Source organism: Dipodomys merriami, unplaced genomic scaffold (assembly GCF_024711535.1).
Source record: "Dipodomys merriami isolate MVZ:Mamm:240054 unplaced genomic scaffold, mDipMer1.0.p SCAF_27, whole genome shotgun sequence".
NCBI classification, from domain to species: Eukaryota; Metazoa; Chordata; class Mammalia; order Rodentia; family Heteromyidae; genus Dipodomys; species Dipodomys merriami.
In genome coordinates this window covers 6,735,934-6,879,041 of record NW_027204159.1, presented here as the reverse complement: position 1 = coordinate 6,879,041, position 143,108 = coordinate 6,735,934, and the positions used below count along the sequence as shown (strand labels likewise).

General features: G+C 47.3%; 2 protein-coding genes across 10 annotated transcripts; both read right to left on the bottom strand.

Annotated features, from left to right (window-relative positions):
* Positions 1 to 8,829: 8,829 nt before the first annotated feature.
* Cxxc5 (CXXC finger protein 5) lies at positions 8,830 to 45,822 on the bottom strand. 8 transcript variants are annotated; one of them, XM_070036154.1, is made up of 4 exons: positions 45,128 to 45,168; positions 35,740 to 35,821; positions 11,102 to 12,170; positions 8,830 to 9,851 (listed from the first exon to the last, which is right to left on the bottom strand). In XM_070036154.1, the coding sequence occupies exons 3-4, from the start codon at positions 12,005 to 12,007 to the stop codon at positions 9,807 to 9,809; spliced, it is 951 nt and encodes a 316-aa protein (XP_069892255.1). In that variant the 5' UTR covers positions 12,008 to 12,170; positions 35,740 to 35,821; positions 45,128 to 45,168; the 3' UTR covers positions 8,830 to 9,806. The 8 variants fall into 8 exon arrangements, with proteins under 8 accessions (XP_069892255.1, XP_069892251.1, XP_069892252.1 ...); XM_070036150.1 differs by lacking the exons at positions 35,740 to 35,821; positions 45,128 to 45,168 and adding an exon at positions 45,292 to 45,822; XM_070036151.1 differs by lacking the exon at positions 35,740 to 35,821 and having other exon boundaries at positions 45,128 to 45,213.
* Positions 45,823 to 72,845: 27,023 nt separating this feature from the next.
* Ube2d2 (ubiquitin conjugating enzyme E2 D2) lies at positions 72,846 to 142,109 on the bottom strand. 2 transcript variants are annotated; one of them, XM_070036146.1, is made up of 7 exons: positions 141,702 to 142,109; positions 92,187 to 92,250; positions 82,804 to 82,835; positions 82,641 to 82,718; positions 82,453 to 82,558; positions 77,225 to 77,318; positions 72,846 to 74,581 (listed from the first exon to the last, which is right to left on the bottom strand). In XM_070036146.1, exons 1-7 carry the CDS (start codon positions 141,723 to 141,725, stop codon positions 74,536 to 74,538), a joined length of 444 nt encoding a protein of 147 aa, XP_069892247.1. In that variant the 5' UTR covers positions 141,726 to 142,109; the 3' UTR covers positions 72,846 to 74,535. The 2 variants fall into 2 exon arrangements, with proteins under 2 accessions (XP_069892247.1, XP_069892248.1); XM_070036147.1 differs by lacking the exon at positions 141,702 to 142,109 and adding an exon at positions 112,243 to 112,308.
* Positions 142,110 to 143,108: the final 999 nt, after the last annotated feature.

The following is a 143,108-nucleotide window of genomic DNA, read 5'->3' as shown; positions in this document are numbered from 1 at the left end:
CTGCTTTTTTCTTTTGTTTGTTTTTGAGGAGGGCAATGGGGTCACAGAAATGGATGGAAGAAGGGAGAACAAATGTTCACTATGCTGAAAATGAACTGGAATGCAACTTGTGGGCAGGGATGGGAGGGGGAAACTGGGGGAGAGGGAAGGAAGGTGTGGCCAAAAAGAAATGTACTCAGCTGGGCACTGGTGGCTCAAGCCTGTAATCCTAGCTACTCAGGAGGCTGAGATCTGAGGATTGCGATTCAAAGCCAAGTCTAGCAAGAAAGTTCATGTGACTTTTTTTGTTGTTGTTCTCATGGGTCTTGAACCCTGGGCCTGGGCGCTGTCCCTCAGCTCTTCAGCTCGAGGCTCCGCTCTACCACTTGGGCCACAGCACTACTTCCAGTTTTCTGGTGGTTACTTGGAGATAAGAGTCTCATGGACTTTCTTGCCCAGGCTGGCTTTGAACCATGATCCTCAGATCTCAGCCTCCTGAATAGCTAGGATTACAGGGGTGAGCCACCGGCACCAGGCTCTAAAACACTTATCTCCAATTAACCATCAGAAAACCGGAAGTAGCGCTATGGCTCAAGTGGTAGAGCGCTGGCCTTGAGCTGAAGAGCTCAGAAACAGTGCCCAGTCCAAGAGTTCAAGCCCCAGGACCGACAAAAAAAGAAAGAAAAAAAGAAAAAAGAACTGTACTCTTTACCTGAGTTATATAACTATAAGCCCCTATATATTACCTTTATATAAAAATTTAAGAAATTAAAAGGAAATGTGCTTATTACCTGATTTATGGAAAAGTAACTCCTCTGTACAACACCTATGCAAAAAACAACAACAAAAAATCATTAAACAACAACAAAGAGTGAGGACCAGGCACCGTGGCTCATGCCTACCTATAATGCTAGCTTCTCAGGAGGCTATGATCTGAGGATCGAAGTTTGAGGCCAGACTAGGCTGGAAAGTCAGTGAGACTCATCTCCAATTGGCCACTGAAAGCTATAATTCCAGAGGTAGAACACAAGCCTTGAATAAAAAAAGCTCAGGGACAACACCTAGGCCCAGGATAGGTAGAGGGAAAGGAGGGAAAGGAAGGGAGCCAGAAGGAGGGAGGAAAAGAGAAAGAATCTACTAAAAAGTCAGAAAATGTGGAAAAGTTTAAAGAAAGAAGCAATATTTAAAGCCTAATGTCTGGGCACAATCTCAGGTGCCATGTCAGATCAGGGTGGATGATTCCTTCCAGACAAAGCCTAAAATAATAACCAGGTGTTCAAGGGATAGCTTTGGAAAGCAGAAGGACTTGCTTGGTTGTATGACCTTGTATATGCCTATTTCTTTTTTCTTTTCTTTCTTTCTTTTTCTTTTTCTTTTCTTTTTTTTTTTGTCAGTCCTGGGGCTTGAACTCTGGGCCTGGGCGCTGTCCACAGCAATTCAGCTCAAGGTGAGCTTTCTACCACTTGAGCCACAGCGCCACTTCTGGTTTTCTGGTGGTTAATTGGAGCCAGCCCAGGCTAGCTCTGAACCATGCTTCTCTGGTCTCAGTCTCCTGAGTAGCTAGGATTACAGGCGTGAGCCACCAGCTCCCAGCTGTATATGTCTATTTCTCTGAGCCTAAAAACTTTGTCATTTATAAAATGAGAATAACTGATTGTTGCCCTCCCGTAGGATTCTGGGTGTGTGAATGCTCAGATCTGGCTGGATTCCTGGCACACCAGCCATAAGCTCTGTACCATGGGAGGCTGGAGGATTTCACTAGCCATTAGCATGCATCTCTGACCAAAGGCTATGGAGGTTTTAGGAATGAGGATTTTTTTCCCCTGTGTTGGTGATTAAATCAGGGCCTCACACACACTAGACAAGTGCTTTACCACTGAGTAACACCCTCCACCCATGGAAGATTTCTTTTGATGGTAGTGGGGTTTAAACTCAGAACCTCATGCTAGCCTTGAGCAAAAGAAGCTCAGGGACAGTGCCCAGGCCCTGAGTTCAAGCCCCAGGACTGGCAAAAAAACAAAAAACAAACAAAAAAAGAGTCTCACAGACTTTTCCTGCCTAAGCTGGCTTTTGAACCATGATCCTTAGGTCTCAACCTCCTGAGTAGCTAGGATTACAGGCCTGAGCCACAGCACCTGCCCAACTCTGTTTTTTGCTGGTTATTTTGGAGATAGAGTCCAACAAACTTTTCTGTCCAGGCTGGGCTCAAATCACAATCCTCCAGATCTTGGCCTCCTAAGTAGCTAGTGTTACTTACAGTCAAGAACCACAGCACCCAGCTAATATACTCTGGACAACCCCTTAATTAGGGCTGGAATTGCACACTGGAAATATAATGTCCATAGCCAGATTCTCCTACCTCTGCTACCTGGGATCAGAGGAGTCAATGCCAGTCCCCTCCCCTCCCTTTCCCCCTGCCATGTTTTCTCTCTTCCACATGCCAGGTGCCAATGCTCTCTTAGTGACCAGAAACCAGGTTATCAGCCTGAGTGATCAGTGCTGTGAAGGGGAAACACAGGGACACATGACACAGCAAGGGTCAGTCAGTGCAGTGGGGAGATGGCAGCAGGAAATGGACCTGCGTTCATCTCATTGAACATCACATTGTGTGGGCTGGGGTAGTGGCCACCTGAGCCCCCCGCTCAAGCCCTGCAGCTCAGTCACAATGCATCCAGGCCTGGAGCCCTGCAGGACCTGGCTCACCTCCCCTAGGCCGGCCCCATCTTCACGCCCTGCTGCCTGGAATCTGAGGCAGTCCTTGTTCTCTGGCAGGAGGGGGAATTTAATGCCACAATGAGATGGCAGGTCGACAGGCAGAGGAAGATGAAAGTGTCCGCTCTAGCAGTGCAGCCGGCAGCCTCGTGGGACCCTCCCCAGCAAGCAGAGCCCTCAAGGCAGATGTAGGCCACTGGAGACAGGTCTCCTAGCAGAGATGTGTGACCTTGAGGGACAATAAGACCTCTCTGTGCCCAATTCTCTGTCTGCAGGGTGTTGGGATCAAGGCCTGTGTTTTTTTGTGTGTGTTTGCCATCTCTGCAACTTGAAGTCAGGGTCTGGGTGCTGTCCCTGAGTTTTGTTGCTCAAGGCTAGTGTTCTACCACTTGAGCCACAGCTCCACTTCTGGCTTTTTGGGTGGTTAGTTGGAAATAAGGGTCTTATGGATTTTTCTGCCTAGGCTGGCTTCAAACCTTGATTTTCAGATCTCAGCCTCCTGAGAAGCTAGGACTATAGGTGTGAGCTACCAGTGTCCAGCAAAGGGTTATGACTATTAAAAGTTGGAGGCTTGGGCTGGGAAGATGGCTCAGTGGTAGAGTGCTTGCCTTGCATGCATGAGGCTCTGGGTTCGATTGCTCAGCACCACATAAGCAGAAAAGATGGAAGTGGCGCTGTACAGTGGGAACCTTGAGCTGAAGAGCTGAGGGACAGTCCAGAGTTCAGGCCCCATGACCGGCAAAAAAAAAAAGTTGTTGGCTGCCTGTCCCTCCCCCAGAGACTGGCCCCAAATATTGGCTGTCCTCAACAAGGGCCAGTCAGCCCAGAGCTGTGGATGGACAGTGGGTGTCAGAGAAGGCTGTGCAGTGACCTCCATTTATCCATCTCAGGCACCCCAGTGGGGGCAGAGCAGGAGCTGCAATCAGGTCAGATCTAAGTGGCCTTGATACAGCCAGGCTGCTTGACCACACCATGTCCTTTGTGGTACTGTGAGCTAGGCTAAGCCTGCAAAAGGACGCTAGCCCCAAACTGGAACTTGCAATCTTAGCCACCACCAGTTTCATGTCCCTGTTGGTGTTGCTTGGGTCTTTTTTTTTTTTTTTTGGGTCCGGTTGTGGGGCCTGAACTCTGGGCCTGGGCGCTGTCCCTCAGCTCTTCAGCTCAAGGCTAGCACTCTACCACTTGCGCCACAGCGCCACTTCCGCCTTTTTTCTTATGTGGTGCTGAGGAATCGAACCCAGGACCTTGAGCATGCAAGGCAAGCGCTCTACCACTGAGCCACGTTCCCAGCCCTTGGGTCTTTGTTCTGAAAAGAACCTTTACGTGGCCAACTCTACCGCACCCTGGCTCTGTTATCCTTCTTTCCTAAAAACAGAGAAAAGGACATTTGGCCAATCATTTGGTCATCCAGCAAGGACACACAAACACATAAAGCCACATGCTTTGAAGCCAGGTGCTGATGGCTCACACCTATAATCCTAGCTACTCAGGAGGCTGAGGTCTGAGGATCAAGGTTCAAAGCCAATCTGGGCAGAAAAGTCCATAAGACTTTTTTTGTTGTTATTATTGGTGGTCATTGGGCTTGAACTTATGGCATGGGCCCTGTCCCTGAGCCTCTTTGTATTCAAGGCAGTACCACTTCCAGATTTTGAGTGGTTTATTGGAGATCAGTGTTTCATGGCTTTGAACTGGAATCCTTAGATCTTCAGCTTCTTGAGTAGCTAGGATTACAGGCACAAACCACTGGTGCCTGGCTCATGAAACTTCACTTTTTTTTTTTTTTTTTTTATGTGTGTGTGCTGGTCCTGGAGCTTGAACTCAAAGCCTGGGCTCCCGAACTTTTGTTCTCAAGGCCAGTGCTCTACCACTTGAACCACAGATCCACATCGGGCTTTCTGGTGGTTGATTGGAGATAAGTCTCATGGACTTTCCTGCCTGGGCTGGTTTTGAACAGTGATCCTCAGATCTCAGCCTCCTAAGTAGCTAAGATTATAGGCTTGAGCTAGCAACTCCAGCTTCCAAAAGATTCTCATCTCCATTTAAGCAGCAACAAAGCCAGAAGTGGAGCTGTGGTTCAAGAGGTACAGCACTAGTCTTGAGCAAAAAATGCTCAGGGGAAGTGCCTAATTCCTGAGTTCAAACTCTAGGATGGGTACCAAAAGAGAGAGAGAGAGAGAGAGAGAGAGAGAGAGAGAGAGAGAGAGAGAGAGAGAGAGAGAGAGAGAGAGAGAGAGAGAGAGAGAGAGAGAGAGAGAGAGAGAGAGGAAGAAGAAGAAGAAGAAGAAGAAGAAGAAGAAGAAGAAGAAGAAGAAGAAGAAGAAGAAGAAGAAGAAGAAGAAGAAAAGAAGGAGGAGGAGGAGGAGGAGGAGGAGGAGGAGGAGGAGGAGGAGGAATGGAAATTTTATGTTAGACTTCCTGACCCTCCCCCTATTCTCTTGGAAGTCATTTGTCCTCTTCCAAAGCAGTCAGGAACCTCAATCTGAGTTCTAATTAGAGCTTGCTACCATATATTCATATATTTGTATGTGTGTGTGTGTGTGTGTGTGTGTGTGTGTGTGTGTGTGTGTGTGTGTGTTTGATGGTCCTGGGGTTTGAATTCAGGGCCTGGGGAGCTGTCCAGAGACTTTTTTTTTTTTTTTTGTAGGTCGTGGGGCTTGAACTCTGAGTCTGGGCACTGTCCCTCAGCTCTTGAGTTCAAGGCTAGTGCTCTACCACTTGAGCCACAACACCACTTCTGGTTTTGAGTGGTTAACTGGAGATAAGAGTCTCACTGACTTTTCCTGCCTGGTCTGGCTTTGAACCCTGATACCCAGATTTCAACCTCCTGAGTAGCTGGGATTACAGGCTTAAGTCACCGGTGCCCCGCTTCCAAAGGCTTTTTGCTCAAGGATAGAGCTCTTCCACTTGAGCCACAGCTCCACTTCCAGCTTTTTGATGCTTAATTGGAGATAAGAGACTCATGGACTTTACTTCCTGGGCGGGCTTCCTACCACAATCCTCAGATCTCAGCCTCCTGAGTAGCTAGGATTACAGGTGTGAGCCACTGGCACCAGGCTGCCATCATATTTATTATTCTTGGGTGGATTGCATACTCTCTGGGTTTCTCATCTATAAAATGGTCATTATTCCTGTCCTGAAGATTTATTAGAGTCAAAGAACTAAACTTACTTAACAAACAAACCATTCCAGTCTGAAGAGTGAGCTTCCAATTAGCCACAGGCCAAGTGGAAGCATTCTTGCAGAGAGCCCAGACCCTGGCCAATCACCCAGTGCAGCCATTAGGAGCTGTGCTGCTTTCTTCTTCCTGTCATAGCATGACCACAGCAAGCTCACAGTAGAGAGCCCACAGCCCAGTCTGGAGTCCTGAGTCAGACCTGGGAAATGGATAAGCTAGAGAAAGGCAGCTAGAGAATAGGTCATGCTAAGCTTCACTGTGGTGGGGAGGGGGTGTTTGGAAGGGGGTAGGCAGGCCAGAGTTGTGGGGGGAAGCCTTTGGCTGCCATAGAGAACAAAGGGGCTGGGGTTGCCAGGATATTCTGCATGCTGAAGCTGGTGGTGATGGGGCTGGGAGAGCTTGAGGCTGTGGGAACCGTGCCTGCTGCCCTTACGTCAGTGCCCCATGCAGACTGGGCCTCAGGACCAGAGGAACCAGGAGGGACAGGAAGGAGAGAGCATGGGCCTCAACACTGTAGCAGACACAGAGGACCCCCAGGGGAACATGGCCACACACCCATCAGCGTCATCCAGGCAGCATCACAGTCACACTATGGATACACACACAATCCTTGATGTCAGTCATGGGGCCACACCCATGATGGTCAGACACAATGTCCTGCCTCACAGACTCACCCCAGTTTTGTCACACAATGCCATACAACAGTGTGAGTGGTACAATGACACGGGACCATGGAGACAATGTCACAGAACATCCTAAGACGTAACCAGTGATGTTATATACTAATTAGTGGCCACAGGTCTCATGTCAGTCTTCCAATGACACAGCTACACACCCGTTTTCATAATATCACACTCGATGTCACAAGTCCATTCCTGCAAGGCTTCACAGGGTTTCTAAGGCCTTGAAGCAAACCTGTCATCTGTGTCGCAGCACACACACATCACATCCATGCATGAGAGCTAGATTTGTGTCCAGCACAGTGTGCCCAGCTTCCAGTCCTCAGCCCCTTGCCACCTTCAAAGCTGGTCCTAAATGCCAGATCACCCTAAATGTCAGATCATCCTGGGGTGAAGGCTGTCCGAGTCACCAGGTCAGGCTCCCCTGCAGCAAGAGTAGCCTACAACCAGCAGGATAGATGTGGAGCCACAGGAGCCACACAGGAGCTATGTGGATATGGCACACAAGAATACAGGAGTCAGAGACCAACCAAGACCATCGAGCTGGGTCACCTAGAGGGAGACCTGCAGGGAAGGGTCAGGTAGAGGTAATCCATGGAACTGATTGGACTTTAGGGAAGCCATCAGGGCAGAAAGTGGTAGATACCTTGAACAGATTTAGTAACAGCAGCTGTCATTGTCTGATTCTAGTAGGAATCAGGACGCTCTCTCATGTGATCTTAACTCCTCCGGCCACTTGTGGGGAGCTATTTACTGCCCCCTTTCCTAGAGGAGATAACGGTCGCGTCTCAAGTTTGGCCTCTTGCAGATATATAGGGGGTGGCTTCCACTTCTGGGAAGTACAGGCTGGAAGGGAGGGGCTTTTAACTCTGGACACGGCTAAGCCGGGAGGGGCACTAAGAAAAGGCTTGAGTCAAGCACCCCTACTTGAGACTGGCAATAGTACCATGTGCCCTACACCTGTAGGTGTGCCAATGAGGGCTGGCCTTAACCATCTGTAGCCTGTGTGTTGCCAGCAAGGGCGGGGACAGGCAGGAGCCAAAAGCCCACTGCCCCCTACTGGCCAGGATTTCCCCCACCCCCAGCTCCTAGGACCCTCCCATCACCTTGAAGTTGGGGGAGGGGTGCTGCAGTGTGCCTTGTGCTGGGGTAAGGGTGCCCCCAGCTGCAACACCTCCTCCTACTCCCTGCTGGACACCCCTCTTTGGCAGAGCCGCCTGGAGAGATCACAGGCAGCCACATGAAAGGGAATTTTCCCAGGCAGAGATTCAGTTGAAAGCTGCCTCTCCCGCCCCCACCTGCCCCTGCTGTGCCAGGCCAGGCTGCTGAGGTCCTGGTGCTCCAAGGGAGACTGGGACAGGGGGAAAGGGTTGGGGGGGTCAGGACTACCCCCCTTTCTCCTTCCAGCAACAATGGCAGAGACAGCCCATCTCCCCCATCTCACCACCCACTCAGCTTCAGAAGTTTCTCTCTTCCTTTGTTCTGAAATCCCTCACCTACCTGAAGTTAGATTCCACCATTCATTGTCCTTCCTCAACTCTAGCCATCATCTCCAACAGGCTCAAAGTAACTGGTGGGAAGAATGGATGGACAGGCTCATCCTTCAGGATGGTCTCTGTGATAGGTAGGAGGGACTCAAGCCAGATAAATGGAGCTGATGTAATGACACGCTCTTCCTGTTCAGCCTAGAACAGCTGGTTGGCTGTGTGGTGACTTTCCCAGGCATCTGGCTTCTGAGATCCCAGACCTGTGCCCAACAAACCCTCCTGGGGTGGAGACAATCCATCCCCAGGAACATCCCCTTCAACTGTCAGTGACCTTGAGGCTGAAGAGAAATACAGAGAAGGGTACCAGGTACACACTTGACACAGCCAGGTCTCCAGGACCCTGGTTAAAACTGCTCCCCAGGAGTCACATCAGTAGCTTGAAGATTGGGGGTTATACTCATCTCAACACTGCAGACTCCTCTGCACTGGTCAGGCCTGATGTTTGAAGCTGAGGTAGGAGGGTGGTCCTATGTACATGAAGACTCCTCACAGAGGCCCAGCTGAGATAAGGAGTCTGTGCAGGTAGGGAGGTACTCTAGGACCAGCCCCTTTCAGATGAAGACTACTACTTCCACCTTTGGCTGCCAGGCTAGGTGCTCATCTGGTCCCTGAGGGATCCCAGTGTCTCAGGGACTTTCTTCTCCAAGATGGTACCGCATAGCCCCCTGCCCAGCAAGCCCCCAAGCCAGCACCCCACCACCACCACCAAAGTAGAAAGCAATAAGCCAGTCATAACTTGTGACACAAACATGCATTCGTTTTATTCACAAAACAGCCTGGTTTCCTAAAACAATACAAACAGCATGTTCATCAGCAGGAAGCTGGCCGCGGGCAGGGACCCCTGGGCACCCACCCCCACTGGCAGGGGACCACGCAAAAAAGCCCTTTCTTCTGTTGCAATTAGCAAGGCGGAAATGAAAGGACTTATTTTCTTTTCTCTAAGGGAAGTAGCCAGGATCAGAAATATCTAGACATGGGCTCCCAGGTCTCAGTGGATCAATGAACAGCACTTTCATTTTTCCAAAATTACCACTGTTGGGGTAGGGGGTCCCAGTCAGGATGGTGGGTGCAGCACAGCTGGTCTGGGCTCGGGGGGTTGGGGAGGACCCTACCCTGGCAAGCTCGGCCTGACAGCTCTGCACACGTGGATGGATAGAGGGGCTTCTATACGGCGCCATCAACATTCTCTTATAGACTTGAGTGGATTCTCCAGGCAACTATGCACTATTTCATGGTCGGAAAGAATCAAAGGAAGTTTAAATGAGGGTGGAGTTAAACTGTGCTAAATTACAGTAGTGCTTATTAGTAACTAGATTTCAAAAGGTTACAGAAAATTTACATTCTCTACACAAAAACGGCATCTCCCGCACAGACAACATGACATCGACACAGGAAGGAGACTGATTGTCCATTCTTTGCCCAGGAAGTCTCGGTACTTTATAGATTCGTCTTTACCTCTTTTTGTTTGTTGTTGTTGTTCTTTTTCTTCTTCTGAAATAGCAGTTATATTTTTTCTTTCTTTTTATACTAGGGACGTGGAGATGTTAAAACGACAACAAAAAATATATATATAAAAACAGGAATGAAATCTGTGAGAGAATATTTTTGGTTCTAAAGACGGGTGCATCCGTTTGTCTTCGCCCGAATCCCTTGCCGGAGACCGCACGAGCAGTGACATTGCACGGAGAGGGCAGCTTTGGGTTCCCGCCGCCGTCACTGAAACCACCGGAAGGCAGCTCCCGTCGGAAGCATCACCTTCTGGCGGGGCGGGAGGAGACAAAAACAAGGAGAGAGTCAGGGTGCTGGTGGGCCTGGTGCAAGAGGCTCCCCTGTGGACGGCTCCTGGCAGAGGGATGGGCATGGAGTTACAGGCAGCCACCCCTGGAGTTCCTGCTCTCCTGGCCAGGCCAAGGAAGGAGCGGTGACCCATCGGAGGGCCCAGAGCACCCTGAGGCCTCCTGAGCCACTATGCCCAGGAATCCTTTCCCTGGCCCAAAGGCACCACACAACAGGTGGCAATGGTGCATCTGGGGGTCAGGTCAGCTTCTGTCAAACGAGCGTGCACACTGGCCATGTGCACGGTGCGTGCCTCACGCTATGCTGGGCTGTGCAGTGTGAAGAGGGCTATCTGGGGTTCAACAAGCAGCTTGTGTCTATAATGAGAGGATGCATACTGGGCAGGTACGTGCGTGCATCTACAAAGGATGAAGGTGGGTGCCTTGGTGTGCGCATGGGACGTGTGAGGGTTGGGAAGTGGCCCGGAGGCCACAGCTGGGGTACCATCATTGTTTTCCAACCACTTGGGTATTTATGTCAGGCCCTCTTGGAGAGGGGCAGGACCTAGGGCAGAGAGTAGTAAACTGAAAAGATGCTTTGTACCCAGGCCTGGCACTGGAGCTAGGTGGCTATGTCTGGGGGAAACAGGGACGGGCCCCGGCACAATGGTGGAGAGAAAGCAGCATAGAAAGCTCTCTGCCTTCTCTAAGCAAACCCCATGGTGGATAAGCCCTTGCCTGTACCCCAGGCCCATGGCTAATCATGACCCACGGCCCCAGATCTGTCACCTAGATGCACAAACCCAGGTTTGTCAGACTTCACAGCAGGGCAGTGATATGAGAGCTCTTCTTTCCTTAGGTGGCGGTGGGAAAAGAACAGCTAGACTCTGAGGGACAAGTGCAGGACCTACCCTCAAGGCCACAGGGCCGGTGAGATTGAACTCCTGAAATTGGGGACGGGACAGTGCTAGAATCTTAGGTCATGGACTGGATGCTCTAGGACAATTCAGGAATTCTATGGGAACACAGACCCAAGACTCACTGGGAATGCTAGGCCCCTGCCTGTTGGGAATCTCAGGAGGTGGTTCTGAGTTTTAGGGCAATTAACTGGTTATCTCACAGCCGAACTGCCAGACCCCAGGACTTGCCCAGGTAGGAATGGTGGGCTAGGGGTGGGTTTGGACTGCCAGACTGATGCAAGAGCCCACAGACCTCCCTCTAAGGCGCTGTTACCTCCAGAGCAGCGGAAGGCTTCTTTTTGAGTTCCTCACATTTTCTGAATTTGCAAATCTGATGGCCAGTCTTTCGATTCCTACAACTGCTGCACTGCTCACAGTTGATGCGCCGCCGGCAGGGCGCACACATGCCGCAGCGTTTCCGCTTCTTCTTGCCCGAGCTGATGGCAGAGGCCAGCTCTCCCTGCATGGGGTACTCAGCCAGACCAGCCATGTGCAGCGCGCTCTCGGCCAGGAACACACCTGCCGGGGTCATGATGAAGAGGCCTGGGTTGATGGGGAAAGCGCCCAGATAGGGGAAATCAGACTGGCCGTTAAGGGCTTCTGCACCAGCCACCGCCTCCATGTCAGGCAGGCCAGCGCCTGCCTCACTCATCAGCGGCAGATGCTCCTGCACCACACGCTTCAGCATCTCTGTGGACTGAGCGAACTGCTGCAGCGTCAGCTGTCCCTCGGCTGCCAGCTCCGTGGCCCGCTCGGCCTTGCTCAGCAGGCTGGCCACAGCACCACTTTTGTGCTTTGAGGTAGGGTTGCTTTTGTCCATTGCCATGGCTGCTGCCAGGTCGTGACCATTGGCCAACAGGGAGGCTGCGGCTGCAGCAGCAGCAGCCTTGTCAGCAGACTCCCCGCCCATCATGCTGCCACTGCCACCACTGCCACCGAAGGAGGAGTAGTGGGAGAGCGGGCGGGAGCGACGCAGGCTCTTGTTGAGAGGTTCGCTGATGATGCCGCTCTTGTTCCGACGCTCGGGGGGTGGCGCATCATCTGCCACCGAGGCCGGCGCAGCCGTCACGGCTGCACTTTTGTCTGTCGCTCCTGCCTTTGGGCCGCTGCCATTGGTGCTGCTGCTGCTGCTACTGCTACTACTGCCGGTGTCCTGGGAGCCACCGCCAAGGCTCGACATGGTGGGGCCGAGGCCCAGACCCTGCTGCTGGAGGAGCCTGCCAACTGCTAGGGGTTCACAGATGAGCACCTGGCCCTGCTGCTGCCCACAACAGAGATGCTGGGTGGGCCTCGCTGCTCAGGGCAGGCACATGGTCAGGTGTCCCAGTGGAAGTGTCTGTACTCTGTTGGGACAAGAAGGTACAGGGTCAGGGCAGCAATCAACCCTCCTACTTCAATATCACCATCTGTATTGCCATGGTAACAATGACAAGCCTGACAAGACATGGCCACTGAAGTGTCATGGGGGAGGCTCAGACCAGGTCTTTCCTTTCCTTCCAGAGATCAATGCAGGCAGCCAGCTCTTCTAGGCTACACTGATTAGAGAGTTATAGTCATCTCTGCCTCCTAATTTTATTCCCCTAACCCATCTTCTAGGAAGCTGCTCCTGGACCCACTTGAGAGATTTCTAATACACACCAGTTATTTTAAGGCTCTGGCAAGTTCTGCAGGTGAAGGTGTATGGCTTCTTAGCTGGAGCCAAAGTCAGCTAACAGAGCACAGGACCCTTAGTTCAAGGAGGAGCTACCCTGGTGCTCCAGGATGAGCAGCACTGGGCTGGAGAATGAGATTCCCCCTGTGAGGATGGGAGGACATGCACGCACACGCAACCACCCACACCTCCTCCTCAGCTCCAACCCAGTCACTGTCATCTCAGACTCTCCTTTTGTCTCCCCAGGGGCCTCTACTGGCCCTGGTCTGAGTCCTGGATGGGGAGATCTCAGGAAGCCTGACGAGCAGGGCCTTCAAGGAGGTTCAACTGCGAACCCAGACTGCAGGGGTACACTGTAGGCAGGGGGGGGGGCTCTGGCTGGGCAGGCTGGGCTATGGAGTACACATGCTCCTTGAGGGAGGGAAGATAAGCAGGGCCTGTCCTTTGGCCTTCTTAGGTACCCCTTCCCAGGATAAGGCCTGCTGCACTCTGGCCTCAAGTGAGGGCACTGTAGCATCAGCCTCCCTGGTTGGAGGCAACTGGTCCAGGTGGAGCAGGGGGTCATTTCCTCATCAGCCCTGGCTCTCTCATGTCCCTTCCCTGCCTACCTGCCTGTCTGTCTGTTGTGGACCAGCAGACCCCAGCAGGAAAGGGGACAGCAGGGTCTAGCCCCTGAGCAGCTGGTGGTTCAAGGGAGAGGCACACATCTGGAAAACTCTGTTGTGCATAGGCTTTGGGGTAGAAACACATTGAGTGTCCCCAAATAACCCTAGTACCTCCCAATCTAGCTGCCCTGACCACTCAGCCTGCCACAGATCATCTAGACCAACCCTGTGCAATTACAGAAACAAAGTCCTTGAGGTCGCAGAGCCTCTGCTCCAGCATCACCAACGAGTGGCCACAGAGTAGCAAGTATGGTCATGGAGGAACTCCAGGGTGAGGCAACTGGTAGACCTCATAACCATACACTTCCCAGCCCACCTAGGGCTCCTCCTTGAAGGGAGATGGGTGGAAAGGAAGAGCTGGGTATGGCAGAGTCCACAAGAGCAGATTAAGAGGACTGAGAGTCAGAAGTCAGTAGTAAAAGGAAGGAGACAATCATGCATCTCAAGGATCTCTCTGTTTTCACCTTCAAGAACTAAAACTCCACTCCTCAATGAATGGTAACCCTGGCTAGGAGTTTGTGTGTAAGCAGGTGGTGGGTGCAATGGTGCTAGTAAGACAGAAGTCATCTCTTCCAGCTCATCTGAGCTAAGTTACCCTGTCCTGAGTCACGGCCCCAAAGCTTTTCAGATCTAAGGAAGGAGATCTGAAGATAGGGGTCTATGGGCTAGAGAAGTGGGGAAGAAAGCAGTTTGCCCCTAGCCTGTGGAGTCCCCTCCACACCTCTGCGGCCTGCTAGCTGGTAGCAGAAATCGATAGCTGCATTAACACTGCTCTTGCTCTGTTCCCTCCCTCCCTCCCTCCCTCCTCCAGCTCCAGGATCTGGCTCTGTGTGCAGGGCGGGCAGGTCAATTAGAAGTCAGCTCCCTCCAACACAGCCAGCTTGGTTCAGGCTTGGCGCTCTCTTGGGCTGAGCCTCTGCTTTTGTCTCTATCCCCAGTCCCTCTCTGTGGGAACAAACTTCATGTTCTCTTCATCCGTTCACATCCCCTACTTTTTGGTCCCCCCTTAGAGGAACCCCTCCCACACACACACACCGTCATGCCCCCAGGTCCTGGGACACGCTGAGCTCAGAAGGAGCTCAGGAGAGAGAACGTGATATGTCACTGAACAGGTGCTGCAGGCAGAATGCTGTGGTTTGTCAGCCACAGGCACTGAAGGTGGGGGTAGATACACAAGTGGGACTAGAAAGGGACAACTGTCCTCAAACCCAGAGGACAGACATCCACATCTAGTCCTCCCGGTTCGAGTCTCAAGCTTGTTTCAAAGCTGCCTCATGTAGTCCTGCAAATATCGTAGAAAGCTGAAGCCCTGGTTCCAGTAGACCTCTTACCACAGACTTCATCTGCCCTACTCACAAAAGGGGATAACAGAAGTGATATTCTCCTAGGCTCCAACCTTCTTAGTGCAGGACACCCGGCAACACCACCCAGGCCAGAGGGGGCCTGGCAGTGCCCAGGCAGCAGGGGAGGAGCTGGGGCTGCGTTGAAGCGGAGCGGGAATGAGCAGGAGGGAAAGCTGGCGGGCAGGCGGGCGGCGGCGGGCGCATCCATCATCAGCCCTGCCAGGAACGCATCCAGCCCCCAAAAAGAAATACTGCGCCTGAGGAGGGACAACAAAGGGCTCCGTTTCATCAGCAATGCGGAGCCAGCGCCCTGCCGCCCCGCCAGCGGCGGTCAGCCCACAAAGGACCCCTTTGTCCATGCAGGAGCCGGGCGGCCGGGAGCCGGGACCAGGGACTGATGAGTGGGGACAGAGCAGGGGGTGGTGGTGATGAGGAACCAAGTCATGGAGAGCTGGGGGGCACATGGGGAGAATATGGTAGAACAGAGACAGGTGGGAATAGATAGGGAATTGTGTCACCACACTGCAGAGTGGGTCAGAGAAAATGGAACCTGGAGGAGGACTTCGGAAGTGTCAAGGTTGAAGGACAGAGGAGGTACAGGGACCAGAGACTGGGGAGATGAGGCTTAGGGAGACCCAGCAAGGGCACCTTGTCCAGGCTGAGGGACTTGAGGTCTTGTGACATAAAAACAGAGCCCTAATAAGAAGGGACTAAGAAAGCAGCGAATATGCCCATAATGGGAGAAGAGGAAGAAAGCCTGATGAGACCACCATGTCCGAGGAGAGATGAAGAAGAGGGCGGGGGCTTGAAATAATTCCTTGGAAAACAAGTGGAGTCACAGATGGGCCCCCTGCTGGCAGCGGCGTCCCTTTCCCTATCTTTACCTGTAGAAGACTCAAACCCTGTTCCTCTCTACAGTTAAGCACAGAACTTGCTCCCTTAAGTAGCAAGGTTCACACGGGTTCCCTTAACTAACTCCCCTTATCACTTAGCCCTTACTGAATACCTTCTGTGGTCTGGTGTTCTTAAGCTTCATATGTTAAGGTATTACCCAAAAACACAGGAACTGTTAACCGGCTTCAGAGATGAGGAAATATGCTCACAGAAGTTCAAGCTCTCAGTCCAAGGTCAAATAGCTGGTGCCCAGATGTGGAACTTGAACTCAGAGCTCAAGCGTTGGTCACTCTACTCTGTAACTGCCTGGGCAATTAATAGTGGCCCAAGGCAAGGTGACCTCATTATCATGCTGTCCCCTACCCCTCTAGGATTGTTACCATGCCTATCACCTCTCCCGTGGTCAAGGGGGGGAGCTGTTACAAACCCCACTTGGGGCCTTAGATAGGTACAAGCAGGAACACGGATTTCTGGGCCAGTGACATCATAATGCCAGCTGGCAATGAAGTCACTGGAGGTGGTGGTAGTGCCTTTACTCCACCCCCAACAGACATGCATATAGGTATGAATACGTGTCCCACAGCTGAAGATTACAGATGCTGGACTGTCCTCTCCTCATCTTCTCCAATAACAGCCCCATGTCCTGTGGCAGTGGAGAAACAGCAAAAGACATGACCCTGGTCCTATCCCCAAGAATGCACAGGAGCTAGGCTGATGACCACACAGCTGGTATAGGGACCAAGCAGGTTATGGGGACCAAGCAGGTTATAGGGCCTTCCTGGAGGAAGGGGCTGCCAGGCTGAGAGCTAAGGACAGAAAAAGATTACCAGGGGGCAGTAGGTAGAAGGTGTGGCTATGAACTTGTCAGAGTCCAAATTGAGCAGATGACAGGATTTTTTGCTTCCCTCATATTGGGGATTGAACCTAGCTTCATATGTGCTAGACAAGTGTTTTACCACTTGAGTCATGCCTTTAGCCCTAAGAATTTTCTTTTGCCAGCAGTGGGCCTTTTACTCAGGGCTCCATAATCTCATGATCTCACTTGGCTATCCCCATCCCCCATCTTAAGGCTGATGCTAATTAATTGGAGATGAGTCTCACTCACCTTTCTGTCCAACCTAGCTTGGAAGAGTAGCTAGGATTACAGGCATAAGCTATAGGCTCCCAACTTCCTAGGCTATAACGGAATTAACAGCTTTTTGTTGTTGTTTGGTATTTTTTTTTTTTTTTTGGTTGGTCATGGGTCTTGAACTCTGGGCCTGGGCGCTGTCCCTCAGCTCTTCAGCTCAAGGCTCTGTCTACCACTTGAGCCACAGTGCCACTTCCGGTTTCCTGGTGATTAACTGGAGATAAGAGTCTCATGGACTTTTCTGCCCAGGCTGGCTTTGAACTGTGATTTTCAGATCTCAGCCTCCTAAGTAGCTAGGATTAGAGGCATGAACCAACATATAATTCATGGGCCGGGAAGGTGGCTCAGTGGTAGAGTGCTTGCTTTGCATGCATGAGGCCCTGGGTTCGATTCCTCAGCATCACATAAGCGGAAAAAGCCAGAAGTGGCACTGTGGCTCAAGTGGTAGAGTGCTAGCCTTGAGCTGAAGAGCTGAGGGACAGCGCCCAGGCCCAGAGTTCAGGCCCCACGACCAACCAAAATAAATTCAGCTGGGTGCCAGTGGCTCATTCCTGTAATCTTTGCTATTCAGGAGGCTGAAATCTGAGTCTCATGGTTTGAACATGGTTTGAAGCCCCCCCCCCCCCCCCCAGGCAGGACAGCCCATGACTTGTATCTCCAATAAACTACTCAAAAAAGCTGGAAGTGGCAATAATATATATATATACTTCAATGCTCTTGAGTTTACGGATTGCCAAATATACCACTACCCCTCTTGGATGGGGCTTCATTTTGGGACCAGCCCAATAGGGACAGCTATTGTCTGGATGTGGAGGCAGTCTCGTGTGCTCTGGTTGGGAGCACCTCTCCCCTTACTTCTGTACCTTCCTGATAGCACCTCCCTGCCCTCCAGCCATCTTGGTGGTCTCCAAGGAGGTGAGGAGACAGACGGATGGATGGCACACAGGCTAGTGATGGCAGAGACTGGAGACCACAGGTCTGCAGTGGTTGAGCCGATCTGAGCAATGAAGGGAAGGAGGGATTCTCTCATTCCCATGAGTTAGCCTCGGGAGTTTCCAGTGGGAAAAAGCCCCACTCAGGCCCAGAAGATGCACACAGAGACATTAGTCTTAGAGGCAAAGAAATGCAACCCCAGCCAGAACACAGGAAAAACATTCAGTAGAAAGACATATAGAGACCCATTGACCACTCAAACACCTAGCAGGCTGACTGGAGGCCTTCAACACCACTAGGGGCTGGTGTCTTAAGGACTAACACCTCCAAGAGCAATGTCAAGGACAGAAGCACTACAACCAGACTTCTCTGTTTCCACACCTCTGGCCCTGACCCTCTGCACCCTCCTCGCAAGACATGTGTCACTTTGTCTAAACATGTGGCTGAGACACAAATGCTTGAGAAAAACACTGGGGTACATGAACCTCTGATCTACCTCACAGAGCTCCCAAAAGAAATGGCAGGTCTGCCCATTTCTGGTCTGATCCTAGGTCACACCTCAGGACACCCTGAACAGAGTCCTTTGCCTGAGATGTGAAAGGGTCGGGACAACTCTAAAATAGTGGATACTAGTGGTTCACATCTTTAATCCTAGCTACTCAGGAGGCTGAGACCTGGAGGATAATGGTTAGAAGCCAGCCCAAGTAGAGAAGCCCTTAAGACTCTCCAGTTAACTAGAAAAACTCAAGACTGGAGCTAGCTTAAAGGGCAGAGTACTAGCTGTGAGCAAGAAAGATGAGGGAGAAAAAGAAGAGAGGGAGACAGCTCTTGTTTTTTTTGCTTTTTGTGGATCCTAGGGCTTGAACTCTAGGCCTGGCCACTTGTCTCTGAGTCCCTTTTTGCTCAAGGCTAGTACTCTACCACTTGAGCCACAGCTCCACTAGAAGCTTTTTCTGTGATTAATTGGCTTTCCTGCCCAGGCTGGCTTCAAACCTTGATCCTCAGATTTCAGCTTCCAGAGTAGGATTACAGGCATGAGCCACCATGCCTGTAGCTAAGTGAGCTTGTTCTGTGACTTAAGCATATGGCCATTGAGCCCATTTTCCATGTTTTGTATGGGAGCAGGCCAATCAATATGTGGGCTTTATCCCACTTTGTTCCTCAGAAGAAAGTACTTGTACCTCTCCATTCAGGTAGTTTGATGCAAACAAAATGATGTTCTGTCCCAGTGTGACCCCTTGGATCTTGGACTAAAAAAAGTGGTGAGCTGGGCACTGGTGGCTCACACCTGTAATCCTAGCTACTCAAAAGGCTGAGATCTGAGGATTGTGGTTCAAAGTCAGCCTGGGCAAGGAAAGTCTGAGACTCTTATTTCCAATTAACCACTTGAAAACCAGAAGTGGCACTGTGGCTTAAGTGGTCGAGCGCTAGCCTTGAGCTGAAGAGCTGAGGGACAGCGCCCAGGCCAAGAGTTCAAGCCCCACGACAGACAAAAAAGTGGTATCTGAACTATACTCATCTAAGATCAGAGCCTACATACCTGTTTAGTGTAGGCCTCACTTACAGGCTAAGCTGCCTGGCCCAGACACAACTGTGTCAAAGAATTAAAAGGGAGGGGGCTTTGTCCTTCTTGGGACTACTGGGTAGAGTGCTTTTTTTTTTGGTGGGTCATGGGGCTTGAACTCTGAGCCTGAGCACTGTCCCTCAGCTCTTCAGCTCAAAGCGAGAGCTCTACCACTTGAGACACGGTGTCACTTCTGGTTTTGGAGAAAAGTATCATGGCCAGGCATTGGTGGCTCATGCCTGTAATCCTAGCTACTCAGGAGGCTGAGAGCTGAGGATCGTGGTTCTAAGCCAGCCTGGACAAGAAAGGTCGTGAAACTCTTATCTCCAGTTAAACACCAGAAAACTGGAAGTGGCACTGTGGCTCAAGTGGTAGAGTGCTAGCCTTGAGCTGAAGAGCTGACAGCGCTCAGGCTGAGTTCAAGGCCCGTGACCCACAAAAAAAAAAAAAAAAAGGCTCATGGATTTTCCTGCCTGGGCTGGCTTTGAACAGTGATCCTCAGATCTCAGCCTCTTGAGCTAGGATTACAGGCAAGCCATAATACCCAGCATGGGTACAGTGCTTTTGTGGCATGTGGTGGCACATGTCAACAGGAATGGCTAGGAATTAGAACCCTGTCTCTTTCTCTCACTTTGGCAGGACCTTTCCCCACACTGAGCCTATTTCCCATCTGTAAGTCAGAGAATAGTTCTTATTTCTCACTCAAATTATAGGAGTAATGTTCCCAGAGAGTGCCATGAGGAAGGAGATAAGAGAGATACAGAAAAAATAGCCAGGTGCCAATGGCACATACTTATACTAGATACACAAGGAGGCTGGAGTAAATGGAGATAGAGGTTCAAAGCCAACCTGAGGGGGGGAAAAAGGCCAAAATTCCAGGCTGGAGGTATGGCTAGAGTCCCAATAGTGACTTCCCACCCACCCAATAAGCGCTAGAGGCCTGCTCAGCCATTTGCAGGTAGGGAAGAAATCTTGAGAGGCTTAGAGAAGGCAGTTCACTGAGGCAAGGAGCACCCTGCCCCCCAGCTCTTCCTTTCCTGAGGACACAATGGCAGGTTCTAATAATGAATGGGCACTCACTGTCTGCCAGAGACTGTGCTAAGCAGCTCACTTGCATTTTATTCCTGGGTCATCTCTACATTTAACTATTGCTATCTCCACTTTAATCTCTCTCTGTGTCAGTTCTGTCTGTCTGTCTCTGTCTCTCTCTCTGTCTATTTTTGTGATACTGGGGACTGAACCCAAAGCCTCAAGCACGCTAGGCAAATGCTATACAGCATGAGCCGTAATCCTCAGCCCACCACTCCCATTTTACAGATAAGGCAACTGAGGCTAAGGTAAGTAAAATCATGTAAGGTCCTAAGTCTAGTAGGTGGCAGAGCTAGGATTTGAACCCAGGTTACTGTGACTCTAGGGTTTGCACAGGACCAAGAACTCCCAGGCACGTGGAGGGAGGGACTCCGGTCGAAGAATGGGCTTCCCAAGTTGTCTAGAGTTTTCCAAGGGTCTTGGGTGTGACAGCTCTCAGGCTCTAGGTGAGCACATTAAGGAATCATTGTAGTGGAGTCTGCAGCTGTACCGCAGAGCCCAGGAAAAGACAGGGGAAGGGGCTGTGGGTGGGTCAGACAGGCCAGGCCACAGCTCCGGGCATTCCGGCAGCCTCCGCAGGAAGCAGAATGGGACGGAAACCGGCTCCTGCCACCTCCCCCAGAATCCTGTGGGCAGTCCAGCCAGGCTGCACAGAGGCCCTCTTTGTGCCTGCCCCAACCCGCTACCCGGCGGGCCCAAGGTTTTGAGTTTCCTGGGGGGTGGGGACCTAGTCACCACTAAGTCTCTAGCTACCTCCTCCTCTGCAGCCACTGCGGCAGTCCACAGCTGGAGGAGGAAGTGCGTAAATGGTCAGGACTGCCCCCGGAGACCCTGGGAGGGCTAGTCTGCCCACATCCCATTCCCCCAACATTTACATTCCTCATCAGGCTGGTCAAGTAGCCATCACCCTGAGCCTGCCTCTCTGCCAGCAGCCATCAGACCACTGTGACCCTCATCCCAATCGATCTTGGTACTCTTGGGCCAGATAGGTGGGGCAGCACATCTGCTCAACTGCCCTATCTGCTGCATAAGGCGCACCCAGCAGAGGCCTCTTCCTGTCAGTTCAGGAGACAAAAGCCCCTTGGGTATATAACTGCTTAAGAAACACAGGGCACCTGGGAGCTGTGTGTGGGGGTGGAGTGTCTCGAGGAGTGGTACTGTGTGAGTGCACTGACCTGTGTCTACCAGGATGCATGCTGTGTGCCTGTGCCTGGTGGGCTGTGGGTGTGCCCAGGTGCATTCACAGTCTCGGGCGTCACCCTGTGGGCTGGGACTTGGTTGTACACAGCACAGGAGGCGATGGCTGCCTGTGAGACCTGTGTTGTCCATACATGTGAGTGCACACACACACACACACACACACACACACACACACACACACACAGAGTGGAGTCCATGGTGGGTGATGTCTGCTTGTTCTGGCCTCGGCATGTCAACCTGCCTTAAGGGGAGCACAGCCGCATGGGAGCACTGAGCGCAGAGTTGGGGCTCTGGGGATGAAGAAGGCTGGGGCCTGACTTGGATGGGATGGTGTGGGTAGGAACTGGTGGCAGCTGTTAGGGCCCCTGTGGAAACAGAAAGCTACCCACAGGTGCGCCTGGGCTGTGGTGGGGGCTGGGCTCAATCCCCAGTTCTAGCCCAGAGCTTGTCCCAGCCATGAGGGAAGCAAGCACCTGGCGTCTTGTCTGCAAGGAGGCACCTTGTCTTCAAGGTCCAACAGCTCTGACCAGCATCAACCTGCCTGCCTGCCTGGCCTAAGCATGGAAAAAAAAAACAACCTGGAAAACAAAAGCCCCCAGACCGCAGGTCCTCCCCGCAGAGGTGTGGGGGAGGCAGGCAAGAGGAGGGAAGATGAGTGGGAGGGGGGGAGGTGTCCACAGCCCTGGAACACAAAAATAATGAGGCAAGAGGGGCCATGGGGCTGAGCCGGCTGGTTCCGGAGTCGCTATCTGACCTTGACAGATGCCACAGCTGGGCGCCTGGAGAGGAGCCGCCACCACCCGCCGCCTCAATGCTGCAGCCCCCCCCCAGGTCCCCCAGGCCAGGGTCGATGGAGGCTCCAGCAGGCCATCCACAGACAGCCCCCTACCAGGCGAGCGCTGGGAGACCTCAGTGTACCTCTCAGAAGGGGGTGGGAGCAAGGAGAGGGGGTCTGGAGGTGGGGGGCGTCAGCTGTGGGACTTCCTGATGGTGCCCAGCACTCAGGTGTGGCTGTGTGTGAGAAGCACAGAGCTTGCCATTGTGCTTGTTTGTAAAGGCTTAGCTGTGCGACCAGAGCATGTGTGGAGAAGGGGAGCAAAGTGTGCGTATGGGTGTGACGGGGGGGGGGGGGGGGGGGGGGATAAAGATGGTACTTGTGTGTGTGTGCTTGGAGGGTCACACACGACTGGAGAGATGGACTAATGTTCCTGATGTGGGTTCCTGATGTGGGTGTGGACGTGCATCACTGGAGAGCGGGTGCTGATCACTCCTCACACCCTTTTCCAAAGCCACAGCTGCCTTCGTAGGTAAGCCATGCTGAGACTAGTAGTGAGGTGAGGGGGGACAAAGAGAGCCACGCCCCCCTTCCCCTGCACATGGCCTTCCTGAGGCTACCTACCCTCCTCTCTCACTGTAAGGTCCTGTCCCTAGTGCTCAGTGACAGGCACAGGGCTGGGCACTGCCACAGCAAGGGGTTGGGGTGTGAGCTGCGGCAGGGGATGCTGGGCTAGAGGTGGATTAGCAATTCCGAGCACTGGCTGCATAATTAAAAAATCATTACAGCAGGCAGGCGGGCAGAGCTGAGTGTGAGCTCACGCTTGGAGCGGGTGGGGACACAGCCGTGGTGCTCCCCTTCAAACCATTTCCCCAAGGAAAAATCCCACCTGCTAATATAATTATGGAAAAACACAAGCACAGAAATTCTGTTTTAGCAAGCAATGTGCCTGAGAGCCCAGGGCCCTGCCTGGTCTCTAGCACAGCTAGCAGGGCTAGAGACTGGCATCCAGAGCTCATGGCAGCAAGGTAGACCATGCAAAGTCCAGAGTGACCTCCAGTCCTTCGGCAGCAACTTAAAGAGGGGAAGGGGGAGGCATAGAAAACTCAGCTCCAGCCATGTGTGTGCAGAGCTCATACCTGTAACCCTAGCTACTCCAGAGGCTGAGATCTAAGGACTGTAGTTCAAAGCCAGCCCAGGGCAGGAAAAATCCCTGAGACTCTTCTCTCCAATTCACTACCAAAAAGCCAGAAATGGAGCTGTGGCTTAAAGTGATAGAGCGCTAACCTTGGATGCAAAAGCCCAGGAACAGTGACCCAGTCCTAAGTTCAAGCCCCAGGACCCGCACCAAAAATAGAAAAGCCAGGTACCGGTGGCTTACACCTGTAATCCTAGCCACTCAGGAAGTTGAATCTGAGGATCAAGGTTCAAAGCTAGCCTACACAGTAAAGTCCATGAGACATATCTCCAACAAACTACTCAGAAAAAAACAGAAATTGGGCTGGGAAGGTGGCTCAGTGGTAGAGCGCTTGCCTTGCATGCATGAGGCCCTGGGTTCGATTCCCCAGCACCACATAAGCAAAAAAAAAAAAGCCGGAAGTGGCGCTGTGGCTCAAGTGGTAGAGCGCTAGCCTTGAGCTGAAGAGCTGAGGGACAGCGCCGAGGCCCAGAGTTCAGGCCCCACAACCGGACCCAAAAAAGAAAAAGAAAAAAACAGAAGTGGCACTGTAGCTCAAGTGGTAGTACAAGCCTGAGGACCAGCAAAAAGAAATAAGAAAAAGGAAACTCAGCTCCCCAAATCCAGGAGAAAACTACTGAGCCTTGATAGTTTACAAATGGGGAAACTGAGGCTAAGAAACCTGCAAAAAGTCAGTAGGTGGCAAAGCTGACAAGCATGACAATGCAACATGCTAGGAGCTCAACACAACCCTCCCCTCTCTCCCCAGCTCCTTCCCCTCTGTGGGAGATTCTCCCTTAGGGTGTACCACAGCACCCTCCTGGACGTCCCTGGGCCCCTGTGGGGGCTGTGTTTGGATCCTGGGCTCCTGGTCCGGCCTGAGAAAGGTGGCCAGCTCTGGGGCACAGGCTGCAGAAGGGTGGGCACAGCCGCCCGGCCATCACCTCGGGCCTGAAGCAGCAGGGACTGCGCAGTCGGGAGCCAGGCCTAATTAGTCAGCCTGGGACCAGCCAGGCGCCGGGCCTGGGCTCGCCAGGACCAGGGCGCACAGGCACGTCCGCGACCGACTGGCCGCGAGGCGGCGGGGAGCCGGGAGGCCACGGCGCCCAGAGATGCCGTGGGCAGGCGGCCTAGGAAGGAGGCCTGGGCCAAGGAGAGTCCCCAGCAGCAGGCCTGCCTCCCCTCACTCCTCGGTGCCACCAGGCGCAGCAATTAGAGGCTTTCAAAGTTTGTCCTTAATTGGTTTCATTTTTGCTTCATAAATGATTCATGGCCCCAGAGATCTGCAAGGCAGAGGGAGTGGCAGAGGGGAAATTTGGGGAGGCTTTTCGCCTGGGGCCAGCGCCCCCCCTACCTGAGGCTCAGGAGGAGGCCATGGTCCCAGCCCAATGGATGGGAGTGCCTGGTAAAGCCTTGGGCAGGTGGGCCCAGCAGCAAAAAATAAAAACCCAGACCTTCTCCTTGGAGCGCTGGCTAATTAGAAACTGCAACTTCTTTTCTGCAGACCAGAGCTCTGCCTTCCAGACCCAGCCACAGCAGCTGGGGGCCTTGGGAGCATGAATAATAATGTAGCGATCACAATAACAGCGTCAGTAGTAATAATAATAACAACGATGAACACTGAAGGAGCTTTTCTTAGGTCTGGGCACGAAAACGAGAACATAGGCATTAGCTCATTACTACCTCTGCCCCAAGCACTGGGATTACTGCTTTACAAAGAAACTGAGGCTCTGAACCTGTCTAATGCCATAACTCTTCACACTCAGAGAAACAAGACTGAAGGACAGACACCAGGGATACTACTTGCCAGGTGTAGGGGTAGGGTGAGGAGGGGTGGGGGAGTGGTCTAGAAGTACAGTAAGGCCTTAGAGGGCACTAAGTGGCCCACTTGTGCCAGACTAGCTCTGCCCTTCTAACAGGCTGTGTAACTTTGGTGGAGCAATGTCCTCATTGGGCTTTAATTGACCTATCTGTAAAACAGGAACCCAGGAACCCAGTAACACCCACCTTTGGAGTATTAAATCCTGTCCCTCTGGAGCTAGGACACAGGAGTTACTACGGGTGCCCGCCATCAGGGAGCTCTCAATCTCTAGAACACACACCAATAAGGTTCAACAGTTTCAGCAGAGACCCTTGACCACTGCACATTGGGAAAACATTGAGAGAGCAGTACCTAGTAGGGAGGGCCTAGTAGAGGAGTGACAAAGGAACTGACTTCCCTCAGACCCTATATGCCCAACACATTTGGTATGTTCAGGCAATGGGTGAACACATTCTCCCCACCAGACAGTGAAATAGGCTGGTGCCTGGCCCAACTCTTCAAGGGGTATGCCTCCCTGAACAATACCACAGCCTCCTGATCATCCCCACTTTCCCTCAGAAAAAGGGACCCCTGGCTCAAGGCCACACAGCTTGGATTGGAAAGGTGGCTCAGTGGTAGAGCGCTTGCCTTGCATGCATGAGGCCCTGGGTTCGATTCCTCAGCACCACATAAGCAAAAAGAAAAAAGCCGGAAGTGGCACTGTGGCTCGAGTGGTAGAGCGCTAGCCTTGAGCTGAAGAGCTGAGGGACAGCACCCAGGCCCAGAGTTCAGGCCCCACGACCGGACCCCAAAAAAAAAAAAATTCTTGACCTTGGCCCAGGCCCAACCATGACCTTTTCTTGTCAGAACAGAGTACCCCCATTCTCCCAGATACTAGATTTGACCCAGCTGAAGCTATGGTCAGTGGCATTGAAAGTAGGCTGGAAGCAGTGGGGGGGGGGGGGTGCTATGTACACTAGGACCCATGGGGTATCAGGCTCTTGCCTCGCTCCCTTTAGGTCTTCCTAAATAAATGGGGTGGTGGGGCAAGCCCCTGACTGCACACAGGGCGCAGGTAATATGTCCATACGGGGTGTGGAGGAGGAGGCCACAGAATGGTGCCCGAGGTGACAGGTTGGAGGGGCATGGCTATGTTCCATGGCCCCTCCTCCTAGCGGGGAACAGCTCATTTCAAGGCACACCACCCTCACCTGGCAGAGCAGGGTGCCTGTGGAGCGCTGACAATGGCTTGGTGGATATCTGCCCAAGTGGCTGAGCTCTTGCGGCCTCAGCAGGTCGAGCTCACATACCCGGCCCAGGTGTGCCGTAGGACAGGACACAGGTCCATCTGCCTATCCCAGGATGCCAAGCTGGGTCACTGGCGTCCCCTTTAGCCTGCCCAGGAACCTGCATGTCTGTAGCAGGTCAACACTGACGTCAGCAAGGCCAGCCAGGCGTGGAGCCCACCACCTCCAGAACCACCAATTAATTAACTTTTTCAAATTAATTCCTCAAGCAACACCCCATAATTAAACTGTCTCCATCAGCCCAAGCTGGTAAGCGAGAGGACCCCACAATGAGATGGATGTAGGGGTGAGGTTACCAGGTTGGAGAGGCTTTGGGCATTCAGGTGTTTCACCATGGTTGGGCTTTTGTTTGCCAGGTGACCTGATGGGAGCCGTCTCCCAAAAGGGAGCCTGAGCTCCTCAGTCAGAAAGTGGGGGTTCTCAAAGAGACCCTTGGCTTGCTCAGCTCATTCTGCCACCCCCCGCCTCCATCCCGATGCCCCCCAAACCACAGCAGGTCTTGGCATGGCCCAGTAGCAGCACAGGCGCTGTAAGGCTGAGGAGGCCGTGGCTGCGGCGTTCTAATTTCCCAAAGGGGCTGAGATTAATTAGCTCACACACAGGCGCAGAGAGGGAGAGTGGGAGCAGGGGCGGCAGCATGAGGCAGGAGCTGGCTGGCGCTCCCCTCTGCAGGCCGCCAGCCCAGCAGGCAGCCAGGCGGCCTTGACAGCCTGGGTGCTCTGAAGGTCAGTGGCCAAGCTGGCTGAGCCAGCAGACTGGCACAATGTCCTTCCCAGAATCCTTAAGGCTGGAGAGACAGGAACCAGGGCAGTGTTCAGGGGGGAAGGGAGCCCCACTGCCACAATCTATAGAGGGGCTAGATGCTTTGTCCACATCATCTTGCTTCATGTTTACAGCAGCCCAATGACAGAGGACCACAGTTCTCCCATTTCACAGATGTGGATACTTAGGCTCGACAGAGTGCAACAATGACTGGCCAAGGTTGCTGAAGGCAATCTAATACAGGCTAACTCAACCCACAGTCCACCATGCTCCTCCAGATGAGGGCAGGAGCCCTGAATGCCACTGCAGGGCTTACTAGGGGATCTGTGACTGCCTTGGAGCACAAACTTCTACCACAGAAGGTGCAGGGCCCAAGCCATTTCACAGATAAACTCAAACTAGAAAGGGGGCCAGTACTGTGGTTCAGGCTTGAGAAGGTGGCTCACTCAGAAAAATGAGATCTGAGGATTGTGGTTCAAAGCCAGCCTAAGCAGACAGATTTGAGTGTGTGTATGTGTGTGTGTTGGTCCTGGGGCTTGAACTCAGGGCTTAGTTGTTATCCCTCAGATTTTTTGCTTGTGCCACAGCTCCACTTCCAGCTTTTTGATGGTTAACTGCAGATAAAGAGTCTCATGGACTTTTCAGCCAGGAGCTTGGAACTGCAATCCTTAGATCCCGAGTAGCTCGGATTCCAGGCACAAGCTATCTTTGAGCAAAAGAGGATCAGAGACAGTGCCCAGGCTCTGAGTCAAGTCCCCAGACCAGCACAAAAAAAAGAGAGCAAGAAAGGGGAGGGGAAGAAAAAAAGAAAGGAAGAAAACAAGGAAGCAGGGCTGGGAAGTTGGCTCAGTGGTAGAGTACTTGCCTTGCATGCATGAGGCCCTGGGTTTGATTCCTCAGCACCATAAAGCAAAAAAAAAAAAAAAAAAAAAGCCAGAAGTGGCACTGTGGCTCAAGTGGTAGAGCACTAGCTTGAACTAAAGAGCTGAAGGACAGCACCCAGGCCCAGAGTTCAACCCCCATGACCAACAAAAAAAAAAGGAAGGAAGGAAGGAAGGTAGGCAAACTGATCTGTGGCATAGACCAACTTCCAAGTAAGGCCAACTTGACTTGGGAACTTTAAAAAAAACAAATCTTAAAAAATTACTATAAAGGTGATATACAAAGGGTTTACAGTTGCTGGACGCTGGTGGCTCACGCCTGTAATCCTAGCTACTCAGGAGGCTGAGATCTGAGGATCTTGGTTCAAAGCCAGGCCGGACAGGAAAGACTATGAGAATCCTATCTCCAATAAACCACCAGAAAACCGGAAGTGGCACTGTGGCTCAAGTGGTAGAGTGCTCGCCTTGAGCTGAAGAGCTGAGAGGCAGCACTCAGGCCCAGAGTTCAAGCCCCAAGACCGACAAAAAAAAAAAAAAAAAGGGTTTACAGTTACCTAAGTCAGGTAAAGAGTACATTTCTTTGTGGACAAGGTTACCGCTTCCCTCTCCCTATCCCATTTTTTTCCTCTTGTTCCTACCAACAAAATATATAGTTCATTTTCAACACGGTGCCTAATGAGTACCACTGCTGCATTTGTAACTTACAAACTTTTAGTGAGCCCCCAAGGGCCACATGGTACCTGATGCTCTCTTAGGTAGAGGACTGGGGGAGAAGGTTTCCACTCTAATTGCCTCTATGTAGTAAAATAAGTGCTTGCTACTATTGCAGGACTTGACAGGACTTGACCCCTTACCTCAGCCAGGTAAGGGGTGGCAAGAGGTGTGAGACCCTGTGCAGGGCCCTAGATGGCTCTCCTAAGCCTAGTACTGGAATCCACAGGGATTCCTTTGCAGAGGGCTCATCTACACTAAGCCTAAAGGGTCAGCAGTCCCAAGGCCTTTGGATTCAAGCCAGAGGGCTCCAGGACAGCTATGGGCTGGACCGAGGGAGGGACTGGCCCAACTGCAACCAGTATGCATCATATGACTTTAGGAGGTTGGCCCCCTAAGCACAGGCTTTGGAACCACAGTTCTTCTCTCCCAACTCTGCAGCAGCCTAGGGGGACCATGTACAAGTTTCTCAAGCTGGCTAAGTCCAGGCCCCCTTGTATGGAATGTAGACAGTGAGCCCCAACCTGCCAGGATCCTCAATACAACATGCGTGAAGCTCTGAACCTGGCTTGCAAGAGGTGCTCAACAAATGACAGCATTATTACTTTTATGGTCACCATCTAGGTATTGGGATGACCAAGGTCCTAGCTTCAGTTCTGTCCATTTGTCTTGGAGTTCCAGGCCAAGTCTTCATGCTGTTTCCATAGCTCCCAACACAGAGTAGGCCCCTGTCTCTAACCTATAGAGCTTGAAAGTTAGAAGGTAGTGCCAGCTGCCTAGGCCTCTCTGTTCTGGCCATAGGAAGAGCCCAACTACACTTCCTGCCAGCCTTTCTTCATAGCTCCCTGGCTCTCCACTCGTGCCCGCTCTAGTCAACACTTCTTAGATCTCTGCAATTCCCAATATCACTGCCATACAGGTTATGTGCTAAGTTCCTCACCACTCTGCAAAATCTAGCTTGTAGTGGTTTTGCAGTGTTAAGTGTTGGGTTGCAGAACAGTCTCGGAACTATGGCAGGCTCTTTCTCTTTCTTCCAAAGTTGCGAACCTTCCAAGAATAATACCTCAAGACTCCCCACCTGTTCTGGGTCACTCTTAAGCCTCAACATTCCCATTTGAAAACAGCTATAAGAAGGCTAAGGCTAGCTCTAAGACAATTCAGTGGCTTTGTTGTGGGGTGCTACCCCCAGAAAAATGGCCTGTAGTAAAACAGATAGGGACAGCCACATGGAGCTGCAACAGAGTAAATCTAGTGAGAACAAACTGCACTACCTATTTTAATGACTCCTCCCATTAAAACCACAGCCTCACATACGCTCTACCACTCTACCACTGAGCCACAACTCCAGCCATACCATCTACTTTAGATCCAGTAGCTTGAAGACAGATGAGGCAGCTGGGCACTGGTGGCTCACGCCTGCAATCCTAGCTACTTAGGAGACTGAGATCTGAGGGTCACGGTTCAAAGCTCGGCAGGAAAGTCTGTGAGACTCTTATCTCCAATTAACCAACAGAAAACCAGAAGTGGCTGTGGCTCAAGTGGTAGAGCACTCACCTTGTGTTGAAGAGCTGAGGGACAGCACCCATGCCCGAGTTCAAGCCCCATGACCAACCGAAAAAAAAAAAAAAATGAAGACAGATGAGGCACGTTCCATTTTATAGATGACAAAAGTGAGGTCAGAGCTTGACAGATTGACCCATAACTGCCCAGAAGGTAGTGATGAAGTCAGAGGTCTGGGCTTGTCCAATCCAGGGTCCTTGGCTCAGAGGGACTTAAGAGTCTTTCTAGCTGTCCACTACTGCTTATATTCCTGGGCTCCTCTTCCTCTCTTCTTGCCTGTTTGGGCCTTCACAGGCCTCAAATGATCCATAGTGTTAAGTGTTTGAAGGTAAGAGTCCAAAGCCCTTCAAAATCATAAAGCCCACTCCATTGGACTCCATTCTGTTAGGGAAGACAGCATGGTACCCAATATATGAGAAATGGCTGCACCTCCAGTTTTCCCTGTTTAAGGACAGGCTTAACCCCAACAAGAGGAGAGCAAAGACTTACAGAGTTCCTGAGGGTATTCCTCCAACCAAGACCCCCTGTTCAGGCCAGCTCTGTGCTCATTTTAGAGGGCTGTGGACTAAGAACCTAAATCTCAGGGTCACATCTGCAATCCTAGCTACTCAGGAAGCTGAGATCTGAGGACTACAGTTCAAATCCAGCTCAGGTGGGCAAATCTGAGACTCTGACCTCCAATAAACCAGCAAAAAGCCAGAACTGGATATGTGGCTCAAGTGGTGGAGTGCCAGCCTTGAGCAAAAAAAGCCATGAGTTTAAGCCCTAAAACTGGGATGAGGAGCATGTGCATGCATGCACATATCAAGGTACTGCTTGTGAGAGGGCAACCCTGGATAATGACAGACTTGGGAACCAAGACGACAGAGAAAAGTAGGTGCCAGGATAACCAGGGAGAACTCCCACTCCATCAGAGCCCACATTCCTTGCCCAATCCCTGCCATGCCTCCATCTCTCACAGCCCCAACCCCGAGCAGGGTGAGCGGGCAGCCTCTCAAGGGTCCTGGGGAAATGGATTTTCAACAGTATCCCTCCCTCCAGCCTCTTCTCTTTCCAGCTCCACTACATCTCTCCCCCACATACCCACCCCACTAACTGCGTGAGCCACAGTCCCCTACCCTGGAGGACAAGTGAGTTCTCAGATGGACCCATAGCAACCTGGTGATGGGGAAAGCTCCCACTCCTCCCCCCACCACAGAATCTCATATTATTAAGAGGAAGCTTATTCTGTGTGTGCCTAACAGCTTTCTTTTGTGCCATCCTAACCATGGAGAACGTATCTGTATGCAGGTGTTCCTGGCCTAATCCCATGGCCTCCTCTGGGTGTGAGCTCTGGGCTGGGGACCACTGCCTGAAGCTGTGACAGGAGGGAGATGTAGCACTGCCTTACTGGAGCAGTGTGTATGTTCTCCAGGGGGTGTGTAGCCTCCCCTCAGGAGGCACACCCATTCGTGACTGTGTATATCCAGTTTGTCTGGGTAGGCGCCAGCCTGTGTATATACTCCTAGCATGTGTGCATTCAGGGCTTGGGTTACTTTTGGGATGCTGCATGTATGTGGCGGAGCCTGTGCCTGCATGTCAGAGGGTGTGCTGAGCCGTGTGGGATTATATGTACTGTGACTGTGGCTGTTCTGTGTGCCCCTGGGTGTGCTGTGTGCAGGGTGCGTGAGTGTGTGTGCTCTGCCTGCCAGGCCGCAGGGCCTCGTGGGGCTGCTGGGGATGGGGTGACTCACGTCTCCTGAGCTAATCCCGCCACCCGCCCGCCCAGCTCACCCTGCTCTGCTGGGCTCATGGCCGCCAGCGCTAGAGGTAGGGGGGGAGGCGCGGGCAGACGCGGCGGGGAAGCTGGCTTGATAAATAACCTGCTGCTTCCCCAGGCCTCTGAAGGGAAGGCTGCTACGTGAAAGAGAAGGAGGGGGAGGTGAGGGAGGCCACCTTGGCCCCCCCAGGCTCCGGCTGCCCTGGCCCCACGGCCCAGGCTGCAGCTCTGGTTCCTGTTTCATCGAAACCTGAGCTGGGAAAAGCCTATCGGGTCATCTTGCCTGTCCCGCCAGCCGCCAGGCCCAGGCAAGCTGCCCCTCAGGGGACAAGCCTGAAGCCTGGTAGGTGGGTGGGTGGGTGAAGATATTTCTGTCCAGACTAAATGCAGCTCCAGGCCTCTGTGCACCCCTCAACAGCTGTTCCGTCTCCCCTCTGCAGAAACGAGTAAATATAACCCCTCCCAGCAAACCCCAAAGCTGCTGTCTTCCCCACGGCCACACCCATATGATGGTAGGGGGAAGGGTGGGTAACCACTGCATGATCTTGGGCCAGTGTATCCCCTCTTGTCATACTCCTCTCTAGCCCCCATGCTGCCTAACAGATCTATCAGCAATAGACTACAAGACAACTAGGCTGGGGTCTCTTTATAGTGCCACAAGGCTGAGGGCCATTCCTCATAGCACACAAACTGTCTTTAGGCTTATAAACATGACCCCCTCCACCCTGCCGGCTCCTCACCCAGGCCGGGCAATACCAGGCTCCTCCAATCTGCCCCAGCCGGACCCTGGCCAGGAAACAAGTTGTGCCAGGCTGAGGGGGGGCACAGGGGGGAAGGAGTATGACAGCTGCTATTTCCTGGAGGCCACAGTCAGGCACAATCTAGATTCCTGCCTGGCTCAACAATTCACCAAAGAGCCTCTCCCAGGCTCCAGGCTGAACCAGGGTGCCCCCTTCCCGGCATCAGCACATCTCACATGCAGCCAGGTCGGTCTACTTCTTCACAGCTCTGGTATGGGCAGAGGGCATCTGGCCGAAGCAGCCTTTAGGACTGGGAAGAGTGGCAATCTTTAGGGTTCAACAGGCCAGGAGGCAGCCTCTGCTTCCCTCCTCCTGCCTGCCCGCCTGCCCACCCGGCTGCTTCCCCCAGCCCCACATGCACCAAATTCCCCACATGCCTGTCTGTCTCTGACAGCTCACGCAAATACTTGGCTGCGAGGGCACCCGCTGTTCTGAGCCCGCTGTGCCTCCTCCCTGTCTTGGGGGGGTGGGGGGCGCTCTGCAGACACAGTCAGGGATGGGAGGGGGCCAGAGCTCAGGAGCTTGGGGAAGGCAGTAGAGGAAAAAGCAGGGGCAGGAGAGACCAGACTCAATTCCAAAGCACCAAACCCTAGGCCCTGGCCTGGGGACCACACGGTGAGCCAGTCTGGCTGGGTGGCAGCTGCCAACACCCCCGCTGCCCGGCCCTCCCCCCGCCCCCCGCACCGGAACCTCCCAGGAGGACCTTCCGGAGGCCTCCCACTTGCCTCTGCCCATGAAACAGCATCTGCTAGCCCACAGCAGCAGCTTAGGATAGGATGGAGGGCACAAGGCCCCAGGGGAAGGCTTTGAAATCCCGATGATGGCCTGGCCCCTCATCAGAGGATGGGGGTACATTCCAGCCCTCCTACAGTGTGAGGGGCACACCTGCCCAGCTGCCATGTCCTCAAAGGGGCTGCCTGGGGAGGGGCTTCCTTGCCCCCACACTGTTCCCTGTCCGGCTTGCCTGATTTCCTTTCCAGAATAGCAGTATGGCCAACACTTCAAACAGTTGGGATTTTCTGCTGGACTATGCCTCCTTGGCCAGCTCCCTACCTCTCCCAAGTCATCCCTGTACCCAACCACCACACTCCACCTCCTTTCTGCAGCCAAATATTTGCCTCTTGCTTTAGCACCCCCAGCATGAACAACTATTTAGACACTGAATGAATAACTAGCTCCATTTTGCAGATGGGTATACTGAGGTCAAGAAAGAGACCCAAGAGCTAGAACTCCCATCTTATGCTCTTCCCAGAAGAAACTGACTCAAGTCTTACCCTATTTGTCCACTCACCACCATATAATGTGTCCTGCTTAGGTCAGCCCTCTAGGCTTGTGGGAGAATAGGATGAATAACCAGCACTTATCATTAGTCGAGGGCCAAATATCCTTTGGCTCTTCTGGACTATTCTCCATAGCCTGAGAGTGCTCTTGGGAAGAATCCCAGCCTTCCTGTCCTTGTGACACTATGCTGTGAATAAAGCTCCCTCTCCCCATTGCACAGATGGGGCTGCTGAGGCCCCTAGGGGAGGAGAGATGCAGGCAGCCATGAGTCAGAGGGGGAGCTGGGAAGGCGCCCGGACCTGCCGGCTGTCATTGGAAGCAACAGCCTGCATTTCCTCCTCACGCTGGTGCCTGGGGAAGCGTGGGCAGCAGGCAACGGGCGGCCACAGGGAGGACCCCTCCTGTGCCAGCAGGCCAGCCACATCCCCTTGCCATCCCTCATGGGGTGGGGGCCCACCCCCTAAGACAGAACTGGCATCTCTGTCACAGGAATAGACTAAGAGGTTCAACCTGTGTAACTCAGAAAAGCTTTCTCCCAGAGCCTCAGTGTCCCCTACCATCAAACAAGATTGAAACATAGCCATTCATGCTTTCTTCCCACAGAAAAAAAAACCCAGGCTTCTCTGATTCTAGAATCCCAACATGACAAGAATGTTGATTTGCAAATCCTTCCATTCCAAGTAGTCTATGACTCTAGATTACTGTCACTAAGAATTCTAGACTGCCAAGAGTTGACAGTCTTAGGAAGGGGCTATGGGTATTCTTCCTCCTGCTATGAGCTCAGTTAACCAATTTCCCACCTAGGTTTGGGGGAGATAGGCTGGGTAAAAGAGGGGCTGGGTGTCCCGTCGGGGTCACCGAGTCAACAGAGAATGCGTGAAAAGGGATGGGGAGCTGCGTCTTAGTCTCAGGGGACAGCCTACCTCCTCCTGGCACACATAGTTGTGAGTGCCACAGGAGTGGACCTGCTCGGAAGTAAGGGTGGGTGGCTAAAGATTTGTGATTCTGAACCCCAACCCAGCCCAGGAGCTCAGGGGGAGGGGCCTCTGTCAGGTCAGGGCTAGTCTCCCAGCTTCTCAAGTTCCAAGCCAAGCTCCAGGCTTCATCTTCCTGTCTTCACCACCCACTGCTTCCTTCTTCCCACCACAGCCCCTTAGCCTCCCAGGCAGATCCTGATTTAGGCCAGCTGGCAGCCAGCCAAGGCAAAGACCTCTCCAGTCCATTTGATAGATGGAAAAACTGAGGCCCAAGGAGAAGATAGGACCCACCCCACTGGTTTGGCCAGCAGCCTATAATGGTTCCTGCCAGCTTGACTCTGCCCCTTACCTCACTTTTCAGAATTCTTTACTGTCCACCCCACCCCAGTGTCCCTTGAGATTGCTTATCCCCATTTAATGTTCTTTATTTACCCAACTAGCTAATCAGCCCATCTTTCTGCTGCAGGTGAGGCCTACTACTAGGGGTTACGGAACCTGAGGAGGTGCAAGGCCTATGTTCAGTAAGCACTCAGGGAGTCTCTTTTGTGGGCCATACAATATGCAAGCGCAGGAAACACCAGAGGGACCAATCCTGGCTATCTTCACGGTATTGGAAGTCTGTCAAGGCTCTGACAAGACCTAGTCCCACTTACCAATGGCAGGTTACCAACTCTCCAAGCCTCAGTTTCCTCATCTGTGTATAAGGATGCTAAGAACACCAGACTCCATGGGCTCCTGTGGGGATTAAAGGAGCAAAGGCCTGAAAGCTGTAAACACAGTGGCTGCCCCAATAAGGGCTGAGGCTAGCTAGCCATTATCACTGTCAGTGTACAATAGATGATCTAATGTTAGTAATAGTTGGAGGCAGTGACTGATTACAGCTAAAGCTCTTCAAACACTTACTTGGTGCCAGGCACTGGGGACAGGAAGGAATCACTGCCACATCCCTCAGTGTTAGGAGCCATGGCCCTATCTTCGACGACAGCATGTATTCCTGGTTAGGGAGTCATTTTGCATATACACAGGTGCAAACACTTAGGTGTGCACACATGCCTGAGTGAGGGACTTGTGTCCAGTGACACCTGGAACACAGCTGCTCAAGCCCCTGTCACTGCCATCTATCCTTGCCAGTGACTTCCACAGAGCTGAGGGACCGTGGCAAAAGCAGGAACGAGGCTTGGTGGAGAGAAGAGTGCAAAGATTTTTTTGTTTTTGTTTTTTTGCATAGTTCTGGCCACCAGATTACAGGCCTAGGTTAGGTCCCTGGATGGAGGTCATTGGGTGTCAGCCCCCCCCCCCCCCCCGTTTCCCCACCAAAATCCATAGCAGCATCACAAACAAGTGTTGTGACAGGCCAGGCAGGCTGAAGAGGTGAGAGGAGGTCACAGGCACGGGAGGGAGTGGTGGGCCCAAGGGCCATGTGGGGTCTGCCAGACAGGGAAGGGTGAGTCCAGGGCTCTCCAGGGGCCACCGGGCAGGCCTGGCTCTGCCCTGCTGGGGCCAGCAGCTGGAGGGGAATAAATATAGCGTGGGGCGTCCCAGCCACATTCCTGGGAGGCCAGCGCGGCTGCCTGCCCGCTGCTCTAAGCAGAGCACAGCAGCCAGGGCTCAGAGCCGCCACTGCCCTCTTCCCAAACAAACAGAAAAATAAATAAAACCAGCTCTCATGGCTGGCCGGCCCAGCTGGGGGGGAGATGGCAGGAAGGGGCGGAGGGGGGGACAGCCCAGCAGGACCAGTTGCCGTGGTTTCTTTTCCATTGGGTAGGAGACGACCAACAAAAGAGAAAAATGGAGGAAAAGGGCAAGGAAATGGTCAGAGGAGAGGAGAGAACCACAGGAGAGAGAGGGGAATGTCACAGTGGAGGTGCGGGGAAGGGAAGTCAGGAGGGACAGGGAAAGCAACAAGGATAGGCGCTGCTGCTGGGGCTGTGGGGGAAGGCAGAGGCGGCCTCTAGGTCAGTAATTCAGTGACAAGGATGGGGAGGGTGGCAGGCAGACAAAGAGGGCCGTGTGGGCTGGGGCAGGGGGCCAGCTTGAAAGGGCCATGAAATATTAAAGAGCCTAGGCCAGTGAGTGACAGAGGTCATAGAAAGCAGGACACTAACTAGTGAGCGCGGAGGGACCCCAAGACAGAAGGCTGCCCCCTCCCAACTTCTGTCACAGCCAGTCTTCCCAGCTCTCTTGCCACAAGCCCTCCTTTCTGGCTTGCCATGGACAGAGAGGACTGGAGGAGTATAGGAGGAATTGTGACCAGTGACAGGAGGGAGGCCTTTGTGGTTCCCACTTCCCTTGGGGTGATCTGGGAAAGTCGGGCCTACCAGAGCTGCCAGCCACCCTAGCAAGAAAGCCAGGAGGCCTGTCAGCACAGCCACTGCCACGGGGGCCTCCTGGGGAAGAAGGGGTAGACATCTAGCTTCCCCTTCCCAGAACAAATCAACGAAGCCACCACTTTCCTCAGAGACCCACTGGCTGGGAGTGAAGACTGCTTCACAGCTTAGCTGAGCCAGCAGGTCATCCCCAGGCCCCATTACCAGCCCATGACCTTGGCTAGTCTCTAGCCCCACTAACCTGTGCCATCAGCTTTTCCCACCCCAGGCTTGATGTGAGGAAAGAGGGCAAATAATATGCAGGAAACCAGGCAGCTAACCCTGACACTTACCCTGAGAGGTCAGTGTTCTATTAGTCCCACTTTACAGATGGAGAAGAGAAACCCAGGGAGACAAAATAACGCACCAAGATCACATACCTGGTAATGAGCAAGCTAGAATACTGATGCTAAGTATATAAGCCATGTGCTTTGCTCTTCTAGTCACTGGGGGATATGAAGGCCTCACCACCATAAAAGCCAACTTTTAGCCAGATGCAGCTATGGATGCCTGTAATCCCCAAAAAGGATCATGAGCTCAAGGCTAACCTGGGCTACATATGCAGGTCTTCGTTTTGTTGTTGTTTTGTGCCAGTCCTGGGGCTTAAACTCAGGGCCAGGGTGCTGACCCTTAGATTTTTTTTGCTCAAAGCTAACTCTCTACCATTTGAGCTACTGCTTCACTTCCTGCTCTTCAAGGCTTAACTAGAGACTAGAATCTCATACCATGATCCTCAGATCTCAGCCTCCTCCAAGATGCTAGGATTACAAGGGTATGCCACTGGTGCCCCACTGGAGGTGTTGTCTTTAAAATAAAAAAAAGGGGGGGCTGGGAAGGTGGCTCAGTGGTAGAGCGCTTGCCTTGCATGCCTGAGGCCCTGGGTTCGATTCCTCAGCACCACATAAGCAGAAAAAGCCAGAAGTGGCTCTGTGGCTCAAGTGGTAGAGCACTCACCTTGAGCTGAAGAGCTGAGGGACAACACCCAGGCCCAGAGTTCAGGTCCCATGACCGACCCCCCCCCAAAAAAAGCCAGGTGCTAGTGGCTTGCACCTGTAATACTAAGTACTCAGTAGGCTGAGATTTGAGGATCACAATTTGAAAGCCAGCCCAGGCAGAAAAGTCCCCATGAGACTCTCATCTCCAATTAAACACTTAAAAACCAGAAGTAGCCGGGCGCTGGTGGCTCACGCCTGTAATCCTAGCTACTCAGGAGGCTGAGATCTGAGGATCGCGGTTCAAAGCCAGCCCGGGCAGGAGAGACCGTGAGACTCCTATATCAAATAAACCACCAGAAAACCGGAAGTGGTGCTGTAGCTCAAGTGGTAGAGCCTTGAGCTGAAGAGCTGAGAGACAGCGCCCAGGCCCAGAGTTCAAGCCCCACGACCGACAAAAAAAAACAAGCAAACAAACAAAAAAAAAAAACCAGAAGTAGTGTTGTGGCTCAAGTGGTAGAGTGATAGCCTTGAGCACAAAGAGGCTCAGGAATTAGTGTGCAGGCTCTGAGTTCAAGCTCCACAACTGACACACACACAAAAAGAAAAATACTAACTTTAGCTAACTAAATGCAAACCATGAATGAGCCACCATCCACATTGGGCACTATGTGATCCCTGTGTCCATCTACTGGTCTTGTGAGACACCACTTATTGTCCTGTTTTAAAGATAAGAGAAACAGCTGCGTAGAGAATTTGCTCATGTCATATATCTAGTATGGAACCAGGTCTGATGGACTGAGTCCGACTGCTTACATACACTTGTCTGGGTGGAGCAGAGAAGGGAAGGTGTTGGGGATCCACTAGGAGAAGAATTCAGTGATCACTTGGCTTTTAGGACTTTCTCCTAAAACAGACACCATGTGAAGAAAAAGAGAGAGAAAAAAAGGTCACAACTGCTGTGCTGGGGGAGAGGTAGCCAGTATAGGAGGCAAGACGAGCCTATGGAGGCCCCAAGTTAGGAGGTCTATCAGAAGGATCCTCTTAGTCTATAGCAGTCTCTGTACTGGGTAACACAAGACCCCTCTCCCAGCATAGATACTGAGGCTGGTCTAAGGTCTTGCAAAGCCCCACCCACCTGGGTCCCCTGGGCTCCAGGATCAGTGGTAGCATGAACTAATCACCCTCCCAGTCCTCCCCTCTACCAGCCCCTGGTGAAAGGTAGGTCGGGATCTCCCCCCTCCCAGTCCCTGCAAGCCCAGAGGGAGGCCAGCATCAGAGGCAGGAAATGAAGAAGAATTTGCGATCTAATTGAGCTGGCGGGGGATTAGGCAGCAGAATGCAATTACTGGGTCTGGAGCTGGGCCAGGGGCTCTGACACCCCAAGATGTAGCCTTGCCCAGGTGACTGGGCCCAGCTATTCTCCTGGCCAGAGACACTCAACTAAGGGGTGGAGGGATAGGTGAGAAAGGGTTGGGACTACACTGCTCTTCTCAGCGTGCTGAGAACTGCAGGGTTCTAGTCACATGTAATACTCAGAAGAAGGCTTTCTGGGAATTCTCCCCCAGCAGAATCAATGACAACCCCATGGACTCCCTATGAGGAGCAGGCAGACAGGCTGTGATCATGCATGTACATACATGTTTACATGCTCCCAGATAAGCTCTACACATTCATGTTCACCTGCATAGGGATGCAGACACCCAACTGTGGCCCTCTGCTGCCACTGGCTCTGCCAAAGGGGAGAAACATAAAAAACACCCATGACCTTAAAATCCTTTTATTTCTGTAATCACAGGCTGCCATCGCCGTGGATACGCGCTGTCACCCTGGCCCCAGCCTGTCTCCCTCCATGGCTTCCAAAACTCCCAGCAGGCAGGCAGGCAGGGAAGCTGCCCAGTTACTGCAGGGGGGGGAGGGGGGAGGAGAGAAGGTGACAAGGGAGAGAGGATGGAATGGAAGGGGATAGAAAAACACATACTAAATGGGGGCCACAAACAACCATGTAGGGAAAGACTCAGAAAGAGATGAAGAGAAAGGAACATACTGCCGACAGCCAAAGACACAGACCACTGCCCACACATCTCAGATATACCACTTCTAGACTAGTGAGAATATTCAAATCCAGACACACACCATTCAGGCAATCAGACACTCCTAGATTTATACAGATACATACCAGTCACAAATTCAAATTCTCCAAAAATTCCAAACATACAGAAAGTACAAAATATACGCGCACGCACGCACACACAGACTCACACAGACACAGACACACACGACAGGGTCATATCTTTCAGGTACATAATCTCAGCTTTATAACTGAGGAATGGATATATACAATGCAGCTAATTCACCCTGGTTCACAAAACAAAATTATTCACTCCAGACTACCACATCCTGAGACAGACAAGCAGACACATTCTACACACAGATTCACAAATTAAGAGATATGCAACCCTGAGACCCATCTCCTGGATCATATGCACACATACCACCCAGGTTCTCACAAGGTAGACCAACAGACTCATGCCACACAGCCTCATCTCTGCCAGCTGACAATGTTTCTGGTTTTAGGGGGCAGGTAGAGGGTTGGAGATTTGATTGCTGGGTCTTTGAGGGGGTAGTCTTCTCTCATTGCCAGCAGCCTGGGAAGGCAGGCTATGCACTGGGGTAGGGAGGCAGACAGCAAGGGGGAAGTAAGAGAAAGCAGAAAAAAAAAAAAAAAAAACTTTAGTGGGATATTCTTGTTGGGCAGTAGCGCGTGAGTAACGGGGGAGGTTTTTTGTGGTCTGGTGAGTTCCAGCTATGAGTGAAAGTTTAACTATTAATACACTTAATCAAGGACACTTCTCTCTCTCTCTCTCTCACACACACATGCGCACACACACACACACACACACACACACACACAGGGCCCTAGGATGGGACCAGGTGTGAGACGGGATCCAGGAAGCTCCTACCAGCGCCTGCTTCAATAGGGGCAGAGGTTATTTTCACTCCCAGATTTTTTTTTTATTTTGGGTACTCGTCCTGGGGCTTGAATTCAGGGTCTGGGCATTGTCTCTGAGCTTCTTTTACTGAAGGCCAGTGCTCTACCACTTGAGCCACAGCTCCACTTCTGGTTTTTTGGTGGTTGAGAGCCTCATGGACTTTCCAGCCTAGGCTGGCTTTGAACCAAAATCCTCAGCTCTCAGCCTCCTGAGTAGCTAGAATTACAGGCGTTAGCCACTGGCACTCTGTTCAGAAGAATAAGATTTGATACTCAGTGGTTGTTCAATACTTACATCTCAAGCCAATGAATGAATGAATACTTGAATTGTATGTAAGCAGTGAGCAATGATAATAAATGGAATAGTAAGCAAGCCTGCCCTATCCTTGACCAGTCAAGGCATGCTCCAGAGCACTGTTTGGGATTAGTTCTGACTAGATGGTCACCACACACAAGGGGTGTCTAGAAAAGCAGTCTGGGCCCAGCTCCCCCACCCATATTCACATTCTTCTACCCCACTCTTCACCTTAGGAAGTCATGACCTTATCCCAGCCCCATTCTTCTCTCTCCTCCCAGGGATACAACTACCTCTATTCTACCTCTCAGAAATAACTTGGTGGACTCTTGAAGAGGATGAGATATTTGATTACCAGAGACTTGGTTCTTCAGCCAGTTGCAACCCTGCCCTACACTCCAATGGCCTCAGTTTCACACTAGACAAAAGGGTAGAAGGCAGGCAAAATCTTGAATGGGGTAACAAACACTGAGGAAGTAGCTGGGTACAGGTGGTTCATGCCTGTAATTCTAACTACTCAAGAAGCTGAGATCTAAGGGTCGTGGTTCAAAGTAAGCCAGAGCAGGAAAGTCCATGAGACTTTTATCTTCAATTAACTATCAGAAAACTGGAAGTAGCGCTATGGCTCAAAGTGGTAGAGCACTAGCTAGCCTTGAGTGCAAAATCTCAGGGACAAGCATCCAGGCCTGAGTTCCAGCCCCACGACCAAAAAAAGAAAAGAAAGCCAGGAGCCAGTGGCTCACACATGTAATCCTAGCTACTCAGGAAGCTGAGATCTGAGGATCATGGGTTCAAAGCTACCTCTGAGATTTTTATCTCCAATAAACCACCAGAAAACCGGAAGTGGTACTGTGGCTCAAGCGGTAAAGCGCTTGCCTTGAGCTGAAGAGCACAGGGACAGCACCCAGGCCCAGAGTTCAAGCCCCATGACCGGAAGAGGGGGGGGGCAAAAAAAAAAACAACCTGATGTAGTCATGGTGGGAGCCCTAGGCAGAAACCCTGGGCGCAGCCCTCTCCTTTCTTTTCCCCTACCCTCCCCCCACACGTGGACATTCCAGGCCTCACGTGATAAAGAGAAGGCCACTGGCCCTCGGGTAAGTCAACAGGCTCTGTTGGGGGAGAGATAGGAGGCCCAGGCCAGGGTCACCTGCTGAGCCAGGAAAACATCCAGGCCCCAACACACCCATAAATAAGGCACCAACTGCCAGCCAGCCAGTCAAGGGTCTGCCTTCTTCAGGGGAGCCTGTACCTCCACTTGGATAGTGAGGGCAGATGGAAGGAGGCTCCAGGCTGGCAAGGGGCTTTCTCTGGAGTCACAGGTCCTGCCAGGGTGGAAGGGAGACGTCCACCAAGCTCCCAGCGCTGACAAGGAATGCAAAGGCCAACTTCCTTCAGCTGTTCCCACCCCTCCCCAGGGCAAAAATCAAACTGTCACTCCCTCCTTCCCGAGGAGAGAGGGCAATTTCCGTTCTGGGAGGGGGGTGACAGCTGCAGAGCGGGGCCACTCCCCCCCCCACCCCCAGCTCCAGCTTGACTCGCATCTAGGGAAACTGCTAAATCAACACCGTGCAGTTGCAGGCGCCTCACTGCACGGGTCTCAAAAAGAGGGTTCGAGGGGGTGTCGGGCCCATTCCCGGGTTTCCAGAGGTAGTTGGATACCGGGCTCTTTCGAGAAGAGGAGCCGTGCTAGTCACACTCACACACACACACACACACACACACTCACACACACACACACTCACACACACACACACACACACCCTACACACGCCCAATTAAATGCTCCCAACTGCGGGGCCTGACCCCACCCCCACCCCCGCGGGCTGGGCAGCTGAGGTGGCGCCGGGCGTTCAAATCGCGCTCCAAACAAGTCCGCAGCGACCGCGCTCGCAGCCCCCGCCAGGCGGCCCCAGCGGAAAACTTGAAAGGGACTCTGTTTGCCGGCGGCCCTGGGGCGGCTCCGGCGGGGGCGAGGGCCGAGCGCGCACACACGCCCCCCCTCCCCGCGCTTCCTGAGCAAACGCGGGGGTGGGGTGGCTGAGCCCACTACAAAACCCAGGGCTCCAAACTGCGCCCGCCGCACAAGGGAAGGCGGTAATCAAGAAGCCTGGCTGGCCGGTCCCTCCCTCTCCGCACACCCCAACCCCAAGACCCAACCTCCCAGACCACCCAGGGCTCAAGGGGCAAAGTCGGGCGCGGTTGCCAAGCCTTCAGTGCCCCGCCACGGGAGACCCCAAGGGGCAGGTCTCACAGGTCTTTTCCGGATGAGTCACGACTGAATCCCCCCCCCAAAAAAGAAAAATCTCTTGGTGCTTCCTTGTAGCCCTTGGTACCAGCAAACTCTGAGCGCCCCTAACGATTCCCCCGAGAGGAAATAAAAATACTGCTCTCTTATTGGGCGCTTCAGCTCTTCTGACAGGTCCCAGGAAGCCCCCCCCACCTCGCTTTAAAAACTGGGGTTCCTCACTCCGGGCGATCCTACACATAAACAAAGCCAGGCGCACCCCGCCGGAAAGCAGCCCAATCCGGGCGAGGACAACTTCCCCCAGTCAGAAAATTAACACATTCCTCGCGAGGCGGTTCGGCCCCTCGCTCCAGGGATGCTAAGAAGGGGGGGGGGGGCTAGGGACGGACTTCAGGGCTAAATTCGGGGCGAGGGCAGCGTGACGAGAGCCTGGGACGCCCGCCTCCCCACCGCCCCGCAGCTAGGGAAACACCCCCAATTCTGGGTCCCTGGCTGTATACACTACTTGGCACACGCGGGGCTCGAAGGCGGCCCGAAAGACTCCCCAAGGTTGGAGAGGAGGAGAGAGGTGGCCGGGGCATGGCGGAGATGGGGGTGATACTTCGGAAAAAAAAAGAAAAGAAAGAAAAGGTCAAACTTGCTCAGCCCGCCTGCACCCCGCGGGCAGCGGGGGCGAGGAGCCGGAGGGGAAATACAGAAGTGGCCACCGCCTCTCGCAAGTGGAGGGGGAAGCTCAGCCACGCGTGGCCGAGGACGCTCAGGGCAGCGACGATCGTCCCTCCCCCCCCCCGAAGCCCCGGGCTGCGAGTGGGCTCGGGCGTCAGGAGTGCGCGCCGCAGACATCCAGGCAGCCGCCCCCGCCGGCGGAGCGCCTGCTCGGCACCGAGCTGGAGGACCCCGGGGCGCCCTCGGCTCCGGCATCGGCGACCACCAGTCACGGGGAAGCGACACTGCCCAACGGGGAGAGCCCCACTCCCACCCCCACGCCTCCACCCCGCCGTCCCCGACCCTAAAAAAAACCCTCTTTTTGTCTGAACTCAGTGATCTGCGACCGAGCATACTGCGGCTGGGGAAGGCTGGGGTACAGCAGCGGCCACAGCGATCCCCGGCGCGAGGTCTCCCAGGCTCCGGGGTTCCGCAGCTCTGGCTGCAGGCGTCCCCCGCCCCTCCCAAACACGGACCCCTCCTTCCCCGTCCCTCATTCTCCGCACCTGAACTTCGGGGGAACCCGCGCCGCCAAACTTTCCGCCGACTTGCTGCGAACTCCGGCCCCGGCCGCGCACCGAGCCCCGGGGGAGGAGAGGGAGGGAGGCGGGGAAGGGGAGGGGGCTGGACTGGAGGGGGGGTCGGGGGAGGGCCGTGGCCCGACACCTACCGGCTCTCCGCGTCGTCCGAGCCGCCGCCGCCGCCGTCGCCGCGAGGCCGGGGGGAGGGGCGGGGCGGGGAGCCGCGCTCCGCTCCGGGCACCGCCGCCGCCGCGGTGCGCTCCGCTCCAGTCGCCCGCCGAGCCCGGGTCCGGAGCCGGAGTCGCGTCGCCGCGGCTGGCCCGAGGCGGGGAGGGGGGGGAGCCTGCAGCACCTGCCCCTCCTCCCCCTCCCCGCGGCCCAAATTAAAAAACAACAAAAAGCAACTAATCACCCCCGAGTGGAGCGGAGCGCGGCGCCGCGGGCGGAGGGCTCAGCGTGCGGCGCCCGGACTCAGCAGGCGGCGTGCATGGCGGGGCGCGGGCTGGGACACGGGGCCCGGCTTTGCGGGGTGTGTGTGGGTGTGTGTGGGGAGGAGGGGGGGGTGAGGCTCCACCGCTTTTCTGGCTCAGCTCGGACGCCAGCTCTCGCCGCCACCGCCGCCAGCGCCGCCGCCTCTACATCCCCGCTCAGGCTCCGCCGCCTCTGCTGCCGCCGCCGCCGCCGCGCGCCCGCCCGGGCAGGAGCTCTGAATGCTGCCCGGGGGCTGCCGGCAAAACCCGGACCGGACTCGTCGCTCCCTCCTCGTCGTCCTCCCCCACCCCACCCCCCCCAGCCTGTCTCCCCCTCCCTCCTCCCGCCGCCTCCCTCCCAGCGCAGCTCTGGCCACTTGGACGCCGCAGGCTCTGAGGCTGGAAGCCGCAACCACTACGCCTCCAGATGCCCGCGCCCTGCCTAGATCTGCCGAGGCTCAGCTCCGCTCGAGAGCCCCGCTTCACCTTTTTAACGTGCAACTTTATGGGGGGAGGTGGAGTAAAAGGCTCGCCCCTCTTTGTAAGGGGTGCCTGGGTTTGAAGACGCACCTTTTGGGTAAACATGCCGCCCTCTGGCCCCCACAGTACAAGCTGGGCGAGAGGCTAAAACGATCGGGAGGGAGGGCTTGGCCGCGCCTCCAGCTCAGGTGCTCCTTGAAACTGGGACGCCTAACCCAGAACTGTAGAACCTAAACGCGAGTTCAAAGACCCCCCACCTCTCCAGAACACTTTCCTGGATCCGGTGGGCGCTGGGTCCACCGAGAGAATACCAATGGAAGTTCCTGTCCCCATTGCACAGATAGGGAAACTGATCCGAGAAAAGGCCGCTTTGTCTTTTATGAGACAGGCGCCAGCCTACTGAATCCTGGGACTAAGGCTACTACGATATGGAACCGTGACTGATGAACTCTGTGCCTGAAACAGTACCTGGAACACAATAGCGACTCAATAGAAACTAGTGGAAAGAGAGAAAGAACCCTCAGCCCTGTCAGAGTAGCCGCCCAGTGGAGGAGGGGGGCAGATTTGGGTCTGCCTATCTTCGTCCTTATTCCATCAGTGTTCCCTCCATCTGCCCAGCTTGGGCTAATCCTATGGCTGCAGATGTCTTCGCAGCTATCCATAGAGAGAGCCCCGGGCTCGTATAATCCCAAACTGCATATAATCAATCCCAAAGTGGAAGTTCTCCAATTCTCTGGGATTCCGTGCAGGCGGGTTAGCTGCAAGCAGAAAACGCAGCCCCCACCCCGACCTAAACTGGGGGTGTGGGGGGGAAGGGCTGTTGGGGAAGTGGGCCTAGTGTTAAACGTTACAGCCTGACATCGATTGGGGTCCAGATAACAGGGAGTTAACTGCCACGACCTGACCGCCTCCAGCCACAGGCTAAGCCTCCGTGAGAGAAGCGAAACTGTCTCCCACCTCACTGCTTCCTCTCTCCTCTGTCGGGCCTGGCTGTCTCCCAGGCACGGTGAAGGCCATGGAGCTTGGGTCTCCCAGGAACTGAGGCTCCAAGCTGAAGCCCCTAAGCCTTTTCTATAGGAGAACTTGGCGCCTTAACCCAGCTGGGAGTGGGAGTGGTGTCAAAGGACAGACTTCATCTGGAATATGTAGCCTCAGCTTTCACTCACAGGGCAGAAGAAGTAACTCCTCTCAGACATTGCAAGACATCCCCACACACACACTTGCCAATTCTTTGCTCTAATGTTGAATGGTCTTTTCTTACCTACAGTATCAAAGAATGGCTATTCTAGGGCGGTGGTGAGCTCCTCTCCTCTCCTTCCAACAGGTATCTTCAAAACCACTCTTGTTAGACATACCATGTAAGTAAAAGCAAGCTGCTTGCTATGGGAACACAATTTTTAAATGGTGAAGGCACCCGGATGTTCATTTCCAGACTTCTTAAACATACATTCTGGGCCTCACTCTGAGCATCAGGCACTGTCTGGCACTGACCATCGAGGAAAAAGGAAGCATATCCAGGATGTTCCTCTAGGTAATTATGTCGCCTAAAAGGATTAGACACTAAGAGGTAAAAACATCCTATAGATCCCAGATGCCTAAGGTCAGTTCAGAATGAAGTCCAGCCTACCTATAAAATGCTCTCTCCTGGGATCCTTAACTTAGGGAATCCCCATTAATTACCCTTTTTTTTTTTTTTTGGTCCGGTCGTGGGGCCTGAACTCTGGGCCTGGGCATTGTCCCTCAGCTCTTCAGCTCAAGGCTAGCGCTCTACCACTCGAGCCACAGTGCCACTTCCGGCTTTTTTCTTTTTGCTTATGTGGTGCTGAGGAATTGAACCCAGGGCCTCAGGCATGCAAGGCAAGCGCTCTACCACTGAGCCAACTTCCCAGCCCCCCCACCCCTTTTTTTTGAGACCATTTCCTCCACCCTTCCTCCAAACTCAATGAGGCTGCAGACTGTAATAGTGGTCTCAATGGGGATGGTTTCCTCAAGTGGTTCAGTGGTAGAGTGCTTGCCTCCCATGCATGAGGCCCTGGTTTGTTTCCCTCAGTACCACATAAACAGAGTGGCACTGTGGCTCAAGTGGTAGAACACTTGCCTTGAGCTGAAGAGCTCAGGGACAGTTCCCAGACCCAGAGTTCAAGCCCCACGATAAAAGAAAAAGGAAAGAGCCGGGCGCTGGTGGCTCATGCCTGTAATCCTAGCTACTGAGGAGGCTGAGATCTGAGAATCAGGGTTCAAAGCCAGCCCAGGCAGAAAAGTGCGTGAGACTCTTATCTCCAATAAACCACTAGAAACCAAAAGTGGCGCTATGGCTCAAGCGGTAGAGTGCTCGCCTTGAGCTGAAGAGCTCAGGGACAGTGCCCAGGCCCAGAGTTCAAGCCCCACGACCGACCAAAAAGAAAAAGAAAAAGAAAAGACCTGAGAAGAGATCTAGATCCTCACCTATTGAACCCAGATAGGAACAAGATGGGAGAGTACAGGCAGGTTATCCATAAGGAAAATACAACATGTAGTAATTGGAGGTGTGGTTCAAGTGGTTGTAGAGCACCAGTGAATGAGCAAAAGCATCAGATATGGAGTTCAAGTCCAGGTCTCAACAACAACAAAAAATGCAGTCTGGGAAGTGGCTCAGTGGTAGAGTGCTTGCCTTGCATGCATGAGGCCCTGGGTTCGATTCCTCAGCACCACAGAAGCAGAAAAATCTGGAAGTGGCACTGTGGCTCAAGTGGTAGAGTGCTAGCCTTGAGCTGAGGAGCTGAGGAACAGCCGCCAGGCCCAGACTTCAGGCCCCACGACCAAAAAAAAAAAAAGCCAGAAGTGGCGCTGTGGCTCAAGTGGTAGAGTGTTAGCCTTGAGCAAAAGAAATTCAGGGACAGTGTACAGTGTCCAGCCCCTGAGTTCAAGCCCCAGGACTGGCACCAAAAAAAAAAAGGAAACATCATGTCTAGAAAATGACATGTACAAGCCATCCATATAGATGTCTCTGTTGCAGACAAGTGAGAAAAGTGGAAGACATCTAAGAAGGATGGGATGGGGATCTTTGCCCTTTCCCAAGAATGGAGATAGCTTGGCCCACTATTCCCCACCCCCACCAAAGGAACATTCAGCTCAACATTGTTATTAACCTTTCTGCTGAGGTTTTTTGTTTTGTTTTTTTTTTTGGTCGGTCATGGGGCTTGAACGCTGTCCCTCAGCTCTTCAGCTCAAGGCGAGCACTCTACCACTTGAGCTACAATGCCACTTCCGGTCTTCTGGTGGTTTATTGGAGATAAGAGTCTCACGGTCTTTCCTGCCCGGGCTGGCTTTGAACTGCAATCCTCAGATCTCAGCCTCCTGAGTAGCTAAGATTATAGGCGTGAACCACCAGCGCCCGGCTTCTGCTGAGTTTTTAATCAATCAGATTTCAAGTTAGGAAGTAAGTTCAAGTCTCTAACCCCTTTGGTGAAGACAAGGGGCCTTTTGTATCTACCTGCCCTGTCCTCTGCAGTAGAGTATGTCAATCCAGGAGTCTGGATCAGCACTCTCATTTCATACCCCCTCCTCCTTGTGCTAGGGCTAAGGATTGAATCCAGAGCCTTCTGTAAGCTAGGCAAATGCTCTACCACTTACCTCTCTCCCATCCCCTCATTGGGCTCTCTTGGATCCTGCTGATAATACTCATGTCTAGCATTAATGTGTGGCTCCCCAGGTCCCTGCCCTGCCTTGGCTTCCCTACCTAGCCCTCTGCTCCTTGTAATCCTTGAGCCCTACTGACCAACACCAAACATTGGTAACCCCTTCAGATACTCCTAAGACCCTGCCTCAGGTTGCTAGGACTTTGGATATACTGTTTCTTTTGCCTAGAAGGGACTTACTTGATCAAGCTCATCACATGGATTTCCTGCTGAAGACCAAGAACATATATCACTTCCACTGGAAACCTTCTCTGAGTTTGAGCCATACTGAAAAGGTCACCAGTAGCCTTTGTGGTAATCAGAAAAAAAAGGATAACCCTTTGGGTAGTTGTAAGACCACACAGAAGGTCCATGGACAAGCCTTCTAGCCTTTGCTAGGTATTATTTTGAAGGGCATACACTGTACATGTGTACTCGGGGCTGGCTTTGGGCCTATCATTTGTCCTTTCATATGGCTACAGTAACCACATTGCATAGAAATAGTTTTTCTTGGTCTGGGAATGTGGCTTAGTGGTAGAGTGCTTGCCTAGCACTAATGAAGCCCTGGGTTCGATTCCTCAGTACCACATAAGCAGAAAAAGCTGGAAGTGGTGCTGTGGCTAAAGTGGTAGGGTTGTGTGGCTCAAGTAGTAGGGTTGCCAGCCTTGAGCAAAAGAAGCTGAGGGACAGTGCCCAGGCCCTGAGTTGAAGCCCCAGGATTGGCAAAAAAAAAAGAAAGAAAGAAAGAAAAAAAGTTTTCTTTGTTTCTTTTTTGCAGTGCTTAGGGTTCAAATCCAGGGCATTGCTTATGCTAGGTAAACTCTCAACCACTGTGATGCATCTCCAATTTCAGAAATAGCTTTTTTTTTTGGTCTGTCACGGGGCTTGAACTAAGTGCCTGAGCACTGTCCTTGAGCTTCTTTGCTTTACCACTGAGCCACAGCTCCATTTCTGGCCTTTTGGTGATTAATTGGAGATAAGAGTCTCATAGGCTTTCCTGTCTGGACTGGCTTCAAATCAAATCCCGATTCTCAGATCTCAGCCTCCAGAGTAGCTAGGATTACAGGTATGAGTCACTGGTGCCTGGCAGAAATAGTTTTTGCTCACTGGTCTCCCCATCCACTCATTACCACCACCTATGAAAATTCTTTGAGGCTAAGGGAGGGTCCCCCAGCTGCTGGAGGCCTGAAGCCTGCTCCTAAATAGGTAACTAGTAATAACAATAGTAGCCAACATCGTATGGATCTCTTAAATTATGTGCCCAGCCTATGCTAATTGCTTTCAGTGCATATTTAATCCTCAGGTTTCCTACAGTAGCCCAGGGTTAAAGTAGCAAAACCAGGATTTCAATTTATACCCTGAGAAAATTTCTACAACCACCTGTTTTAACGAATGCCCATCATAGATTAAAACAACAGTGAAGCCGAGCACCAGTGGCTCAGGCCCGTAATCTTAGCTAACTCTGGAGGCTGAAATCTGAGGATCACTGTTCAAAGCCAGCCTGGGCAGGAATGTCTGTGAGACTTTTGTCTCCAATAAACCACTCAGAAGGGGCTGGGAAGGTGGCTTAGTGGTAGAGCGCTTGCCTTGCATGCCTGAGGCCCTGGGTTCGATTCCTCAGCACCACATAAGCAAAAAAAAGAAAGAAAAAAAACACTCAGAAAACCAGAAGTGGTGCTGTAGCTCAAAGTGGTAGAGCACTAGCCTTGAGCTGAAGAGCTCAGGGACAGTGCCCAGGCCCAGAGTTCAAGCCCCATGACCAGCCAAAACCAAAAAATAGCAATGACTGTATGTGGCCATACGAAGGGGAGTATAGGATTTAGGGTCTTCAGGCAGTAATCGCTCATATCTATAATCTTAGTTACTCAGGAGGCTGAGAGCTATAGAAATTGAGATTTGAAGCCAGCCTACACAGAAAAATCCTCTATTTCCAATTAATCATCAAAATGATGTACTGGAGGGTGGCTCAAGTGGTACAGTGCCAGCAAGAGTTCAAGCCCAGTACTGGGATGCTCTAGAAGCAGCGCTCAAGCCCACACAAAGATGGTCAGTCTTCACTTTATTTATTTATTTATTTATTTATTTATTTATTTGTCAGTCGTGGGGCTTGAACTCTGGGCCTGGGTGCTGTCCCTCAGCTCTTCAGCTCAAGGCGAGCGCTCTACCACTTGAGCTACAGCGCCACTTCCGGTTTTCTAGTGGTTTATTGGAGATAGGAGTCTCACGGTCTTTCCTGCCCGGGCTGGCTTTGAACCGCGATTCTCAGATCTCAGCCTCCTGAGTAGCTAGGATTACAGGCGTGAGCCACCGGCGCCCGGCTGGTCAGTCTTCACTTTAAATCTACCCCTCTTGGGCTCCACTGTCCTCACCTTTATCACAAAGCATGTTGGCTGCCCTGCCTGCTGAAGCAGACTACAGAATAGTCTTCAATGAGGTCACCCTAGACTGTGATCTTTGCCAACCTCCTAGCATGTACAGAAGCAGAAAAGACCTTCACTGCACTGGACTGTAGCCTTGGAGTCTCGGCCCTCACATTTACTCCATTCCTTAGGTTTCATTCACCCCTACCCATGGCCTTTGAAATGAACACCAGAGCTGTCACACAGTAAAGGGGAAAGTCAAACAAGCCAGAGTCTGCGTCCCAAGTGGCCCAGGCTTGCCCACTCCTGAGAAATCAGTTTGGTGGTTCACACCTGGCCTTGATCTGTGTAACCAGGAAGAGAGGGCAGAAAGGGGGGATCCAGTTCCAGGATAAAAATGGCTATGAGGGAGCAGATACCAGTACAATCTCCCTCACCCTCATATTCTTCCCCGCGCTCAGCACAACTACACACATGCCATAGCCAACTACAGATACAGCCCCACAGGGAGCTCGGCCCATATGTGCAGGGACATTCAGGGAGATGTCACATCCGTGAAGTATCCCTTGGCTTCTCTAGGTACCATCAAGTTTCCATTGTCTGTCTTGTGGGAATGGGGCTGAGTACTCTAAGGCACCAAAGCTGGGGCTCCAGGACCCCAAGGACCAAGAAGGGAAGAGGGGAGGCTTTGGCTCAAGGGGAGGACACTGTGTCACAAACCTCCAGGACCTAGACCTGGAGGAGGGCACCTGGGCCTGAGAGTTGAAGACAACTGGGTCTAAAAGGGCCTTGCCCAAGGCCTGCAGGCTGGGGTGGGGTGGTACTGCAGGCTTGCTGGGGGTGGAGGGGTGGGGCTCAGTTTCCTCTCATTCTTGGGCCTCAGAGGACCTAGCCAGGCTTTAAATACCCTTCTCACTGGGACTTCTGAAAATAGGCTCATCTCTTTCTTCACACCAGCACCCCCCTTCCCCCCGCCCCCCAGCAACCCTTAGACTGCCTTCTCCTTCAGACTTTGGGAGACCTGTGTGTTCTAGCTTGGGCCTGGGGTGGGCCCAGAGATGAACTGTTCTTTGAACTGGTGGGACTGGTTCTGTGTCTAGCCACCTGGGCAGTCACGGGTTGCCTGCTAGGCTGGGGAGGAGGGAGGGAGGGAGGGCTCCGGAAGGGGCCCCTCGTAAATCGTTAACTCCCTGAGCCGCCACAGCGTCCCCTGGGCCCCACCTCCAGTCGTGACTCTGGCCCTGACTGTCCACCCAGGGGCCTGTAGTCAAAGTTTAGAAGACAAAGCTAGAGGCCTTAGTACCTTGGCAAGCCCTAGGAAGGGGCAGAAAGTGCCAGTCAGAGAAGGCCCTTCCTCTAAATTCAGAGTTTCTCCCTCTAGTCTGCCCTCCAGCCTTCCTGCTGCAACCCTGACCTTTGTCTTTCCAGTGGAAAAAGCACAGCACTCATGGCTGGGCCTCAGGGCAACCCCTAGGCAGGTCTTAGATAATTATGCTGCTGCTACCCACTCCCCCGTTAGGAAGTAGATCTTGAATAAGGTGAGGAAAGTGACTTGGTTTAGTTTTTTGTTGTTGTTAATGTTGTTGTTTTGTTTTGTTCAGGTCCTGGGGCTTAAACTCAGGGCCTGAGCACTGTTTCTGAGTTTTTTTCCATTCAAGGCTAGTATTCTGCCGCTTGAGGCACAGCTCCACTTCCAGCTTTTTGGTGGTTAGTTGGGGATGTCTCATGGACTTTTCTGCTTTGGCTGGCTTTGAACCTGGATCCATAGATCTCAGCCTCTTAAGTAGGTAGGATTATAGGCTTGAGCCCAGGACACCTAGCCTTAGCAGAGTTTTGAATTAGAATGGGGCCCTCAGCATCCTTTCTGCTCTCCTTTCTAGGGCGAGGGCTCCAGCGGCAAACATGAAGAGCAGCCTTTCTCCATAGGCATTCTGAAAGCCTTCATCTGCCAGGTAAGCATTCAGTTTATCAACACATTTGGATTTTGTGAAAGAGACTGAAGCGAGGACTTAACTCTGGCTATGGCAGCTGTGCCTGGATTGCCACCCATTTTGGAGTTTTTGGGTTTTCTCTTGTTGGTCCTGGGGCTTGGTGCTGTCCCTGAGCTTTTTTTTTTTTTTTTTTTTTTGTCATTTGTGGGACTTGAACTCTGGGCCTGGGCACTGTCCCTGAGCTCTTCAGCTCAAGGCTACTGCTCTACCACTTGAGCTATAGCACAACTCCAGGGTTTCTGATGGTTTATTGGAGATAAGAGTCTCAGGGACTTTCCTGCCCAGGCTGGCTTTGAACTGGGATCCTCAAATCTCAGCTTCCTTAGTAGCTAGGCTTACTGGTGTGAGCCACCGCACCGAGCTCACTTCCAGCTTTTTGCTCCTTATTTGGAGATCAGAATCTCACAGACTTTTCGGCCTAGGCTGGCTTCGAACTGGGATCCTTAGATTTCAGCCTCCAGAGTAACTACGATTCCCGGCACGAGCCACTATTGTCTGGCTAGAACCCTTGAAGGCATTCAGTCCGTCTCCTCAAATTTTGAAGCCTTTTGGGTAGGGAAATACCCTGAAGGCAAGAGAGGTCAGACAAGTCCACTATTATACTGCAGTACTGCTGGGAGCATACTTGGTGTGTGTGCTTGTGCATGTGCACACACATATGCGTGTGAGCACATATGAGCACTGTTTCTGGAGCTTGAACTCAAGGCCTGGGTGCTGTCCCTCAGCTCTTCAGCTCAAGGCTAGCGCTCTACCATTTGAGCCACAGCGCCACTTCCGGCTTTTTCTGCTTATGTGGTGCTGAGGAATCAAACCCAGGGACTCAAGGATGCGAGGCAAGCACTCTACCACTGAGCCATCTTCCCAGCTCCTCTTGCTTAGTTTTTTGCTCAAGCCTAGTGTTCTACCAGCGGAACCACACTTCCAATTATAGCATTTTGCTGGTTAACTGAAGAATAGTCTTACAGACTTTTCTGCCAGGCTGGCATTGAACCTGCTGGGAGCTTCTGTTCTAGGGACAGATGGGCATGTTTGGGCACCTCTCTGGGAGCCCCTTCTCTAGATTGCATTCTCCATCCCTGGGATGGGAAGACTCCTCCAGACAGGCCAATGAGGGAGAATGGATGATGCTACCACCCTTTGCACCAGGGAGGCATCTCAGAAGCCAAGGAGACCGAAAAAACATCAACTTTTAATCGAGACTGCAGATTCAGAAGATTCATAAGTGAAATGATTCCCCAAGGAAATATAAAAAGTTACTTACGGCGTGGCTAAATTGGGCATGCTTCAATCAGGGGCTGTTGAGAAACCATTAAGATATACACGGTGATTTTTTTTAGATATATATATGTGAGCTCTGTCAGGAAGGCTGGCCACGGCTCCAGCTAGAGACAGAGCTAGCCTTGGCCTCCTGTGTCATTCACCTACTCCAACTCTGACCCAGAGCTGGGGCAGGAGGGTTCGGAAAGTGGGGGCGAAGCCAGTAGGCCTCAGGGGCCACTACTCACTATAGGAAGGGAGGAGAGTGCAAATGGAGAGACTGTGAGCTTTTTATTGTCACAAGGTAATTACTTACCTACCTTATTCCTTGGCTTAGCTTGAGGAAGTGAGCACCTGTTTAGATACCAGAATCCACTCTTAGTTTAGATCTACACCTGACTGGGCAGAGAGGTTCTGGGGCTGGGGGCAGGGGGACACTACCAGGTCATTCTCTTTGGTCACTCCTTCCCCGGGGAACACTGAAGGGGTAAAGTTTTTCCAGGGAAAGTGCTAGGATAAGTTGTAGTTATTGAGAGCATCCTCCCCTCCTCATTGCAGGAGGAGAAAGCTTACTGGACACCTATCCTCTTGCCACAGCCTGCAGATGTGTTTCTTCCTTTCTTTGCTTAGGCCTAAAATTTTCAGGATCACTGCAGGGATAAAACCTACCTCATTCTCATGCTTTGCCTAGTGCCTGGCTCCCACTGGATGTTAAATGTCAACTACAAAGGAGGACATCAGGGTGTAGATGGAGCAAGTCTATGTGGTATGTGGGGTAGGGCATGGAAAGTAGACAAGCCAGTACCCAAACCCCTTTCCTGAGGCCCATCTGACTCAGTAGCCCCTCCTTTACTGCTAAATTATCAGGGAAAGCAAGAAATTTGAGCTGGGTGGCGGTGGCCACGCTGCCTTGTGGGTGACCCGAACCCGATCCTGGTCAGGCCAAGGCGCTATTTTAAACCCCAGCCCAAGCTTAAGGGCCTTAGCCCAGCAGGCCCATCTCTGATTACAAAACCACTGCCCACCTCCTAGCTACTCCCTCTTCCCCACACTAGGACCCACCCCCCCCAGGCTGGTGCTGGGCTCAGTGTGTCTTATGTTGTTGGCTGGCACCAGTGTCCCAGCCCCAAACCTTGTCCAGACATTCTCATCTCTCCATCCACACAGGGACCTGTTGACCTGTATTCTGACTGAAATTTCTCCTGGAAGAGTTCTGTTCTCTAAGAATGAGGGTACATCCTATCAGGACTGTGGTGTTGGGCATTGTTTCTGTGGGGGCCAGAGTATACAGGCTTGGCCAGGATTATGTTAGGAAAAAAGGAAGTAGGTTAGACAAAAGTAGGGACTTCCCATCAGTGAAACAGTGCTCCAGAGAACTTCCCCTCCTCTGCTTGCCTGTGCAGAGAAAACTCCAGAGGGAACCCCATCCCGATCTTCTGGTTCAGGGCTAGGGGTGGGGGCTATTCGGTGCCATTTGGCAGACCTCTTCTTCTCTGTCTTCCCAGAGAGAGCTCAATATTCAGATGGCCCAGCTGTCAGCTGGCTGGGCCCACTGGACCTGTGGACAATCTTTCTCCTATCCCTGGCAGTAGCCTCTACCAGCTCTGAGTCCTGCCAGCCTGGTCTCTGGTCAATGATGACCTAATGGGAGGCAGTGGAGATGTGGGTAGGGCACCAAGGGAAGGGAGGCTGCTGATCATCTTACCTGTGCTGCTGGCCCCCATCTTGAACTGACTGGACTGAAGGCAGCCCAAGAAATCCCATGACCTCATCTATTCCCTTGCTTCCATGACTTGTAGATTCAGCACTAAGTATGGTGTTGGCACATCGCTGGGAGCAGCTGAGCAATGATGCCAATAGCCTTCAGTGTCAGGTAAGCATGGTTTGCTCCAATCTAGCGGTTGGGGAAATGGGGATAAGAAGTATCTCCCACTGTCCTGGACCGGAGACAGCTGGAAACAGGACGAATATTCTGGAAGACCCCTCCCCCCTCTCTTCTAAGTCTTTGGCATCTCATGGGATCCTGCTTATCTCATCCAGGTGGTTGGGCCTTGAGGATAGAGCCGCTTCTCAACTTGAGAACTTCCCACAGGACATTTGGCAATGTCTTGAAGGCTTTCAGTGCTGGGGATCAAACCCAGTGCCTCGCACAGCAAGGTCTCTATCATTGATTCATATTCCCCAGTCCTTTGGAGACTTTTTTTTTTTTTTTTTTTTTTTGCCAATCCTTGAACTCAGGGCCTGAGCACTGTTCCTAAGCTTTTATTGCTTAAGATTAGCTAGTACTCTGCCACTTGAACCATAGCACCACTTCCAGATGTTTATGTGGTAGAGGAATTGAACCCAGGGCTTCATGCATGCTAGGCATGCACTCTACATTCCCAATCGCTTTGGAGACTTTTTTTTCTCAGTTGTGGGGCTTGAACTCTACCTGAACTCTACTTGAGTTCTACTACTTGAGCCATAGTGCCACTTCTGGTTTTTTTGTGGCTTATAGGAAATAAGGGTGAGTCTCACAGACTTTCCTGACTGGGCTGGCTTTGAATTGCCATCCTTAGATCTCAGCCTCCTAAGTAGTTAGGATTATAGGTGTGAGCCACCAGCACCTGGCTTGGAGATTTTTTTTTTTTGGGTGGTTGTGCAGCTTGAACTCTGGGCCTGAGCACTGTCCCTCAGCCCTTCAGCTCAAGGTGAGTGCTCTACCACTTGAGCTACAGTGCCACTTCCAGTTTTCTGGGGTTTACTGGAGATAAGAGTTTCACGACTTTCCTGCCTGGGCGGGCTTTGAACCGTGATCCTCAGATCTCAGCCTCCTGAGTAGCTAGGATTACAGGTGTGAGCCACCAGTGCCAGGCTTGGAGGTGTTTTTGATAGTCATAGCTGGTACTAACAGATAAAGACCAGAGATGTGTCTAAACATCCTCCAACACAAAGGACAAAGAATTAAATGGCCTATAGTCCAAAATGTCAGTAGTGCTGTTTTGAGGACTCTGGTTAAACCCTGGGAGTAACTTCCCTAACTAATCTGGGAAACTAGAAATGGGCAGGAAGCATTCTCTACCACCTACTACTACCAAAGGGGCCACGAATTACCATCTCTCACTGGCATAGTCAGAGAAAGCATTCTGCAACCCTGGCTTTTTTTTTCTTTTGTATGAGACTGGGATTCAAAGTTGCTAGATGACCCTTGTTTTTGTTCATTGGCTGGCACTTTACCCCTGAGCCATGCTTCCAACCTGCATTCTGGCTTTTGTCCAAGCTCAGGAATTAGGTATCTGACATTTTCACGCATTGGCTGGCACTCTACTACCTGAGCCATGCCTCCAACCCCAGACATTCTGGCTTTCCCCTGTGGCCAGGGGATTCCAGCTACTTACCATTGAGGGAAGATCAAGGTCTACCAGGGAAAATTTAGCAAGATTTTTGTTGTTGTTGTTGTTGCTGTTCCTGGGGTTTGAAATCTGGGTGTGGGCACTGTCTCTGAGCTCCCTTTGCTCAAGGTTAGCACTCTAGTACTTGAACCACAGCTCCACTTCTAGCTTTTTCGGTGATTAGTTACAAATAAGACTCTCACAGGCTTTCCTGCCTGGGCTAGTTTCGAATCCCTATTCTCATATCTCAGCTTCTTGAGTTTCTAGGATTACAGGCATGAACCACTAGCGCCTGACCTAGCAAGACTTTTTTTTTTAACCAGTCGTGGGGCTTGAACTCAGGGCCTTGGGGCTATATCCCTGAGCTTTATTTCTCAAGACTAATGCTCTACCATTTGAGCTACAGCACCACTTCATTTCTGTGATTAACTGGAGATGAGAGATGCACGGGTTTCTGGCCTGGGCTGGCTTCATACTATAATCCTCAAATGTCAGCCTCTGGAGTTGGTAGGATTACAGGCGTGAGCCACCGGCGCCTGGCTCTAGCAAGACTCTTAACTCAGTGGTAAAGCACTGCCCTAGCAGCTCTATACTAGCTCTGAATTCAATTCCTATTTTTATACACACACACACACACACACACACACACACACACACACACACACACACACACACACACACACACACACACACACACACACACACACACACACACCTGTGGCCTTAGGAATATGGCAAGCTGGCTGTTCACCTACCCACAGCACTCCAGGTGCCCAGGATGAAGGGCATGGCTAAGACCCAATTCAGCTTCTGAACATGGATGGGGTTTACACATCCCACTTCCAGAAAACCCCATCCTCAATGAGGATTTGGGGCACAACATACAAAAAGCCAGTAGCTACTGTGCCACTCTAAGGCCATCCCTTGAAGGCTGGCCCAGACATGACAGGCAGGTTGGAAGCCCTGGCCTGCCTCCTTCACCTTCCCACCCTCTTCCATTTCTATATAGGAGGCAGCCATGGTGGTGGCTTAGCTTCTGTCTCCGGTTTCCTAGGAAGCTCTGCTGAAGCAGCCCAGCCTCCGTGGGTCCATCTGTCAGGGAGGCTGTTCCGCCCCATCGATTGCTGTTCCCAGGGGGCTCTGTTGCTCCAGGGACCCAATGTGGCCGCCAGATAGGAGAGAACCACAAGGATAAAAGGTGGGGAGGAGGGCAGTTTGGCAGCAGGGAGAGCTAAGAGGGGCTGACACTGCAGTGAGAAGGCACAAAGCTAGATAGGCATAAGAAATACAGAGGGCCAGGGGCAGGGAGGCAGCAGGCTGGCTAGAATGACCTCTGAAGCCAGCTGTCACCCTGAGGTCTGTTTTGCCTTTGGACACACCAAGTCCCCACTTGCAAAGACAACAATAAAAATGGCAGCAGCTGGCATTTATTGAGCAGGAACAGTGTGCCTGGCACCGGGCTGGGGCTTCATACAAGCCTGCTTTCACTTGAAGATCCAGCCCATCCAAAGCCAGGTGCTCTCCTCTCTAGCAGGCAGGGAAGAGGCTGCAGCACTTATCGGTAGCCACAGAGAGGAGCTGCAGCTAGTCTGGCAGGCGGGTTAGCCTGGCCCAGTGGCTGTGCCCCAGCCCCAGACAGACAGAGCCAGGTTGGAGAGGGAGGAGGCCGTCTCGCCTGGCCACAGGCCCTGCCCGCCCTCCCCGCGGAGCCGCCTCCTCCCTTGGGCTGCGTGACATCTGCCCCGCTTCCCGGCCCCAGACAGCTGCCCAAAGCCACGTCAGCACTTCCACCAGGGAGTCTGGAAACTAGCTCTGGCCCCTGCAGAAGGGTGGAGGAGGAGGGCTGCGGGTCTCCGAGGGATGGCTCTCAAGAGGGTGACACACTCAGCAGAGTAGGGGCTGGGGTCAAATGACCATGGGCTGCGCTGCTCCTGTGAACCTCAGGTTCCCGTGTGCGTGTTGGGGCGCTTTAGGAAGAGGTCTGGGAGGACAAAGTAGCATTCAGAGTTGACAAGGAGCAAATATTCCCACGCAGCCACCCTTCTGAGGTCACTGTACTATCCCCAAGACCCAAATGGTCACTTAGTGGGGCTCAGAAGGGCGAGAAGGGAGGGTAAGGAGGTGGAGGTGCGGGGCCCAACTCCACACACTGGCCAGCTGGGGCCAGAGATAACCAGCGCCTCCCGGAAAATCATTAGCATCTGTTTGGGCCAGAGAAGTTGGCCCGCAGGCGCCTCCGCCCACCGGAAACGCCTGCCCCCCCCTCCAGGCCTGCGCACAGGCGTCCCCCCCCCAGCTCTAAGGCGAGGGGACATCTATCCACCCCCCCCCGACGGTGGGCAGCCCAGCCAGTCGGAGGGCCAGGGTAGGGCCGCGCCGTCGGGGGCTTCCTCAGCGAAGTGGGCGGTCCAGTCCGCGCTCTGGGCAATCCAGACCGATTCTTAGAGGTACCCGGGCTGGCAGCAGCCCAGGGAGTGTGTGGAAATGACACCGCCAGGGCGGCGGAGACTCCCCCCCCCCCTCCTGACATTGGCTGGAAAGTGGAGCAGCTCGTCAGGGACAATCAATGGCGATCGATCGCTGCCCGGCGCGGGCGGATGGCGCGGGGGGAGGGGCGGCACAGCCGGCAGGGCTGGGGGCATCCGTGGCCGAGGTCAAAAAACACAGCAGACCCACAAAAGGGCACACCAGGGTCGCACGGACACACAAGCCATACAAGACATCACTATGGGTTTCCACACCACAAAGGAGGCAAGGCATTTTAAGTTAAACTACACTACAGTCTCTGACACAAGTCCCAACAGTCAAACCTCCAGTTTTCATGGGCATACAAGGGAGTCAGAGACACATAACTACAATGGCATGCAACCAGTCACACTATCACACAACAGTGCACTGCACCACCACAGGGCTACAGGACACAAGACTAACCACACATTACACTAGCTACTCTCAACTGCACAACAGTGTGAGTTACTCTAGCACAATACAGCAGAAGTCATGGCCACATTACACACCATCACAATCTCAGGAAAAAAGGATTAAATTGGGACTCAACTGCAACACCACAAATGGGACCAAGAGACCAAACAGCACAGGGCCAAACACTGCCACGTGATGCACCCAATAACTAAGGGATAAAGCAATTTCACATTCCAACATGTACACAGTCTTCCCCCTCCCCTCCTCCCACCCAACACAGTAAACATTTTGGCAGGAGCATTAATTCACAGGGCTCTTCTGACAGGGCTACTGTAGGTAAATACTTAACACATGGTAAGCACTCAACACAGGGTCATTGGCTTATTAATGGTCATGTCTCTATAAGTGACTGGAACTACTTAGCATCATCTCTTCAAGTTTGGTCCATTTCTCTCTGGGAATCTGATTTACCCAACAGCAAAATTAGTTCTGCCATTACACACACCTGGGAAACTCAAATGTCACAAACAGTTCACATTAAATTTACCACATAGCAGGTACACCCTCACTTCTCCCAAAACATAGCCACTACCCACCAGAAGCAGGGTATGTCCGTGTCACCAAAGCTCCAGGATCTTGGTGGGGAACATGGCTCCCCACAATCTTCACTGGGTACAACCTAACTAATACAGAGATACTGGCCTCATGTTCTACTACTCCCCACAAAGTTGTAGAATACAAAGCACCTCCCTCCCAATGGTCACCCACTCCAGGTCCCAGAGACTCCCAAATAAGCTCTTTAAAGATTAACCCTAGTTAGTCCCTCTGCTACTTCATTTTCCCCAATAAACAGAGGCAAAAGTGCAAGGTTCCCAGATCTCAGCAATGTCTCCCATTCCAATTCTCAGTGGGTGCATGTGTGTAGGAGCCTAGCCCCTAAAAGACCTTAGTGGTTCCTGCCTATAATCCTAGCTACTAACATGGCTGAAACCTGAGGATTGAGATTCAAAGCCAGCCTGAACAGAAGTCTTTGAGACTTATCTCTGATTAACACTACACACACACAGAAGTAGAGCCTGACTCAAGTAATGGAGTGCCAGCCTTGGGTGAAAAAGCTAAGTATCAGTGCCTAGGCCTAGAAATCAAGCCCCAGTACCAACTCCAAAAAAGAAGAGACTTCTAGGTTCCAGGAATAACTGAACCGGCTGTAGCTCTCACTTCTTCAGTTGAAGCTGGACCCACTCAATGGCTTTCAGGAGTCTTTTATACCCAGGGATCTCCCTGGGTCATATCTGGGCTCCTCCCAACACTTACCAGTTTTGCCTGTGTGAATTGGTTAATTCTCCAGCCTGTGTCCATATCCCAAGTCCTGAATGCTGATCCAAGTGACTGGCAAGAGAGGGTGCTTTGATCACCTCACTCTCCTATCTCCTATCCCTCCTTCTTCAGGAAGGGCTAAGAAATAGAAGGGGAGGGGGGAGGGAAGGGATCTGGGCCCCTTAGCCCATGGCTGGAGTCAGATCCTCCCAGTACCTATACTGCCCCCTTGCCCCAGGCTTTATTCACCAGGAAGGGTAGCCACAGACAGCCAGGCCAGACATAGCCATTCATCTTTTTATCTACTCTATTTGTGGACACATTCTCATAGGCCTCATTTAGTGGCTATATATGAGCTGTGAGCCTGGAAGGGCCAGATACCTTGCCCTTAGGTCCCTATAGGTCCTAGCAACTGGATCCTACTCCCAGTGACAAACCTCAGGCTTGTACAGAAATCTAGGAAAGACATCTTACTATACCAACATCACTGAAGCCACAAGTACCCACACACACAACTCTTGATTTGAGGAAGACCATTTTCCACCATGGCATGCCTAGAGACCAAGCTGGGGGCTAAGGAATCATTCTCTAGGGGAGAAAAAAAGCCAACGATAAATTAGTTGTCCACAATTCTAACTGAAAAGCTTTGGGCCTGTGATTTAAACCCCTATCAGAATCTTCTTACTCAAAAGCTACAGATTTAGGCCCACGCCCATATGCATAAACACTAAAGAATGTCCAGGCTCACAATTCTCACAAACTCCTGAACACATGCACAGCCTCTCCCATTAGTGTGCTCGAGTGTGTAGTGCGTGCATACACACACACACACACACACACACACACACACAGCCTATGCTCTCTCATGCCTAAAGCCTATCAGCCACATTCTCCATGGCTCCCTCCTTTCAACAGAGACAGGGCAGGCAGGGGGCAGGCAGGGAGTCTACATTCCCAGGTTTCTGCCCTGACCCTGCTGGCTCCCCCCCCCTCTCCTAGTTCCCCCCACCAGAGCACACATTCCTCCTGCTACAGTCAGATAACCAGCCCCAAGAGGAGGCCTGGGGGAGAGCAAGGAATTCTGGGGCCAGGCTGCTAGTCCCCCTAAGTCCCAAGTCTACTGCCAGTATCTGACATAGTACCAAACCAGGAATGTGTCCTGCAGGTAGCCATCACCGCCATACTAGAACCTATACTGTCCTCTCATCCCAAGGACATTCTTAGCTCTAGAACCTCCTTTGGATGCAAAATCCCTTATATGATTAGGAACTAAAGCAGGATTAAAACCCACAAGACACCTGTAATCCTAGCTACTCAGGAGGCTGATATCTGAGGAATGCAGTTCAAAGCCAGCCCTGGCAGGAAAGTCTGTGGGACTGTTTTTTGTCAGTTGTGGGGCTCAAACTCTGGGCATTAGCACTGTCCCTCAGCTCTTCAGCTCACGGATAGCACCCTACCACGTGAGTGACAGCACCTCTTCTGGCTTTTTTCTGTGTATGTGGTGCTGAGGAATCGAACCCTGGGCCTCATGCATGCAAGGCAAGCACTCTATCACTGAGCCGCCTTCCTAGCCCCTCCATGAGACTCTTATCTCCAATTAACCACCAGAAAACCAGAAGTGGCACTGTGGCTCAAGTGATAGAGCACTGGCTTTGAGCTGAAGAGCTGAGGGACAGTGCTCAGGCCCAGAGTTCAAGCCCCACAACCAACAACAACAACAACAAAAAAACAACAACAAAAAACTCACAAGACCTCTCCCTACCCAGAGTTAATCAGTTGGTAGGCAAAAGCCTGACTTAACAAGCACCAACAGCCTCTAGACAGCTTTCCCCATCTGGGGGTAGATGTGGTTCTCACAGCTCTGCCTGGGTTGCAGCCACTTGGTGGGTTCAGCAAATCTGTAGATATTTGCATACCCAGATGGCCAAGCCTAAAATTTCAAAGAATTCCTCATGAAGAGGCAGCTGGCTTCCGGGTGGTGGCCCTGGAGACTCACAGCTGTTAGGCTGGAGGACTGGGGAGCCTGAGGACCCCAGATACAAAATAGATGAAAGATGAGAAAAACGTTTCTCTGCTCTGCTCCTGGCCCCCACACCTTCGCCCATCCTCAGGGTCTGAAAGACCATGTCATGCCCAGAATAGGTGGGCAGGCAAGTGAGACAGTTAGTTAAGTAGGGACACAGGGAATGCTTCTGAGAAAAGGTAACAGTGGACTCCAGAAATATACATCCTGCTGTTCACATAAAGCAATGGACAGGAAATGTGCACCAATGTCACATGCAGCCAGGTGGGCAAAGGCCTTGGCCTTTGACCTGCTTATCCTGTTCACACACAGGAATATGACTACAATAGTGGGGAGAAGAGGTGGGGATTAGCAGCCTATTTCTGGTAGGTCTTGGGCTACCATTTCTCACTACAGAAGGGAAACTGAGCTATGCAACACCAAATAAAAAACAAACCCCAAAGAAGCCTCTCCACCCCAAATCCACAAAAGCCTCTCAGGTTTTGTCCCTAAATTGACCATGCACCTTATAGCTGTTTTTTAAAAAAACTATGTTACTACTGCCCTCTGCTGGCCACTCAGGCACTAGCACTCACTCAAGACATCAAAGCCATCATCACTACCTAACATTGGTAAACATTTTGGACATCTCCACCTGTGAGTCAAGGATTAACCGAGGGTGGGAAAGTAGGAACCAAGCTCAAGACACAATGTGTCAGAGCAGTTGTTCTACATCCCCTCAAATAAACCTGCAATCTGTCCCATAACTTTTTTCTTTTGGTTGTAGGGCGCTGTCCCTCAGCTCTTCAGTTCAAGGTGAGTGCTCTACCACTTGAGGCACAGTGCCACTTCCAGTCTTCTAGTGGTTAATTGGAGATAAGAGTCTCAGACTTTCCTGCCTGGGCTGACTTTGAACTGCAATCCTCAGATCTCAGCCTCCTGAGTAGCTAGGATTCCAGGCAAGCACCAGAAACTCCCCTACATTTATCTTTTGTTCTTGCCTTATTTGCACTACAAGAGGGCTGAGCTAAGCTGAGTTGGAGCTGTCCTTCCAAAAGATAAGACAGCTATGATTTTCATGGTTTCTCCTCCGACTTTCCAATAGGTAACTGGAAGTCCAAAATGCCCTCTAATGAGGCCAGTCACCTTCAATTCTTTGCACAACATCCTGCAGGTAGCCACACCTTCCAAGATGGCAGTGATGGAAAGAGAAACTGCTCAGATGAGTCAAACCAACATTGTCTCTTATTAGTCAAGAAAAAAATGCTAGACACCCCTGCTGGTAGGTAGTCAGCCTTGCTTTTTGCAAATTAGTGCGGAATCTCATGTCTGAGATGGTGCTGGCTCTAGTGCACAAATGTCATACTGGGATAACAAACCCAAAAAAGTTAGCAATTTGGGGAGTAGCTGTTCTGCCTTAACAAAATCCTCCCCTTATTCATTTTTGTTCTCTAGAGGGCTTACAATTTAGGGCAGAAACAGAAACTGTTGGAGCCCAAAGTTTGAGACCAGTCAGGGCAACAAAGTGAGACTTGATCTCTCCTACCCACCCACCCACACCCACACCCACTTTTTACTTCTCTGTAGCATGTAAGTCCAAGCCTGCATATTCAGTAGCTAACACTTGTTTTTGCTACAAGTGATGAACCATTTGCTTTCAGAATAGAAATAGAGCAATCAAGTGTCCCAGCATTGTAAAAGTCTGTTCTAAAGATAGGTTAAAAACAAGGAGGAAGTAAAGGTACTGCTCAAGTGGTAAGAGTACCAGCCTTGAGGGAGAAAACCAAGTGAGAGTGCTAGGCTAGGCCCTGAGTCTAAGCCCCAGTACTAGCACCCAATAACCAACCATTCAAAGACCAATGGTTAGCTGCTATACTGGTGCTAAGATACTCATATAGTTTTACATCTGCTAACAAGCAAATTACACTATGCTTTTGGATTGGATCAAACTCCACAACTAATGTAAAGAGAAAAAAGTGATCACTTGTCACAAAAATGCCTTGACTTAGAAAGAACAAAGCTGGGAAGTGGTACTGTGGCTCAAAGTGGTAGAGCACTAGTCTTGAGCAAAAAAGCAGCTCAGGGACAGCATGCAGGCCCTGAGTTCAGGCCCCACAACAAGAAAAGGCTGGATGGTGAATCAATGAAGGCTTAAAGGCTTTAGCCCAAATGTTTGACTTTCCCACTTATACTAAAATATAGCACAGAAGGAGGAATTGTTTCATGAATATTAGCCCTGACAATGTGCTTCTTTCTAATTTTCCTTTTTTTTTGGGGGGGGGGGTTCCGGTCATGGGGCCTGAACTCTGGGCCTGAGCGCTGTCCCTCAGCTCTTCAGCTCAAAGCTAGCGCTCTACCACTTGAGCCACAACGCCACTTCCGGCTTTTTTTCTTTTTGCTTATGTGGTGCTGAGGTATTGAACCCAGGGCCTCATGCATGGAAGTCAAACGCTCTACCACTGAGCCACCTTCCCAGCCCTGCTTCAACTATTTTCATATTGAAAATTTACTTTCTTGCTGCGTGCCATGGCTCACACCTGTAATCCTACTCACAAGGTTGAGATCTCAGGATCGTGGTTCAAAGACTGCTGGGCAGGAAAGTCTGTGAGACTCTTAATTAAACTACCAGAAAACCAGAAGTGGTGCTGTGGCTCAAGTGGTAAGAGTGCTAGTCTTGGGCTGAAGAGCTGAGGGACTGCACCCAGGCCCAGAGTTCAAGGCCCACAACCAATAAGGAAAGGAAAGGGAAGGGAAGGGGAGGAGAGGGAGGAAGAAAATTTACCTTCTCTATATATCACACCCAGCAAACTCAGTTGAAACAATGTTTCAGAAAGGGACAAAGAAGAATCAAAGGAGCCTTAACTTTAGTAAGAATTGGCCATGAGTAGTACATATGCTTATTCCTGATTTGAAAGGAAAGAAAGTATGTTCATAATATAGAAGAGCCAGAAAACGTTCTTTTAAAGTCTCACAGGCAAAACAGGCAGCAGAGGCCGGGCGCTGGTGGCTCACGCCTGTAATCCTAGCTACTCAGGAGGCTGAGATCTGAGGATCGCGGTTCAAAGCCAGCCCGGGCAGGAGAGACCGTGAGACTCCTATCTCCAATAAAACCACCAGAAAACCGGAAGTGGCGCTGTAGCTCAAGTGGTAGAGCACTCGCCTTGAGCTGAAGAGCTAAGGGACAACGCCCAGGCCCAGAGTTCAAGCCCCAGGACCGACAAAAAAAAAAAAAAAAAAAAAAAAAACAGGCAGCAGAGGATGAGATATAAGAATCTCAGTTCAGGTAGGAAAGTCTGTGAGACTCATATTTCCAATCTGTGTGTATGTCTGTGTGTGTAACTAGTGCTGTTACTGAGGCTTGAACTCAGGCCTTAGACACTGTCCTTTAGCTTTGCAAAAGGCAGGCATTCTATCACTCTACCACTGAGCCACCTTCCCAGCCCCGAGGGAGCAAATCTTATAGGCAGCCAGAACTTGATGGTTCATTCCACAGCTACACAGGAGTCTGAGATCCAGTTCTAAACTAGCCAGGGCAGAAACTCTAAGAGATTCCATCTCCAATGAGCCAGCAAAATGCTAGAATGTTGAGTGCCAGTCACAAACAAGAAAGCCAAATGAAAAGGTGGGCATTGGCTCCTGTAATGCTAACTACTTAGAAGGCTGAGATCTAAAGAACAAGATCCAAAGCCCAGCTAGGCAAATCTAAACTCTCATCTCTAATTAATCATCAAAAGGCCAGAAGAAAAGGTATGGCCCAAGTGGTAGAGTACCAGCCTGAGTTAAAGCCTTGTTGCAAACATATACAAAGACCCCCTACTCCCACAAAATAAACCCCACCCCAAGATCTCCAATCCCCATTCAGAAGCCAGGCTAGAGGCATAGCTCAAGTGGTAGAGCACTAATGTAAAAACAAACTGTGCAAAAACAAGTGTGAGTTCAAATTCTAGTACATCCCCTCCCCCTAAAAAAAAAAAAAAAAAAAAAAAAAACTTGGCCAACAAAAATCTCTTCCAAGCGTTAAGAGGTACTATACAACACTGAGATAGTCTGAATTTCACTTTTACTACATACAAGGAAAGGCATTGTAAATGTAATTCAGAAATAACCCATTTCTCCTGACAATTTATCTAGAGTTCAAAATAAATGACTCAGAAAGTCAGCAGTTGGAAGTAGGAAATTCCAAAAGCTTCTGCTTTTTGCTAGGTCAGGATAGTGCAGAGAGTTTCTTCTCTTTCTGACCATATTTTCCTCTCCCCATACACCCTTATGCCTGCCCCAAATGTTTGTAGAAACTGGCAGGACAATGCTCCTTTTAACTAATACTGGCCAATACCAGAACATGCAAATACCTGAAACTGATCAAAAGAGGTCACTCCCATTATAACTTCAAAAAGTACCCAAGCTATTACTTAAGAGAGAAGCCGGGTACCAGTGTGGCTCATGTCTGTAATCCAAGCTACTTAGGAGGTTGAGACCTGAGGATTGCGGTTCAAAGCCTGCCCAGGCAGGAAGATCCGAGAGACTCTTATTCTCCAATTAACCACAGAAAACTGGAAGTGGTGCTGTGGCTCAAGTGGTAGAACACTCAGCTTGAGCTGAAGAGCTGAGGGATGGTGCCCAGGTCCAGAGTTCAAGCCCCATGGAGGGAGGGGGGAGAGGATAGAAAAGAAGGAGCAACTAAGTACGCAAACAAAAGGAAACTTCCAACATTCCTTTCTAACTACTACAGGGGTTATCAAGATTTGCTTCAAACTAGCTTTACATATGATAAAGCCAGAGAATCTCCCGGAAAGATGATCTGTGTGATCCTAGGTGAGAACCACCATGAATGTTATTTTTCTTTTAGTAGGCTTTCCTCATAGAGCCTTAATTCTGGAAAAGACCCATGTATACAACTAACAGGCTTGTTAGCCTTTCTAATACCCATGTCTATCTACTCATAACTGGGCAAAGAACTTGGCAGTCATCAGTGATAGTGGGTAGTATAAGCTAAGGTTGTAAAATGTGAGGGATGATATAAATCCCAAACCTCCTGTATCTGCTGCTCAAAGTCCTAATTGGCAGTGACTTTTGAGCTGGCACAGCCACATAAATTCATCTGCTAAGGAAAGAAAGTTTGAGGACCTGAGATTATGTCCCTATTGAGATCTTGCTAAAGGCCTACACAGGTAAGCATTGGTGGGGTGACTACAGATCAGGTTCCTCAGCCAGCCAGAAAAGATGCTTCTATAAACCAGAGTGCTAAACAGGCTACACTGCTGTACCAATAAACGGTCTGCAGGTTTGTTAAAAGTTACATGTTGTATATAAGCCATTTTAAACATGCTGCCCAGAGGCAATGGGCGGTACTTAGTGTGCCAATCAGCTGCAGTTTAAAAACATCTACTGTGGTTTTGTTATTATAAAACTCTGGCAAGTAATTGTTAGTCAGTTGTTAAGTTATAGGTAATCTCTATCTTCATTGATCTCCATGATACTTTAATTGGAAATAAAAAGGGCTTTTGAAACAAAGACTCCTTTCTACAGTTCAAAGCCAGCCTGGGCACAAAGAATCCCTCTAAAACTCCATCTCCCCACTAATCAGCAAAGAGCCAGGCTGGAGGCATGGCTCAAGAGACTCACCTCTAAGTATCACCTGTAACTGGCACTGTGACTCTTAAGTGGTAGAGCACTAGCCTGAAGCAGAAGTGCTCAGGGACAGTGCCCAAGCCTTGAGTTCATACCCTGTGAATGCCAACTGGGAGATACTAAGATTCCTTCCCCCCCGCCCCCCCGCCCCCTCGCATGAAGTCAGTCCTGACAACAAAATACTGTGGAGAGCAGTAAGAGGAAATAACATCCTAAATGGAATCACTTTACACTTGCTCTTTCAAAATTAATCAGAGCTGGGAGATCAAGAGAAATTGTTGTTTGCCCACCTAATGTCCATACCTGTTTACCTCTTAACTGGACACAAAGTTAGTCTTGTCTTTGTTGCCTGCTATTTGTATTTATAGTAGCCTCTGACTGGTTACTCCCAACCAGTCCATTATGCTCTCCCCTACCCAGTTGGCAAAAAGACCCTAGCACCCCCTTCCTGCCCCACTTTCAGTTATTCTTCCTTCCCTGTAATGAGCTACAACTGGGTTTATGCACCAAATGGAATTTTTCTGGCCCATGGCCAGTGTACGTTTTCCTATGTCATACATGTTAACTGACCTTGTCACCTTGTCAGCTTTTTTTGCCTGGCCTTTCCAAAAGTTTGTTAACAGGATAACAGCCCCCAACCCAGGACATCGCCTGGGAACATGTCAAGGCCATCCTGTTACTACAAGCAACCAGAGACATCACTTACTCTGCCCTGCCTTGCCCAACGCAGACCTGGACCCTAAAGACCCCAGCTCCAGGGACTCCTCGATGCTCCCAGGCCAGCAGGAAGTAGCTAAAAGAGCCCATGACACCTGCTAGCCCTGGTACCTTTAAATATCTGCTACTTCTTCCTCAGGTTACTGTAATCCTGAAGCAGGAAGTTTTGCACCCCTCCCCTCCAGGATGTGGGGAGTCAGGAACCATGCTGTCTCTGAGACAGAAAAGGCAGTCTCAGGCCTGATAGCCCCTCTGGGCTACTAACAGCAATTTTTGCCTTTTATTAATGTCTTGCATTTTAGATAACTATTGTCATAGAGGATCAAGAAGTAGCTCCAGAAGAAACGACCTCTGCCCATACCCCTGGCCTGGCACCCCTATTTTTATTAAACAACAAAGTGGGGAAATGTTAGCATTGTGCCCAACTTTGGTCCTCAGCTCTACCCAAAGCTGACTTCTCCCAGTCCTATAGTTCCCACCATACAGCTGCCACTTCCTCTCCACCCACCTGAGGATGCACCTAACTCACTTCCTGTCTACAGACACTCCTGCTTCCTAGATAGGGATGGATGACATGTGCTCCTTCCCTCCCTCTCCTGGGAAATATGCCCCTCTAATAAACCTTATAATACTCTTTCTCCTGTGTCTGCTTGCCTCCGGAAAGGGGGTGGGGTGAGCAGAATCTCCCAGGATGGATGTAAAGAATCCTTTCAATGCTTCCTATTCAATTGGTTAAGACTAAATTGGATTCAAGGACTTAATACTTTTTGTGACCATACAAACCTTTTATGTGGCACTTGTACACTAGAATGGCAGCTTTTATTTATTTAGCACAATACTTAAAAGCATTGTTCTGAAAAATATCTATACCACCTAACAAATGGTAGTAATCTGGTCACTAAGACGACAAATAAAAATGAGCTTTCAAGATTTGTGCAATCGGCAGGCCCTGCCAGTGGTTCCTGCTTGTAATCCTAGCTACTCAGGAAGCTGAGATCTGAGGATTGTGGTTCCTGCTCAGGCAGGAAAGTCCATGAGACCCTTATCTCCAATTAACTATCAGAAAACCAGAAGTGGAGCTGAAGAGCTCAGGGCAGTGCCCAGGCCAAGAGGTCAAGACCCACGACTGACATAAAAACCAAACCAAACCACAATATTGAGTTCCAACTAGGATGCAGCTCAGTGAGAGAGCACTTGACTTGTGGATATGTAAGGGCCTGGGTCTGATCTGTATCACTGGGGAAAGGAAAAAAAAAAAATCAAACCAACCAACCCATACATACATGCACAGACTGAATTTCCCACTGCCCATGATAGGAAGAACACAGGATTATTTTGAGCTCAATTCTAACTTTTCATCCTAATTGTCAAACCTCATCTGCAAGGTCAAGGATGTTAACAGTCATCCTTGAAATGCTTTTAAGCAGCCAATAGCTAAAATCACAGAACTTTAAAGGGTTTTCAACTGATATCATAGGTAGGTTCTGAGATAAAGGAGCAGTGACACTGAGAGATGAGACAAGGTGAACAAGTGAACAAAAGCAGTGGATATTTATTCCTCGATTTTTGTGCAAGAGTGTAAAGATGCATTTTAAAGAATCTGATGGCTAGAGAGCATCAGCCATGGCCTTCAGGCTGGCCTGGTTTACAATTATAGATTAGGTAAAGAAGGGGAATGGGGATAACTTGCCTAGTTCACATGAATGATGTTTCTGGCAAACACAGTATACAAGTTTCAAACTACATTTTACTAGAGTCAAGGGAAGACTTTAAAAAGCCACATACAGTACAATTTAAAATTGGATGAACATCCTGCAAATGTTAGTGCAAAGTAATTACGTAGACTCTCCAATACAAGATTGTGCTCATGTTCCCAAGTTTGGTCAGAGTTGCTCTATATAATTACAGTCACAGAGGCTTCACTTACCAAATAGCAATGCCTTCGTGTTTTATGTTCTATGTACCAAGGGAATGTCACAAGGTTTTGGTGAGATGCAGCTTAGTTTCATTAACAAAGCAAATTTCTTATTTAGTGTAACAGTCATGTTCCTGGAATGCTGCACATACACATTTCACAAAAATGCCTTTAAGCTGATGCCTTTTATCTTGTTCAGTAAAATTACTCAAGGTATTTTTTTTAACTATGTAAACTGCAATTGTTTCATGATTTTAAAATGCAACCAGTATAAATGAAAACATTTCAGGGGTGAGGGAACACCCACCACTAATCTCAGTTAGACAAAGTTTTTAAAATCAAAAAGCCTATTCACACAAAATTATATGTAATGACTGTAGTAATCAGTTTATTACACAGATTAATCATTCTTGAACGTACAAGCTCCAGAGGAGCAATTGGGTCTTTAAATATACACAAGTATTTCCATCAAATGAATTTTCACCCTTACATCCAAATAGACCTAAGCAGTTAAAAACATAAGAAAAATAAGAGCTATTAGCTATGTATTAACTGAGAAACCACATACAAACCAAAGAATATGGAAAGAAAGAGAGAGAGAGAAAGAAAGAGAGAGAGAGAAAGAGAGAGAGAAAGAGAGAGAGAAAGAGAGAGGGAGGGAGGATGAAAGGCTGAAAGGGTAGGGAAATGTAAAAGAGTTGGAAACAAAGCCCATCACACTTTTTGTACTAATAGCTCCAATCCATTTAAATGTTGACCAGTTAAACTTAGACCTTAGAATACAGGATGTGGGTAGTTTAATCTGGTTGGTCATAACTTTCACCTAAGTTGTAGGTCCTTCGAAGAAAATGAATACAGAAATAACTTCATGTTCTTCACTTTGCTGTTCATAACGGTTTTGATTTTAAATGGATTCCACTTAAAAACAATCTCCTACAGGCCAGTGGAGCTTTCCCCCATCCAAGTACACACCATGTGCCCACCATCCCTTGCACCTTGCCGTTATCCAAATTTCTGCCAATAAGTAAAGTTTTTTGTCTCACACCTAGGTTACGCCTGGAAGATTGGCTTTTCACACACATACTTCTCTGCTAGGAGGCAATGTTGGTACAGAAGAAGTACAGTATCTCTAGTTTGTTGTTCCAAGTATGTACAACACGCAGCACTGCTGTTTTATCAGGTAAACATGTGCACAGGGGAAGATGAGGCGTGGGCTCATAGAAAGCAGTCAAATGGAAATCAAAAGGACTTTCTCTTTCAGAGTTCCCCTATCTTTATTTGTAGAGGTTATCCAATAATTTCTTTAATTACATCGCATACTTCTGAGTCCATTCCCGAGCTATTCTGTTGTACCTGTACATACAAAGAGAAGCTTGGCTTAACATAGGTAAGGAGTCAATAATCAACAGATTGCACTCATTATCCCATCTAGTAACTTCAGGGCAACAATTTCTAGGACAGTCAAGCAAAGTCACTTTTATAACTCATATCTGTAAGACGGCTACACTCAGTGACAGCAGGACACGCTGTACCATGGAAAACAATTTCATATAACTACATTTGCTAACACATACCTTTTTACACACTTGATTTGTAACTCTTCATTTGAGGCATATGCATGTGTGTGTATTTTTTGTGGGGGAAGGGAGAAATAGGGTCTCATTATGTAGCCAAGGGTAGCCTCAAACTAGAAATTCCTCTATTTCAGCCTCCTAAGGCTGGGATTACAAGTCTGCCTCATTAAATTAACTAATGAATGTTAACACTTCCTTTTGTAACAATACAACTGGTTCTGACTTATTTCAACAATTTGCCTGACAAGATGAATGCTGCTGAAGAACATTCCAGTACTAAAATTAGCAAAAAAAAAAAGACTTAAAAGTGAGGGTAGAGGGGGAAGAAAGGATACACATTTGAGCATGATGGTATATGTCTATAGTTCTATCTACTGGAGAGGCTGAGACAGGAGAAATATTTGAGCTCAGGGTCAACATAATGAGAGACACTTCTCAAAAACAAAGATATCAGAACAATGTTAACAAAACAGGCAATGTAAAAGTTCTACTGACTACCATATTACTACTATAATGATTTAAGTTATGCCTTCTAATAGCATTCATATCCACAATTATTATATACTAGATGAAATGGTTTCCCATCAAAAAATTGTAATCAAAGGCTGGGAATGTGGCTTAGTGGTAGAGTGCTTGCCTAGCAGACATGAAGACCTGGGTTTAATTCCTCAGTACCACATAAACAGAAAAAGCCAGAAGTAGTGCTGTGGCTCAAGTGGTAGAGTGCTAGCCTTGTGCAAAAGAAGCTCAGGGACAGTGCCCAGGCCCTAAGTTCAAGCTCCAGGACTGGCAAAAAAAAAAAAAAAAAAAAGTTTTTTTCAAATTAAGACTAATTTTATAAATTGTGATCCTCAGATCTATGCCTCCTGAGCAACTAAGATTGACAAAGCAAACTCTTCAAATTTGTTTCTGAGTTTGGTTTTCCTTTTATTCCTCCACCCCTTTGCTGTGTTGTGCAAGTAAAGGTATTTTCATTTCAGCAAGAACGTTCTTTGGAGAATAAACGTGTGTGCTTGATCTTCTTTATGAATTTTTTTTCCCCCAGACACTTATCCAATCCATCTGAACTGGTTGCAATAAGACATACTTTAGATAGCAATGTGCAATAAATGATTCTTGGGAACACACACATGAACACACACACACACACACACACACACACACACACACACACACACACACACACACACACACACTTTTTTCCTCTGCATATCACCTTTATTAAAAGATTAAAAGCAATTTTTTAAAATAAAAATAAAAATTTCAGCAAGAAATACAGGACCATAGATGCTATTCAGACATAAACACAATCAAAACTTAAGTAGAAGCAACTGCTATTAGAATCCCCATTCCGGGTGTAGTTCCATTAAAAAAAAAGAAAGAAAGAAAAAAGAAAAAGCCTATTTCTTTTTGGTTGTTGTAGGGCTTGAACTGGGGGCGCAGGTGCTAGCACTCTACCACTCTGAACCACAGTGCCACTTCTAGTTTTCTCGTGTTAATTGGAGATAAGAATCACAGACTTTCTTGCCTGGGCTCCTTTTGAACTGCAATCCTTGGATCTCAGCCTCCTGAGTAGCTAGGATTACATGTGTGAGCCACCAGTGCTTGGACAGCCCACTTCTAAGACACAATCCCTCCTATAATCTCATGGAACACATACAGTAATTGTTAGAATTTCTTTCTTACTCTTTTTTAGTGTGCCAGTCCTAGGGCTTGAACTCAGGGCCTGGGTGCTAGCCCTCAACTCTTTTTCTGAAGGCTAGCACTCTACAACTTGAGCCACAACTTGGCTTTTTGGCAGTTAATTGGAGATAAGAGTCTCATGGGCTTTCCCACCTGGGCTGGTTTTGAACCCCGATCCTTAGATCTCAGCCTCCTGAGTAGCTAGGATTAAGGATTACCGACATAAACCACAGGAGCCCAGTTACTATCCTGATTATTCTTTAATAATTCATAGTATTCTAAAATACTAAAATATCTAAGTTCCACATCAAGTTTTGTTACAGAAGAAATTTGGGGCTTTCATGTCTAATGGAATTTATTCATTTTCCTCCTTTAGATTATGTAAAATGGTATTCCCCTCTCTCTTATAAATACCTATATATACCTTTTAACTTATAAATACCTAGGGAAGACAAATGGGTATTTTGATTTTAAATGCTTTGTGTTAAAGGCCAAGCATAAAACACAAAGCTGTTGTAAATGTGCTGTACGTGAGTGTTCCTAGACAGTGAAAGTCATATGAAACAAGAGATAAAATTAGTATCACCTATGATACCTCATGTAAATACTCCTATCTCTTGGACAGTATTTAGTAGTTCATTTTAAATATGTGGCCCATATTTAGCCCTTAGATAAGGAAGATTCTATTTAACATCTTTATCCTACCACAGAGACCTTTCTATCTACAGGCCATACTTACTTTTCTCTATCTGTTTTGTAGATCCGAGCAATCTCAGGCACTAAGGGATCATCTGGATTGGGATCACACAACAGAGAACAGATGGACAAAAGTACTAGGATGAAAAAATATGTATGCATTAGTAGAAAATAAAAGCAAAAGGTTGAGATAAACACAAGATGTCAACAAATTCTCTAGGGCTAAGGGTGTAGCTAGGTGGATTCTAAAAAACCAGGGCCAGGGGGGTAGATAGGTGGTACACTACTTAGTATCCACAAGGCACTGAGTTCCATCCCCAGCACCATCAAATAAAAATTCAAAACTATACTATACTCTTTGTAGCTTTGAAAGCTCTATCTAACTTTACATTTGCAGTAGGCATCAAAGATTTTAAGAAGCTTAAACAGATTTCAAAGTTCAGTCATCAAAAATTAGAATGACTACTGAAAATATCTTTCTTCCCTAAAACTATTCCTAAAGATTAAAAGAAAGGAGCATGAATAGACACCTTAGTCTCTCGGATAAGAGTATTAGCCCCTTTGGTCAAAGTCTTACAATTATGCCATGATATAAGAAGTGCATATATGATTGTCTTTAAACTGTTAACAGAGCTGGCTCAGACATGTGAAGTGACTTGTCCAATGGCCCTGCCGGAATTAAACAGAATTAGAAAACCCATATCTTAGCTCGGTGTTGGTGGCTCACATCTGCAATCCTAGCTACTGAGGAGGCTGAGACCTGATAAAGATGGTTTGAACTCAGTCATGGCAGAAAAATCTTCAAGATTCTTTCTCAAATTAACCAGCAAAAATGCCAAACTGGATGCATGGCTTAACTGGATAGAACGCTATGAGTGAGCCCATGATGTTCTAAATTCAAGCTCTAGTACCAGCACAAAAGTTAGGAAGAGAGAGATGGAGGGAGGACAAACAGGTAGGCCAGGCTGGGAGGAGCTTAGGGATAGGACACTTGCCTAGTCTACATGAAGACCTCAATTTGATTCTAAGCACAGCAAAAGCGAAAAACAGGGTTTCCAAATCCTAGACCAAGTACAATTGTCAGAGTTGTCAAAGCCTATTAAGTTTAATTTGTAGAAACTCCGTTTAGGAAAAATGACTTGCAAAAATATTTTTTGGTGCCCAAGAACTTGACCCAGGCCCTACATTCTGTCCCTTAGCTTTTCGTTCAAGTCTAGTGCTCTAGTACTTGACTTAAGCCACAGCTCTACTTCTGCTTTGCTGGTTAATTGGAGATAAGTCTCATGGACTTTCCTGTCCAGGCTGGTTTCAACTGCAATTCTCAGATCTGCGCATGAGCCACCAGCACCTGGCTTGAAAAACAGAACAGTTACACTACCTAATACTCTTAAGCAAAAATGCTAACTCTGGAATTCAACAATCACTATTTGTTTATTGACGTATCATTTTCAAATACAATTAATTTGCTTTATTCTTAGCTAACAATAATTCAGCACAAGAAAAAAAATATAAAAAGGTATTGACAACATGTTTATACAAAATTGGGAACACCCACATTTACTTCAGAGGACTATGTAACATACTTTCTATTAAGGTCTCAAAATCTTTTCAATGATGATTTAGATTTTTTTTCTAAGTCATTTCTTTCAGTGATAACACAGACAAATCCCAATAGTATACATTTCTATCTTTTTTGGTCGGTTGTGGGGCCTGAACTCTGGGCCTGCGCATTGTTCCTCAGCTTTTCAGCTCAAGGCAAGTGCTCTACCACTTGAGCTACCTTCCCATCCCTTCAATAGTATACATTTCTCTCTATATAAAAGAGAACTAATGATACTAAGTTCAGTACTACCTTCTGACCTAATGGAATCAACTCAAATCTTTCTCTTCTAATGCTAACAAAACTCTACTATTCTTTTTCTCTTTAATGTTCAACACCAAGAAGCAATGACTCTGAATGTACTTGATAGTCAGAACACCAAATTTAGCAGAAAAAGAATTTGTTAATTCTCCAAAGATCAAAGGCCTCAGAGAGGTAAATAAAGGCTGACATGTCCTTTATCATTCAGTTGGGCAACAAAAATATTGCCCAACCAACAGAATATGGGGAAAAAAATCCCTCAAAACTATCAGGAAGGGGCTGGGAAGGTGGCTCAGTAGTAGAGCGCTTGCCTTGCATGCATGAGGCCCTGGGTTCGATTCCTCAGCACCACTAAAACAAAAAGAAAAAAGCCAGAAGTGGCGCTGTGGCTCAAGTGGTAGAGCGCTGGCCTTGAGCTGAAGAGCTGAGGGACAGTGCCCAGGCCCAGAGTTCAGGCCCCACGATGGGACCAAAAACAAAACAAAACAAAAAAAACTATGAGGGAAGCTCTGTGTGTGCGCACATGCATGTGTGTATGTTGGTCCTGGGGCTTTCACCCAGGGCTGGGCACTGTCCCTGAACTTTTGTGCTCAAGGCTAGTATCCTACCACTTGAAACACAGCTCCACTTTCAGTTTTTTGTTGGTTTATTGGAGATAAGAGAGTCTGCCTGGCACCAGTGGCTTACGCCTGTAACCCTAGTTAGGAGATTGAGATCTAAGGATCATGGTTCCAAGCCAGTCTATGCAGTAAAGTCTATGATGATCTTATCTCCAATTAAGCACCAGAAAACAAAGTGGTGCTGTGGCTCAAAGTGGCAGAGTACTAGCCTTCAGCCAAAAGAGCTCAGGAACAAGGTCCAGACCTGAATTCAAGGTGTAGGACTAGCACAAAGAGAAAAAAAGTCTCACAGGTTTTTCTGCCTGGGCTGTCTTGGAACTGTGATCCTCAGATCTCAGCTTCCTATAAAGCTAGGATTACAAGCATGAGCCACTGGCACTAGTTACATCATGCTCTTGCTTGGCTTTTTCCACATAAAACTGGTGCTCTACAACATGAGCCAGATCTCTACTTCCAGGGAGATGTTTTTGACTCCACAATTCTGGTAGAGAGAATTCCCAAAATAACTTTTCTTCCATTGTCAGGTGTCATCATCTAATGATAACAATTACATAGAACACTGTAATAGAAAAGATTTCATGTATTTCCTAAAAATGACTATAGATGTGTGAGTGCTCCTGAAAGTGTTGACTGGTATACAAAGATATATTCATGACCTATCAAATATGCAAGAGTACAACTTGCCTAAAATTACATACTGTCAAATTAGTATTACTAAAAACTCCCTTTACTAATTTTTCTAATAAGGCACCTTTAAAGGACAATCTTCAACATTGTCCCTTGCTGGGGTTTGAACTAAACAGGCAGGCACTCTACTATCTGAGCTACACAGTCTTCAAAGAGAAAATTTTTTTTCATCATTTCAGTTATGTATCAATTATAAGAAAGGTTTCACCATGTTATTTCACACATACTATGTTATCCTTTAGTCACACTAGCCTCCTCTACTGTTTTCTTTCCTGTATTATATAACAGTTCCTTAGACTCCTTATGCAATTTTCATGCACAGACACAATATACTCCAAAATTATTCATACTCCATCACTCTATTTTTTTTGGGGGGGGGGGGGGTCCAGTCGTGGGCCTGAACTCCGGGCCTGGGCGCTGTCCCTCAGCTCTTCAGCTCAAGGCTAGCACTCTACCACTTGAGCCACAGTGCCACTTCTGGCTTTTTTTTCCTGCTTATGTGGTACTGAGGAATCAAACCCAGGGCCTCATGCATGCAAGGCAAGCACTCTACCACTGAGCCACCTTCCCAGCCCAGCCCCTCCATCACTCTAAAGAGACAAATTTTAAATGTCTTTCTCTTTTTCTTGGAATGAAAAATGGGAAAGGATTCTTAGTATACTACTTAGAACCTTCAAAGAAAATTGATGTTGGATTATAATGTACTATATACCTTCTGCAAGAGGCTAATTTCTCGTTTAACAGCATGCATAGATCTTCATGGAACTTAAGTTTTATTTACATATGATTCTTTAATCAGTATATACCTCTTTTCATTGGTGTCCTAATCCATAGTCACTTTCAATTCTAAAAGCATATAGTTGGTCAGCCAGGCACTGGTGGCTCACACCTAAATCCTAGCTATTCAGGAGGCTGAGACCTGAGGATTATGGTTCAATCCAGTTGCAGCAGCAAAGTCCATGAGACTATCTCCAGTTAACTAGCAAAACAGCTGGAATAGAGGCATATCTCAAGGGGTAGAACACCACATGTAAGCAATAAAAGCTGAACAAGAATATGAGGACCTTGTTGGGCACCAGTGGCTCACACCTGTAATCTTAGCTACTCAGGAGACTGAGATCTGAGGAATGTGGTTCAAAGCCACCCCGGGCAGTAAAGTCTGTGAGACTCTTCAATAAACCACTAGAAAACTAGAAGTGGTGCTGTGGCTCAAGTGGTAGAGTACTCGCCTTGAGCTGAAGAGCACAGGGACAGGGCCCAAGCCAAGTTCAAGCCCCACGACTGACCACAAAAAAAAAAAAAAAAGGAACCTAATGTCTATATTCATATTAGGTATCCATCTCAAGAGCTGATATTTCTCATTCTTTTCCTTTTGACTCATGGATCTGAAAAGTTGGTTGACTGTGGATTAACTGTCTTGTTTTACTCTTTTAAACTAAGCGTCTTTTGCTCAAGGCTAGCACTCTACCACTTGAGCCATAGTGCCACTTCCAGCTTTTTCTGATTTTTGTGGTACTGAGGAATCGAACCTAGGGCTTCATGCTTGCTAGGCAAGCACTCTACCACTAACCCACATTTCCAGCCCCCAATCTCTTCTTGAGTAGTACCACCAACAAAACAGTCACCATACCAAGAAATATTTTATGCTTATAAATCTAACTCAGTTGTCTCAATGTCTTCTTCAGATTGTTCCTTTTAAAAAGAATACGAGCAATCTGTTCAAACTAAGGCTTCAAACTTTGGCTGGAAGTATGGCCCTCCCTAATAATAATAGCCTTAAAGAGATAAAAAGCAAGCCCGGTATTGGTGGCTCACACCGGTAATCCTAGCTACTCAGGAGGCTGAGATCTGAGGACCACAGTTCCAAGCCAGCCCTGGCAAACAAAGTCTGTGAGACTCTTATCTCCAACTAACCAATAGAAAATGGAAAGTAAAACTGTGGCTCAGAGTGGTAGAATGCTAGCCTTGAGCTGAAGAGCACAGGGCCAGTGCCCAGGCCAAGTTCAAGCATCATGACTGACAAAAATAAAAATAAAATAAATAAATAAATAAAGACAAAAAACCTATTTGCCTTATCTTGATATTAAATAACTATTTCATTACCTTTTGAAATAGTTAGTGCTGGAGACCACTGTGACCGTAGAATATCAAGACAAATGCTCCCATTACTGTTAATATTTGGATGATAAATTCTTGTTGTAAATGCAACCTATATGAAAAGAAAAATTTTGTATATTGGTTTATTAGTATCATACAGAATACATTAAAAGCAATTGTCACATCTCAATTACCTTAGGTGGTTTGAAGGGGTAATCTGTTGGGAAATGAATTGTCAAGAAAAATACTCCACCCTGATAGGGACTGTCATTCTGTTAATGATAAAAAAAAAAAAAAGTAGATTTAAAATGAGAAAATTACATAAACTATTTATCTGAAATTAATGTGAATACTTACTGGTCCCATTATTGTAGCTTGCCAATGAAACACTGTAAAAGAACAACGAAAAGATGAACATGTAACAAATACCCACATTATACCTACACCATAATAACCTATCATTTTCCATCTATTTATAGATGCTTATTTATAAGCAGTAAAATAATTAATATGGGTAGGATAAAAAAATCTGTTCAGTCTGAAAAAAAAATAAAAAATTAGACTACTGATAAGGTAGAGAATATTTTGGGGGCTGGGAAGTTGGCTCAGTGATAGAATTCTTGCCTCACCTGCATAAGGCGCTGGCTTTGATTCCTCAACACCACGTAAGCAGAAAAAAGCTGGAAGTGGTGCTGTGGTTCAAGTGGTAGGGCACTAGTCTTGAGCTGAAGAGCTGAGGGACAGTGCCCAGGCCCAGAATTCATCCCCTACAACTGACAAAAAACCCCAAAAGATTATTTATAACTATTTTTTTGGGGTCCAGTCATGGGGCCTGAACGTTGGGCCTGGGCGCTGTCCCTCAGCTCTTCAGCTCAAGGCCAGCGCTCTACCACTTGAGCCACAGCACCACTTCCGGCTTTTTTTTCTTTTTGCTTATGTGGCGCTGAGGAATCAAACCCAGGGCCTCATGCATGCAAGGCAAGCGTTCTACCACTGAGCCAACTTCCCAGCCCCCAAAAGATTATTTTTAGCAAGACATATACACTATAGTCACAGCATTCGAGAGGCTGATGAAGGAGGTGTATGAGTCCAAAACCAGCCTGGGTTATACAGTCTCAAAAAACACTTGAACTAGCAGGACGCTGGTGGCTCACACCTGTAATCCTAGCTACTCAGGAGGCTGAGATCTGAGGATCACGATTCAAAGCCAGCCTCGGCCAGAAAATCCGTGAGACTCTTATTTCCAATAAACCACTAGAAAACCAGAAGTGGCACTGTAGCTCAAGTGGTATAGCACTAGCCTTGAGCTGAAGAGCTTGAGGGACAGCGCTGAGGCCCAGAGTTCAAGTCCCATGACTGACCAAAAAACTCAAAAAACAAAAAACACTTGAATTAAGGCATATTGAAAAGTACAATCAAGGCAGGAGCTATAATTCTAGTACTTCGGAGGTGGAGCTAGGAGAGTTATCATTTCAAGACTAATCTGGGCTACGGAGAGAGATTTTAACATATTATGCTACTTAAAACTTATCACACAATTATCTGAGGAAACTAAGGAAAGTTGTCCCTGGGGTTATATCTGAGTAACTCAAACCAGATCTTATCACAAGCTATAAATATGAAGACAGCAGGGCACAGGTGGCTCATGCCTGGAACCTTAGCTACTCAGGAGGCCAAGATCTGAGGACTAGGGCTTGAAGCCAATACAGGCAGAAAAAAGTCCAAGAGACTATTATCGTCAATTAAGTCATGGCCCAAGTGGCAGAGCATTTGCCTTGAGCAAAAAAAGCCCAAGATCAGCATGCAGGCCCTGAGTTCAAGCACCAAGACTGGCATGCATACTAAAATGAAGTCTACATGAAAATCCACTAGAATGTCAGTCCAGATTCTAAAGTCCCTTCAGATCTCTTTAATAGGAAACTATCTTTGTAGTTTGTTCCTTACTGGTGCTTAAACTCACAAATAGTAGCTTATGTATGTATATATGTATGTAAATCCTGGGACTTGAACTCAGAGCCTGAGTGCCGTTCCTGAGATTTTTTGCTCAAAGCTAGCACTCTAACACTTTGAGCCACAGCTGGTTTTTTGAGTGATTTATTGGACACAAGAATCTCACAGGGACTTTTTTGCCTGGGATGGCTTTGAGCCTCGATCCTCAGATCTTAGGCTCCTGAGTAGCTAAGAATACAAGCTGTGAGCAACCAGCACCTGGCTATAGCCACCTGTTTATTAAGATTTAAGAATGAAAGGCATTGCTGAAGCTCTTTTCCTTAGATTATCCCTCCATAGTACTTTAAAAAAATCCTCTTATTTACAGCCAACAAACTTCATGGGTGCAGTGTGCATATGCACGCATGCATGTGTGTGCCCACATGCACTCATACCGGAGTTTGAACTCAGAGCCCCAAGCTCTTGCTTGATCTTTTTAAATCATGAGTGGTGCTCTACAACTTGAGCTGTCATACCTCCAGTCCACTTTCTTTTTTTGTACATTTTTTATTGTAAAAATACTGTACAGAGGGGTTACAGTTCCATGAGCAAGGTGATGAGTACATTTCCTATCAAGCATTGTTGCCTCCTCCTTTGTTTTTCCCCTACCATCACTTTCCTCCCACCTCCACAACTACCCTCCCCCTCCTACCAAAGTTGTAAAGTTTGTTTTCAACACAGTGTCTTGTACATCTCATATTTTTTGTTGGTGGAAATAAGTTTCCAACTTTTCTACCAATGCTAGTTCAAAACCTGGGCTTTCTTTTTTTGTCCATCATGGGGCTTGAACTCTGGGCTTGGGAGCTGTCCCTCAGCTCTTCAGCTCAAGGTTAGCACTCTACCACTTGAGCCACAGTGCCACTTCCGTTTTCTGAGTGGTTTATTAGAGATAAGAGACTCACGGATTTTCCTGTCCAAGCTAGCTCTGTCACAATCCTCAGATCTCAGCCTCCTGAGAGCTAGGATTACAGGCGTGAGCTACACCTGTAATCCTAACTACTTAGAAGGCTGAGATCTAAGGATCACAGTTCAAAGACAACCCAAGCAGGAAAGTCTGTGAGACTACTATCTCCAATTAAAACACAAGAAGGTAGAGTGGCTCTTGTGATAAGAGTGTTAGCCATGATCAAAAAATCTCAGGCACAGGGCTGGGAAGGTGGCTCAGGGGTAGAGCGCTTACCTTGCATGCATGAGGCCCTGGGTTCGATTCCTCAGCACCACATAAGCAAAAAGAAAAAAAAACCGAAAGTGGCGCTGTGGCTCAAGTGGTAGAGGGTTAGCCTTGAGCTGAAGAGCAGAGGGACAGCGCCCAGGCCCAGAGTTCAGGCCCATGACTGGAACCCCCCCCCCCCCAAAAAACAAAACAAAACAAAACTCAGGCACAGCTCCCAGACTCTAAGTTCAAATTCCAGGACCAGCACAAGAGAAGAGAAAGACAGATCTTTAAGGATCAATCTTAGCAGTTGATAAAAAATAAGGTGTCAAAATAAGTTTTTGGTGTTTTGTTTTGTGTTTTTTTGGGGGGGGGCTGATCCATGGGGCTTTGAACTCAGGGCCTGGGTCCTGTCCCTGATCTCTTTTTGCTCAAGGCTAAAGCTCTACCACTTAGAGCCACAGTGACACTTGCAGTTTGAGTCTCAAGGGAACTTTTCTGCTAGGGCTGGCTTTGAACTATGAACCTTAGATCTCAGCCTCCTTAGTAGCTAGTGGCGTGAGCCACCAGCAACCAGCAAAATAATTTTTTTTTTTTTTGCTGATAGTTTTCATTTACAGTGTTGGGGACTGAATCCAGGGATTGACTCATGCTAGGCAAGGGCTCTACGAAGTAGCTACATTCTAGGGCTGGGAAGGTGGCTTAGTGGTAGGTAGAGTGCCTAGCATGCATGAAGTCCGGAGTTTGATTCCTCAGTACCACACACACATAAAAAGCCAGAAGTGGCGCTGTGGCTCAAGTGGTAGAGTGCTAGCCTTGAACAAAAGAAGTTCAGGGACAGTGCCCAGATCCTGAGTTCAAGCTGCAGGACTGGCAAACAAAAATCAACAAAGTAGCTATGTTCTAAAAATCAAAATAGGTTTGACAGTACAATTTGTAGTATATCACAGTTCTAAAATTACTCTTTGGTTCTGTGGATCAAGCCTTATATTAAAAAAGATACTGTGAGTTCTGTTAATCTCCAGAGATCTACATTTGAACAAATACATCTCAAGAAATTTCATTTAATGTTCAAAGGAAAATAAAGTTGACTGTGACTAACAAGTCTTCAGCTTATGTTTTTTAAAATAATTTTTTATTGAGAATGATTACATAAATTTCACAAATTTCACAGTACTGTGGGGTAGTAATAAATAGTAAAGTCATAAACAATTTTTGTTGGTGGTGGTGGTGATCGTGGGGCTTGAACTCTGGGCCTGGAAGCTTCAGTTCAAGGTGAGCACTCTACCACTTGAGCCATAGCGCCACTTCCCGTTTTCTGGTGCTTTATTGGAAATTAGAGTCTCACAGGCTGCTTGGGCTGGCTTTGAATCCTAGGATTACAGGCAGGAGCCACCAGCACATGACCACAAACACATCTTAATCATCACAAGGCAAACTCATTATCCTGGTCTATAAAGTTTGTGAATTCTATAATTCAGCTTATTTCTTTTCTTTTTTTTTTTTTTTTTTTTTTTTGGTCCGGTCATGGGGCCTGAACTCTGGGCCTGGGCGCTGTCCCTCAGCTCTTCAGCTCAAGGCTAGCGTTCTACCACTTGAGCCACAGTGCCACTTCCGGCTTTTTTCTTTTTGCTTATGTGGTGCTGAGGAATCAAACCCAGGGCCTCAGGAATGCAAGGCAAGCGCTCTACCACTGAACTACCTTCCAAGCCCCAATTCAGCTTATTTCTTTCAGAAGTATACGTCTTTCTGCTTACTAGATCTTTGCCAAAAAGTAAAAATTAATGGGATATTAAAACCACATACTGTAACTTTTTTTTTTTTTGGTCCGTTTCTCTTTGTTCAAGGCTAGCTTGAACTTGAGCCACAGTGCCACTTCAAGTTTTTTCTGTGCTTATTTGAGGATAATATTCTGACTGTGCTGGCTTCAAAAGTTGGTCTTCAGATCTTAGCCTCCTGAGTAGCTAGGATCAAAAGCATGAGCCACTGAAACCAGGCCAGGATGCTATAACTGTGTTTCCATCTTCTTATACTAAATATCAGTAACATGAAATGCTGAGAGATTTCAGTGCTAGGAAGGTCAAAAGTATCTCAAAAGTTCTGTTTTGGTCAACAATTTTTCTCTTCATGCAATTAACCTTTGACTTCTTATGAGAAGACAATGAAAGTACATTTATCTGTCCAATTAATTACATACATGCCTAATTCAGATTTACTGCATGTGGTACCTCCAAGCTACTCAGGAAGTGGAGACTGGGAGAATTATAGCTCTAAGCCTGTCGGACAAAGTTCAGAAGACCCCATCTCAACCAATAAATGCTGGGTGTGGTAGCACTATCGGTCATCTAAGCTATGTGGGAAGGAGATAGCTACCTATTACAGCTCTAGGCCAGCTGCGTCATAAATTCAAGACTCTATCCAAAAAATAACTAAAGTAAAAAAGGCTAGGGGGCATAGCTCAAGCGGTGGAGCCTCTGTTTAACAAGTCCTGTGTTCAAACTCAGAACACAAGTAATGGAATTTGAAAAACAAAAAATTTAAATTAGCATGCATGAATCATATATCTCAGTTGATCTAGAAAAGCTCTCAGCCAGTCCTGCGTTTCCGTGAGTTGAGTTTAAATCCGTGAATTTAAATCCTTACATGATTTATTAAAATATAGGCTGGTTTTTAATTTTTTTTTGGGGGGGGGGTAATCAGTCATGGGGCTTGAACTCAGGGTCTGGGTACTGTCCTTGAATTGTTTTGCTCAGCTCTACCACTCTGGGCCACAACTCCACTTCCTAGTATGTTTTCTTTTCTTGGGTCTGGTTGTGGGGCCTGAACTCTGGGCCTGGGCGCTGTTCCTTCAGCTCTTCAGCTCAAGGCTAACCCTCTACCACTTGAGCCACAGGGCCACTTCCGGCTTTTTTCTTTTTGCTTATGTGGTGGCTGAGGAATCAAACCCAGGGCCTCATGCATGCAAGGCAAGTGCTCTACCACTGAGCCACCTTCCCAGCCCCCCTAGTATGTTTTCTTTTAGACAATAATTCAACCTCCAATAATCATAAACATTCACAAAACTTAAGCATGTTTATCAACAAACATAGTGACTAACTGTCCCAAAGGAGATTATCTTTAGTCTCTCCTCCCTCCCTCCTTCTTTGTTTGGGTCCTTGGGCTTGAACTCAGGGCCTGGGAGCTATACCAGAGTGCTAGTACACAAGCCTAGCACTGTGCCTGGGAACCACAGATCTACTTCCAGTTCTTTTTTGTCATTAAATGGAGATAAGAGGGCTGGGAAGGTGGCTCAGTGATAGAGTGCTTGCCTTGCATGGAGATAAGAGCCTAACAGACTATTCCCCTTCCCCTCCCCATTTCCCACCCCCACCTCAGCCAGTTGTAGGACTTGAACTCTGCCTGGGTGTTGTCCCTTGTCCCTCAGCCCTTCAGCCCAAAGCTAGTGCTTTACCACTTGAGCCATAGCGCTACTTCTGATTTTCTGGTGGTTAATTGGAGAAAAGAGTTTCATGGACTTTCCTGCCCAGGCTGGCTCTGGCTTCAAAATAAAGATGGTGATGGTGCTCTACCACTTCAACCACAGCACCACTTCCAATTTTCTGTTGGTTAATTTGAGGTAAATGTTTTCATGGACTTTGCTGCCCAGGCTGGCTCTGAACTACAATCCTCAGATCTCAGCCTCCTGAGTAGCTAGGATTACAGGCGTGAGCAACCTGCACCTGGATGATGGCTTTTTAAAAACATTGTGAACTGTGGTGCTGAGTATCAAACTCAGGGTCTCATACATGCTAAACAAGCTCTTTACTAGTGAGCTACATAACCCTAACCTGGAGGGTTTTGTTGTTGTTGTTTTCCCCTAGATTTGAACTCAGGGCATGGGCACTATGTTCTCCCTGAGCTTTTTTGTTCAAGACTGGAGCTCTTCTTTCTGGTTTTCTGGTGGTTAATTGGAGATAAGAATCTCGCAGACTTTCCCAGCAGACTTTCCCTGCCTCCATTGGTTTCAAACTGGTCTCAGGTCTTACTCTCCAGAGTAGCTAGGATTACAAGTGTGAGCCACCCAGCCAGTAGGCTGGGGGAGGGGGAGTTTGTTTTGTTTTTAGTGCCGGTCTTGGAGTCTGACTGAAGGCCTAACTACTGTCCCTAAGTTTTTTTTTTGCTCAAGGTTAGCACTCTACCACTGCAGCCATAGCTTCACTTCCAACTTTCCTGCCCAGGCTGGCTTCCAACCAAGATCCTCAGATCTCAGCCTCCAGAGTAGCTAGGGTTACAAGTCTGAGCTGTGGCTGAAGTGAAAGAGTGAAGTGAAAGAGTGAGCAAAAGCAGCTCAGGGTCAGTGCCCAGTACCCAGTTCAACCCGGAGCACCAACACAAATAAAATAAATAAAAAACATCACAAAGTATTTATAACTTTTTTTAAGTTAGCTTTGTCTCATAAAGCACAATATCATTCAAATACTTCCACTTTAATAAAGTTAGAAGACAAGCCAGACACCAGTGGCTCACGCCTGTAATCCTAGCTACTCAGGAGGCTGAGATCTGAGGATCATGGTTCAAAGCCAGCTCGGCAGAAAAGTCCATGAGACTCTTATCTCCAATTAACCAACAGACAACTGGAAGTGGCACTGTGGCTCAAGTGGTAGAGCGCTCCCCTTGACCTGAAGAGCTCAGGGACAGCGCCCAAGTCCAGAGTTCAAGCCCTGCAACCAACAAAAAATAAAAATTTAAAAAATAAAGTTAGAAGATATTAAGGAAGAAAGCAAGCAAAGAAAAATTGCTATATCATTTATGCTATAATATGCTATAATAATTTTGGACACCAAAAATATATTAGAAGCTGGGCACCAGAGGCTGTAATCTTAGCTACTTAGGAGACTGAGGTCTAAGGATTATGATTTGAAAACAGCCCCAGCAGAAAAGTCTGCAAGACTCCTAGCTAAAATAAACTACCCAAAAGCCAGAAGTGGAAGTGTGGATCACTTTGCCTTAAGCAAAAAAAGGTCAATGACAGCACCAAGGCCCTGAGCTCAAGCCCCAGGACACAGGCACACGCACACGCACACAGGCACACACGCGCACACCTAAGTTTGTAATTCTAGCTACTTGGGAGGCAGAGATCCAGGAATTGAGGTTTGAGTCCAGCTCTTTTGTATCAACCAATGACTAGGCATGGTAATGTTCAGTTGTTATCTCAGCTACCCAGGAAGTGTAAGAAAGATTGTGGCCAAGACAAGCCCGGGCTTTTGTGAAACCCCATCTTGAAAATAGTCAATGGAAAAATGGCCTGGAGGTGTGACTCAAGTGGTACAGCGCCAGCCTATGAAGTAGGGAGACCCCGTGTTCAATCCTCAATACCTTAATAAAAAATAAATAATTAATTAATTAAAAAAATAAAAAGTTAGGATGACTAGTAACAGTGCAATAGCACTTGCCCAGGGCTGGGATTGTGACATAGTGGTAGAGTGCTTGTGTAGCATACACAAAGCCCTGAGTTTGATTCCTCAGTACCACATCAAAGCCAAAGTGGTTCAAGTAGTGGTTCAAGTAGTAGAGTGCTAGCCTTGAGCAAAGGAAGCTCAGAGACAGTGCCTAGGCCCTGAGTTCAAATCAACAGGGAAAAAAAAAGAATACCTGCCTAGAATGCATTGGGGTTTGGGTTATACCTTAAACACAACAAATTAAAATTAAAATTTTAATTATACCTGTTTTTAAGTATAAGCCAAGAGACAGACACAGATACAACACATCTTACTTAATAATTATCTTACTTAAAAAGAAATAGCTAGATGTGGCTTAGTGGTAGAGTGCTTGCCTTGCATACATGAAGCCCTGTTTAATTCCTCAATACCACATAAAAAAAGCTGGAAAGGCACTACTCTTACTTTCCCCCAACAGTCACAGAAGTTGTACCTTCTCCCAAAACCGTTAACCCTTTCCCAAGCCTCTGCCAAGAGATCAAATAAAATTAGCAATTATTGGAAGTGGCGCTGTAGCTCAAGTGGTAGAGTGCTCGCCTTGAGCTGAAGAGCTGAGGGCCAGCGCCCAGGCCCAGAGTTCAAGCCCCACGACCGACAAAAAAAAAATTAGCAATTATTGTGGAAAAAAAAACAAAAACTGGAAGTGGTGCTGTGGCTCAAGTGGTAGAGCACTAGCCTTGAGCAAATGAAGGTTATGACAGTGCCCAGGCCCTGAGTTCAAGCCCCAGGACTGGCAAAAAGAAAAAGAAAAAGAAAAAGAAATACCTAGGGAGTTGAGCTTTGGTTCAAGTGGTAAAGAACAATCCTTGAGCTTGTAATAATGTCTGACACAAGTTCAAAATGTAATAAACAGTGCATAAGATGACTAGATGCCCACAGAACAGGATTTTTCATGCAAAACTAAGATTATGAACAGTTCCTTTTTCCCTGTACCAAATGATCTCTGCATATAGAATATTCTTTGGACATATATAACCTACATGTATACATTTACATATTCATATGTACCAGACTTCCACCAAGGTTTATGCTGTTTTATTCCATATATTTCACAACTGTGCTTAAGCAGGGCCTCTATTACTTGAGCCAGGCCCCAGTCTCTATACTTCTGTTATACTTACTGTCATCTCCAACAGGACCGGCTGAACATTGTGCTGGGGGATCCCGTGCCAGGTCATTCAATTCCTTAAGAAAAACACAAAGGAAAGAAAATTTCACTTATAAATTTAAAAGTTTATAAATTAAAAGTTTATAATTTTACACTTAGAAAATTTATACTATTACCAACATTCTCTTGTTCTACTTACTAGTGCAGCTCTTTTAGCATCAATCCTTCAAAGTTAGGAATGGATAATAAATCTTTATATTGAAATATTTATTTTATATTTGCCAATGTAAGTTCATGTTTTTGTGTTTTTTGTTTTTGGCCAGTCCTGGGGCTTGAACTCAGGGTCTAGGTATTGTCCTTGGGCTTCTTTTTGCTCAAGGCTAGTACTTTACCACTTGAGCCACAGCTCCACTTCTGGCCTTTTCTGTGTATGTGGTACTGAGGAATCAAAGCCAGGGCTTCATGCCTGCTAAGCAAGCACATTCTTAGCCCAAGTTCATGTTTCATATAAAGTGAGTAGGGGCTGGTAAGTAGCTCAATGATAGAGCAATTGTTCAGTAATCTTCAAGACTGGAGGGAGAAGCTAATTTCCTTATTTAGAATTAAGTGGATGGGTGTACTAAAGGGCCACAAAGCTATTTATTTCCCTCCAGTGCTAGAGATGGAAATCAGGTTTTCCCACTTGCTAGGCACTCTACTGCTAAGTAGTCCTACCTCTAGCTCTTAAAACTTTTTTTATTTTCTAAATCATATCCCCAAGATGGCTTGTTTGTCTTATTCTTGTGTTCTGTTAATAGGGCTTGAACTCTAGGCCTTGCACTCTCCTGGCTTTCTGGTTCAAGACTGGTGCTCTAGTACTTGAACCATACCTACACTTCCAGCTTTTTGCTGGTTTATTTGAGAAATGAGAGTCTCGGTGACTTTTCTTTTGGCCTGGTTGGCTTCAAACCACGATCATTAGATCTCAGCTTCCAGAGTAGCTAGGATTAAAGGCATGAGCCACCAGAACGCAACACCCAAGACTTTTAAAGTAAAAATTTCACTGGTTACTCTTCTGTATTTTTATTTTGCTCTGCTTTAAGCATGGCAGACTGATTGAACTCAGGGCCTCAACAGTACTAACTGAGACACTTTTGCTTTTGTGTTTTAGATCGGATGTCCACTAAGGTCTCAAAACTAGATCCTCCTACCTCCTCCTCCTCCAAGTAGCTGGAATTACAAGTATATAGCACCATACTTGGCTTTTTTTTTTTTTTTTTGAGGGAGTGTGTGGGAGGGAAGGGCTTAATTAACACAGTCACACTGGCCTGGCCTTAAACTAACAACTCTCGCGTGTCAGCCACCTGAACATTAGGATTTTATGAATATTCAGTACCAGGGTTGGGGGAATGACTCAAGTGGGAGAGCTCATACCTAGCCAACTAAGGCTCTGAGTTCGAAATTCTACTAACACACATTTTCACACACATACACACCACTCATTTTAAAAAGATTCAATATCCTCCAATGAGAAAGAATGTCCCAGGATGACCCGGGGAGGGAGGTGGGCTAATGAAGTAGAAGAATATTGTTGGTAGAAGAAATCTGTTTGACTACATGAAAATAAAATTGTTTGGGGAAGGTGGGAATGGTATGATAAGGGAGAACTGATAGACTGATATAATTAAAACACTGTGGAAATGTTACAATGGAATTTCTCTTGTAACTTAATCTGTGATTAAAAAGAAAGATTCAGTGTCTATTTTTGTACAGCAAATCTATTAGGTTCTATACGCAAAGCAAGATAATAGTTGGACAATGGCTCATGCCTGGATCTTAGCTACTCAAAGAAGTTGAGATCTGAGAATTGTGGTTCAAAGACAGCATGGGCAGGAAAGTGAAACTCAACTAGCCACCAAAGATGCTGGAAGTGGAGCTGTGGTAGAGCACTAGACTTGAGCACAAAAGCTCAGGGACAGCACGCCTGAGTTCAAGCCCTACTACTGGAACAAAGAGGGGAAAAAAGCTAGAAAATCACAAATGTTCCAAAAACAATACTGGGCCATCTGTCACAGTATGTTTCCAGCTGATGACCACTACTAGGGATTTAGAAGTGGTAGATAAAACTTCTGAAAAGATAACTAAAGGGCTAAGTAATAAAACATACCTTACAGCTTTAGTCAGACTGATGTACTGGTAGTAATGGCTCCACAATCAGGTGTCAGCTTAATAAGCTAACTCAACATAAAAAGTTTTCCTAGCAAGCATGAGGTCCCAAGTTCAAACCCAGTATAACCAAAAAAAAAAAAAAAAAAAAAAAAAGGGTCACAAATTTGAAACCTGGTTATAGGTGGGATTGACTACAAAATCCTAAAACAGGAAACGGTATAATTTTCCCTTGTCCCTTGGGCTTGATTTTGCTTTTACTTTTGTTGTAAGTTTCAGCAATGAGTATTTTAGTATAACATGGTTATTGTAGGGAAACATAGAAAAAAGAGAAACAAAAACAGAAGAAGAGAAAGTGAAAGACTCCCACTTTGTTCTGTTTAGCAGCACTAGTGATGAGAGCAGAGTACAAGCTAGATAACTGGGGGCTGGGAAGGTGGCATGCATGAAACTCTGGGTTCGATTCCTCAGCACCACATAAGCAAAAAGAAAAAAAGCCGGAAGTGACACTGTGGCTCAAATGGTAGAGTGTTAGCCTTGAGCTGAAGAGCTGAGGGATAGCGCCCAGGCCCAGAGTTCAGGCCCCACGACCGGACCCAAAAATAAAAATAAAAAAATAAAAGCTAGATAACTGTTTTGTCATTGGCCCTATCCTCAGCTCATAAGTTTTCACAAGTATGAGCCAGTAGAAAGACAGTATAACAAACAATGGGCTGGGAAGGTAGCTCAGTGGTAGAGCGCTTGCCTTGCATGCTCGAGGCCCTGGGTTCGATTCCTCAGCACCACATAAGCAAAAAGAAAAAACCCGGAAGTGGCGCTGTGGCTCAAGTGGTAGAGCGCTAGCCTTGAGTTGAAGAGCTGAGGGACAGCGCCCAGGCCCAACGTTCAGGCCCCACGACCGGACCCAAAAAAAAAAATTAAAAAAAAAAAAGAAAAGAAAAGAAAAGAAAGACAGTATAACAAACAAATGCTTTTTTTAAAAATTCAGACAGAACTCAAGCTCCAAGGGTGGATTTGTATATTTTAGAAGTACAACAATAAAAACTAATTGGGGGGGAGGGAGGTTCAGCCTTGAACACAGGACCTGGGGACTGTCCCTGAGCTTCTTTTGCTCAAGGTTAACACTCTACCATGTAAACTACAGCTCTACTTCTGGCTTTTATTTGGTGGTTAATTGGAGATGAGTCTACATGGACTTTACCTGCCCAGCCAGGCAGGCTTTGAACCACAATCCTGATTATCTCAGCCTCTGGAGTAGCTAGGATTATAGGGATGAGCCACCAGTGCCCAATTTAGAATCTCAAGTTTTGTATTTTGTGTCTCCCTGGCCCTATCATACCCATTTATAAATGTGTGGATGTTGAATAGAGATGTCAGGTCTCATTTTAATATGTTTGTAGCACTGGTCAGTATAACTAAGTACTCCTGCTCAATTTTAGATACTGCTAGCAATGTCTTAATACCACCAGACTGCTATCAAACTATAATCTGAATCTAACAAACTATTCTGAAAATACTTCAGTGTTCACTAAATGGTATTTTACTTCTGATTTCAAATTGAGATACCTTTTCCATGCCAGATGACATCAATGTTTGTCCCTCTCTAGTCCTAAGACTACTTTTTTTTTTTTTTGGTCCCGTCGTGGGGCCTGAACTCTGGGCCTGGGAGCTGTCCCTCAGCTCTTCAGCTCAAGGCTAGCACTCTACCACTTGAGCCACAGCACCACTTCCGGCTTTTTTCTTTTTGCTTATATGGTGCTGAGGAATGGAACCCAGGGCCTCATGCATGCAAGGCAAGCGCTCTACCACTGAGCCACCTTCCCAGCAAGTCCATGAGATTTTTTTTTTTTTAGACAATTCTTTTTGGGTCCAGTCGTGGGGCCTGAACTCTGGGCCTGGGCACTGTCCCTCAGCTCTTCAGCTCAAGGCTAGCGCTCTACCACTTGAGCCACAGCGCCACTTCCAGCTTTTTTCTTTTTGCTTATGTGGTGCTGAAGAATCAAACCCAGGGCCTCATGCATGCAAGGCAAGCGCTCTACCACTGAGCCATCTTCCCAGCCGAGTCCATGAGATTTATATCTCAATTAAGCAAAAAAATCCAGAAGGAAAGCTGTGGCCAAGTGGCAGAGTTCTAGCTTTGGGTGAAACAGTTGAGGGACAGCACTCAGGCCCAAAGTTCAAGCCCCAGGATCGGCACAAAAAAACCAGGGGGGGGGGAGGCAGCAGGGCCGTCTCTCTCTTCCCTTCCTTCTCCCCTCCCCCCCCGCCTCTACCCCCTTACCCCCCCTTACCCCCCCCCGGCCCCACCCACTACCCATGCCTGATTCCTCTGCTGCCATAATGGGCTGAAATCTCTCAAACCATGGGCCAAAATAAACCTTTCCTCCTGTTTCTTAGCAACAATAAATCTGACTAATATAGGTAAGGACTTAAGTAGTTATGACTATATCATGCTCGTTAAGTTTTGGGTCTACAATATTAGAAATATCTGAGAATCTATAATGTAGCCAGGAAAGTAAATTGAGTCTTAGCATTATTTAATTACAAAGAAAGAACAGTTAGACCAGCAGTTCTCAAAACTGAGCAGGATCCCTTGCCAGTGAGATCTGAGGATCCCAGTTCAAAGTTAGCCCAAACAGAAATATCTAAAAGAAGCCAGGCACTGGGCGCTCACTCCTGTAATCTTAGCTACCCAGGATACTGAGATCTGAAGATCTTGGTTCAAAGCCAACCCGGGCATGAGTCTGCGAGACTCTTTTTTGAGGGGGAGTTGGGAGGGGTCGTGGGGCTTGAACTCTGTCCCTCAGCTCTTCAGCTCAAGGCAAGCGCTCTACCACTTGAGCCACAGCACCACTTCCAGTTTTCTAGTGGTTTATTGGAGAAAAGAGTCTCATGGACTTTCCTGCCAGGGCTGGCTTTGAACCGCGATCCTCAGATCTCAGCCTCTTGAGTAGCTAGGATTACAGGCATGAGCCACGTGTGAGACTCTTATCTCCAATAAACCATTAGCAAACCAGAAGTGGCGCTGTGCTCCAGCACTAGAGTGCTTGCCTTGAGCTGAAGAGTGCCAAAGAAGCTCAGAGTTCAAACCCCATGTCTGACAAAAAACAAAAAACAAAACCCAGAACTATCTAAAAGACTCTCTTCAACTAACAAAACAAACTGGAGGCATAGTTCAAGTGGTAGGGTGTCACCTGTGATTTAAACAGTTAAGAGCATACCAAGAAAAACAAAACAAAACAAAAACAGAAAAAAGTTGAGCAAAAAGCCCTAAATTCAAGTTGTAAAACTGCTGAAAAACAAAATTACAAAACCTAGGTCCTGGCACATAAGTATTGGCATCACAAGGATAGTCTACCAGAAATGCAATTTTTCAGGCTATATCCCATAGCTACCAAACAGAAACTCTAAGGTAGAGCTAAAGGAACAGTCTGCATTGTAAGGGCTCCCAGGAAACTACAGTACACAAAAGTTCAGCTGCTTTTGTGTTTGCAACAATTAAAAAGGTGATACTAGAAAACTATTCCACTACAATCTGAAGGGAAGGTGGAAGGCAAAATGGTTAACACACACACACACACACACACAAAAAGTAGTAAACCAGGTACCAGTGGCTCATGCTTGTAATTCTAACTACTCAGGAGGCTGAAATCTGAGGATCGCAGTTCAAAGCCAGCCAGGCCAAGAAACTTGTGAGACTTTTATCTCCAATAAACCACTAGAAAACTGGAAATGGCGCTGTGGCTCAAGCAGTTGAGCGCTCACCTTGAGCTGAAGAGCCAGGGACAGTGCCCAGGCCCAGAGTTCAAGCCCCAAGACCAAAAAAAAAAAAAGAAAGAAAGAAAGAAAGAAAGAAAGTAGTAGAGTGGTAGAATGCTTGCCTAGCATCCATGAAGCCCTGGGTTTGATTCCTCAGTACCACATAAACAGAAAAGGCTGGAAGTGGCACTATGGCTCAAGTGGCAGAGCACTAGCCTTGAGCAAAAAAGAAGCTGAGTTCAAGGCCCTGAGTTCAAGCCCTAGGACCGAAAAAAAAAAAAAAAAAAAGAGTAAGAAAATGGTATCAAAAAGGGTAAAGGCAAGGTATGTCCTAGTCTTTTTTTTTCTTTTGTGCTAGTAATGGGGTTAAACACAAGGCCTCATGCTCTCACTTCTTTACTCAAGACTGGTGTTCTACCACTTTAGCCACAGCTCTACTTCTCTGGCTTTTGGTGGTTAGAGATAAGTGTCTCTTGAACTTCCCTGTCCAGGATAACTTCAAACAATAATCCTCAGATCTCAGTCTCCTGAGTAGCTAGAATTATAGGTTTGAACCCAGCATTTGGCTAAAAAAGAGAATTTTTTTTTTTTGGTTGGTCGTAGGGCTTGAACTCTGGGCCTGGGCGCTGTCCCACAGCTCTTCAGCTCAAGGCTAGCACTCTACCACTTAAGCTACAGTGCCACTTCCCATTTTCTACTGGTTTACTGGAGATAAAGAGTCTCACGGAGTTTCTTGCCTGGCTGGCTTTGAACTGTGATCCTCAGATCTCAGCCTCCTGAAGCTAGGATTATAAGGCGTGAGCCACAGGTGCCCGGCTTGATTTCCTTCTTTTGATTTCCTTCTTTTTAAAGACTGCTTAGTATTCTGGGTTTTTTTTCTTCTTTCCTCTCTCTCTCTCTCCTCTCTCTCTCTCTCTCTCTCTCTCTCTCAAAGACTGCTTAGTATTCTGGGGTTTTTTTCTTCCTCTCTCTCTCTCTCTCTCTCTCTCTCTCTCTCTCTCTCTCCAGTCCTGAGGCTTGAACTCAGGGTGTGGGCACTGTCCCTGTCTCTGAGCCTCTTTGTGCTGCTCAAGACTAGCACTCTACCACTTGAGTCACAATGCCACTTCTGGCTTTTTCTGAGTAGTTTACTAGAGATAACAGTTTTACAGCCAGGCGCTGGTGGCTCATGTCTGTAATCCTAGCTATTCAGGAGGCTGAGATCTGAGGATTATGGTTCAAAGCCAGTCCCGGGCAGGAAAGTCCCAAAGACTCTTATCTCCAATTAACTACCAGAAAATGGGAAGTGGCACTGTGGCTCATGTGGCAGAGTGCTAGCCTTGAAGCCCCACTACTGACAACAACAAGTTTTAGACTTTTCTGCCCATGTTGGCTTAGAAACTTGATCCTCAGATCTCAGCCTCCTAAGTAGCTAGGATTACAAGCATATGCCACTTGCGCCCAGCTCTAGTTTCTTAAGGTATTAGATTTTTTAAACTAGTCTAGGACACTTCCTGGAATATTCTCAATCCCACCTCCTCCATGTAACTTCAAAGGCTTTCCTATCATTTCTTTCTTTTTAAATATTATAGAAAAGCACAAATTGCTTTTATAACTTAGCACAGTCCATATTTATGTCTGTGCTTACATAATGTCTTCTGACCTAGCAATACATAGGGACCTTTTTGTATACTTTGTGGTCCATGGAAACTGTCCTGTAAATATTTGTTGAACATATAGTTCAAGTACACACAGTAACTCTAAGTACCTACAGAAAGGTATTTCCATCTTTTATTTATTATAGGTATTTTAAAAAGTGAAAGCAGCCTGCAGCTTCCAACTGCAGAAACCAGACTCAGAAAACTCTTAAAGTGCTGGACCTGGACAGCTCAGAAGAAATCAGAGGTGAGGCACCAGGATACCCAGACCTAGAGAGCTCCCATGGCCCAACTGCTCAGCCCACAACCAACATAATAGAGTGTGGTGGCGGCTCAGTGAACTATAATGTGTAGATACAGAGATCTGCTAGAGCACCAGCAGTCAGCCCATAACCAGCTCCAGGATCAGGGAGTATACCCTGCTGGGGACAGCCCCCAGAGACCAAAGCTGGTTGTGACTCACAGATGTTTACCCAGGCCCCTCCCCCTACTACCCAAGAAAAACACCACACTTGATGAAAACAAAGAGGCCACAGCTCTTCCTCACCTCCTCCCCCCACCACCACCTGTTAGCCTCAAGTGGGAGGCCACAGGAACTCATGCTTGATGGGCACCTACCTACTCATCCAGATTAAATCCAAATCTCAGCCTTAACAGATAGACAGTGGCTGGTGGATGGCTCTCTCTGCTGTAGGAACGGCAAGATGTGTGCGTGTGCCAGCCGCTGGCAGAGCATTTCCCACCGAAAGCCACCAAGTGAGTGCCCACACCAGCTCTAGGCAGGAGTACAAGCTGCCTGGACACCAGACTCTGAAGCACTTGCACATCAGTCCCTATTGGGAACCACAAATCATGGGAACACGCTGGCCACTAACAGAGCACACTCCTTTTGGTAGCTGAAGGTGCCTGCCCTATCAGGACCAACTGGCCCCTGACTGTGATTGCACTAACAGCTGGTTGAGTGTCCCCCCTGCCAGAAGCAGCTAAGCAAGTGTGCACACCAGCCCAATGTGGGATGAGGTGCCTGGGTGCTGCCTCTGCCCTCTGCCAGGAAGCACAGGTCCCTGAAACACTTGTGTGTCAACCCTGTCGGGGACTACTGATATCTGATAAAAACAGACTTCTTATTAAAATCAGTACAAAAAGTCAAGGAAAGTCATTACATATTAATAAAGGGAATGATCCATAAAGAAGAGAAATCACAGTAGTCAATAACTATGCACCAAACAAAGGAGTATCTGTATATGTTAAACAATACTCTCAGACTTACAGTTGGTAATGGGGCTTGAACTCTGGGCTTGGGCGCTGTCCCTGAGCTCTTCAGCTCAAGGAGAGCGCTCTACCACAAGCCACAGCGCCACTTCTGGTTTTCTGGTGGTTAATTGGAGATAAGAGTCTCAAGGACGGGGCTGGGAAGGTGGCTCAGTGGTAGAGCGCTTGCCTTGCATGCTCAAGGCCCTGGGTTCGATTCCTCAGCACCACGTAAGCAAAAAGAAAAAGCTGGAAGTGGAGCTGTGGCTCAAGTGGTAGAGCGCTAGCCTTGAGCTGAAGAGCTCAGGGACAGCGCCCAGGCCCAGAGTTCAAGGCCCCACGACCGGACCCAAAAAAAAAAAAAAAAAAAAAAAGAGTCTCAAGGACTTTCCTGCCTGGGCTGTCTTTTAACCATGATCCTCAGATCTCAGCCTCCTAAGTAGCTACGATTACAGACATGAGCCACCAGCAAGCAGCAACAGTGGAGATTTCAATACCCTACTCTACCAAAGGACAGATCAACCAAACAAAAGAAAAGCAAAGAGGCCTCTGAACTAAAATGAAACCATAGCCCAAATGGACTTAACAGACAGACATCTACAGAGTTTTCCATCCAACAAAACACATTCTTCTCAGCAGCCCATGGAACATTCTCCAAAATAGATCATATCATAGTTCACACAAAGAACACAAACAAATATAAGAGGATTGACACAATCCCCTGCATCCTATCCGACCACAGTGGAATCAAACTTGTTCTTACCAACAAAGCTTACTATAGAAATTACTCAGGGGGCTGGGAAGGTGGCTCAGTGGTTAAAGCGCTTGCCTTGCATGCCTGAGGCCCTGGGTTCGATTCCTCAGCACCACATAAGCAAAAAGAAAAAAGCCGGAAGTGGCGCTGTGGCTCAAGTGGTAGAGCACTAGCTTTGAGCTGAAGAGCTGAGGGACAGTGCCCAAGCCCAGAGTTCAGGCCCCATGACCGGACCCAAAAAAAAAAAAAAAAAAAAAAAAAGAAATTACTCAGATACATGAAGGCTGAACTGCACACTACTGAATAACACCTGGGCACAGAAGAAATTAAGGAAGAAATTAGAAAGTTCTTACAATTCAATGAAAATATATCACAACGGAACCTCTGGGAAACTGCAAAAGCAATGCTGAGGGACAAGTTCATAGCCCTAAGCACACACATAATGAAAAGAGAAGCAGCTCAAGTAAATAACCTCATGATAGAATTAAAACTGCTAGAAAAGCAAGAAAAAATTAAATCTAAAGCTACTACATGGAGAAGGATAACAAAGATTAGGGCAGAAATCAGTAAGATAGAAATTTTAAAAATTAATGAAACAAAAAGCTGTTTTTTAAAAAAAATAAAACTGACAAGACACCTGTGAGATTAACAAAAAAAGGAGGGAGGAGACTCAAATCATAAGATCAGAGATGCCACAAGAAAAATTACAACAAACATCCAAGAAATCCAAATGTCTATAAAGAACGATTTCTACAATCTATATTCAATAAAGAAGGAAAACCCAGCAGAAATGGACAAATTTCTAGAAAAATACAAATTACCCAAATGGAACCAAGAAATATAAATCAAATAAATAAACCAATAACATACAACAAAATAAAGGAAGTAAATAGAAGTCTTCCAACAAGGAAAAGCCCAGGCCCAGATGGATTCACAGAAGAATTCTGTAATACTTTTAAAGAACTAATACCAATACTTCTCAAACTTTTTTGTAAAACAGGTGCAGAAAGAGCAATCCCAAACTCATTCTATGAAGCCAATATCACTCATCCCCAAACCAGGTAAGGATCCAACAAAAAAAAAAGAACTACAGAACAATCTCTCTAATGAACACAGATCCAAAACTTCTCAATAAAATATTAGCCAATAGGACTGGGAAGGTGGCTCAGTGGTAGTGTTTCCTTTGAATGAATGAGGCTCTGGGTTTGATTTCTCAGCACCACATACACAGAAAAAGCCACAAGTGGCATAGCATTAGCCTTGAGCTAAAGAGCTGAGGGACAGTGCCCAGGCCCAGAGTTCAGGCCCCACAACCAACAAATAAATAAATAAATAGCCAACAGAATCCAAAAACAAATTAAAAAAAATCATGACCAATTACGCTTCATTCCACAAATGCAAAGCTGGTTTAATATATGCACATCAATAAATGTAATTCACCATGTCATCAGAGCTAAGGTCAAGAATCACATGATCATCTCAAAGATGCAGAAAAGGCCTTCAACAAAATACAACATCCATTCATGTTAAAAGTTCTGGAGAAGAGAGATAGTAGGAAAAAAACAAAGGAGGGGGTAACAATGTTCGACAAGAAATGTATTTATTACCTTACTCATGTAACTGTAACCCCTCTGTATAACATTTTTACAATAAAATAAAAAATAATAAAAGTTCTGGAGAAACTTGGAATAGAAGAACATTCTTTAAAACAGTAAGTCATCCCCATGCTGCTGATCACATATATGGTGTATATGTGTACACTGTTATATGTTATAGACTGTGATAGACAATTTGCTCCAGGAAAGTTAGAATGAGCTTGTGACTTTAAATGAGCATCATTATTCCATAATACTGTGAAATTTGGGAAATTATGTAATCACAATAAAAAAACAAAAAAAAAGAAATGCTGTAAATTTTACAACAGACATTACAATAGATATAAAAATAAAAAAAACAGTAAGTCATATGACAGACCAGCAGCCAATATCATACTAAACAAGGAAAAACTGAAACCATTTCCCCTAAGATCAGAAGCAAAGCAAAAATGACCACTCTCTCCATCCTTCTTCAATATAGTTCTGGAATCTTTAGCGAGGGCAATGAGGCAAGAGAAGTACATCAAAGGGACCCACATAGGGAAAGAAGAAATTAAACTATCCCTGTCTGTAGATGATATCATCTTATACCTGCAGGACCCAAAAAACTCCACTCCCAAACTCCTAGAACTCAAAGACCACTTCAGCAAAGTAGCAGGGTACAAATTTAACCCACAAAAATCAGTAGCCTTTGGGCTGGGAAGGTGGCTCAGTGGTAGAGCACTTGCCTTGCATGCATGAGGCCCTGGGTTCGATTCCTCAGCACCACGTAAGAAAAAAGAAAAAAGCCGGAAGTGGCGCTGTGGCTCAAGTGGTAGAGCGCTAGCCTTGAGCTGAAGAGCTGAGGGACAGTGCCCAGGCCCAGAGTTCAGGCCCCACGACCGGACCTCCCCCCCCCCCAAAAAAAAAAATCAGTAGCCTTTCTGTATGCTAACAATGTACAAGCAGAAAGGGAAATCATGAAAACAACCCCATTTGCAATAGCCTCCCCGCCCCCCCAAAAAAGAACCTAACCAAAGTTGTAAAGGATCTATTTAGTGAAAACTATAAAAATCTAAAAAAATAAATCAAAGGGGACACCAGGAAATGGAAAGATCTTCCATATTCATGGATAGGTAGAATCAATACTGTAAAAATAGCAGTATGGCCAATGCAATGCAATCCCCATCAAAATCCCAATGATGTTCTTTACTGAAACAGAAAACAATCCAAAAATTCATATAGAACAAAAGAGACCTAGAATAGCCAACGCAATTCTAGGCAAAAGAAGCAATGCAGGAGGTATCACAATTCTAGATTTCAAGCTCTACTATAGTGTCATAATAACAAAACCAGCTTGGTATTGGCACAAAAAATAGACCCAAAGATCAATGGAACAGATTAGAAGATCCAGAAATAAAATCACCACATAGTATCTGATATTCAACAAAGGAGCCAAAGACATACAGTGGAATAAACAGCATCTTTAACTATTGGGGTTGGGAGAACTGGGCAGCTTCATGCAGATAACTAAGTTGATTCCTGCTTGTTACCACACACTAACATCAACTAAAAATGGATTGAAGACCTCAACATCAGACCCAAAACTGAAACTACTGCAAGACAAAGTAGGAGAGATATTCGAACTAATAGGCACAGGCGCAAACTTCCTGAATAGAGGCCCAGGGTCACAATAGATTAGAGAGAAACTAAACAAATAGGACTACCTTAAAATAAAAAGTTTTTGCACAGCTAAAGACATAGCTACCAAACTAGAAAGACAACCAACTAATTGGGAAAAGATCTTTACCAGCAATACATCAGACAATATATACAAGGAGCTCAAGAAACTAACCTCTCCCGAAATCTAACAAACCAATCATCAAATGGGCAAAGGAGCTAAAGAGAAACTGCTCAGAAGAAGTAAAAATGGCAAAGAAATACATGAGGAAGCTGAATGCCTGTGGCCCACGTTTGTAATCCTAGCTACTCAGGAGGCTGAGATCTGAGGATCTTGGTTCAAAGCCAGCCTAGGCAGGAAGTCAGTGAGACTCTTATCTCCAATAAACCAGTAAAAAAAAAACAAACTTGGAAGTGGCATTGTGGCTCAAGCAGTAGAGTGCTCGCCTTGAGCTGAAGAGCCGCAGACACAACACCCAGGCCCAGAGTTCAAGCCTCATGAGAAGGAAGGAAGGAAGGGAGGGAGGGAGGGAGGGAGGGAGGGAGGGAGGGAGGGAGGGAGGGAAGGAGGGAGGGAGGAAGGAAGGAAGGAAGGAAGGAGGGAAGGGAGGGAGGGAGAGAGAGAGAGAAAGAGAAAGAAAAAAGAGAAAGAGGGGGGAGGAAGGGAGAGAGGGAGAGAGGGAAAGATGAAGGGAGGGAGGGAGAGATGGAGACAGACAGACAGACAGACATGAGAAAATGTTCATCATCCGTGGTCAGAAAGGAAATGCAAATCAAAACAACCCTGAGATGCTATCTTACCCCAGTTAAGACTGACCAAACTGAATTCAGACAACAACAAATGCTGGTGGGGATGTGGAGAAAAAGGAACCCTAGTACACTGCTGGTGGGAATGTAAACTAATACAACCACTTTGGGAGTCTGGAGGTTCCTGAAAAAATTAAGCAAAAACTAAACCTAGACTTTCCCTATAACCCAGCCATACCACTCCTAGCACTCCTAGGCAGCTACTCTGAACATCATGAATCAGGATACAACTAGGATACCTGCATATCCATGTTCATTGCTGCACTATTCACAATAGCCAAGATATGGAAACAACCATATGCCCCACAATAAATATATCAAAAAAATGTGGTACCTATACACAATGGAATTTTTGTTGTTGTTAGTTGTAGGACTTGAACTCTGGGCCTGGACGCTGTCCCTCAGCTCTTCATCTCAAAGCAAGTGCTCTACCACTTGAGCCACAGCCCCACTTCCAGTTTTCTGGTGGTTAATTGGAGATAAAAGTCTCATGGACTTTCCTACCTGGGCTGGCTCTGAACCTTGATCTTCAGATCTCAGCCTCCTGAGTAGCTAGGATTACAGGCAGGAGCCACTGGTACCCAGCTACAATGGAATTTAACATAGCCATTAGAAAGGATAAAATGAGCCGGGAGTCGGTGGCTCATGCCTGTAATCCTAGCTACTCAGGAGGCTAAGATCTGAGGATCACGGTTCAAAGCCAGCCAGGACAAGAAACTCCGTAAGACACTTTTTTTTTTTTTTTGTCAGTTGTGGGGCTTGAACTATGGGCTTGGGCGCTGTCCTTGCGCTCTTCAGCTCAAAGCAAGCGCTCTACCGCTTGAACCACAGCACCACTTCCAGTTTTCTAGTGGTTTTTATTAGAGATAAGAGTCTCACGGACTTTCCTGCCTGGGCTGGCTTTGAACTGCAATCCTCAGATCTCAGCCTCATGAGCAGCTAGGATTACAGGCATGAGCCACCGGCACCTGGCTAAGTCCCTAAGACTCTTATCTCCAATAAACCACGAGAAAAACCAGAAGTGGCTCTGTGGCTCAAGTAGTAAAGTGCTTCCCTTGAGCTGAAGAGGTCAGGGATAGCACCCTGGCCCAGAGTTCAAGCCCCACAACCAACAAAACAAAACAAAACAACACAACAAAAAAAGGGGGATGAAATAGCAGCATTCACAGGGAAATGAATGGAACTAGAACGAACTGTGTTGAGCAAAGTTAACCAAGATCAGAGAGAAGACAAATGGTTCATGTTCTCTCTGATATGCAGATGTTAGATTTAAAATGCAACAAAATACCCCAGTCAGAATGTCCCACATCCACAAATCAGCCAACGACAAATGCTGGAGGGGATGTGGAGAAAGAGGAACCCTATTACACTGCTGGTGGGAATGTACACTTATACAACCACTTTGGAAAGCAGTCTGGAGGGTCCTTAGAAAGCTAAAGATTGACCTCCCTTATGACTTCTAGGCATCTACCCTGAACAACAGGAACCAATATACAAGGACACGTGCACCTCCATGTTTATCGCAGCACTGTTCACAATAGCTAGGATATGGAAACAACCCAGATGCCCCACCACAGATGAATGGATCCAAAAATTGTGGTATCTATACACAATGGAATATTATGCAGCCATTAGAAATGACAAAATAATGGCATTTGCAGGGAAATGGATGGAGCTAGAAGGAATCATGTTGAGCGAGGTAAGCCAAGAGCGAAGAGACAAACGGTACATGGTCTCCCTGATAAGTGGATGCTAAATCCAAAATGTTAGGTGATATGACAAAACTAACAGGACTTAAGAAACAAAGAACTCCCACTCATCTGGTCGAACCACTACTAAATATCCCCATGCTGCTGATCACATGTATGGTGTATAACATGTGAACACCGTTATATGTTATAGACTGTGATAGACAATTTGCTCCAGGAAAGTTAGAATGAACTTGTGACTTTAAATGAGCATCATTATTCCACAATACTGTGAAATTATGTAATCACTTAATCACAATAAAAAAAAAAAAGAACCTGGGGAAGGTAGGGAGGGAAGGGATGGTAGGGGGAAAACAATGGAGGGGGTAACAATGTTCAAGAGGAAGTGTACTCATTACCTCACTCATATAACTGTAACCCTCTGTATAGTATCTTTACAATAAAAATAAAAAAAATAAAATAAAATGAGCAATTAAAAAAATAAAATAAAATGCAACAAAATGTGCCAAAGCATACAGGATCCTAGACACCCATACACAGTAAAGCCAAAAGAAGATAGTCTTAGGAGAAAAGCACCCACCAAATTGTAATACTCAAGTACCTTTTCATATGTATATAAAATAATATACATACTGAAATGAACTCCAAAGATAAGGAAACAAATGACCTTTTCTTAATTTGTCTTATAATTTTTAGATGCCTTAGTATTTCTCTTTTTTTCTGGCCAGTCCTTGGGCTTGAACTCAAGGGGGTCTGGGCACTGTTCCGGAGCTTCTTTTGCTCAAGGCTAGCACTCTACCACTTGAAACACAGCACCACTTTGGGCTTTTCCTGTTTATGTAATATTGAGGAATCAAACCCAGTGCTTCAACATGCTAGGCAAGCACTCTACTACTAAGCCACATTCTCAGCCCAAGTCAATATATTTTTGTTGTTGGTGGTGGTGGTCATGGGGCTTTAACTCTAGGCCTGGGCCCTATCCCTGAGCTCAGCTCAAGGGGAGCTCTCTACCATGTGAGCTACAGCACCACTTCCTGACTCAGTATTCCTTACCTCATATATGGCATATACATGGGCACATATGAGGGAAAGTGGGGGAGTGCACAGAGTCAGTGGAAAATGGGTGAAAATGTACAGCAGCAGGGTATATCAGCTACATTAGACATTGATGAAAGTGAACCAAGCAACTCATGGGCAGAGATGGGAGGGAGGGAATGAGAGAGAATGAAGGAAGAGATGATACTAAGCAAAGGCAAGAAATGTACTGATCACCTGTCATATGTAAAGGTAACCCTGTTGAATTTTTTTAAAGGTTAAAAAAAAAAGCCACCAGTGTCATTCCAAACAATGGCAGGTCAGCTTAACTGGCAATGTGTTCTTTCAGTACAATAAAGGTATGTCTTTCAGTTGATAGCATCTTCCATTCAATGAAGTAGGGTTTATGGAAAGCAACAATCTCATTCTCTGATAACACAGCCACAGGATCACATATCTAACAAAGCTTATGTTTAGAATTTTAGCAACCATGGCCAAACTAGTAAATGAAAAAGATGGGATAAGAAAATCACACATATATTCCAGTAAGACTACTCTGTAGTAAGCAGGGAAACAAAAATATTATATATATAACATGCTTATATACAAACAATATTATGTACAGTACAGAAGTAAAACAGGCACAGATTTGTTCCTTGGTATCAATTCCTGAAGCAGTAGAGGCTAAGTTGTCAAGTCAGGTTTGACTTGATCTCTGCAGGATCTGAAATTCCCTCTAATGTCAGTTACAGGGACATGAGTCTTTGCTCTCTACTACTATGTCCAGAGCAAATGTGGTACATGATCGGGTAGAAGGAAGAATCTATGGGCTAATAGACAGCTGGAACATTAATGCCAAAATATTTCTCCACTCGCCGGGTGCCGGTGGCTCACGCCTGTAATCCTAGCTACTCAGGAGGCTGAGATCTGAGAATCGCGGTTCAAAGCCAGCCCGGGCAGGAAAGACCGTTAGACTCCTATCTCCAATAAATCACTAGAAAACCGGAAGTGGCACTGTAGCTCAAGTGGTAGAGCACTTTGCCTTTAGCTGAAGAGCTGAGGGACAGCGCCCAGGCCCAGAGTTCAAGTCCCATGACCGACAAAAAAAAAAAAAAAAATTTCTCCACTCATTAAGCTCCAAACATTTGAATGCTTGCAAGTTTCCTTCCCGACATTTGGCTGAACAAGATCTCTTCTACCAGCTGGATCTCTTTGAGAGCAGCTACAGAGAAAACTAAAACTCCAAAGAACTTACTTTTAAGAGGGTTGGTTCATTGCTACACTCATCTATAATATTAATAACCAAATCCTAAGCTTCAAAAAAAATGGGGGAGGAAGCCGGGCACCAGTGGCTCACGCCTGTAATCCTAGCTACTCAGGAGGCTGAGATCTGGTTCAAAGCCAGCCCAGGCAGGAATGTCCTTGAGATGCTTATCTCCAATTAAACACCAGAAAATGAGAAGTGGCACTGTGGCTCAAGTGGTAGAACTCTAGCCTTGAGTTGAGGAACTAAAGGACAGCGCCCAGGCTGAGTTCAAGCCCCACAAAAAAAAGGGGGGGGGAATGGGAGGAGGTGTTGGGATGGGAGTGTAAAACTAGGAGGGAAAGGGAGAGGAGTGACTTTGTCCAAAAGAAATGTACTCATTACCTGACTTACATAACTGTTATCCCTATTATTTTATAATAATAATATAAATGGGGAGTAGTAGATCCTGAATGCTACTGTCTTGGTGTGTTTCTATGTTAAAGTGGCAAGATAAGAATTTCAAAAGGAGGTAAAATGGCATCAGACATACCCTCTAAAAGTATGGCATCCAAAAGAACTAACTTCACAACTTTAGAATTGTAATGATTTGCCAGGCACCCGTGGCTCACACCTGTAATCCTAGCTACTCAGGAGGCTAAGATCTGAGGATCGCAGTTCAAAGCCAATCCAGGCAGGAAAGTCCATGAAACTTTTATCTCCAATAAAAACCATTAGAAAACTGCAAGTGGTGCTGTGGCTCAAGTGGTAGAGCGCTCACCTTGAGCTGAAGAGCACAGGGACAGCCCCCAAGCTGAGTTCAAGCCCCATGATGACACCCCAAAAAAACAAAATTGTAATGATCTGAAATATATAAAATCTGTTCATCTAGACCTGTAAATTCTTTTTTGTGTGTAGGCTGGTACCAGGGCTTAAATGCAGGATTCTATACTCTTGCTCAGCTTCTTGGCTCAAGGCTGGCACTGTAACATTAAAGCCGTACTTTGACTTTCAGCTTTTTGCTAGCTAGATAAAAGTCTCTCAAATATGTCTGTGCAGGCTGGCTTTGAACCATGATCCTCAGACTTTGGACTCCTGAGTAACTAGGATTACAGACATGAACCACTACCACTGCCAGGCTAGAACTGTAAATTCATGAAACTTAAATAGTTTCATGTGCTATCATTTCATAAATGTTGCTATATAGATAAACCTGACATCGTTGCATCATTCCTCCTATAAACTAACAAGCCACAAAGAATTGGGGGCATAGTTCAGTAATAGAACATTTGCTTAGGGCTGGGAAGGTGACTCAGTGGTAGACCGCTTGCCTTACATGCATGAGTCCCTGAGTTCGATTCCTCAACACCACATAAGCAGGGGAAAAAAAGCCGGAAATGGTGCTGTGGGTCAAGTGGTAGAGTGCTAGCCTTGAGCTGAAGACCTGAGGGACAGCACCCAGGCCCAGAGTTCAGGCCCCAAGACCAGATCCAAAAAAAAAAAAAAAAGAACATTTGCTTAAAACCCAAAAGACCTTGGGTTCAAACCCCAGCACTGCCAAAAAATAACTAATTAAAAGATTAAAGGATAGATACACAAGGACAAATAAACTTTACCAGCTATAAATATATAAAATTGTTTTGTGGGGCTGGAAAGGTAGCTCAATGGTAGAGTGCTTGCTGCCTTGCATGCTTGCCCTTGGTTTGATTCCTCAGCACTTCCTCAGCTGGAAGTCGTGCTGTGGCTCAAGTGGTAGAGCACTAGCCTTGAGATGAAAAGATGAGGGACAATGCCCAGGCCCCGAGTTCAGGCCCCACGACCAACCAAAAAATAAATAAATAAAAAGAAGACAACAACAACAAACTGTCTTGTGAAGAATCAAAGGCAGAAAAAAAAAAAAAAGAATTCCACCTGATTTATATAACTGTAACCTCACAGTATATCACCTTTACATTAACAATAAATTAATTTAAAAAAATATTTGGGGGGGGGGGGTCCGGTCATGGGGCCTGAACTCTGGGCCTGGGCGCTGTCCTTCAGCTCTTCAGCTCAAGGCTAGCGCTCTACTACTTGAGCCACAGCGCCACTTCCGACTTTTTTTTCTTTTTGCTTATGTGGTGCTGGGGAATCGAACCCAGGGCCTTATGCATGTAAGGCAAGCGCTCTACCACTGAGCCACCTTCCCAGCCCCTAATTAAAAATTTTTTTAAAAAGAAATTCAGTTTTTAAAGTAACTGCCAGGAAGACATAGTTCAGCAAAGAAAACTTGCCTAACATGCTCAAGGCCTAGGGTTCAATCCTCAAAATCAGAAGGAAAAATTAATCTAAGTTTAACAGTATGTTTTTGCACAAATACTGAAAGCAAAAACTGACAACGATTCTTAACATCTTCCCAGAAAAGTCCAGTCTTCAAATCTAGCCACTAGATAGTATTGACAAGTATAAATAAGTGTATCTGGGGAAAAAAGTCCTTACCTGATGTTTTATGTAAGTTTAGGAATACGATCCCTTTGTCCACATTGAAAGTATCTGAAATGGCATCTAATCAAGTATCTTCTGCACAATAACAGAAACACCACAGTTAAGTCTTGTGGGAAAATATTAAACTATCATGAAAAGAAAAATAGCATTTGTTTCTGTGATCAAATTCACACCCTAGAAAGACTGCCATGTCATCTGCAGCAATGATTGGAACAGGGCCATATTGAAAACCCAAAACTGTTAGTTGGTCTGGGGAAAGATTTGGCACTCCATTTTGTATTTCATGACATTAAAAACAAAGCATAGGGTTTTACTGATTAAGATGCATTGCACTCATAAGCTGATTTGTGTAACTACTTCAAGATAATTTTTGAAAATTTTTTCTGGGTACTGGTGGCTCATGCCTGTAATCCTAGGTACTCTCAGGAGGCTGAGATCTGCAGATCAGTGTGAAACTCAACCAATCAGGAAAGTCTTATCACCAATTAAGCAGCAAAGAAGCCAGAAGTGGTGCTGTAGCTCAAGTCATAGAGAGCTAGCCATGAGAAGAAAAGTTCAGGAACAGCATCCAGACCCTGAGTTCAAGTCTTATAACCAGACAAAAAAAAGTTAAAGTAATGGAATAACTGAATAATGCATAGCTATGCTAAGCTGCTTTTTAAAAAAAATAGGTCAGTTAGTGGTAGACTGCTTGCCTAGCATACATGAAGCCCTGGGTTTGATTCCTCAGTACCACATAAACAAAAAGCTGGAAGTGGCACTGTGGCTCAAGTGGTAGACTGCTAGCCTTAGCAAAAGCAGCTCAGGGACAGTACCCAGTCCCTGAGTTAGAGCCCCAGGACTGACCAAAAAAAAAAAAAAGGTCAATTAAAAAAATGCTATGGTACACATTGCAAATAATATTTTATTTTGACACAAAAATTGTATATATTTAATCTGGATATGGTACAGCACACTAATAATCCCAGCAGAAAGATTACAAATTGGAGGCCGGGCTAAGAATATATAGAGCCCTTGGGCTGGGAAGGTGGCTCAGTGGTAGAATGTTTGCCTTGCATGCCTGAGGCCCTGGGTTTGATTCCTCAGCACCACATAAGCAAAAAGAAAAGAGCCAGAAGTGGCGCTGTGGCTCAAGTGGTAGAGCGCTAGCCTTGAGCTGAAGAGCTGAGGGAGCGCCCAGGCCCAGAGTTCAGGCCCCACGACCGGACCCAAAAAAAAAAAAAAAAAAAAGGACTATATAGAGCCCAGCATATATATAGCTATGATTACAGGTTCAGACCTGTAATCATAGCTACTCAAGAGGCTGAAACCTGAGGATTGAGGTTCAAAGCCAGCCTGGGCAGGAATGTCCATGACACTCTCATTTCCATAAACCACCAGAAAACCGGAAGTGGCACTGTGGCTCAAGTTGTAGAGAGCTTCCTTTGAGCTGAAGAGCTCAGGGACCAGCACCCAGGCCCTGAGTTCAAGCCCCATGACCAACAACAACAAAAAGAATATATAGAAATGCTGTCTTTAAAACCAAAACCAAACAAAATGATATATTTTGGGGGTATCACATTATTTCAATATATGCTTACATTATGTAATGCTCAACACAGGGTAAACTGATCTATCCAAGTATTAGTCATCTCTACCTTGTAAGCAGATAATACCATCTAACCAATTTATCTTCAAGAAATGGTACAGTACTTCTTGAGGATTCTGGCAGCATTTTTAAAGAATAAGGCAAGCCGGGCGCTGGTGGCTCATGCCTGTAATCCTAGCTACTCAAGAGGCTGAGATCTGAGGATCCCGGTTCAAAGCCAGCCCGGGCAGGAGAGACTGTGAGACTCCTATCTCCAATAAACCACCAGAAAACCGGAAGTGGCGCTGTAGCTCAAGTGGTAGAGCGCTCACCTTGAACTGAAGAGCTGAGGGACAGCGCCCAGGCCCAGAGTTCAAGCCCCACGGCCGACCAAAAAAAAAAAAAAAAAAAAAAAGAATAAGGCAGAGGCAAGCAGAACAGCAGTTCTGTGGGGTAACAGAAATATACAAATATTATGACTTCAACACCTACCTCCAAAAGTACAGTCTCTAGTCAGCCTTAAAGTTTCTTTTCTTCTTTTCATCTTTGCAGTTCTAGGGATCCAACCCAAAGCCTTGAGTTGGCTAGGCAAGTGCTCTTATCACTTGAAAGCTGCAACTTCAACTTGCTTTTTTGATATTTTTTTTTTTTTTAATGGTAGTGGGGCCTGAACTCTGGGCCTGGGCACTGTCCCTCAGCTCTTCAGCTCAAGGCTAGCGCTGTACTACTTGAACCACAGCACCACTTCCAGCTTTTTCTGCTTATGTGGTGCTCAGGAATCGAACCCAGGGCTTCATGAATGTGAGGTAAGCACTCTACCACTGAGCCACCTTCCCAGCCCCTTTTTGATACTTTTGAACCATGGCACTGGAGTTGGATTTAAGAGCCTCTTACCACTTTAGCAAGCCTCCAGCCCCACCGCCCTCAGCCCCAGATTGTATCTCTATTACTTTGCTCTTGAAATCTTCATTTTCCTGCTTCTTCCTCTTGAGTAGCTAGATTACCCCCACCATGCCAAGTTTCTTACTATATGTGTGCTCTCAGACTGTTTTATTAAAGTAAAAAGTCTCAGTAAAAACAAGGCCAGTAGTACGAAATTCTTCCTGTGGCTCAATTTTTTGTTTTGTTTTTTTGTTTTGGTTTTTGGTTTTTTTGTTTGGTCGTGGGGCTTGAACTCTGAGCCTGGGCACTGTCTCTCATGGACTTTCTTGCCTGGGCTGGCTTTGAACCCTGATCCTCAGATCTCAGCCTCCTGAGTAGCTAGGATTACAGGCATGAGCCACTGACGCCCAGCTATGTGCCTCAATTTTAAGTCACAATTTTTAATTTTCTTTTTTCCTGTCTCTCTGCAATAGGCTAAGCAGTTTAGATATTTATTCTGCCTTAAAAGAACAGATCCCTGGGCTGGGAAGGTGGCTCAGTGGTAGAGCGCTTGCCTTGCATGAATGAGGCCCTGGGTTCCATTCCTCAGCACCACATAAGCAAAAAGAAAAAAGCCAGAAGTGGTGCTGTGGCTCACGTGGTAGAGCACTAGCCTTGAGCTGAAGCGCTGAGGGACAGCAACCAGGCCCAGAGTTCAGGCCCCACAACCGGACCCCCCCAAAAAAAGAACAGATCTGGGCTGAGAAGGTGGCTCAGTGGTAGAGCTCTTGCCTTGCATGCTCAAGGCCCAGGGTTCGATTCCTCAGCACCACATAAGCAAAAAGAAAAAAAAGCCGGAAGTGGTGCTGTGGCTCAAGTGGTAGAGCGCTAGCCTTGAGCTGAAGAGCTGAGGGACAGCGCCCAGGCCCAGAGTTCAGGCCCCACGACCAGACCCAAAAAAAAAAAGAACAGATCCCTAAGTAAATAGCTGTATTTCTCTAAACAATCACATTGTAAGGTTTTCTTTTCCCAGCTACTCTTTCTTTCCCTGCCCCATTAATGTATCAAATATATCTTCAGAAATTAAAAAAAAAAAAAAAAAAAGCCAAGCTCTGGTGGCTCATGCCTGTAATCCTAGCTATTCAGGAGGCTGAGTTCTGAGGAATGCAGTTCAAACTAGTCAAGGCAGGAAAATCCATGAGATTCTTATTTTCAATTAACCAGTAAAAAGCCTGAAGGGGAAGTGTGGCTCCAAGTACCAGTCTACAGTAGAAAAAGCCAAGAACCATATATTTAGGGTTGATTGGTTTTCATAAGGGTAACCAAAAAATGTAATGCATGGGATAGGTGGGGCACTTCCCTGAGAGTTTTTTTTTTTTTTTTTTTTTTTTTTTTTGTCGGTCATGGGGCTTGAACTCTGGGCCTGGGCGCTGTCCCTCAGCTCTTCAGCTCAAGGCGAGCGCTCTACCACTTGAGCTACAGCGCCACTTCCGGTTTTCTGGTGGTTTATTGGAGTTAGGAGTCTTACAGTCTCTCCTGCCCGGGCTGGCTTTGAACCGCGATCCTCAGATCTCAGCCTCCTGAGTAGCTAGGATTACAGGCATGAGCCACCAGCTCCCGGCTTCCCTGAGAGTTTTTTGCTCAAGGCTAGCACTCTACCACTGAAACCACAGCACCACTTCTGCCTTTCTCTATTTATGTGGTACTGAGGAATCAAACCCAGGGCTTCATGGATGCTAGGCAAGCATTCTACTACTAAGCCACATTCCCAGCTCCCAGTATATAATCTTAAAAAGATGACCAATAATAATTTATTTCCTCCTTATACATGCCCTCCTCTTATCAAGAAGTATAGTTTGAGCCGGGCGCTGGTGGCTCACGCCTGTAATCCTAGCTACTCAGGAGGCTGAGATCTGAGGATCGCGGTTCAAAGCCAGCCTGGGCAGGAGAGACCGTGAGACTCCTATCTCCAATAAACCACCAGAAAACCGGAAGTGGCGCTGTAGCTCAAGTGGTAGAGTGCTCGCCTTGAGCTGACGAGCTGAGGGACAGCGCCCAGGCCCAGAGTTCAAGCCCCACGACCGACAAAAAAAAAAAAAAAAAAAAAAAAAGAAGTATAGTTTGTACCAAGCACAATGGCTCAAGATTTAATACTAGCTACTTGCGATTAGAAGGGGAATCAGGGTTTGAGGCCAGCCCAAGCCAAAAAGAAAAAAAACACCACCACTGGGTGCTGGTGGCTCATGCCTGTAATCCTAGCTACTCAGGAGGCTGAGATCTGAGGATCATGGTTCAAAGCCAGCCCAGGCAGGAGACTCCAATAAACCACCAGAAAACTAGAAGTGGCACTGTGGCTCCAGCGATAAGAGTGCTAACCTGGAGCTGAAGAGCTGAGGGACAGCACCCAGACAGAGTTCAAGCCCCACAACCAACAATAACAACAAAAGTCCAAATACTCCTGAAATTGAACTATTCTATTAACTGATTTTTGTTTGTCAGTCCTGGAGCTTGAACTCAGGGAATGTTCCTGAGCTTCTGTATTCAAGGCTAGCACTCTACTCCATTTTAAGCCACAGCCCTGCTTCTGGCTTTTTGGTGGTTAATTGGAGATAATAGTCTCACAAACTTTCCTGCCCAGGATGGCTTAAAACCCTAATCCTCTTCAGCACCACATAAGCAGGAAAAAAAAAGCTGGAAGTGGTGCTATGGCTCAAGTGGCATAGCGCTAGCCTTGAGCTGAAGAGCTGAGGGACAGCGCCCAGGCCCAGAGTTCAGGCCCCACGACCAGACACCCCCCCCAAAAAAAAAAATATTGGGGCTGGGAAGGTGGCTCAGTGGCAGAGCGCTTGCCTTGAATGCCTGAGGCCCTGGGTTCGATTCCTCAGCACCACTAAAGCAAAAAGAAAAAAGCTGGAAGTGGCACTGTGGCTCAAGAGGTAGAGTGCTAGCCTTGAGCTGAAGAGCTGAGGGACAGTGCCCAGGCCCAGAGTTCAGGCCTCACGACCAGACCCAAAAATAAAAACAAAACAAAACAGGGGCTGGGAAGGTGCTTCAGTGGTAGAGCGCTTGCCTTGCATGCCTGAGGCCCTGGGTTTGATTCCTCAGCACCACATAAGCAAAAAGAAAAAACCCGGAAGTGGCGCTGTGGCTCAAGTGGTAGAGTGCTAGCCTTGAGCTGAAGAGCCGAGGGACAGCGCCCAGGCCCAGAGTTCAGGCCCCACGACTGGACCAAAAAAAAAAGTAGAAAAAAAAAAAAAAAAAAACCCTGATCCTAGGATCTCCTGAGTAGGATTACATGCATGACCAGTGGCACTTGGTTTAACTGACTCTTACAGATATAGGGAAGCTATTCCTAACTTATATGAAAATGCAAATAACTATAAAGAGCCAAAACAGTATTTTAAGGAATAAAGGAATCAAACCTATATATTTAGGATTCAAATCTATATATTTAGGATTGATTGGTTTTCATAGGATACCCAAAAAATGTAATATATGAAATAAGTTTTTTCAACAAATGGTACTGGGAACAACTGTATATTCACATGCAAAAAGAACAAATCAAGAACCAGATATGGTGGTGCTTGTCTGTAATCCTACTACTCAGAAGGAAGAGGTAGGAAGGATCTAGAGTTTGAGGCCAAGGTAGGTTACAAAAACAAAGGGCAAGATGACAGTAAGTTTCTGACAGAACCCCACAAAAAATTAAATGTAAAGGAGCAACACTGTCAAGCTTACGCGCGAGAAGCTTGGGAAGTCTAGTTGTAATAGGTGATGGCAGTGTAGCATTTCCTGCTGGGAGAGGCACAAGTCTGGTGGCTAATATTTTTGCAGAAAACTACAGTGGTGACTCAATGCCCAACAGAAGCCACCACTGGAGACAGCCAACACCTTCAAAAGAAGGAGCCTGGGAATCCCCCTGTTGCCTGCTAGACCACTGAGTAAACAAGTTCTAACAGGCAACTGGAACTCTTAAAACAGGTGGCAGCTTCTGTGGCTCTACACTCCCTGAATAGGACAGAACTGTACAGCACGAGACCAGGGTGGCCACAAACCTCTGAATGGGAACAAATTTTAGTCCACAGCCTGACTCCTGGCTATAGGTGCTACTGCCTGAGGAAGGCAGAATTCTCCCACCTATCCCTAAAGATCATGATTTTCAGGTTTGCCTGCACCACTCAAATAAGTATGTATATATATAAGTATTGATACATATAGAGGAATAAATACATACTACAAATACACATATATAAACTCGTATGTCTTTATTGCTGCTTTGGTTTGTTTTGATTCTTTTCTTTTATCCCTGTAACTATAGTTTTTAGTATTTTTTTTCTTTTTCCTATATCCGTGATATAGGCTTTTATTTTTTTAGTATAGGTCTTTAGCCCCTTTTATTTATATTTTATGTTCCCATACAGGCTTGAATTTAGGGTCTTGAGCTTATTTGGTTTTTTTCTTTTTCTTTCTTTCTTTTTTTTTTTTTGGGGGGGGGGGTCCGGTCGTGGGGCCTGAACTCTGGGCCTGGGCATTGTCCTTCAGCTCTTCAGCTCAAGGCTAGCACACTACCACTTGAGCCACGGGGCCACTTCCAGCTTTTTTTCTTTTTGCTTATGTGGTGCTGTGGAATTGAACCCAGGGCCTCATGCATGCAAGGCAAGTGCTCTACCACTGAGCTACCTTCCCAGCCCTTGTTTGGTTTTTTCAATCAATGCTAGTGCTCTACCACATGAGCCATGCCTTCATGCCTGGATTTTTTTCCTAGTTAATTAGAAATAAAGTCTTTTGGATTTGTCTGCCCAGGCTGGCTTCAAACCCTGATCTTCAGATCTGTTTCCTTAGTGTCTAGGATTACAGGCCTAAGCCAACTCCAGTTCATTTACTTTATAGTTCTGTTTCTTCCTTCCATTTGTCCAGACTTATATCTGTACCACAACACCTGCCTTTCAATATTCAATTTTAAAACATATTTCATTTCCTTTTTATAGTCCTTCCCCATTTATACTCACAAGTATCTCAAGTAGAACTGTTCTTTTGCCCATATTTCCTTTTATCCCTGTTCTCATATCCCTAATCCTCTCTCAGTACCTATACTCTTTCCATGTAACTAGATTCCTCAAACATCATTTATTTTTTTTCTTTGTGTTACTGAGTTCTATTTTTCTTGTTTTCTTTTTGCCCCTGTTATTTTATTCTGTGTGTTTATTCAATTCTGTTAATCACCACCACCACCAGCCCAATCCCTACACTATTTTTGTCTATAACTTCATTCTACTTTCTCTTAATTTCTTCTATCAAGCTTAGCTCCTACCCCTTCCTCCTCTATATAACCAAATATTTAGTAGTATTCATTATCCCACTATCTCTTTCCTAAAACAAATCTCCTATGGGCTTCTGGACTACAAGGATGTATCTTTGCTTCTGTATTCAGCTAAAAATATGGGTGCAGTAGTGGTGGTGACTCATCTTCACCGGGGCTGCCACAAATAGAATGTTAGTTTATCAACTGAAATCGTTTTTAATAGCCTAGCTGCTTCGCCTTAATTGGAGAAGAGTTCCACATAGTGTCTTGAGCATGTTGTATATATTAATTTCACAAGTGAGATACACTCCTCCAGTCTAGTAATAGGAAAATACACATCAACCTAGCCATTAACAGTTTTAAGTAACAGTCAAAAAATTAATAAAAATATCAACAACTGAAACAGGAAACTGAACAACCTTAGACTCATAAATCCTAACAGAAATCATTATATACATTAATAAAAAAGAAAAAGCACCAAGTCTTCTTCAATATTAACAATCCTGTAACAAAAGACTTAAGTAATAGTGAATCAACAATCAAAAGAAAGTAATGGGGATGGGAAGGTGGCTCACTGGTAGAGTGTTTGCCTTGCATGCATGAGGCCCTAGGTTCCTTTTCTCAGCACCATATAAGCAGAAAAAGCTGGAAGTGGTACTGTGGCTCAAGTGGTAGAGCTAGCCTTGAAGAGCTGAAGAGCTGAGGGACAGCACCCAGGCCCAGAGTTAAGGCCCCCACAACCAACAAAAAAAAAGAAGAAAAAAAACAAGATTTATTGTTTGAAAGACCTGAGAAACATAGTTTGAAGTTTGAAAGTTTGAATTTCCAATTAACCAGCAAAAAGCCAGAAATGAAGGTATGGCTTAAATGGTAGAATACTGGTATTGAGTGAAAAAACTAAGGAAAGCTGAGCACCAGTGGCTCATGCCTGTAATCCTAGCTACTCAACAAGCTGAATCCCTGGGCAGGAAAGTCAGTGAATTGTTGTTGTTGTTTTTTTTTCCATCATGGGGCTTGAACTTTGGGCCTAGGCACTATCCCTCAGCTCTTCAGCTCAAGGCTAGCACTCTACCACTTCTGATTTTCTGGTAGTTTATTAGAGACAAGAGTTTCACAGACTTGCCTGCTCTGGCTGGCTTTGAACTTCAGATCTCAGCCTCCTGAGTAGCTACAATTACAAGTGTGAGCCACCAGTGCCCAGCTCAGTGAGACTCTTATGTCCAATTAACCACCACAAAACTAGAAGTGGCACTGTGGCTCAAAGTGATAAAGTGCTTGCCTTGAGAAATAAAAAGAGTTCATGGTCAACACCCAGGCCCTGAGTTCAAGCCCTACAACCAAAAAAAGAAAGCAAGCAAGAAAGAAAAAAGCAAAGGGATGCAAGTACAAACTCCTATGCTGGCATCTATTCAAGCGCACGCACACACACGCATGCACACACACACATGCACACACACACATGCACACACACACACACACACACACACACACAGACTCAGACAGGCACTAGTGGCTCATTGCCTATAATCAGCTACTCAAGAGGGTTCAAAGCTTGTCTGAGCAGAAAAGCCATGGGACTCTTTATCTATAATTAACCAGCAAAAAGCTGAAGTGGATCTGTGGCTCAAGTGGTAGAGTGCTAGCCTTTAGCAAAAAAAGCTCAGGGATCAGCACTTATATAAATAAATGAATAAATAAAAAAACAAGCAAGCAACCAGGTAGAAGCAGCCATACTTATACCTGATAAAAACAGACTTCAAGCTAAAATTCATCAGAAGAGACCAAGATTCTTATTTTATATTAATAAAGGCAATGAGTCATGAAGAGAAAACAACTGTTAACATATATACATATATGTTCCTTAAACAAACATTTCTGGGGCTGGGAAGTTGGCTCAGTGGTAGAGCGCTTGCCTTGCATGCCTGAGGCCCTGGGTTCGATTCCTCAGCACCACATAAGCAATAAGAAAAAACCCGGAAGTGGCGCTGTGACTCAAATGGTAGAGCACTAGCCTTGAGCTCAAGAGCTGAAGGACAGTGCCTAGGCCCAGAGTTCAGGCCCCACGACGGGACCCAAAAAAAAAACCCGAAACTTTTCTGGTCTTATAAGCACTAATAGACCCCACTATTAAGAGATACTTCAGTACTTTATCTTAGCTACTCAGAAGGCTGAGATCTGAGGATCACAGTTCAAAGCTAGCCCAGGCAGGTAAATCAGTGAGACTCTCATCTCCGATAAACCACCAGAAAACCAGAAATAATGCTGTGGCTCAATTAGAGTGCTTGCCTTGAGCTGAAGAACTGAGGGACAATGCCCAGGCCTAGAGTTCAAGCCTCACAACCCACCAAAAAAAAAAAAGTACATACCTACCACCACCCCCAAATCAACCAATGTCAGAATTAAATGCCACTACACATCAACAGATTTAACAGAAATCTACAGAGTACTTCAACCAGCAGCTTACAAAAGACATTTTCAGAAGCTCATAAAACTTTATCCAAAATAAATCATAGTTTAGAACATAAAACAAGTCTTGGAGGGCTGGGAAGGGGGCGCAGTGGTAGAGTGCTTGCCTTGCACACATGAAGCTCAAGGTTCGATTCCTCAGCACCACATAAGCAGAAAAAGCCAGAAGTAGCGCTGTGGCTCAAGTGGTAGAACACTAGCCGTGAGCTGAAAAGCTGAGGGACAGCTCCCAAGCTCAGGGTTCAGGCCCCATGACCGGCAAAAAAAAATTCTTGGGCCGGGCGCCGGTGGCTCACACCTGTAATCCTAGCTACTCAGGAGGCTGAGATCTGAGGATCACAGTTCAAAGCCAGCCCAGGCAGGAAAGTCCATGAGACTCTTAGCTCCAATAAACCACTCGGAAACCAGAAGTGGAGCTGTGGCTCAAGTGGTAGAGCACTCGCCTTGAGCTGAAGAGAGCAGGGACAGCACCCAAATCCAGAGTTCAAGCCCCATGACTGACCAAAAAAAAAAAAAAAAAGTCATGGCAAATACAAGGACATTGAAACAAGTTCTTATTTATCAGGTCATAATGGAATTAAGCTATAAGTCAACACGAGATACTACAGAAAATATGCAAACACATGAAGATTGAAGACACTGTTTTTTTTTTTAATTTAATTTTATTTTATTTGAGAACATACTGTACTGAAGACACTGTTGAATGACCACTATATGTCATTGAAGAAATAAGGAGAGAAATAAAAGAGCTCCTAGAATCCAATGAATATAAAAATACAACCTGGCCTGGGAAGGTGGCTCTGTGGTACAGTGTTTACCTTGCATGCTTAAGGCCCTGGGTTAACACCACATAAACAGAAAAGGCCAGAAGTGGTGCTGTAGCTCAAGTGGTAGAGTGCTAGACTTGAGCAAAAGAAGCTCAGGGACAATGCCCATGCCCTGAGTTCAAGCTTCAGGACTGGCCAAAAAAAAAAAAAAAAGTGCCCTCAAATAAAAGCCTAGTAATGCAACTCAAACTTTTAAAACTCAAAAAACAAAAACAAAAAACACAGAAACAAGCCAAACCCCAAACTGACATATGTAAAGAAGTAATAATTTCTGCCCTTGCAGAAATTAATAGAGACTAAAAAAATATACACATACACACACAAGCCAGGCACAGTTGGCTGATGCCTATAATCCTAGCTACTCAGGAGACTGAGACCTGAGAATTGCTGTTCAAAGTCAGCCCAGGCAGAAAAGTCCCTGTATGACTACTCTCTCCAATTAACCACTCAAAAGCCAGAAGTGGAACTGTGACTCAAAGTAACAGAGTGTTAAGCTTTGAGCTAAAGTGCTCAGGGATAGTGCGCAGGCCCCAAGTTCAAGCCCCACAACCGACTCAAAACCAAAAACAAAAAAATCTGAAGCCAGGCATCACTCCTAAAATCCTAGCTACTCAGGAGTCTAAGATCTGAGGATCACAGTTCACAGCTAACCTAGGCAGGAAAGTCTGTGAACTCCAATTAACCACACAAACAAAAAAAAAGGCTGAAAATGAAGCTGTAGTTCAAAGCAGTAGTGCTAACCTTAAGCACAAAATGCTCAGGGACAAATAAAGAAGCAGAAAAAAGGAATCAGGTTCAGATGGCTCACACCTGTAATCCTAACTACTCAGGAGACTGAGTAGTTTGTTTTAACTATTTTTTGTTTTTGTACTGGAGAGCAAACCCAGGATTCAAGCTCTAAGACACATAAGACACACACACACACACACACACACACACACACACACACACACACACACACACACACACACACACACACACACACACACACACACACACACACACACACACACACACACACACACACACACACACACACACACACACACACACACACACACACACACACACGATTCTGGGAAAGATCAACTACAACTGTCTTTCAATTATATCGGTATTTTATGTATATATATATGTGTGTATGTATATATATGTGTATATATATACATACACGTATATATACACATATATATGGATGTGTGTGTGTACACATATAATATTAAGGGAGAACAGTATTTTTGTTCTAATTTTTACCTACTTTTAATACATGTTAAACTAATGCCACATTATTTTTCAGGGTTTTTTTTTTGTGTGTGTGTGTATGGTACTGGGTTTGAACTCAGGGCATTATAGACAGGTACTTATCACTTGAGCCAAGCCTCTGCCCTTTGATATAATACTGAAACTTACATATCGAATACTGGAGGAGTGGCTCAAATGGAAGAATGCCTGCCTTGCAAGTAGTTCAAATACCAGTATCAACAAATAATACTAACAATTTGTACATCAAAAAGGAAGGAATATGGCCATGTTCTTTTTTTTTTGAGGGGGGGGGTCAGTTTTGAGGTTTGAACTCAGGGCCTGGGCACTGTTCCGAAGCTCTTCCTTAAGGGTAGCACTCTACCACTTAAAGCCACAGCTCCACTTTCTTTTTCTAAGTTGTTAATTGGAGATAGTCTCACAGGGACTTTTCTGACTTTGCTGGCTTCAAACCTTATCTTCAGATCTCAGCCTCCTAAGAAGCTAGGATTATGGATGTGAGCCATTGGCACTCAATTCATGTAACTTTATTGATGAGATGCAGTAATAGAATTTAACCAGCAGCACTAGAGTCTATTTGACTATCTAGTGTCATAATGTATATCTGAGAAATTAATCCAGGCTTATTATGTATTAAGCATTTCTAATGTACCTGGTATACCTCCCCATATCTAGAATAATGAAGTTGGGTTTTTGGGAGGAGGAAGAGGGGAGGTTGGTCGTGGGGCTTGAACACTGGGCCTGGGCGCTGTCCCTCAGCTCTTCAGCTCAAGAAGAGCAAATTGAGCCACAGAGCCACTTCCAGTTTTCTAGTGGTTAATTTGAGATAAGAGTCTCACGGACTTTCCTGCCCAGGCTGTCTTTAAACTGCGATCCTCAGATTTCAGCCTCCTGAGTAGCTAGGATTACAGTCATGAGCCACCAGCGCCAGCTACAATAATTAAGTTTTAAATTGAAAGTAAAATCCTTTGACCCAAGATCTCAGACTGTCTTAAACACAAGCAAAGGAAAGCCTTCTACTTTTTAGAAGGTAATTTATCTACTATATAGCAATAAAAATTGTTGGCAAAAGCCTAACTGCCTATGTATTCCAATAGGAATAAAGTAAAATATTCAGTCTGAAGACAGTTCATGGTACAGCTTTAGGGAACACAGGGAGTTCGAGGCTAGTCTGGGCTAAACAATTTCAGGCCAGTTAAGACACCAAGGGTTCATGTCTATAATCCTAGCCTATAACCAGAAGACTGAGATCCAAAGGATTGTATTCAAAACCATTCAGGGCAGAAAAGTGGCTGCAACTGCATCTCCAAAGTAACTAAAAATAATTTGGCAGGGCTGGGAAGGTGGCTCAGTGGTAGAGCACTTGCCTTACATGCATGAGGCCCTGTGTTCGATCCTCAGCACCACATAAGCAAAAAGAAAAAAAGCCGGAAGTGGCACTGTGGCTCAAGTGGTAGAGCGCTAGCCTTGAGCTGAAGAGCTGAGGGACAGCACCCAGGCCCAGAGTTCAGGCCCCACGACCGGACCCAAAAAAAAAAAAAAAAAAAAAAAATTAGGCAAAAGCATAGCTGAAGATGTGGCTCAAGTGGTAAAGTATTAGGCAATTAAGGTGAACAAAGCAAGAGACTGAGACAAAATCCCAGAAATGCAAAAAACAAACAAAAACAACAACAAAAAAACACACACAAAAAAATGCATTACAAGGCCAACCTGGGCTCCTTGTGAGTTTTGTCTCATTAACACAAAACAAAATTAATTTGTAGGGGCTGGGAAGGTGGCTCAGTGGTAGAGCGCTTGCCTTGCATGCCAGAGGCCCTGGGTTCGATTCCTCAGCACCACATAAGCAATAAGAAAAAACCCAGAAGTGGCGCTGTGGCTCAAGTGGTAGAGCGCTATCCTTGAGCTGAAGAGCTGAGGGACAGCGCCCAGGCCCAGAGTTCAGGCCCCATAACCGGACCCCCCAAAAGAAAAAAAATTAATTTATATTCTTTTTGCTACAGTGTATCTGTTTGGAACTTTCTTCACATTATACTGTGTAATATGTAACACATTAATGCAGCACCTGATGAAGATCACGTTTATTATGTGAGGGTAAGCCCTATGTCACTGAGCTATATCCTGATCAAATAAATCTTTTTTTTCTGGTGCCTGTCTTGGGGCTTGAACTCAGGGCTCAGAAGCTGTCCCTGAGCTTCTCTGACTCAAGGCTAGTGCTCTACCACTCAGACCACAGCACCTTTATCTGAGTAGTTTATTGGAGAAGATCTCATGGACTTTCCCACTGAGACTGGCTTGGAACCTCAATCCTCAAATCTCAGCTTCCTAAGTAGCTAGGATTACAGATATGAGCCACTGCCACCAGAGCTCAGCTAATAAATTCAACTTTTTTTTTTTTTTTGGGGGGGGGGTCCGGTCATGGGGCCTGAACTCTGGGCCTGGGCGCTGTCCCTCAGCTCTTTAGCTCAAGGATAGCGCTCTACCACTTGAGCCACAGCGCCACGTCCCGCTTTTTTTCTTTTTGCTTATATAGTGCTGAGGAATCGAACCCAGGGCCTCAGGCATGCAAAGCAAGTGCTCTACCACTGAGCCACCTTCCCAGCCCATAAATCAAATGACATAATTTTTTTTTTTTTTGGTCGGTCGTGGGGCTTGAACTCTGGGCCTGGGCGCTGTCCCTCAGCTCTTCAGCTCAAGGCGAGCGCTCTACCACTTGAGCTACAGCGCCACTTCCGGTTTTCTGGTGGTTTATTGGAGACAGGAGTCTCACAGTCTCTCCTGCCCGGGCTGGCTTTGAACCACGATCCTCAGATCTCAGCCTCCTGAATAGCTAGGATTACAGGCACGAGCCACCAGTGCCCGGCTTAAATTCAACTTCTTTTTTTTTTTTTTTTTTTTGTCGGTCGTGGGGCTTGAACTCTGGGCCTGGGCGCTGTCCCTCAGCTCTTCAGCTCAAGGCGAGCGCTCTACCACTTAAGCTACAGCGCCACTTCCGGTTTTCTGGTGGTTTATTGGAGATAGGAGTCTCACGGTCTTTCTTGCCCGGGCTGGCTTTGAACCGCGATCCTCAGATCTCAGCCTCCTGAGTAGCTAGGATTACAGGCGTGAGCCACCAGCGCCCGGCATAAATTCAACTTCTTAAGTGCTACTTTATTACTGAAAATGAGAAATGTTTTATTTTGATGTTATCTTTAATAGTATCTCTAATGTTTTGGTTTGATTATCTTGATTACATATATATACATGTGTATATAATTTTTTTTTAATTGTGTATGTGAGCTCAGAGCCTTGATTCTATCCCTGAGCCTTTGTGCTCAAGGCTAGTGTGGTGCTATATTACTGTTCTTTTTCTGGCTTTTTCTTTCTTTCTTTTTTTTAAGCCAGTCCTAGGGCTTGAATTCAGGTCCTGGGCACTATCCCTGAGCTTTCTTTTGCTCAAGGCTAGCATTCTACCACTGGAGCCACACACAATGCCACTTGCGGCCTTTTCTGTTTATGTGGTACTGAGGAATCAAACCCAGGGTTTCATGCATGCTAGGCCAAGCACTCTACCACTAAGCCACATTTCTAGCCCTTTTTTTTTTTTTTTAAGTTAACTGGAGATAAGAGACTTTTCTACCCACTCTGGTTTTGAACCTTCTCAGTTCTCAGCCTCCTGAGTGGCTAGGATTATAGGTTTGAACCACTAGCGACTCTTGTGATGATATATTTTAATTAATTTAGCTGAGATTATTGGTGGGTTTTTTGTTTGTACTTTGAAACAAGGTTTTGCTATGTTACTGAGGCTAACTTCAAACTCCTAGGCTTTTCTCTCCTACCTCAGTATTCAGAATAAGCTGAGTCTGCTTCCAATTTTAATTCAAGTGTGCATTATTTCAGTAATGTTTGTAGATGTCAATACTAGGTTGAAAAGTGTTTACAGGGAGGAGAAGAGATGTGGATTGGTAGGGTTAAAGACAGGAAAACTATGAAAGTAGTTACATGTGCTCAAGATGCACTGTACTCAAAAACTGACATACTGAGTTGAAACTCCTTGGTACAACTACTTGAAAGTAATAAAAAAAAATAACTTTTTTTTTTTTTGTCAGTTGTGGGGCTTGAACTTGGGGCATAGGTGCTATCTCTGAGTTCTTGTGTTCAAGGATATATTCTACCACTTTGAGCCACTGTACTACTTCTGGTTTTCTGGTGGTTAATTGGAGATGAGTCTCACCAACTTTCCTGCCCAGGCTGGCTTCAAACAGCAATCCTCATGTCTCAGCCTCCTGAGTAGGTAGGATTACAGGCCTGAGCCATCTGCACTCAGCTTAAGTAATTTTAAAAAACAAAATGAGCCGGGTACCAATGGCTCAGGCCTGTAATCCTAGCTACTCAAGACACTGAGATCTGAGGATCATGGTTCAAAGCTAGCCTGGGCGGGAATGTCCATCAGACTTTTATCTCTAACCACCAGAAAACTAGAAGTGGCACTGTGGCTCAAGGGGTATAGTGCTAGCCTTGAGCTGAAGAATTGAGGGACAGGGCTGGGAAGGTGGCTCAGTGGTAGAGCGCTTGCCTTGCATGCCTGAGGCTCTGGGTTCAATTCCTCAGCACCACATAAGCAAAAAGAAAAAACAAAACAAAACAAAACAAAAAAAAAAACAGAAGTGGTAGAGCACTAGCCTTGAGCTGAAGAGCTGAGGGACAGCGTTCAGGCCCTACGACTGGACCAAAAATAAAAAATAAAAAAGCCCCTGAAGAGTTGAGGGACAGTGTTCAGGCCCAGATTTCAAGCCCTATGACCACAAAAAAAGAAAAAGAAAGAGGAAGAAGAAGAAGGAGAGAGAGAGAGAGAGAGAGAGAGAGAGGGAGGGAGGGAGGGAGAGAAGGAAAGAGAGAAAGAGAATGAAGAGAAAGGCAGAGAGACAGAGAGAGAGACGGAAAGAAAGAAAGAGAGAGAGAGAGAGAGGAAGGAAGGAAGGAAGGAAGGAAGGAAGGAAGGAAGGAAGACCGACCGACCTAGGGCTGAGTGCCATCATACACAAATGCAGAAAGAGTTCAAGTATGAGTGAGACTATCTCAAACACAAAAGGTCTTGGACCATAAGGATTTGCATAAGGTACTGAGTTCATCCATAGTACCTCCAAAAAATAGAACAAAATAAGAAGTGTTGTAGGTTTAGGGATGTAGTTCAATAGAGTGCTTGCTTAGCATGCACAACAGAAAAAGCGTTCTACTAATGTTTTGCAATACCAGATATGAGATAGGAAGAAAAAGTTTATTAGAAGCTAAGGAAAACTAGAAATAACTATGTTAAATGTAACAAAAGCTAAAAAACTAAGGTTATCTACTGAATTTGGCAATTAAGTAATCATTAGGGACCTTACAAAAAGTTCCAGAACAATGAATAGACTGTTCTTTCAAGAACTTTAGCACTGAATTGTCAGAGGTGGGAGGGATTTAAAAGAAAAAAAAAAAAAAAAGCAAGATAACCACACCTGTAATCTAGCTACTCAGGAGGCTGAGACCAGAAGATCTGGATTCACAGCCAGTCTGGGAAGGAAAGTCTGTGAGACTCTTATTTCCAATTAATCACCAGAAAAGCTGAAGTGGAACTGTGGCTCAAGTGGTAGAGCATTTGCTTTGAGCAAAAAGGGCTCAGAGACAGTGCATAGGAAAGAGTTTAAGCCCCACAATAGGTACACATGCGCGCACGTGCACACGTGCACAGACACAGACACACAGACACACACACACGCACCAAAAAAACAGGATAAATAAGAGAAGGCTGGAAGCTAATGGTTCACACCTATAATCCCAGCTACTCAGGAGGCTGATCTGAGGATAGCAGTTCAAAGCCAACCTTGGAAGGAAGGTCCATGAAACTCTAATCTCCAGTTAACTACCAAAAAAGCTGAAGTGGAAATGTGTCTCAAGTAGTAGACCAAAAAAGTTCAGGGACAGCACCCAGATTCTAAGGTCAAGCCCCAGGGCTAGCATACACATATGCAAAAAGGCAAAAGCAAGTAGTTCTGGAGTGGGGAGAGGAGTGTTAAAAATTACTTTGAGCCAGTACCAGTGGCTCACAAAGGTAATTCTAACTGTTAAGGAGGCTGAGATCTGAGGATCCCGGTTTGAAGCCGGCCCGGGTAGGAAAGTCCAGTCCATGAGACTCTTATCAATACACAACTCAGAAAAATTGAGAAGTGGCTCAGGTGGTAGAACACTAGCCTTGAGCACAAAGAGGCTCAGGAACAGTGCCTAGGCCCTGAGCTCAAGTCCCCCCGCCAAAAAAATCTTTTGACAGCACTGGAGATATAATTCAATAGTAGTATTTGCCTAGTATTGTGATTCCCTGCCCCCCACCAAAACAAAACAGACAAAAAACACTACATCTACATCTATTATTTCTATCTATAGAATTATTATTTTTCTTTTTAAAAGGATGGGAGAAACTCTGGGTTATATTTGGATGCTCAGGAGTTGAGAGAGAAGACACAATTACTAGAGAGTAAGGGCCAGGAATAAAGCAATAGTTTGGCAAAGGGAAAATTAGAACTTCACCCAAGACAAAAGGTGGTGACTAAGACAGTCAATCTGAAGAAGCACTGGCTCTAAGAAATCAGGACTGCTTATGTCTGAATCCTGGCTCTTCCTACTACAACCATATAATCTTGGGCAAGTTTGTTTACATCTCTACAACTTTTTTTTTTTTTCATTTAACTGGGGTAAAGAGTTCTCAGGACTGGGCTGGGAAGGTGACTCAGTGGTAGAGTGCTTGCCTTGCATGCATGAGGCCCTGGGTTCGATTCCTCAGCACCACATAAGCAAAAAGAAAAAAGCCGGAAGTGGCACTAGGGCTCAAGTGGTAGAGCGCTAGCCTTGAGCTGAAGAGCTGAGGGACAGTGCCCAGGCCCAGAGTTCAGGCCCCACAACCGGACCCAAAAAAAAAAAAAAAAAAAAAAAAAGAGTTCTCAGGACTGCCAAAAAGACCCAGTAATTCTTGATATACATACTCTAAAGACAGTTGAGGAATTTTTTTTAATGGAATTTTTTCTTTTCTTTTTTTTTTTTTTGTCAGTCGTGGTGAGGCTTGAACTCTGGGCCTGGGCACTGTCCCTAAACTCTTCAGCTCAAGGCAAGTGCTCTACCACTTGAGCCACAGCAGCACTTCCAGTATTCTTGTGTTTTATTGAAAATAAGAGTCTCACAGACTTTCTTGCTCAGGCTGGCTTTGAACCATGATCCTCAGATCTCAGGCTCCTGAGTAGCTAGGATTAGGATTACAGGCCTGAGCCACCAGCTGTTTGGGTTTTTTGAGACAGGGTATATACCTGTAATCCTAACTACTTGAAAAGCTGACATTGGTCGAGCTAATTAAAAAGTTCATGCACTGGGCACACTGACATGTATCTGTCATCCAGCTATGTGTGAGACTGAGATCAGGAAGATCACAGTTCCAAGGCCAGCCTAGGCACAAAAGATTAGGCTGAGGGGCTGGGAAGGTGGCTCAATGGTAGAGTGCTTGCCTTGCATGCATGAGGTCCAATCAGAAAACGCCAGAAGTGGTGCTGTGGCTCAAGTGGAAGAGCGCTAACCTTGAGCTGAAGAGTTGAGGACAGTGCCCAGGCCCAGAGTTCAGGCCCACGACTGACAAAAAAGAAAGATTAGGCTGAGACTGAACAAGAAGAGGCTGGGTAAAGTGATTCGTTCATGCCAGTAAAGGGAAGATAAAAATAGGGGAATCAAGTTCCAAGTATAGGCATGGGCAAAAAAAAAGCAAGACCCTACCTCAAACTAACCGGCACAAAGTAAGAACTAGAGGCATAGCTTAGTGCTAAGAGTCCCAGTCTAGCAAATGTGAGGCCCTGAGTTCAAACCTCAGTACTAGAACACAAACAACTATGTAGCCCAAACTGGTCTCAAAGTCTCAGCCTCCTGAATGTTGGAATTACAGATGGGAGTCACCATGCTCAAGCTCTGTTGTTTTTATATCTCAAAGGAAATTTGAAAGAATTCACAGGTAAAATTTTCATTATCTCCCTAGAACTGGTACTTTGATCACTTACTGAGATTAAAACAGCTGGGCTCTGCTGATTCACACCTATTAAAATCCTCTGTACAAACATGGCTGAGAGCAGGGCACAGCGGCTCACGCCTGTAAACCTAGCTACTAAGGAGGCTGAGAGGCGAGAATCTCGGTTGAATGCCAGCCCGGGATGGAAGTCCAGGAGACTCTTATGTCTAGAAAATGTAAGTGGTGCTGTGGCTTAAGTGCTCTCCTTGAGCTAAATAGCTGGGACAACACCCAGAGTTCAAGCCCCATGACTGACAAAACAAAAAACAAAAAACAAGGCTGAGGTCTTAGAAGAAAGGCTCAGAACCAGTCCTTGAGGACATCTCAGGCTCTTATCTCCATTTAACTAGCAAAAAAGCTGTGAGGGGAATGGTGGGTCAAATGGTAGAGTGTCAGGCAGGAGCCAAAAAGTCCAATGAGAGATAGAGGTCCTGGTGCATATGTGCACATGCACATATACACATGTGCATACACACATCAACAAAACGACGACAGGAGGCTGAGATCTGAGGATCACAGTTCAAAGCCAGCCCGAGCAGGAAAGTCATGAGACTCTTATCTCCAATAAACCACTCAAAAACCGGAAGTGGTGCTGTGGCTCAAGCAGTAAAGCACTCGCCTTGAGCTGAAGAGCGCAAGGACAGTGCCCAAGCCCAGAGTTCAAGCCCCATGACTGACAAAAAAAAAGAAGAAGAAGAAAAGAAACAGGGCTCAGGCCAGACATTGGTGGCTTAACATCTGTAATCCTAGCTACACAGGGGGTTGAATTTTGATGATCAAGTTTGAAGTCAACCTGAGTTGACTTTTATCTCAATTAACCAGCAATATGCCAAACTGGAGGTTTAGTTAAAGTGGTAGTGTGCCAGCCATTAACAAAAAATATGAGTGTCCGCTGGGTGCAGGTAGTTCACACCTATAATCCCAGCTACTCAGGAGGACGAGATTTGAAGATTGCAATTCAAAGCCAGCCCGGGCAGGAAAGTCCGTGAGACTCTTATCTCCAATAAACCACTCGAAAACCGGAAGTGGTGCTGTGCCTCAAACAGTAAAGCACTCGAGCCCAGAGTTCAAGCCCCACGACTGACAAAAAAAAAGAAATCCAGCCAGGCACCAGTGGCTCATGACTGTAATCATAACTACTCAGGAGGTTGAGATCTGCGGATTATCATTAGAAGCCAGTGTAGGCAGAAAAGTCCCCTAGAGACTCTTATCTCCAATTAACCACTCAATAACTGGAAGTGGTACTGTGGCTCAAGTAGTAGAGCACTAGCCTTGAACAAAAAGAGCTCAGGGACAGTGCAGAGGCCCAGAGTTCAAGCCCAGGACCAGCAAAGAAAAGAAAAGGGAAATCCAACCCTAGTCTTACCTAGCAAGTCACATAGCCTTTTCAGATAGTAGCTTTATCTCTAGCAGTGCTAATATATTAATTCTATCACCTGACATCTCACTTGACTCTGCAGACATAACAAATGGCATTTGTATTTCCCTGTGTTATAGTTATTTATATAGGAAAAACAAATGTGCTCCTATATTTCCAAGATGAGGGCTACAGAGGTTTCTTGCAGCTTCAGGCATGAGTCAGGAATTCCAATCATGTGAACTACCAGGATAGTAGCCATGTTTCTGTGAACTATACTATCCACAACTGGAACTTGTCAAAGCCTCCTTATCTTTCAATAGTACAGTAATACGTACAAAGACTTTAGAGAAAATCCTCAATTTAATTATATTTAAATAGCAATCTAGTACAGCCAGAGAAAGCTTCTCAATTCAATAAACTTCTCAAAGTTTCTTTTTGTGGGAAGGCAGGAGGGTAATGATTGAACTCAGGGCTTTTTCATGCCAATAAAATGTTGTACCACTGAGTTACACACTCCTGTATTTAGTTTTGGGTTGTTTTATTTTTTGTTCTGTTTTTGTGCCAGTCCTGGGCTTCAACTCAGGACATGGGCACTGTCCCTAAGCTGCTTTTGCTCAAGGCTAGCACTCTGCCACTGGAGCCACAGTGCCACTTCCAGCTTTTTCTGTTTATGTGGTACCCAGGGCTTCACACATGCTAGGCAAGCACTCTACCACTAAGCCACATTCCCAGCCCTCATTTAGTTTTAAGAAACAGAATCACTAGGTACTAGTGGTTCACACCTGTAATCTGGGTACACAGCAGCCTAAGACCTAAGGATTGTGGTTCTAAGCTAGCCCAGGCAAGAAAGTCTATCGGATGCTTATCTTCAATTTACTACCCCAAAAAAGGTGGAAGTGGAGCTGTGGCATAATCAGTAAAGCACTAGCAGGGAGTACAAAAGGCAAGTTCAGGGCTGGGAAGGTGGCTCAGTGGTAGAGTCCTTGCCTTGCATGCATGAGGCCCTGGGTTCGATTTCTCAGCACCACATAAAAAAAAAGAAAAAAGCCGGAAGTGGCGCAGTGGCTCAAGTGGTAGAGCGCTAGCCTTGAGCTGAAGAGCTGAGGGACAGTGCCCAGGACCAGAGTTCAGGCCCCACAACTGGACCCCCCAAAAAAGGCGAATTCAAGCCCCTGGACCAGCAAAAAGCGAAGTCTTAATATGTTGCCCATAGTGGCCCTGAACTCTTGGGCTCAAGTGCTACTCTTGCCTTACTCTCTGAAAGTAACTGGAATTATACATGGCTAAGAATACTTTTCTAATGGAGTATGGGAAGTAAGATTTTCTGAGAATACCTATACCAAGAAGCTTATATCTTTTGGAGTAAGGTATGTCTGTTTTCTAATATATAACTTTTTAACAGTCATTTTCATCCATGTACAAGACTATTTGCTAATTTACTTTTTTTTTGGGGGGGGGTAGTGGTGTCACTAGTCTTGGGGCTTTTAACTTTCAGGACCCTTTTTTCTTCCCTAAAGGTTAGTGCTGTAGCACTTAAGTCATACCTCCACTTCCAGCATTTTGGTAAATAACTGGAGATAAGAGTCTCACAGACTTTCCTGCCTGGGCTGGCTTCACACCATGATCCTCAGATCTCAGCCTCCTGAGTAGCTAGGATTACAACCATGAATCACTGGCACCCAATTTTAGTTTTTTATTTGGGGTGCTGTTTCTGGTGCTTGAACACCTAAGATCTGTCCCTGACCTTCTTTTGCTCAAAGCTAGTACTCTACCACTGGAGCTACCACTGCACTTCTAGCTTAATAGTAGTTTATTGGAGATAAAAGTCTAATGGACTTTCCTGCTTGGGCTGGCTACAAACCACAATCCTCAGATCTCAGCCTCCTCCTGAGTATCTAGGATTACAGTTGCAAGCCAAGAATGCCTCAGTAGTCAAAAGGCTATCTTCAACACACAGACACAAATGCACGTGGACACAAAAACTTAGGAAGCAGTTAATGAGAATTTTAGGAAGTTACTATTTAACCATACATAAAAGTTACTTTCCAACTTTTTTTTTTGTTGGTCTTGGAGATTGAACTCAAGGGCTTGGGTGCTGTCCTTCATCTTCTTTTGCTCAAGGCTAGCACTCTACCACTTTGAGCCACAGCTCCACTTCAGGTTTTCTAGTGGTTAATTGGAAATAAGTCTTTCAAGCTTTCCTGCCCAGGCTAGCTTTGAATTGCTATCCTACTATCTCAGCCTCCTGAGTAACTAGCATTACAGGTGTGAACCACCAGCACTTGGCTTTTAAACCTTTTAAAAGGTGGAATTTTTTCTTCTTTCTTTTTCTTTCTTTTTTTTTTCCAGTCGTGGGGCTTGAACTCTGGGCTTGGGAGCTATCCCTTCGCTCTTCAGCTCAAGGCGAGCGCTCTACCACTTGAGCCACAGTGCCACTTCCGGTTTTCTAGTGGTTTATTGGAGATAAGTCTGAGGGACTTTTCTGCCTGGGCTGGCTTTGAACCGTGATCCTCAGATCTCAGCCTCCTGAGTAGTTAGGATTGCCGGCGTGAGCCACGGGCGCCTGGCTTTTTTTCTTTTTTCTTTTTTTGGTAGATGGTGGAGCTTGAACTCAGGGGCTGGGCACTGTCCCTGAACTCTTTTTGCTCTAAGGCTAGCAGCGCTTTACCACTTTGAGCCACAGCATCACATCTGGTTTTCTAGTGGTTAATTGGAGGTCAGAGTCTCACAGACTTTTCTGCCCTGGCTGACTTTGAACCTCATGATCCTCAAATCTCAGCATCCTGAGTAGCTAGAATTACATATAAGCCATCAGCACCTGTCTCAAAAGATGGAAACATTAAATGACTTCATTCTCCTACGATTCTGATTAATCTGTGTAATACAAAAAGAACAGATGTACTGATGATCCTAACATTACTTTTCGAGCTATGTACACAAAGTGTTAACTATAAGTAGCAGAAGACCATTAAAATGTACAAGATTATTAGGGTTAAAAAGATTTTGGTAGCCAGCTGCCCCGTGATGCATGCCTATAATCCTAGCTACTCAGGAGGGTGAGATCTGAGGATCATGGTTCAAAGACAGCCCAGTCAGGAAAGTCTATGAGACTCTTATCTCCAATTAACCACCAGAAAACTGGAAGTGGCACTGAGGGACAGCACCCAAGACCAGGGTTCAAGCCCTATGTATGACAAACCAAAAGAAAAAAACTTTTTGGTATCCTGACTTTAATCAGTCTTCAACTATTCAAAGAATCAAAACATCTGGGCGCTAGTGGCTCACACTTGTAATTCTAATTATTCAGAGGCTGAGATCTGAGGATCATAGTCCAAAACCAGCCCTGCAGAAAGTCCATTGAGACACTTATCTCCGTTAACCACCAAAAAGAAGAAAGTAGAGATGTGGTTCAAGTGATAGAGTAATACACACAGAGTTAATCTTTGCCAACACACACACACACACACACACACACACACACACACACACACACACACACACACACACACACACACACACACACACACACACACACACACACACACACACACACACACACGTTAATCTTTGCCCTTCCCAAGAATAATTTCAGTATTATGGCACCTGAATGTGTACAAGTAACTGAAAAAGTAAAAACAGGAAGCAAGTTGAGCCAAGAGGCCAACACATTCTACAGAACACAAGAAATCTTCACTTAGAGCCTACTGGATCTTATTTTAGACACAATGTTAATAAGCTCTGTGATCTGGTTTCCTAGCCCACAACAGATGCAGCCAACTGGAAAAGGCTTGGGGGTGGTGCTGCTAGTAGCAGACACCCAAAAGCATCAAAATCAAAACTGAAAACCTATAAAGTCATTGAAAAGCTCGGAACAGCAGGCTAAGGCATTTGGTATAAATACCAAAAACAACAAAAAACGCAGAGGCTCACAATCCTAGAACACTATCACTATGCTATATATTCATAATGGTCTTCTTTGGTATACTTTGCTGTTTAAAGCGTAAGTTAAAACACCTTAAGATGTCTGCCAAATATAAAGCCCAGCCAGATGCCAGTGGCTCATGCCTGTAATCCTAGCTACTCAGAAGGCTGAGATCTGAGGATCACAGTTCAAAGCCAGCCCAGGAAAAAGTATTCATGAGACTTTTTTTTTCCCCCTATGAGACTCATCTCCAATTAACCACCAGAAAACTAGAAGTGGCACTGTGGCTCATGTGGCAGAGTACTAGCCTTTAGAGTGCTAGCCTTTAGCTGAAGAGCTGAGGGGCAGCACCCAGACCCAGAGTTCAAGCCTCAGGACTGCCAAAACAAAAAAAAATTTTTTTTAATTGTTAGAATGTAGATGCAAAGGTATTTAAGTTCTTTCACAGAATAAGAAAAGTTTCAAACCAAGATTAATTATGTAAGAAAGCCTTCTAGGAATTCCACTGTAGATATATTGAACTGAGAATAAGATAGACTGCCATTCAACTTAAAATGAGTATCATAACCAGGCACTGGTGACTCACGCCTATAATTCTAGCTACTCAGGAGGCTGCAATCTCAGCATCACAGTTGAAAGACAGCCCAGGCAGGAAAGTCTGTAAGATACTCTTATCTCCAATTGACCACCAGAAAACCAGAAGTAGAACTGTGGCTCAAAGTAGTAGAGCATTAGTTTTGAGCAAAGAAGCTCAGGGACAGCGCTCAGGCCCTGAGTTCAAGCCCCACGACTGACCAGATAATAAAGAACAAAATGTTTGGGAAAACTGACCTCCATTTTGTTCTCACATCATTTTTTCACAAGTATAGCAAAAATAAATTTCTATTTTCTAATCTCTGGCAGTCTGATATAAACCAATCATATGGAAGACTCTAAATTATAAATCATGGGCAGGAAGGGAAGAGTAAAGAAAGAAGAGTAGCCAGGTGCTGGTGGCTCATGCTTGTAATCCTAGCTACTCAGGGAGCTGAGATCTGAGGATCGTGGTTCAAAGCCAGCCCGGGGAAGTAAAGTCCATGAGACTTTTATCTCCAATAAATCACCAGAAAACCCCAAGTGGCAATGTGGCTCAAGTGGCAGAGTGCTAGCCTTGAGCTGGAGAGCTGAGGAACAGTGCCCAGGCCCAGAGTTCAAGTCCCACAACCGAAGAAAAAAAAAAAAAGAAGGAATGGTAATACAAGTTTTAAAAGTTCAAGATAGCAGGCTGGGAATGTGGCTCAGTAGTAGAGTGCTACCCTAGCATGTATGAAGCCCCAGGTTCAATTCCTCAGTACCACATAAACAGAAAAAGCTGGAAGTGGCACTGTGACTCAAGTGGTACAGCACTAGCCTTAAGCAAAAAAAAAGAAAAGAGAGGCTGGGAAGGTGGCTCAGTGGTAGAGCACTTGCCTTGCATGCATGAGGCCCTGGGTTCGATTCCTCAGCACCACATAAGCAAAAAGAGAAAAGCCGCAAGTGGCACTGTGGCTCAAGTGGTAGAGCACTAGCCTTGAGCTAATGAGCTGAGGGATAGTGCCCAGGCCCAGAGTTCAGGCCCTAAAACTGGCACCAAAAAAAAAAAAGTGAGGCTGGGAAGGTGGCTCAGCGGTAGAGTGCTTGCCTCCCATGCATGAGGCCCTGGGTTCGGTTCCTCAGGATCACATAAACAGAAAAGGCTAGAAGTGGCACTGTGGCTCAAATGGTAGAGGGCTAGCCTTGAGCTGAAGAGCTCAGGAACTGCACCCAGGCCTAGAGTTCTATGACTGACCAAAAAAAAAGTTCAAGATGGGTTGGTCATTGATGGCATTGGTGGCTCACATTGTAAGCCTAACTACTCAAAAGGCTGAGATCTAGGATAGGTGGAAAGCCAGCCCAGGCAAGGAAAGTCTGTGAGGCTCACACACACAAAAAAGCTGGAAGTGGAGGTGGGGCTCAAGTGGTTTAGTGCTCGCTAGCTTTGAGGCCATGAGTTCAAGCCCCACAACCAACAAGTCTATCAGACTTGACTGCCTGGGCTGCTTCAAACCACAATCTTCAGATCTCAGCCTCCTGAGTAGCTAGGATTACAGGCAAGCACAAGGCAGAAAGAACAAAAGAGAGAAAGAGGAGAGAAAGAGAGAAAGAGAGGAAGATAGGAAGGAAGGAGGGAAGGAAGGAAGGAGGGAAGGAAGGAAGGAAGGAACGAAGGAAGGAAGGAAGGAACGAAGGAACGAAGGAAGGAAGGAAGGAAAGGTTTGCCCTTTTTCATTTGTAAGAGATTGAAGAAGTCAAATGAAACTGGTAAGGAGCTAATTTATAGTTAAGATTGGAATTAATTCCACATTAAATTGTCTTTGACATAGAATGAAATGAGGACCAACTGCAGAGCTAAGGTGTACATAAAAGGTCAAATGATTTGCATTCCAATATAGTTTAAGACAAAGTGCAGGGCTGGGAAGGTGGCTCAGTGGTACAGTGCTTGCCTCCAATTCATGAGGCCCTGGGTTCAATTCCTCAGCACCACAGAAGCAGAAAAAGCTGAAGTGGCTCAAGGCTAGAACGCTAGCCTTGGGCTAAAGAGCTGAGGGACAGCACCCAGGCCGAGTTCAAGCCCCACGACCTACCAAAAAAAAAAGTGCAAACCAATCTTCACCTAATCTTTAGGGTTAGTAAGCTTAGGATCTACACCCAATCTTTAGGGTTAGTAAGCTAAGGTTTTATGTAGGCAGTATGAGAAGCCATATGAAACACCAAGGTAAAATAATCAGTAGTATCCTTCCATTTCCAACAAATGATAATGGTATTAAGGTTACAGTACTGCAGGGAGGGAGAACTCTAAATTTTAAACCAAGTCCATATTCCTGATATGGGATCAAGAAAACCCCTCTATCAATAACTAAATAATCTTTCATTTTAAAGAGCAGGGAAATTCTTTCTAGCCCCAAAATCAGTAAGTAAAAAGGTCTCTGAAGACCTAGCAGCTAATTTCAGTGTTATATCTATTTTGTGAAGAGACTGTGAAAGGAACCTTTGAATACTTAGTTTTTCCCGTAGTTTTCAACGTTCAGTTTCTGAACTGATTGGAATCCATTCTTGTCGACCTAACAGCTTTTCTCTTAGATGCAATCCTGCAAAAACCTAAGAGCTAGTTTCTGAGTACATATGGCAATCTTAAAAAATAAAAACGTTTCTCCTTCCATTGCCCTCCTCCTCCCTCATGAAGTCACCTTTTCTTCCTTCTGAACTTCCTACTGAGCACTTTCTGGACAAGTAAGATGAACTGAAGTAACTAAGAAGGCAGTGAACTCAAAACAGTTGTGCATCGGGCAAAACGGAGTCTGTCTGCTCACAGACAGGGGCCCCAAGCTCGGGCAGCTGTGCCCTAATAGGGGGGAAGGGATGATGAGCAAGGGGGATGGGGGAGGGAAGGCGGGCATAGATGGGGTGATGAGCCCTTTCGACCTCTGTTTGTGGAGCCGCCCAATGCCCCGGCCACCACCCTTCCAACGCCCGGACAATGGCCCCGGAGCGCAGCACTACCGGCCAGGAGGGAGATCCTGGGTCCCCGCACCACGCGGCCTGGAAAGGCAGGCAGGAGGAACGCAGAGAGAACTAGTGCTCCTCCGGCCTAGGCGCGGGCCGCGCGCCCGGGGCCTCCGCGGGCGCCATCACTGGGAGTGGGGTGTGAAGGCCGCGCCGCGGGGCCAGCGCCAGCAAGCGAGAACCAGAGGCCGCGAGCCCGGCAGAGACGACGGCGGGAAGTGCAGGCCGAAGCCTATTCCCAGGCCTGCCCCGCAGCCGACCTCCGACCGCTTACCTTGTGGATTCTCTTCAGAGCCATGGTGGGAGGCAGTAGCCCCCGGGGGCTGGGATGGGGACCGGGGAGGGACGGGGAAGGGACCAGGAGGCCTGAGGCCGCCTGGGCGGTCGCGGGTCGGCCGGAGAAAACGGGATGTACGGGAGCGCGGGTCCGGCGGGACGGGCTGAGGGCCGGGGCCCGCTCAGCTTCTGGGGCTGCCGCAGCGGATCACCGCATCACCCGGCGGCGGCCCCTTTATGCGCTGCCGCCCCAGCAGCCCCAGCAGCCCCAGCCTCCGCCGCCGCCGCCGCCACCGTAGCTGACTCTTCCTCCCAAACTCAGCGCCGCCTCCTCGGACGCTGCGGATCCCTCCGCCGGGAACCGAGAATCCGAGTCTCGGGCTTGATAGGAGCCGGTCGGTCAGACAACCAGAGGAACTGCCTGTTTCCTGCCTAACGCAGGTGGACGGAGGGACGCGCGGGCGGGCGGGCGGCGCCGCCGGGGTGGGGCTGCCGGAACGTGGGGAGCGCCTCGGCCGAGGGGCAGGTCGGGAGGCGCCGGGATTGGCGGGCCGCGGACGGGGGGCTGGACCCACGGACGCGGAGGGATACGGGCCGCCCCTGTGAGTGTCTTACGCGCCGTCGCTGTCGCAGCCACGACCTCCGAGGGAATGACGCCGGGAAGCGCTGGGGAGAGATCTCGCGAGAACTCAGGCGCGGGTTCTTGGATGCTCCCGCGCCGAGACCCGGGAGGCCCCACTTCTGATACCCCACGCGCGTGTCGGGAAGGAACAGTCAGTTTTTAAAGGCACATGTTGTTCACAAGGCTTGGCCATTACTTGCACGAGTCTCTGGAGGAAGCACCTAGTTCCCTTGCTACGTTCCAGAAGGTGGAAGGGACTTGTCCAAGGTCACACAGCTCTCCAGTGGCAGGACCAGGACATTTTGGGGGCCACAGGTCTCATCAGATCCTTTTTGGTTAGACGTGGTAGCAGTCTGGCCACCAGGCGCGAATGAGGCTCCCCAAGCTTACAGATGAGTTCCCCTGACACAGACCCCGGTTGGAAAGTCTTGAATGTTATCTCTCCTCTGTCACTGGCATGTCAGTTTTGAGAGATCCTAGTATATGTAGTCAGAAACAACTGAAGGACAACTAAGGGATGGACCTAGCCAAAATCAAAGAAGGTCATACCATCCGACCTACTCAGTAGAGAAGGGTAACCCCAAAGGGGAAAATAGAATCCAGACACCCAGAATAGGTACATTTGGGGTTATGTGATGAAGGAGAACATGGATAGCCCGAGATCTTTTTCTGAAATGTGATAGATTGTTTTTAAATGTCCACTAGAAAATTCTCAAATTTTTTTGTATAAAAAAAGCAATAGAGTGGCTGGAAAGGTGGCTCGGTGGTAGAGCGCCTGCCTTG

Bases quoted from the DNA above. Each gene is read 5' to 3' on its own strand.
- Cxxc5 (XM_070036150.1), bottom strand. From the start codon at position 12,007: ATGTCGAGCCTTGGCGGTGGCTCCCAGGACACCGGCAGTAGTAGCAGT. The intron at 9,852-11,101 runs GTAACAGCGCCT...CCGCCCCGCCAG, and splicing joins AGCCTTCCGCTGCTCTGGAG to AAGGTGATGCTTCCGACGGG.
- Ube2d2 (XM_070036146.1), bottom strand. From the start codon at position 141,725: ATGGCTCTGAAGAGAATCCACAAG. The intron at 82,836-92,186 runs GTAAGTATAACA...GTTCTTTTACAG, and splicing joins CGGTCCTGTTGGAGATGACA to TGTTTCATTGGCAAGCTACA. The intron at 74,582-77,224 runs GTAAGTATGGCC...TTGTATGTACAG, and splicing joins TACAAAACAGATAGAGAAAA to GTACAACAGAATAGCTCGGG.